This window comes from Molossus molossus, unplaced genomic scaffold (assembly GCF_014108415.1).
Source record: "Molossus molossus isolate mMolMol1 unplaced genomic scaffold, mMolMol1.p scaffold_m16_p_4, whole genome shotgun sequence".
In the NCBI taxonomy this organism is placed as follows: Eukaryota; Metazoa; Chordata; class Mammalia; order Chiroptera; family Molossidae; genus Molossus; species Molossus molossus.
The window spans coordinates 60,250,864-60,395,042 of record NW_023425377.1 but is presented as its reverse complement, the minus strand read 5'-3'; the positions used below and the strand labels follow the sequence as shown (position 1 = coordinate 60,395,042).

Below are 144,179 nucleotides of genomic sequence, written 5' to 3'. Positions count from 1 at the left end.
TATTAATTGAAGAAGGACATTTAGTCTAGCTATTAGACATTGTGCTAGGTCCTTGCCATAAATATTTAATTTTTATATACTCACTTTAGTAATTTTTTCATTTTGTAGATGATAATATCAACATTCAGAAAGTGTTTACCAACGTCACACAGCAAATGAAAGGATGACTGGGGTCCAGTTCAGACGTGACTGTGTCTTTCCAGGGCAGTACACTGATGTTTTAGCACTTGACACTTATATTTATTCATGATATCTTTTAGAAACTAATAAGAAAACCTAACAGCTAAAATCATAACAAGAAAATGCCCACATATTTAAATAGTTGTAGCACCAAATCACCTTCCCAGTGTTTTGTATAAATTAAAAAAAGATAAAGCCACAGCATGTAAAAACATTTCAGTGCAGAGGATGATGAACTAATTATACTTTCTTTCCTGTGAAGAGACAAACAAGGAAATAGATATGAAATAGAGCTAAGATATACCAAGCAGCCTGAAAGGCTTTGAAATCATTTGTGTTTGTTTTTTCGTTTAGAAGTCATGGAAGAAAAGTAGGTTACAGCTCATGTTCCTTCCAACTGTGTCAGTCCCTGATGGACGAAAGCGCTTGAAGTGGGCAGAAACAGTATGACTGGGGTGGCCCTCAGGCTCCTCAGAGCTGCGAGGCATCCTGGCACTTGTGGTTGCATATAAGCCAATTCCTCAGACTCCCTAGAAGCTTTCATGTTGTAACAACTAACCTGGGGAAAATAGATCTGACCTGCTCTTAATGTATTATAATTTTAAAAAATAAGGCTGCTTTCTTGGTCCAGAAAAAAAAAATTGAAGCTTAATAACTAGACGAGATGAAAAGACAAACCTAATCAAGCCTCAGGCATCACTGAACTTGAGTGACTTGCCTTGTGAGGGGTGTGTGCATGCGTGCCCAGACATTTCCTCAGAGAATCATTCCCACACGGATGCACCACACACTGGATTTGGGGAGCAAGATGCCCTAGAAGGCGGGAGTGAGCAAGGTGCGGTGGGAGCAGCATTCAGTCTGCCGGGAGAGGAGCAGACGGCCACGTGGGCCAGGGAAGGGGGAGACATTATTGCAGAGTTTTATGAATCAACATGATTTTCTGTGGATGGTGGTAAATAAAAAGGCTCTGAAGGACAATAGAGGGAGAGGTGAAGAGAATTTGCTGATTCCAAGTGGTACAGTGTGGTCTAGACGGAAACAAAGTTAGCAACAAGAGAAGAGGCCTCTGTGAGGGAAATTGTATATTTTTTGGAAAAGAAAGTGGGGAACAGGATTGTGACCACTTTAAGGAAGAGACTATTTCTTTTTTTTTTTTTTTTTTTTCAATTTAAGGAGTCTATGTTTGGAAAGAAGAGCATTTGTATGGAAAATGTGGTTTAGAAGATAATTTTCCAAGTTTGAGATTAAGGACGACAAAACCAAATGAGAAATATCTATGAATGAGTGTGTTGGAGAGGACTTTACCAGCGGCTGAGACCAGAATAAATCATAGGAAAGTATGAGGCAATGCCATGTTTTAGGGGAACTGTTCTGATGAAGACATTCTGGAATTTTATGCCAGAAGATATCCCGGAATAAATTTTTCTCTGGGAGCTTTCTTTAGAATGACGATGTGAGGGAAGAGTACAGTACAAGGGCATCCACAGGTCCAGCATCTTAATAACTAGCACACACCTCATTACCTAATATATAGCTCATCACCTAGCACGTAGCTTGGCACAAAACAGGCACTGAAAAAAAAGAAAAGGAAGGAAGGGAGGGAGGGAGGGAGGGAGGGGGGTAGGGAAGAGAGAAAAAGGAAGTGAACACAGTCATGAAAGAATGAGAAAAGAAAGTTCTACACAATGTGTGAGGAAAGTTTGTTTCAGGAATAAACAAACTTCTATAAAGGGCACTTATAAGTCCTTCAGACTCTGAAGCAATCTATAGGGGGAGAAAAAGAAAAGAAAGACATGATGATTATCGAGTTCTACTGAGAATAGGGTAGAATCGTCAAAGAAATCATGTAAAAATGAGCGAACACTTTGTGTAAGGCAATTCTTTATGACCTAACTGTATATTTTATTTTAGGGAGAGATCAAATGATGGTAGAGGCCACATTTAAGAGTGAGAACAGCCTGGCCAGAGTGGCTCACTGGATTGAGTGTTGTCTGATGGACTGAGAGGTCCTGGTTTGATTCCTGGTCAGGGTACACGCCCAGGTTTCAGGTTCGATTCCCAGTAGTGGGTTTGCAGGAGGCAGCCATCGATTCTCTCTCACATCGATGTCTCTATCTCTCTCTCTCTAAAACAAATCAATTAAAAAACAAAACAAGTGAGAACAAAGAACAGTAAAAACATGTTCACATTAACAAATATAACATCTGTAGTTTTGGCGATTTGTAAAGAAATGCAATTATCCATGAAAATGAACTAATGTATCCTTCTACTGAAATGTGCATTCTGATCTGTAAGAGGGCTCCTGTTACCCCATGATGCTCTAACCATGCCTCTTCCACCTTACCTACTTTCACTCTGAAAAGTACGTTCTCAGCCCTTTTATTCTTTCTGTGGCTAAGTTAGAAGTTCAACTATCAACTTGACTCAATTGAACCCAACTTAGCATGAGCTTTTAAGCCAGCTGTCAGGATTTTTAGGTCCCTAGTGGACATATCCACCCAGCAGCCTGGCTTTCACCTCAAACACAACATCTGAGATTGGATTTTTCTACTATTTCCCTCAAAGAGCCTTCTTTATAGATATATGTTTCAAGAATCTTGGAACATTGGAATCAGTCCATGCATTGCCTTTCTCTCTTCTTCATGATCATACATGTAGTCAACTAATTCTAAGACAAAAATGGAAGCAGACAAACAGAAGGTCATAAAAAGCTCACCAGAATCGAGGAGGTAATAGAAGGGAGAAAGATTAAAAGAAATCTCTTTCCTCAACAGATGGATCAGAAAAAATTCTGCCCGGGCAGGTGCTACTCTGGGGACTATAAAATCATTCTGTATTTTGATCATTAAATATTAAAATATCAAACTATTAGGGACTTCCAGCGTTAGAGCTTTGTTCATCTCCCAAATCACCACCACTTAGTGACAGATCAAAACTGACAGACCTTTTCATTTCTGAAATCACATGAAGTTGGATTTTGATATCTTCATAGACAAATGACAATAATTAAGAAAAGATTAACTGGTAAGAGAAAGAGATTCCCCCCTGCCCACCTTGGGAAAGAAGTATGCTTTTACACATATAAAGGATTGTGGACTATAGGAAAACAGTGAGAAATTCAGGTAAAGGGTAGGTAATAAGGTTTCTGTGGGTAGATGAAAATAAGCTGAGAGAGAGATCAAGGTTTGAAAGGTCAGTACTGATTAAATAGGCAGTTAGATCAGCTTCATAGAGATTACTTATAAGTAATTGAGTCCCTCACATAGGAAAAAGCCGTAACTCTTCAAATATTCTGAAGATAGCCCCTGACTGTCATCCCGTTCCCCAGACTGGGCTCATTCTCATCCTGCTGACCCACCATGCCAGTTCCCCATATGGTTATTTCTTGTCTATTACAAATAGGTCTGATATGATAAAAAAACAAAAGCTTTTTTCTTAGGGTATTCTTAGCAGAGTTAACTAAAGTGCTTTTCCGAAAAGCTCACTGTACTGTGTACTTAATAATTGCGAGAAATAAACAGGAGTGTAAGCCACAAACATAAACATAGTCATCTTCTTGAAATGTGGCAATGCATTCTTTGCAAAAACTCCAGCCCAAAACACTGGGGTGTCTTTCTGTACCATGCCCTGTTCCCTTCTGTATTTCCTTGTAGTGGATTCCATTTTATTATCTATTAACCTTTCTTCTTCCATTTCTGATACCTGTTCATCCCTAAAAATCCCATCTATGAACCATCTGTAAAGCCCCTCCCCCCAAATTTGCAGGAAAGCCACTTATTTCTCTGCAGGAGATTCTCTCTTAGCACTGCTGTGACAAGGAGCTGAGTTTGCCAGTGACAGGGAACATATGACATTTGCTCATCCCAGCTGCCTTGGTGCCACAGAGCAGGATACAAGGGCTTCCCCAAGACCTGGCTAAGCTGGAGGGCCTCCTGGGGAAAGCAGTCTTGCCTTCCTGTCACTGCCTCTCTGTTTACTGTACTTTGTTCTGGCATCAGAGGGGTCATGACAAGTGAGCTGTTGTTTAGCGGAGTAGAGGAGTCCAGGATGGGGGAACCAGTGGGTTTATTCTGAAGTCTGGAGGCTCAGGCAGATTTGTTTGTTTTAAACAAGATATAGGGCATTTGGCGCCCCGTGTGGACATAATGGGTATAGCATCAGAGCCCTCTCTAAATCCTCTTTTGACCTTATGAACTCTTAGGCTAACAAACCTTCTGAGAACGCCACTAGGGCAGGCGTCAGAGTGTGTTGCTTAAATGGTATGTGAGCATGACAGGGAGAATAAAACCAGTTCCACAGAAAGATTACATAGGACCTGTCCCTGAGTCAAGCCTGTACTACCACCCAACCAGCATTTCCTTTAAATCATCTTAACAGAGTTGATTCTCTTGGGCGGAAAGCTGCATCCTTGGCCACATTTATCCATTCAGCTCAACAGAACAAACTGCTCTCTTGTTAATTTTTGGAATAGTAAGTAGTTTATCTCTGTGACTTCACCCGTATATCCTGGTTCTACTTTTTCTTTGGAACTAGAGCTTGCAAGGACCCTCTTCCTTATTCACTTAAGACTTGATCAGTTTTCCATCTGAAGGGAGTCTTTGAAGGAGGACTGAAGACAGAGGGACACACATGCTCTGGAATGGCCTACTCTGGACACTATTAATATCACACACACACACACAGTCATGCACCCCACTGAGTGGGACCGAATTGCCTGTGATAGTTACTGACAGTATTTGCAGATTCCACAGGGCTGTCACCCACAGGGAGGTATTGGACACAGGTTTACTGTTCATAGTCAGAAACAGAAAGGGAATGGTGGACGCCCAAGGAGATCCCGGTTTCTTGTCCAGGGATATGAAAATTAGGGGGAAATCTGAGAGGAACCAGTGTTCTGGGTGGAAGATTATTGTGGCAGATCACTTGCTTGTGAGTGGCATATATACAACAGAGCCCTCACACATCAAGGTCTGGTTCCAGACTAGCAGACCAGAGGGGACCTAGTGCATTCAGCCAGCAGGAACCTGCTGGGCCTGGTCAGGTGGATGTCCGGCTGCATATTTGTTGAAAACACTTTGCATGTAAGTGGACCTGAGCATTTGAAACCTGTGTTGTTTAAAGCTCAACTGTACATACACGTATTTTCTCCTAGGTTGCAATTTGCCTTTTCATTTTTGTAGTGTTGTTAAGGTTTAAATTTTTAAATTTTAATAAAGTATAATTTATGATTTTTTTCTTCTATGCCTGTTTGCTCTGTGTGGACAAATCTCTGCTCCCCCTTGGTTATGAAGATTTTTTCTTATGTTTTCTTCTAGAACTTTTATTATTTTAGTTTTTACATGTAGATCTATGGTGCACTTTAAATTAATCTTGTGTTAGGTGAGGTCCAGTGTTCACTTTTTCCATATAGATGGCCAGCTGTTCCAGCACCATTTGTTGAATTTCTTTGATGCATTTGCAAAAATAAAAACAGAAATCAGTAAGCAGTTATGTGAGAGTCAATTCCTGGACTTTCTCTTCTGTTATATTGAACTATGAATGTCATCTATGACCTTGTTAGACTAACGTATTGGTTTTAGTAGCTCCCCCCCTATTTTGGTACTGCTTTTTCTTGTTTTACCTTTTCCCAATTATCTTCATTGACTTGTCACTTCAGTAAGACACCCATGGCTATTTCTGAATCAGCTTGTGCAGCAGCTCAGTGACTGCCAACCCTGACTCAAGCTGGGCGTGGATGTGCATCCGGGTTCATGTCCTGACGCTGTGCTCTTTTTCAGTCCTGCTGTGTGATGACCTGTTACACACCTTCCACCAGAACCAGGCTTTATGACCATTCTCTCTCTTCCCTGTCCTCCAACACTTTGTTAGACAACAGTGTTAGCCCAGTAATTAAATTTAGAGAATGGATCTTCTAGCTTTTACCCTGTAGAAGGCTGTTTCCATGGTGGAAAATTTCAAATCCATTGATAATTGATAGTTTAAAGGCTTTATTACTTTTTGCTTTATTTTATTATTGTTTATGATCATATTTATTTCTTTCTGGAATAAATAGAAGTACAGAAGAAACTGTAAATTTAGGGAGATGCACACATGTCTGGAGTATGCCAGGGCATTTTTTCATAGTCCAGCTACCAGAGGACACCTTTTCTGACTCAGTGTTTGTAGACCTCCTGTCTTTAAGAAAAGAAAACTGCATGCAAACAATATTCAATAGTAAAGAGCTCTGTAAGAATGTGAGGAGCACAGGCAGATACAAGCTTCTGCTTGATCAATGGGAGATGCATTTCTCATGGTCTGTTGCCAAGGAAGGGCTTGTCATCTTCCAGAGACTGTTAGCTGGTTCATTTCCCTGCATTTATTGAGCTCCTATTGTGGGCCAACCACCAGAACAGCAGGCACCTGATGCAGACTCTATTACAGAGAGCAGAGGAAATTTCTTATATCCCTCCTAACCATCCCAAAGTCTAAATGAAAGAAGGGAACAATCTTTGGTGTCCATAGCAAATATCTAGTGCCTATTACCCTTTACTATCCCCGGCCCTGCTGGCCTAAAAAATCCCCATTTTTTTCCAAGGTACCAACCAGTAGGGGCATTGGCACTTGGTTGTTCCTCTCCTGAGTTCAAGTCTATGCAAGGGAAGTTAAACAAGGCAGACGTCTGGGAAACTGGGAAGCAGTGGTGAGGGCTGTGGGACTTACCTGGCACCTGCAAAGAGCATGTGGTTAGTCACCACATTTTCTTGATGCTGAATGTAACAACTGTTCACATTTTAACATTTATGAACTGGGAATACTGCTTGTAGTATATATATGGATCACACACACACACACAATTTTTTTTTTTATCCTCACCTGAGGACATTTTTCTATTTTTTGTTCAGCTAGAATACGAGAGAGAGAGAGAGAGAGAGAGAGAGAGAGATCGACATGAAAGGGACACATCGAGTGGCTGCCTCCCACAGGACCCCAACCAGGGCAGGGGACAAACTGCAACTGAGGTACATGCCCTTAACGGGAACTGAACCTGGGTCTCTTTGGACCGCTGGCAGGCGCTCTAACCGCTGAGCCAAACCAGCCAGGGCTGAGCACATACATTTGATGAGCTGGTGTTCTCTTTTATTTTCTCTTCAATAACCATTTATTAAATCAATGCCGTACTTACCTGCATGTTATCTGTCAGTGGAGGAAATGTACTCCATTGTTATGTCAATTCATGAGACTAATTGAATATGTTTTAAAACCACTTTCTTTGGAGGTTAGTAGAGCCTTTCTCCTTTGCCTTCAGAAAACACTGTGCTTCTCTTGAGTGAGGCAATTGTGCCACCTGCTGCCAGAAGTAAAGAATTTACGCTGGTCAGTAGCTGTCTTTTCCTATGAGGAAACAAATGTTACTAGAACCTAAAAACTTCTAGGAGGAAATGAACAGATAACTGTTAATTTTTGTCCTGACCATGGAAATTGCAGAATTAGGCAGGTAGCATTTTGTGTTGAAACGCTGTATGCAGTCCAAGGCCTGTCTGTCCCTCCTCCATTTTTTCCTAAGGATTTGGTCATGAGTGACTTAGTGACCACTGGGAGGAAAAATATTTGAAATATTTGTAGACATCTACCCATTTTTTGGGCATAACAATGGCACGCTTCCCTAGTTACTAGTTTCCTTTGTATGTTTGTTGCTATTTTTTTAAATTACAAATAAATTGAGGCCTAATTTCCATACAATACATTGCACTTACTTTAAGGGTACAATTTAATAAATTTTTACAAATGCCACCACTACCACAGTCAAAATGTAGACCATTTCCAATACTCATTTTTATGCCCTACTCCAGTAAGCCCACCCACACCAGGGCCCACGCAATCACTGATCTGTTATCACCGTGTATTGTTTGTGTTTTCTAATTTTGGATGAAGGAAATCTCACAGCGGGTCCTTGGTGTCCAGAACTCTCACTCAGCGTAACATCTAAGGATCCATCTATTGTTCCCATTACTATGATGAATAACCAGTCACTTCAAAACTTGGTGACATGAAATGTTCCAGTGTGCTAACTGGGGTTCGGATTTCATCAGGGCACAGTGGGACAGCCCTGTGCTCTCTGGGCCTCAGCTGGAAAGGCTGGCAGTGACTTACTGCCTGGCAGCCAGAGACAGTGTCACTCACTGTCACGCGTAATGCTGATTATTGGCAGAAATCTCAAATGCATCTGCAGACTGGGACACTAATATGTGGCTTCTTTCCAGATCGGTAGCCTCAGAGAAGTGGGAATTAGTACAAGGCAGGTCAGGGATCTAAGGTGTCACAGGACCAGACAGAACCTGCTTGTCCCTCTCTGACACAGTCACAAGGGTTATATGACATCACTTCGGCTGTTTCGTATTGCTTGCAAGTGCACCAGGATGGCCAGTCCAGATTCAAGAGAAGATCCAACAAAGAATATGAAAAAGAATCTTTGAACATATTTTAAAACTGCCTCAGCTATGTTATTGTGTGTACTGGCAGTTCTTTTTTTTAAATCACTTAGTAGTGTGCTATTATGTTCTTGCTATCGTGTGCGTAATCCATTTTACCACGCATAGGTATGTAGGAGGTTTCTAGTTTGTGGCTATTGTGAATATAACTGCAGTGAATATTTGTGCACAGGCTTTGTTTGAACATACAGTTTCATTTCTCAGGGTAAATAACAAGAAGACAATTACCAGGTCATATGGCAGTATACATTTAACTTTATAAGAAGCTTATAAAACATCAGCACTAGAATATCAGCATTTCACATCCCCAGCAGTCATATGTGAGAATTTTAGTTGTTCCAATTCTTTACCAACAGTTAGAATTGTCATTTAAAATAAATTTTATAAAGACACCACAAAGAAAAAAAATGACAGGCCAATATCCCTGATGAACATAGATGCCAAAATCTTTAACAAAATATTAGCAAATTGAATCCAGCAATACATCAAAAATTATTCATCATGACCAAGTGGGATTCATCCCAGGGATGCAAGGTTGGTACAATATTTGCAAATCAATAAATGTGATACACCACATAAACAAAATGAAAGATAAAAATCATATGATCTTATCAATAGATGCTGAAAAAGCATTTGAGAAAATTTAGCACCATTTCTGATAAAAATGCTCAACAATGTGGGAATAGAAGAATCATATCTTGACATAATAAAGGCCATATTTGAAAACCCTACAGTCAGCATCACACTCAATGGGAAAATACTAAAAACATTTCCCTTAAGAACAGGAAGAAGACAAATATGCCCACTTTCGCCACTCTTAGTTAACATAATGCTGGAAGTCTTAGCCATAGCAATTAGACATGAAGAAAGAATAAAATAAATCCAAATTGGAAAGGAGGCAGTGAAACTGTTATTATTTGCAGATGATATAATATTGCACAGAGAAAACCCTAAAGACTCCGTCAAAAATCTACTAGATTTAATAAATAAATTTGGCAAAGTAGCAGGATACAAAATCAACATCAAGAAATTGACAGCATTCTTATGCACCAACAATGAACTCACAGAAAAAGAAAATAAAAAAAAACAATCCCATTAACCACTAAAGCAAGAAAATTTAAATACCTAGGAATAAACCTAACCAAAGAAGTAAAGGACCTCTTCACAGAAAACTACACGTTATTGAGAAAAGAAATAGAGGAAGATATAAAAAAGTGAAAAAATATACCTTGTTTGTGGATTGGAAGAATTAAAATGTCCATACCACCCAAAGCAATCTGTAGATTCAATGCAGTCTCCATGAAAATACCAATGACATATACCACCCAAAGCAATCTGTAGATTCAATGCAGTCTCCATGAAAATACCAATGATATATTTCATGGGACTAGATCAAATACTCCAAAAGTTTACATGGAACCAAAAAAGACTCAGAATAGCCACAGCAATCTTGAAAAAGAAGAACAAAGTAGGAGAGAGCACAATACCGAATATCAGAATATACTACAAAGTCATTGTAATCAAAACACCCTGGTACTGGCACAAGAACAAGCATATAGATCAATGGAACAGAACAGAGAAACCAGAAATTGACCCAAGTCATTATGCTCAATTAATATTTGATGAAGGTGATAAGAACATACAGTGGAATAAAGACAACTTCTTCAATAAATGATGTTGGCAGCTGTAAGAAAGAAAGATCTCTAATTCTTTGAGACAACATGGAGGGACCTGGAAAGTTTTGTCCTAAGCAAAACAAGCCAAGAAGAGAAAGACAGATATCACATGATCTCACTTATATTTCTGTAATATAATAAACTAAACAAACCGATGAACAAAATAGACCCAGAGTCATAGAAGTAGGGTACAGACTGACAATCCTCAGAAGTGGGAAGGAGAAAAGGGATAACCACAAAACTTATATGCATGTATGCATAACTGATGGACACAGATAACAAAGCTGGGGACAGGGTGGAGAGGATGGGAAGGAGGGTGTCAATGGGGGGAAAAGAAAAAATATCTGTAACAAAACTAAATGAAATAAATAAGTAAATAAATGGCATTGGGAAAATTAAACAAATACAAACAAACAAACAAAATGAAATTAGACCACCAACTTAGACCATACACAAGAATAAACTCAAAATGGATAAAAGACTTAAATGTGACTCATGAATCCATAAAAATCTTAGAAGAAAATGTAGGCAACAAAATTTCAGACATCACAATTAGCAGAATTTTCACTGATACAATGCCTAATGAAAGAGAAACAAAGGAAAAAATGAACACATGGGACTACATTCAACTAAAAAACTTCTGCACAGCAAAAGAAACAATCATCAAAATAAAAAGGGCACCCACTATATGGGAGAGCATAATCGCCAATGATACATCAGATATGGGGCTAATTTCCAATATATAGAGAGTACTCATACAACTCAACATAAAAAAGACAAAAAACTCAATTTAGAAATGGGCAGAGGACCTAAATAGACACCTCTCTAAACAGGGCATACAAATGGCCAAGAGACATGAGAAAATGCTGAACGTCACTAGTCATCAGAGAGATGCAAATTAAAACAATTATGAGTATCATCTTCCACCTGTCAGAATGGCTGCCATTAACAAATCATCAAACAAGTGTTGGGGAGGGTGTGGAGAAAAGGGGACTCTAGTTCACTTGTGCAGCCACTAAGGAAAACAATATGGTGTTACCTCAAAAAATTAAAAATTGATCTGCTGTTTACCCAGAGATCCCACTTCTAGGAATATACCCTAAAGAGCCTGAAATACCAATCAGAAAAAAAAAAATATGTACCCCTACGTTCATAGCAGCACTATTTACAATAGCTAAGAACTGGAAACAGCCCAATGTTCATCAGTAGACAAATGGATAAAAAAGCTGTAGTATATATACACAATGGAGTACTATGCAGCTGTAAGAAAGAAATAGCTCATCCTTTGAGATGACATGGAGGACCTGGAGAGTATTATCCTAAGCCAGTTAGAGAAAGACAAATATCACATGATCTTACTTATTTGTGGAATATAATGAACAAATCAAACTGATGAAAAAAAAATAGACCAAGAGACATAGAAATATGGTACAGACTGACAAACCTCAGAAGAGGGGGATGAGGGGGAGAGAAGAGATAAACTTATATGCATGTATGCGTAACCATGGACATAGAGAGTAATGCTGGGGATGGGGGTGGAGGGTGAGGCATGATCGGGAGGAGGGTGTCAATGGGGAAAAGGAGAAACATCTGTGAGAAAAATAAATTAATAAAATAAAATAAAATAAAATTTAACCATCCTCTTGTGTATGGAGATAACTTAGAGTTCTCTTCATTTGCCCATTTCCTTTACTTGCACACAGAACTCTTTACTTCTGACACTACTGGTAACCAAATGTGTGGAAGGTTTTCCCACATCAGCAATTCTGTCACATCAGCAGGGTGTCCTACCATTCAATGCAATTCTGACATATCTGCCTGGAGACAGCATCAGATCCCTTCCAGGGGCCAATAGCAAAAAGTAGGTCCCCAGGTTACCCACAACGTCTGTTCAACTTGGCTACAAATCAGAGGTTCTCATGAACTCCTCCCCCTTGGATCTGATTATTTTCTGGAACAGCTCACAGAACCAGGGAAATACATTTACCATTTTTTTAAGGATATGATGAAGGACAGAGAAACAGCCAGGTGGAGAGAGATGTAAGATGAGGTCTGGGAGGGTCTTGAGTGCAGGCGCTTCTGTTCCTGTGCTGTTGGGGCCCATCACCCTCCTGGTACATGAATGTGCTCACCAACCCAGAAGCTTTCTAAAACCCTCACCACTTGAATTTTATGGAGGCTTTCTCATGTAGACATGATTAATAATTCAATCTATTTGCATCCCCTTTCTGTTCTCTGGAGGATGGCAGTGTGGATGAAAATTCCAAGCTCCTAATCATGAATTGGTCTTTCTCATCACCAGCCTCCATACAGGAATCATTCATGAGCTCACCAGTTCCTCATTAGAACCAAATATGCTCCTAATGTTTTCATCATATATATATATCTTACATTATAATGCATAACATGTATATATTCATTCTCCATTTTCTCCTTTCTGCACTCCAATTCATCTTCCCAGGTATCCATATGATTAAAAAAATAAGTCTATCACAATACTTCTGTGTTTACCAGCTTTGTGTAAGAGTATTCAGGACGAATACTCTTCTTTTTACTCTAGCAAATAGACCTCTACACAATCCATCTCCAACTTACCTGGTAGCCTCATCTCGTGGCACAGCCCCACATCCATGTAACCTGTTCCACTGTTAAATACATATTCATTAAATGCTTGTTTCCAAGAATCTGCCAGAGTTTTAGATGTGGGTTGACTTCATCTAAATTATTTTTAAACAATTTTATCTTAATTCATAAAATACTCTACTAGAGAGTTCATACCTGTGGGAAAATTTTGTTATTCCAGTAATATCTTATATATTATTGTTTAAATGAGTACAGTTGACCCTTGAGCAACATTAGTTTTAACAGTGTGGGTCCAATTCCACATAGATTTTTTTCTTTTACTTTTTATCCTCACCCAAGGACATTTTTGGATTTATCTTCAGATAGAGTGGGAGGGAGAGAGGGAGGAAAAGAGAGAGAGAAACATCGACGTGAGAGAGACACATTGAGTGGTTGCCACCCACAGGACCCCAACCAGGGCCGGGGACAAACTGCAACTGAGGTACACGCCTTTACAGGAACCGAAACTGGGACTCTCTGTTCTACAGGCTAATGCTCTAACTGCTGAGCCAAACCAGCCAGGGCCACATAGATTTTTTTCAATAAATACTTGAACTCTTTTTGATCCATGGTTGGGAGTCTGAAGATAAGGAGGGCCAACTGTATACATTAATCTTTGCCATTTTATATAGGAGCCTTGAGCATCCTCAAATTTTTGTATCCTTGGGTGGGTGTGGGGGCTGAAACCAATCCCTCCACAGGTACCTAGTGACAACTGATATAGTTAAGTTTTGTGGGAGTCCAAAGTATAATGAACACATATTGTTAAAAATTAATGAGCAATTGCCTGATAGAAGGATTTCATCATGAGGTAGTAGGGTTAATTTCAAGCCTGGATTAAAATTGTGCATTCTGAGCTGTGGAATATCTGAGGTCCAATGTCCCATTCTTAACTTTCTCTTTGTGAGGAGACCCTTGACTATGGGGATTTGGGGCACCAGTGTGAGAGCCATACCCAGTTTTTTCCCATGATTAACGGAGTACTGTTGGTACAGGCACACAGAGATCCAGCTGTGCCGGGAAGAAGAATTGGGCAGACTGTCGAGATGCTATCACATTCATTTCTATTTTCAGAAGAAAGACATGAGGATATCCAAACTATTAGAAACAATAATGTGATCTTGGCTCCTAGTATTTAATGCTCTTACTTAGTTCCCGGTCACAGGTGACTCTGGAGCTTTTAAGCAGCCTTGTGTTAGCTATACAGAGACACAGAGATGCTTGAATTTTCAGAAAAACTAGAGTGGTAGAGAAACTTTTTTCAGTCACAATAAATTTATAATATTTATCACCTATTCTGTAAATTGAGTACAGCAATAAAGTTATGATAAATTAATCTTCTTAATCTACTATTTATTGAGTCCCAACAGTGTACAAGGCCTGGAATTGTTAGATTCTGCAGGGAACATATACATGTTAGCCATGTTCTCTGTCTTCAAAAGGCTTGTGCCTATTTCAGAAAATAAGATGAAAATTTTACTAATACATCCTGGCATTGCATGTGTTTGAGAGAAGTAACAGGCAGAGGGCATGAACTTCAGACATATCACTTAACTGAGATCTAAAGAAACTTACTAAATACCTTAGACTTCACTATATCTAGTCTACAAAAACAACCAGAGAAAAGAGAAAAGTCACTCAAAGTTTCTCACACACCAATGTACAGGCTTTAGGTCAGAGGTAGGCAGAGTGTTAGGCGTACGGAAAGGAAGGAACATTCATTCTATGGTGGGTAACAGCAGTATCATAAAAAATGTGCCATGAGATGTGGGGGTTCAGGAGAGGTGGACAAGGAAGAGCCCCTCATCCCAGACGGTGATTTATTGTATTTGTCAAATTGGGGAAGGGTGGCATAAAATGAAAAATATGGTTAAGACACAAAAGGCTGACTAGTGTACTCTAAGTTCTGTTCAATCAACCCTGAAAAAGGTGTTCCAGCTGAATCTGGAGGAAGATGAAAGGAGAGCCAGCTCTGTGGGAGATCTCACACAGGGTGCTAATAAAAGGAGCAGGGACACCAAGAACTGAGCAGGCCAACCAAGCAAATAACAAGTCCCTACTTTTTATTGTTGTTAATCTTAAACTATTTTGCAAAAAATGTCTGGACATGATAAATTATTTTTCCTTACATTTGGCCACCCATACTACTAGAATATCCTCTTTGGAAAGGCAGCAGAGGGAAGAGTCTCAGACATTTCTTGATAATACTCAGTTTCTTAAAAAGAAAATATAAAATTTAAGGACAACATTCTTAAGCAAATGGTTAATTTACACTAAAAGCATTTATCAAGAGTCTTCTTTGTGTGAAGTACTCTTCTAGACATTGGAGATATAGCACTGAACAACAAACAACATTTTCTACATTACATTCTAGTGCAGGTAGATAGACAAAAAACAAAGACATAAATAAAAGTCTTTATTGACCAGGTGCTTAGTCTTCATTGGCCAAGTGGGAAGGGGGGTAAGGAGAGCTTAGATGTATTATATGAGGGATGTGCAATCTAAAATAGAGTGGGCAGAGAAGATCTAAATGAGAAAAAAAAATTTGAGGAAAGAACTGAAGTTGAAGACCATGGTGTTGTCGTGGGCACTATACTTCAGAATAGTATACTGAAGACCTGAAGTTAAAGTGACAACATGCTGGCATTTTGTTCTGTGTGCAGCAAGAAGGACCGAGGTGATTAGAGAGCTGAAGGGAAGAGTGAGGGATGAGGTTCAAGAGGAACAGGATGCCAGAAAGTGTGGGACTTGTAAATTATTACAAAACATTTAGCTTCTACTCAGTTACATGGTAAACCACTGGGATATTTTAAAGAGAAGAATGACATAGCATTGCTTCCATTTTAAAAGGATGACATGCTACTTTTGGAAAATAGACTATGAAAGAGAGGCAAAGATAGAAACAGTAAAACCACTAATTAGGAAGTTGTAATCCAGCTGAAAGATGATGGTGAATATTTCTCAGAGTAGACGTGGGGTAGGGGATGAAAAGAGGTTAGATTCTGAGTCGGTTTCGAAGGAAGAGCCAACAATATTTCCTAACAGCTTGTGTGTGGAGTGTGAGAGAGTGTCCACAACAGCGCTGAGGTCTTTGGTTTGAGTAGCTATATTGACTGACAGAATTGTCATTTACTGAGACGAGCAAGACATTTGGAGGAACAGTTTTGAGGATGAAGTACAGGAGTTTTGTTTTGTATATATTAAATGTGTGATGCCCACCAGACATCAAAATGGAAATGCCAAATAGACAATTGAAGAAAAAAGAAATATTTCTGGGACCTATAAATTTGGCAATCAACAGCATAATAGCAATTTTTAAGTCATGATTTGGCGAGATCTCCAAGAGAGGAAGTACAGACAGAAAAGAGAGTAAGTTCAAAGAGACTGGGGCCTCTGATGATTAAAGCTCTGTGACACGAGGAGAAATGAATGAAGAACTTCAAGTAAGGAGCAGCTAATGGGGGAGAAACAGCAGGGCTCGAAGTCGAGTAAGAAAAATGTCTTCAAAAAGAGAGTCAAATAACAAATCAAACATGACCGAGAAACAAAATCAGGACCAAGAATTAACCGTTGAATTTTTATGGAGATCATTGGTGAATGTGATAAGTAATTTCAGTCGAGTGGTGAGGACAAAAGAGTGTCTCTTGTCCCTGACTGAAGTGGAATAAAGAGAGAAGGAAGCGCTGGAAACAGCAACTACAGATAATTCTTTGAGAGCACTTTGTTATAAAGGAATCACAGAAATATTAAGGTTGCTGAAAGGGCATGTGAAGTCAAGAGAGTTACTATAATTTGTTTAAGGATGAAAAAGATTACAGCTTGTTGAGGAGTGAGAAGAAGGTGTGACATAGTTTTGTGGGAAAATGGGACTTATGAATAGAATCACAAATGCTATCACCTTGGACCTCCTTATCCAACATGAGGAAATCTAATTATATTGCATTTCATTTTATATTCTGGCACCATTTGACTAAAAGTCTATCTTGCTTAAACCATTCTGACCTTACTGAATTTAGTGTGTTTTATAAGGCTCTTCCAAAACAGTTAAATTGAAGGTGAAAAATAATGTCAACCCTTCAAAATTTTGAGAGTTATATATGCTATACATTATTCATTAATTATCATAATTAACATACACAGTGAGTCTATGTAGAAAGTACTGTCATCCTTAGTTTTCCATGACGAAATGAAAACTCTAGAAATATTAAATAAATTGTTCAATGTCCTTAACTAAGTAATGGGATTATCAGAATTAAGAGGTGAAATTACTATATTCTCTATTTACTCTGAATCTGCCATTTCCCAGGAATAATTTTGTCCCTTTGGGTGGTAGAGAGAGTCCGTCTTTTATGACTCTTGTATTTATTATATGACATTTACTATGCATATTAATGAATAAATCTATGGTTGGAAATGAAAAATATGATAAAGATTAAAGCCCCAAGTCAATGAAGAAGTTCTTAGAAAAGGGAAGAAATTAATAAAAGCATGGAAACAGCATACTGGTGTTTAAAAATTATCTTAAGAGATCAAACAATTTAACCATCCCAATTTATGAATTGGATATTGGACCCAGAAAACAAGTGATCTGCCAGAGGCAGTGGAATTAGCCACAGAAGAACATTGAGCTCCTGACTCTGAATCTAATGTTCTTTTCAATCCACTTAAAATATAGTTCATGGGCTGAGATTAGCCTCTACAAAGAGAATTATGAGCTCCTGTTGATTAATGTGGTTTTGGAGTAATTTATAATAATATTTCTTTAAAAATCAGACATAAAAATACTAATTTTTTGTTTCTATGTGAGGTGTTTTTTTTCCGTTACTGTTATAATTTGAATAAGATATTTTTGTTCATCTTCATTAGTCACTTCAATTTATCACCCATTTATTTCATGTTTCTCTTTACAAAGGCCATACAAGAATAAGCATTTTGGGTCTGCAGAGTGCTCTACCTCTTATCTCTGTCTTAGAATATAATCTCTATCATCTGTCATTCTTCCTGGGCATTCACCATTGTGGGCTTGCTTGCCAAGGTGCTAGCTAAAGGAGCGAGGGAGAGAACTGAGGAAGAAAGGAAGAGAAGGGAGTGCAGGAGGGTAAGCCTGAGGGTGTCTGGATTGTGAGAGAGGAAAAAAGTGACAGCAGGCAAGCTCTGCTCCAAGTTAGGAGGCCTCCAAAAAAAATTCTGCTGGTCGACTATAAAGAATTGATCCTGGTAGCAATAAGCAATGAACAATGAAAGTCTAAAACCTCAAACCCCTCATGGAAACAAAGATGGGAGTAAATTAGAGAACCTCATAAGAAGTTGCTTCACTGACTTGCAGCAGAGAAATAAGAAGGGAACAAAACATCCCCATACTTGTCTAATTTTTAAGATCTGCAGTGGTGAACACACAGTACAATACATAGATGGCATCTCATAGAATTGTACACCTGAAACCTATATGATTTTATTAACCAATGTCACCTGAATTAATTCAATAAAAATATAAAATTTTAAGTTTAAAAAAAAAAAATCTGCTTTTGTCTGACATTTGGGTTCCCAGAGCCCCTTTGATATTAAAATTTATTTCAGGATTTATTGTTTCCTTTGCATTGACCCAGAAACAGATTTCAATATCAAGGAGGCTTTGTGAGTCTAAATGTTAATTTAAACACAGAAAGCTGTGACCCAAGAGTGAGAATAAATTATAGGCTATTTATATTATAATATTACACTGCTCTTCACTAGTCACTTGGTAGAGTTTGAAATTGAGGTATAATATTCTACAGGTTTGACAGCTTGACTATAGAATGATGATGAGAAAGAACAAGTTTACTTCTCATTAGTGTCTTTTTTTTTTTTTTTTTTTTTTAAAGCACACAGATTCCCTGGGAGGAAGGCAGTGGGTTCGGCTAGGGTCCAGCAACCTGAGCTTACCAGTGCACCTGGCACCATAGGACCAGTGGACACCCTGTGTCAACACAGACCAGTGCACAGAAGTGGAAATGTCAAGATTCCAGTTGCGGAAACTGCAAACGGCCAGGAGCCCAGCACCATCGCCAACAGTAGCAGCCCAATCAGAGTCAAGATATACCCCCAGCAACAGAGGATGAGGAGCAGACATTCATCCCCAGGCAACAGAAGCACTGACCAGCAGCAGATAACCATCCCCAAAAAGTACATTAAAGGCTGAGAAGGAGCTTAGTCCCACTGGGCAGTAACATTCCCCAGCCACCAGCAACTGGACCTGGGGCTCCACAGGAGCCTGTGCAACACAGCACCCCACAGAGCGGTGTAGAGGTGGGGAACCAGAGGGAACTGTGTGACCCAGTGGTCCACAAGAGCAGTGGGAAGCCGGGGATACATTGGGGCTTGTGTGAACACTTCCAAACTCATTTTATGAGGCCAGCATAATCCTAATTCCAAAACCAGATGAAGACACTACAGGCCAATATCACTGATGAACACAGATGCCAAAATTCTTAAAATATTAACAAATCGGATCCAGCAATACATCAAAAAAAATTATTCACCATGACCAAGTGGGATTCATCCCAGGGATGCAAGGCTGGTACGATATTCACAAATCAATAAATATGATACGCCACATAAACAAAATGAAAGATAAAAACCATAAGATCTTATTGATACATGCTGAAAGAGCATTTGACAAAATCCAGCACCCATTTCTGATAAAAATGCTCAGCAATGTGGGAATAGAGGGACCATATCTCAACATAATAAAAGCCATATATGAAAAACCTACAGCCAACATGATATTCAATGAACAAAAGTTAAAAACAATCCTCTTAAGAACGGGAACAAGACAGGGATGCCCATTTTTGCTGCTCTTATTCAACATAGCACTGGAAGTCTTACCAACAGCAATGAGACATGAAGGAAAAATAAAAGGGATCCAAACTGGACAGAAGGAAGTAAAACTGTCATTATTTGCAGATAACATAATATTGTACATAGAAAACCCTAAAGACTCCATCAAAAATCTACTAGACTTAATAAATGAATTTGGCAAAGTAGCAGGATAAAAATTAACATCAAGAAATCGATGGCATTCTTATACACCAATGATGAACTCACAGAAAGAGAACCTAAAAAAACAATGCCATTTACCATCGCAGCAAAAACATTAAGATACTTAGGAATAAACTTAACCAAAGAAGTAAGGACTTCTTCATAGAAAACTACAGGTCATTTAAAAAAGAAATAGAGGAAGATATAAAAAAGTGAAGCACATACCTTGTTCATGGATTGGAAGAATTAACATCATTAAAATGTCCATACTACCCAAAGCAATCTATAGATTCAATGCAATCTCCATCAAAATACCAACGGCATACTTCACAGAACTAGAACAAATACTTCAAAAGTTCATATGGAACCAAAAAAGACCTCGAATAGCAACAGCAAACTTGAAAGAAAAAAAAAAAAAAAAAGAATAAAGTAGGAGGGATTACATTCCAGATATCAGGCTATACTACAAAGTCACTGTCATCAAAATAGCCTGTTATCAGCGCAAGAACAGGCAGATAGATTAATAGAACAGAACAGAGAACCCAGAAATTGACTCAAGACAATATGCTAAATTAATATCTGACAAAGGTGGCAAGAGCATACAGTGGAGTCAAGACGGCCTCTTTAATAAATGGTGCTGGGAAAATTGGACAACTACTTGCAAAAAAATGAAGCTAGACCACCAACTTACACCATACACAAGAATAAACTCAAAATGGAAAAAAGACTTAGATGTAACTCATGAATCCATAAAAATTCTAGAAGAAAATGTAGGCAAGAAAATTTCAGACATCATACACAGCAGAATTTTCACTGATATAACAACTAAGGCAAGAGAAACAAAAGAAAAAATGAACACATGGGACTACATCAAACTAAAAAGTTTCTGCACAGCAAAAGAAACAATCAACAAAATGGAAAGAGAACCCACTATATGGGAGACCATACATGCCAATTTATGCATCAGATAAGGGATTTTCAAAATATGTAGAGTACTCATACAACTCAACACAAGGAAGACTAAGAACCCAATAAAAAAAAATGGGCAGAGGAGCTAAATAGACACCTCTCCAAACAGGACATACAAATGGCCAAGAGACACATGAAAAAATGTTCAACATCACAAATCATCAGAGAGATGCAAATTAAAACAACTCTGAAGTATGACTTCACACCTGTCAGAATGGCTACCATCATCAAACAGCAAGTGTTGGCGAGGATGTGGAGAAAAGGGGACTCTAGTACACTGCTGGTGGGAATGAAGACTTGTGTAGCCACTATGGAAAACAACATGGTGTTACCTCAAAAACTTAAAAATTGAACTGCCATTTGACCCCATGATATCACTTCTAGGAATATACCCTAAGAAGCCTGAAACACCAATCAGAAAGAATATACGTACCTCTATGTGCATAGCAGCACTATTTACAATCGCTAAGATCTGGAAGCAGCTCAAGTGTCCATCAGTAGATGAGTGGATTAAAAAGCTGTGGTACATGTACACAATAGAATACTATGCAGCTGTAAGAAAGGAAGATCTCTTATCATTTGAGATGACATGGAGGGACCTGGAGAGTATTATGCTAAGCAAAACAAGTTAAGCAGAGAAAGACAAATATCACATGATCTCACCTATCTGTGAAATATAACGAACAAACTGATGAACAAAAATGACCCAGAGACATAGAGGTAGGGTAGAGACTGGCAAACCTCAGAAAAGGGGGTGTTGGAAGGGGGGCATAAACCACAAAACTTATATGCATGTATGCATAACCAATGGATATAGACAACAGAGCTGGAATAGGGGCTGGGGGATGGGGAGGAGGGTGTCAGTGGGGGAAAAAAGAGAAACATCTGTAACAAAAACAAATTAATAAAACTATTTAAAAAAATAAAAAGCACATAGAACCAGGCAGAAATTTTCTTTTAATTTCTGTTTTCCACTTACTGATTCTATGGCTTGGGTAAATTGCAGATATTTTTCTTCTTTGAAAACTCTTGGTTGTTTCACTTGTGTTAACCATATACAGTGCTGTATCTTTAATATTTTAGAAATGCTAGAAATTAAATCTAGCCATAACTTGCTCAAAGACATCAGACAAATACCTTAAAGCCTTATCATTTAACATGACACCATAAATAATTGAGATTCAATTGAGAATATGAAGCTTGGAGAAAGAAAGAAAAGTGGAAAGTGGATGAAAATGGCAAATTAAAGTAATAACCAAATTTTCATTCATATGCCTCTTAAAAATATGTACTTATCAGCCCTGATCACTTGGTTAGAGCATTGTCCCAATACACCATGGTTGTTGACTGGATTTCAGGTCAGGGCACAAAGAAGAATCAACCAGTAAAGGCATAAATAAGTGAAACAACAAATTGATATTTCTTTCTCCCTTTATTTCTCTCTCTCTCTTGAAATTCAATAAATAAAATTTCTCAAAAATTAACACTGATCTAGCTTTTAATATGCATCAGGCACTGCCTTTTAATGATGTAGATAAATTGCCTCATTTAATCTTCACTGTAACTGCAATGAGTTAGCTACTATTGTTACGACCATGTTGCCGGATGAGAAAACTGAGGCAGAAAGAGATCAGATATTGTGCCAGGTCCACAATGTAGAAATAGTTATTTAACTAATTGTTTCAGGCATTGAAGATATAGCAGTGAACAAAACTGACAAAAATCCCTGCCTTTATGAAGTTACATTTTTTTTTAATCTTTATTGTTGAATTTATTACAGGTATTCCTCATTTTTCCGCCATTGACCCTCTCCTCCCAACACCCTCCCCCCTCCTGCCTTTTCCCACATTGTTGTCTGTGTCCATTGGTTATGCATATAAGTTCTTTGGCTTATCTCCTCCCTCTCCCTAACCCCCTTCCCCTTGAGGTTTGTCAGTCTAGCAACCAATTTGTACTTCTTAATCCTTTCACCTTTTTTCACTCATTTCTCCAATCCCACTCCCATCTGGCAACCAACAAAATGCTCTCTGTATCTGTGAGAATATTTCTGTTCTGCCTGTTCATTTTATTTGTAGATTCAATTGTCAATAGATATGTATTCATTGCCATTTTGTTTGTTCATATATTTTATCTTTTTCTTCAAAAAGACCCTTCATCATTTCATACAATAACTGTTTGGTGGTGATGAATTCAACTTTAACTTTTTTTGTCTGGGAAACTCTCTATATGGCCATCGATTCTAAATGACAGCTTTGCAGGATAGAGTAATCTTGATTGTAGGTTCTTGCTTTTCATCATTATGAATATTTCTTGCCATTCCCTTCCAGCCTGCAAAGTTTCTTTTGAGAAATCAGCTGACAGTCTTATGGAAACTCCCTTGTAGTTAACTAACTGCTTTTCTCTTGCTGCTTTTAAGATTCTCTCTTTGTCTTGAACCTTTTGCATTTTGATGATGATGTGTCTTGGTGTGGGCCTCTTGGGGTTCATCTTGTTTGGGACTCTCTGTGCTTCCTGGACTTGTATGTCTGTTTCTTTCACCAAGTTAGGGAAGTTTTCTGCCATTATTATTTCAAAAAGGTTTTCGATTTTTTGTTCTCTCTCTTCTCCTTCTGGCATCCCTAAGATGCAAGTGTTGACACGCGTGAAGTTTTCCCAGAGGCTTCTTACACTATCCTCATTTTTTTAGATTCTTTTTTCTTTTTGCTGTTCTGATTGGGTGTTTTTTGCTTCCTTATATTCCAAATGGATGGTTTGCTTCTTGGCTTTACCTACTCTACTATTGAATTTGTGTAAATTATTCTTTATTTCAGTTAGTGCCTCCTTCATTTCTGACTGGTCCTTTTTTATGCTCTCGAGGCCCTCACTGAGTTCCCTGAGGTTCTCACTAAGTTCATTGAGGATCCTTATAAGCAGTATTTTAAATTTGGCATCTGTTAGGTTGCTTATCTCCATTTAGCTTAGTTCTTTTCCTGGGGTTTTGTTCTGTTCTTTCATTTGCAACCTGTTTCTTTGTCTCCTCATTTTTGCTGCCTCCCTGTGTTTGTTTCTATGTATTACTTAATGAGAGGTATGGAGCTAGCTGACACCAGATGCTGCTTGTTTGAAAGAATTTAGGAAGCCCTGAAGCAGGATCCAAGACAAGCCAATCCTATACTTAAGCAACTGGCAACAGCTTGGGCAGGCCTGAAAGTTGGATGGTGTGGGGTCTCAGGGAATCACCGGGGGTGGGCAACCAGCATGAGCCAGGTTGCTGGAGTCCCAGATATGGTGGTTGTCTGCTGCCCCAGGGAAGGACTCGCCAAAGGAACAAAGGCCTCTGACAGCACATTTGTCCTGGAGAAAACCCTCTCTCCAGCCCTCACTCCAATGCCAAACAGCTCAGTTCTTTCCTGTGTGTCTCTGGCGCCCCTTGAGCTGCCTCCTCTCCAAATTTAGAGGGAGAGAGTCCGATAAGTCCATGCGCGGGCCCTTTAAGAGGAGCTTCCTGGTGCTCCAGTCACCTCAGCCTCCCTGAGCCTCAGTTCCTGCTGGTTTTTCCAGCCAGAAGTTATGGGGACTTCTCTTCCTGGCACTGGAACCCTGAGTGGGGTGCCTGGTGTGGGACAGGGACCCTCAGTCCTCAGGGAGGACCTTCCCAGCCGAGGTGTCCTCCTGATTTTTATCCGCCACATGTGGGTGGGAGCCAGCCTGTCTCGCCTCCACCCCTGCTCCCAGTCTCGATGCAGCTTCTTCTTTAATTCCGTAGTTGTAGGACTTCCATTCAGCTTGATTTCAGATGGTTTTGAATGATGGTTGTTCTGTAGTTTAGTTGTAACTTTGATGTGGTTGTGGGAGGACGCGATACTGCATTTATCTACGCCACCATCTTGACCAAAAGTCCTGAAGCTACATTTTTAAGAGGAGAGGCAGGCAGTTAAAATATAAATAAGTAAATGAATAAACATATAAACAAACAACAGTATTATAGTGAGTGAGGAGAGTAGTAAAACATGAAGCCAGAGAACATCAGGCGATTTCATATGGATCCTAGATACTATCATAGATCTGCAGCTGCTACTCTAAGATCGGAAGCCACTGAAAATGTTTGAGAAGAAGAAACACATAATGAGATGTATGTTAATGAGGTCACTTCAGATGATTTGTAGATAATACACTGTGATGGACTAAGAAAAACAGTAAGATCAATTAAAAGGCTATTTTAATAAAGTAGTCTAGAGATGATGATGTCTTAAATCAGCACAGCAGCAGTGAACATGGTAAGAGATGGTCAGATCCGCAATGTTTTGAGGATAGAGACAACTGGATTTGCTGATGGATGGAATACAAATGGGGTTGGGGAAAGAATCAAGGATGACTCCTGAGCAGCTGAAAGTATGTAGTCTCAATACCCTAAGATAGAAAAGGCTATATAAATACCAGGAAAGTCCAGGAGATCAGGAATCCAGCATTGCACTTGTGTTTGCAATATCTACTAGATGTTTAAGTAAAGATGTTGACAAGATAGTTGCTTCTGTGAGTGTGAAATTCAGAGAAGTTTGTATTAAATATGTAAATTTGGCAGCTCTCATGTACAGATGATAGTTAAAGCTACAAGATTAGATAAATACCGCCTCATTAATAACTATATAGAGAGAAGAGAGAAGTTTCAAGAATTGAGCCCTAGGAATTGGACATATTTAGACACTGGGGAAAGAAGGAAGATTCAATAAAACAGACTCAGAGGAAGCAATGGGTAAGTATGGAGGAGATCCTTGACCAACCATAAACTGAACTCTTCAAAAGGTGGAAATGGCAAATTGTGTCACATGCTGCTAAAAGGTTGAGTTAGTCAGCATTAAGAATCGGCCATTGGATGTAGCAAGGTGCAGATCATTTATAACATTAACAAGAAGTGTTTTGTTGAGTCAAAAGTAAAATTCTGATTGAAATAATGTCAAGAGAAATGGAGATAAAAGAACTGGAGACTAATGTACACTCCTCTTTCAAGAAGTTGTGTTATTAAATTCAAGAATAGGATAGCTGGATAGAAAAAGGAGTAATGTAAAAGAAATACATTTTTAAAAGGTAAAAAAAAGTGCATGTTTGCATACCACTTAATTGAGACGATGCAGTGCAGAAAGAGAACAATTGCTATGTGATGCCATTGAGGAGGCAAGGAGGAATGGAGTGCAATGTATTCATTGTGGGTAGACCTTAGAAGCATGGGCAACATATTCATAGAAACAGGAGAGAACTAGTCTATATTGGCACACATCTTGATAGTAAGGTAGATGTGATAATGAAAGAGGTGCAATTTATTTTTCTGATGACTTCTTTATTCTCAGTGAAATTGAAAGCACGGTGATCATCTGAGAGTAAGTAAGAGGAGACTTAGAGATTTGAGGATAGAAGGGAGAATGCAAAATAGTCAGCTAAAAGAATTAGAGAGAGAATGAAAGAAAGACTGTAAGATTGCTCATCAGCACAGATTCACTTAATACTGACACCACACCTATGAGATACATAGTGTTATTATACCTTTGTTATAGATAAGAAAACAGAAGTGCAGAAATATTTCCCCCAGAAATTGGAAGAGATATCGCAAGAAGATAAGAAGACACATGTCAAAGAAGTTAAATATAATATTTCAAAGGAAAGGGTTTGTTCAGTGGTTCCAAATATTATTGAGAAGGCAAGTAAGACGAAGAACCAAAATATCCGTTAGATGTAGCAATTGTGAACTCATTGGTAATAGACAGCTGTATGGGTAGAATAATAAAGGCAGATGTCTGAGAGAAATGTGTTAGGATGAGCTGAAGGTAAGAAAATTACCAAAAGATATATAAAACTTATGAGAAGTTTTTAGCTGAAAGGGAATGAAAAAGAAAGTAATGCTAGGGGCCTGTGGAATATAAGATTGAGGGTAGGGTATTTTGAAAGGGAAACACTTGAGCTTATTTAAATATTAAAAGAAAGCTTTCAGTTGTTATAGATTAGTTAAATTTTTGAGACTACAAGAGGGATAATCAATAATGTGAGATAGGGGTGAGGGTAGAATCCCAATCACAGATAAGGAATTGTATTGGCAAAGGGTTTTCTCTTCTAATACAATAGAAATCACAGACATCTAGACAGGTTTTTACAGGTTCTTTGCACATTTACCTATTAATGTTTTCTTTTTTTGTGTTGATTTGAAGGAGTTCTATATTATAAAGATATTTACCCTCAACTTTTATTATATATGTTGCATGCATTTTTAGAGTTTCTGTTTGTCTTTCAACTTAAATTAATTTGAGACTTACAGCATAAAGAAGTTTTCATGAGTAAGTTTGGATGAAGGTGGTCAAAAGGTACAGCACTAAGATAAGTGAGTGCTAGGGATATACTGCACAGCATGGTGACTATAGTGAACACTCCTGTGTAATATATAGAACAGTTATTAGGGGAGTAGAGCCTAAGAATTCTTAACACAGATGTGTGTTGTTGTCTTTCACAGCATATGTAAGTTAAGTCATTATGCTGTACACCCTAAACAGTGCTGTGTATCAATTACATCTCAATGAAGGTGGAAATAAAAGTTAGAAAGATAGCCCTGGCTGGTATGTCTCTGTTGGCGGAGTGTCCCTCTGTGCACCACAGGGTTGCTGGCTCGATTTCCAGTAGGGGGCGTGCAGAAGGCAGCCGATATGCTTCTCTCTCACATCAATGTTTCTCCCCCACCCCCTTACTTTCTCTCTAAAAATCAATACAAATATATTTTTAAAAATATAATACTATTTTCCCTCCCTTCCCCTTGTTGCCCCAATGACTATCTGGGTTCTTTCATCAGGGTGGCGGTGAAGTAAGGATTACTATCTTGTGTTCCATACAACCATCTAAAGGTCATTATAACCATGGCCCAGACCTTCATTTAGCTGGAAAATAAAAATTCTCAATACTTCTATCTAGTTTATTATATTAAATTTTCCTTTACAGTCTCTAAACATGGCATTTTAATTAGAAAGACTTTTAACCAAATTTTGTATAAACATTTTTCAATCACTTTTTCTAAGGCATACATGTTTTTCATTTTTGAATTTTCAGTACACCAGGAATTATTTATAGTAGGCATGAAGTAGGGCTCTCTGCCCAGCCCACCTGCACCACCACCATCACCACAGTGGTTGCTTTTAATTAGTACATGATGTCTACCCTTCAGGTTTTTGCCTCAAGCACCTCACAAATTGTGTAACATGATCAAGGAACACTTCCTTTAACAGGATCAAAACTGCCTATCTACCTGTTAGAGACTTCATTCTTGGTGTAGAAGCAAGGACGAAGAACTGTGCACATTTTTTCTCAAGCATATGCACCCCTCTGCAACCAGAATCATTCAGAATGCTTGCCCGAGATTTATTTGTCATGATTATACTCACTTCTCAGATTAAAGGTATGTCTTAATCTTTCCAGTAGGGTTTCTTTTATTATACAAGGAGGTAATGTCTTTTAATCACATAGTTTAAATTGTAAATGATAAAAACGTTAATATGCATTGATGATTTTTCTGAGAACACAGCGTAGGATTTGGACTAGATTAGAGAAAATTTTGATATTCTGTGGTTCTACGAAATGCCATGTCATTCCTAAGTACTCCAAATTACAGTGGCAAGGAGGCAGGGGTGAACAGACGCTGTGCTGGCTATGAGCCACTCTGTATATTAGCATGCTTAGAATTTTGTATTGAAGGACCCTCCCCTTAACAGATAAAGAAATCAGAGAGACTAGTTGTGCTACTCATGGTCATATTGCTAATAAGCTGGTAAAACTTTGATTCAAATAAGAGTAGATTCTAAACTCCCACACTCTTTCCTCCATATGGCACTTCAGTGAGATGAGCAGGGCTCAGCCTCCGATGACTACAGGAAATGCGTTGATTAAGTTTAGCACTGATTGAAGAGTGCACACAATCCCTTTAACAAAGGAAGCCTTCTGTTTAGTTACTTGAGTGAAGACTTCAATTGCAAATGTCCCTGGGAGATAAAAACAGCAACTGACATTGAAACAGTCCGTTCTAGGGCAAGCTTTGACAGGTGGCAGAGTCAAGAGACATGCATGAGGAGAATCAGGTTCAGAGCTGACAACTTAGAACAAGGTTAAATGATGGAAGAAGCTGGAAGAACCTGATTTCTTTACCTCCTTTCCAATTTTACTTATATTTTTCTAACTTGGAAATAGCTGTCTCAGTTTCTTTCCCTGTAAAGTAGGTGTGCCGTTTCATAGTGATGTTGTACATGGCTGCTAATTGGGAGCAAGTGAGCTGGAGAAGAGGGATTCTGTTCTCCAGTCTCGGTGGGTGAATGTTAATGCCGCGTGTTCTTTCCCCCATTGCTTCCTTTCAGAAAAGGCAGTCCTTGGAGTAGATGGTCAAGAACTGATTTATCCCAAAAAGCTTCCTGTGATACAGAAACGAGATGTTTGGCACACTCATGATTATGACATCCAGGTATAGATTTTGAAATAATAAATAAAATGTATTGCTTTTACAGGTGTGTGGAAAGCAACCTCTGTTTTCAATTAGAAGCAAACAAAAGGGGAGTCTCCATTTTTCTCAGGACTCCCCAACAGCTTACTGACTGTGCTTGGGTGGGTGAGAGGGAGAGGATAAGAGAAAAGCAGCCCCTTGACAGATTAGGAAACAAAAAGGAGTAAAGTTCAGATTTTAAAAGGTGCTATTGAACATGTTCCAGTTTATGTGAGAGGCTCCACTGGCAGCTTTCCAGACAGATGTAAGGCAGCGTCATTTGTCCTGAACTGGCTCCCTGTGAACTGTGATCTCGGGGCATTTTGCTTTCACAGTGACCTGATATGCAGGCTTGTTTGCTTTACAGATTCTGTGGCAAAGTTGGAAAATTTTTCCAGGAACAAAAATGCCTACTTGGCCTCTTGGTTAGAAGGGTGTAATTTATTCAGGTGCCAAAATTAAAAACAGTTACAATTTTATTTTTTAAAGTAATTCATGTTTACTTATGTAGAAAATATGTAATAAACATCATGGGCACAAGCTTTAAAATGAGGTTATTTTCAATTCCTGCTATTGTAAAAGACATTCAATGATGGCCCTCAGGTATTCACAACCAGACATTTGCATTTTAAGCCTCAGGTTTTTTATTTGGCCCATAGAATATGAACTGTCACTTTGTCCCACCCTTTCTTGCGGGGGCCAGCCTCCCCCAGTGCAGTGACTTCTCCTCCCTCCCGCAGTGCAAGAGCCAGCCTCAGGCTTTCCCTTGCGGGCTTCTCGGTCTTAAGGAAGGCGCATTTCCTCTTCCAGATGGTGCCACTGAGGCCTCTTTCCCATGGCCTGAGATGACGGAAAAGCAACTCTATCTGCTGCCATTTGGAAATAATGACTAAACATTTTTGTGTAATAATCTTCTTACAAATTGATTGGTCTTGAACACCAATTCTTGTCAGCTTCTCAAACCTTTTACTGGTTGAATGTTGGTACTCAGCTAAGAGGCCAAAACCAGGTTTCTACTGCCCTTTAATTAAAAGCTGGTGGACTCTTCTGGCATCTATTTTCTTAAGACTTAATCACGACTGATATTAAAAGTCCCATAATGAATATACAAGATGAGCCTGAAGTGAGACAGGAAATACACAGGTTGTGTTTGGAGCTCCTTGTAGTACCAGAAGGTAAGAAAGTGCTCAACTAAGAACCTGAACCCACAATGAGGGGAGTATGTTAAAAGAACACAGGAACCAACTGAAATAGCTCCCAATGTCCAAAGAAGAAACAATTTGAGTAATAAAATATAAAAATAATAATAACACAGTTTTGGACTATAACGCAAAGTATAAATTAATTTCCATGACTCCATATTGATATAAATCAGTGATTGAATAAGTAAATAAATGGGAGAATAGACAAATACCCCATATAGAAGAATTAAAAAATTGATGTAGATATTTCTTTCTGCAGGAGGTGAACATAACTCCTCACCCTTTAAGCATGGGCAGTGCCTCGTGACTTCCTTTCAAAGAGTGGAAGGGGGAAAAGTGTACTTTATAGTGGAGAAAGTTATCAAATGCCTCCTCAACCAGGTGATCACGGTTAATATCCCAGTGACAAGTCACATCCATAGTATGTACTATTGCTATGATGTGATAAAAATTTCACTTTATTTTGTTTTCTCCCAAATCTCCACAAGCCTATTCTAAGTATGAAAAAAAATATGAATCGAAGGATAACCTACAAAAACTTCACCAGTACTCTTCAAAACGGTCAAGGTCATCAAAAATAAGGAAAGTCTGAGAAACTGCCATGGTCTAGAAGAGCCTAAGGAGACATGATAATTAAATATAATGTGGTGTCCTAGATGAAATCTTAAAGCAGTAAAAGGACATTAGACAAAAACTAAAGAAATCTGGCTAAGTGTAGGCTTTAATTGGAATACAACCTTGGTTCATCAGTAGTAATACATACACCACAGCAATATCAAGATGTTAATAAAAGGGAAACCTGAGTTGTGGAATACATGGGAATACCCTGCATTGTCTTTCCAATCTTTCTCTAAATCTAAAATGATTCTAAAATAAATAATAAATGTAAGAATTAAATACAAATAAATAAAATTCTAGAATAATAAAATCAAATATTCTGTTTATTAAAACAATATTAATGACAAGATTAACAATTATTTGATCACATTTGACCATATAAAAATTAGTCCTCAATATTAGCTAATATAAAATTCATGTTCACTCACATTTTGAAGAGTCCTGATATACCATCATGTTACACAGACACAGACACACATCTACACATCGACACACAAAGGGCATCATGTTGTAAAAGGGAACTCATTATTTAATGGAGCATCTGTTTCTTGCCTGCCCACTGTGAATACTGGGTCTTTATAATAAAATTCTAATTTTGTGTTAAACTTGCAATAATAAGAAGCCCTAACGGATATCCGCACAGCTCACATTCAACAAACACAAAACTCCTTTCTCCCTTCCTCAAAGCTGCCTCCTTTCAGAAGTTCCTCCTCTTAGTAGTGGCACAGTTAAACAAACCAGAGACCTGAGGTAATTCTTGATTCCTCTCTTCCGCCTCCCCCATTGAACAATTACCAAGCCTTGTGGATTCTATCACGTAATTATCTTTCAAAATTGTCCTTATTCTTGCTGCCACTTCCCTGCCCAAACCACTGGCATTCCTTCAACAGCCTTTAAATGCTTCTCCTGCCTACAGTCGTGATTTCTGCTGATCCATTACCCATAATAAGTTAGTCATCTAAAGTATCTTACCTACTTTTTGTTCATTGATTTCACTTATATGTGAATCAATGATTTCATATATCAGTGAAATCAATGAACAAAATAAACTAATGAACAAAATAGGTCCAGAGGCATGGAAGCATGGCAAAGATTGATGGATCTCAGAAGGAAGAGGGAGGGGACAGAGATTAACCAAAGAACTGATATGCATAGCCCTTGGACACAGACAATAGCATGGTGAAGGCTTGGTGAAGAGTATATATATTCTGCCTAAATCTTTTCCTTCTCTTTGCCCTTAAGATAAGTTCTAAATCCTTTTAAGTGACTTATTAGGCTGTACATGATTTGTCTCCTTCTTACCTTTTTATTTTTTATTTCTAGTCAACTTCACTTTTCAACAACACTATACTTTGCTCTGTCCCTCAAACATGTCAAGCTCCTTCCTACCTCAGGATCTTTGCACGTGCTGCTCCTTGTCACGGACTCTTTCTTTCAATGTCCCTGATGCACTCACTGTGTTTCTCCTGTTATGATGCTCATAATAATTACATTTGCTTTATTATTATTATTATTTTTGCTGAGCTGTAGCTTCCATGAGAGCAGTGACCTCTAACTTGTACTCCATTGTATTTTCCATATTATCACTGTGACTAAAATAACATCAATTGAATAAGTGAATGAACAATAAACTGAAGAAATGTGTAAGATATATGGCCAATAACTGTGACTCCTTAAATTATAAAAAATTCTTATTAATTATAAAGCAATAAAATGCCAGAAAAGAAAATGGTGAGAGGACATAAATTAGAAATTTATATCTGAATATACAAATAACTAAACAAAGGAAAATGTCCATTTTAATTGTCATCAAAGAGAAAAATTTATCATAATAAATTATTTTATTATTTGAAAGATTGTATTAATTATAATATTAAAGGCAAGTAAACAAGAACCACTATAAATTTCTAGTGAAAGTCTAAATTTGCCCTGGCCGGTTTGGCTCAGCGGTTGGAGCGTCGGCCTGCGGTCCAGAGAGACCCGGGTTCGGTTCCCGCCGGGGGCGCGTGCTTTGGTTGCGGTTTGTCCCCGGCCCTGGTTGGTCGTGCGGGTGGCAGCCGCTCGATGTGTCCCTTCACGTCAATGTTTCACTCTCTCTTCTCTCTCTTCCTCTCTCTCCCTCCCACTCTATCTGTACAAAAAATGGAAAAATATCCTCGGATGAGGATAAAAAATAAATAAATAAATAAATAAATAAATAAATAAATAAATAAATAGAAAGTCTAAATTTGTGCTTCCATTCTCCAGGATTATCTGGCAGTATTTATCAAAAGCTTTACACTTTCCCATGTAGATAACAATGAAATTCTGTCTAACTACAGTGAATAGCCCAAATCAAATTTCTAATCTAAGTGTAGATAAAATAAGTTCATATTGTGTTTTTCAGCCATAAAATACATACTATAAAAGGATACTTATTAGAATAGAGAAATGTTCATGGCCATGATTTATGTTTATATTAAAAAGTAGGCTATAAGACAGTACACACACATGTTAAAAAATACATAAACAGAAAATTTGTTGCAAGGACATATAATAATGTACGTTTCTGGATAAGTGGACAATATAAATTTTTTCATTTTATTTTGTTTTTTAACCGGAAAAAAAATCAAACATCTAATTAAAAATAAGTTTAAAGCAAAATCCTGCATATATTAGCTCTCTTATAAATTCAGCTTTATCAGTATTTATCATTTTGCCTGAAAAGTCAGCTGGACTGCTGGATGTACTGTCTGCCCCATTACCCAACCCAGCACACACTGAAGGAACACATATTAAGTCACATGATGGATATTGTTTTTCAGGAAACTTATGAAGATGAAGTGTTGTATGAAATAAGTCTAAGTAGAAAAACCTTCATACTTCACCTTTTAAGATCAAGGTAAGTCCTATTATGATTCAATAATGTATGGAAGTATCAGTCTATAGTGTTGCAGTTTTTATAAAATCTGCCAGTGAAGTAAATTCCTCAAGCCATTGCTGTCTGTACATAAATCTGAATTCTTACGCTTCTAATGCAAGCCCACCTCATTTCAACAGCCTCACAGTATAGAGACTGTCCTCCAGTTACTCATTTATTCCCTATTTGGGGTACTAGAGTACCCCACATACTCTAGAGTATGTGGGCTCCACATACTCTAAGAAGACAGTTAATGTATCACTGCTTTGTGAGTCAGTGGAACAAAAGCAATTTGAAAACCATGGTTCTTAAAGTAACTTCAAAGTTATTTAAAATAGATATCAAACCATGTTCTGTTTACACATAGAGCAAAGTTAAAAGAATTTTATAGTGAATGTTCATATACCTATTAATATATACATATACTCATAATGCCATCAAGATATACATATACACATATACCCATTAATATTTTATTATGCTTACTTTGTATCATAATTCTTTGTTTATTTATCCATCCATCCACCCTTATTTTTATGCATTTTAAATTATGTTGCAGACATCAATATATTTCCTCCTAAAAAACAAACATATCATTAGGGTTTAGTGACATAGGAAAAAAAATGGCGGCGGGCAGGACCAGAGGGGGAGTGAGTGTGTGAGAGTGTGAGCAAATATGTGAGAGAGTGTGAGTGGACTTAAAGGTGGATGACCAAACCCCAGCAGTGCAGAGCTGCAGAGCAGAAGGTTCCTGTGCTGTGGACTGGAGCAGCCAGCTACTGCGGTAAGTGGCCCTTCAGGGCACTTCTCTCTGCGCCAAGGGGAGGTCCCACCATTTTGGAAGAACCCGGGTCTTCCCTGGGAGGAGGCAGTGGGAACGGCTGGGGCCCAGCAACCCAAGCCCACCAGCGCACCTGGCACCATCAGACCAGTGGACACTCTGTGTCAACACAGACCGGTGCACAGTTGTGGAGCTCCCAAGGTGCCGGCTGCGGAAGCCTCAGACAACCGGGAGCCCAGCACCATCCCCCATAGTAGCAGCCTGATCAGAGTAGAGATATAACCCCAGCAACATAGGCTGGGGAGCAGACATCCATCCCCAGGCAACAGAAGCACAGATGAGCAGCTGAGACCCATCCCCAAAAACTGTAGCAAAAGCTGAGCAGCAGTTGAGCCCCACAGGGCAGCAGCACTCTCCTGAAGCTCCACAGAGGCCTGTGGAATCCAGTAGCCCATAACAGCAGTGGGAAGCCTGAGCCCAAGAGAGACTGATGCTATCCAGCTGCTTGCTTGCAGGAACTGTAGGGTGTGGGGGCACCAGAGAGGCCTGTGCGACCCAGCAGGAACTGTGTGATCTAGTTACCTACAGGGCCTGTGGGGTGCTGAAGCACCAGAGAGGCCTGCATGACCCAGCAAGGACTGTGCCATCCAGTTACTCGTGGGACCTGCAGGGTGCTGAAGCACCAGAGAGGCCTGTGCGACCCAGCCGCCCATAACATAGGCATAGAGTCAGGTCCCCAAAGCAACTGTGCGATCCAGTTATCTGCAGGACCTGCAGGGTTCAGGGGCACCAGAAAAGCCTGTGTGACCCAGCTGAGCACAAGATAGGCCTAGAGGATGTGAAAATGGAGGCAGAGTGAATAGAAGCTATGTAGATGATCTCCCAGGACCAAATGGGAATTACAACTAAAATAAAGACAAATTCTCAGAAAAAAGCAACAGAAAAGCAGCAAAACAGGACCATATAACCAGGTACACTGGTAGGATCTGCAGAGGAGTGAGAGGGTGGCAGGCTGACGGTCTGGGAGCCCACGGACAGCAACAGTCTTAGATGTGAGCAGCGTCCTTGGGGAATAAAGACCAAGCCTGCTCCACAGCACAGAGAGCCAGGACAGAGCCCTAAAATAGCCACAGCCACTCACCTAGAAGCTACGGCAGAGGGAGGGCAGACTGGGCTGGAACTCTGTGAGGATACTCGGGATTTGGAGGGTACTCAGAGTTTTTGCTGAGTTGAGGCCTCCCCAGAGCTGTGGGGAAAAGTAGCAGACCCTCCTCAGAGAGTCAGCCTTTCCCAGGTGAGGCAAAGAAATAAAAATTGAAGCTCATTAACAACCAGCATCTATCCCACGCTCTGGAAATTCTCTTATGCAGAACACCAGGGCTACATTCCAAGGCACTGAGTAACAGGCTACTAGCCACCAGGAAAAAGCTAGAGGATAACTGAACCTTTCCTAGGCTTGCAAATCTACCCAAGAAAGTAAGACTTCCCAGTGGTGTTTAACGTGGGCCCACCCAGGCTCAGTAAAACCCAGTACAGGGAGCCACAAACAGCAGAACACTAACACCCATAGGGAAAATTTGGCAGTCTCCAAAACCCACTGAGATAGCCAAAATGATAAAACAAAGAAACAAATCCCAAATGAAAGAACAAGAGACCTCTACCGAAGATGAGATCAATGAAATGCAGCTAAGCAAATGATCAGAGGTAAATTTCAGCGCCATGATCTAAAGGAAGCTCAACAGCATGAGTAAGGACATCAGCACCATGTGTAAAGATACAAAAACAATGAAAACCAACCAAGTTGAAATGAAGAATGATATAGCAGAAATTAAAAACACATTGGAAGGACCAACCAGCAGAGTAGAGGAAGCTGAGGACCGGATCAGTGAATTAGAAGACAGGGTAGAAAAAAATCAACAAATCAGAAAACCAAAATGAAAAAAAAAAAAAAAACAAAACAATTTAAAAACAGGAAGACAGCTTAAGAAAACAGTGGGAAACCTGAAAATGTAATAACATTCGCATCATACGAATCCCCGAAGAGGAAGAAAATAGGCAAGAGTTAGAGAATATATTTGAAAAAACAGTGACAAAAAACTTTTCTAACTTGGTGAAGAAAGAAAGCATTCAAGTTCAAGAAGCAAAGAGAGCCCAAACTAAGAAGAACCCAAACAGGCCCACACCAAGACACATAGTAATCAAACTGCAAAAAATTAAAGTCAAAGACAGAATCCTAAAGGCAGCAAGAGATAAGCAACAGGTTACCTACAAAGGAAACCCCATAAGACTCTCAGCTGACTTCTCAACAGAAACACTACAGGCCAGGAGGGAGTGGCATGAAGTAATCAAGCTCATGAAAAACAAGGATCTGAATCCAAGACTACTCTACCCAGCAAGGCTATCATTCAAAATAGAAGGTCAAATAAAGAGCTTCCCAGACCAAAAAAAAAAAAAAAGGCTAAGGGAATATATTAACACCAAACCATCACTGCAAGATATGCTAAAAGAACTGCTATAATTAGTAGAAGAAATAGAAAGAAAAATATAACCACACTAAACAAAAAATGGCAATAAATAAGTACATATCAGTTATCAAATGTGAATGGTTTGAATGCTTCGATAAAAAGACACAGAGTAGCTGATTGGATAAGAAAGCATGTCTCGCATATATGTTGTTTACAAGAGACCCACCTCACAACAAAAGACTCACATAAGTTGAAAGTGAAGGGATAGAAAAAAATCATTCAAGCAAATGGAAAGAAAAAAAAAAAGCTGGGGTAGCAATACTCATATCTGATTAAGTAGATTTCAAAATGAAGACCATAACTAGAGACAGAGAAGGCCACTACATAATATTGAAAGGATTTATCCAACAGGAAGATATAACCTTGGTAAACATATATGCACCCAATATAGGTGCACCAACATATATTAAAAATCTTTTGGAGGACTTCAAAGGAGAAATCAACAGCAATACAATCATAGCAAGGGACTTCAATACCCCACTGACATCACTGGATAGATCTTCTAGGCAAAAAATTAACAAGGAAACACTGACTCTAAATGAAGCTCTAGATCAAATGGATTTAATAAATATCTACAAAGAATTACACCCCAAAACTGCAGAATTCACATTCTTCTCAAGGGCACATGGAAAATTCTCAAAGATAGACGACATGTTAGGGCACAAACTAAGTCTACAAGTTCAAGAAGATTGAAATCATATCAAGCATCTTCTCAGATGACAATAGCATGCAACTAGAAATCAATTCAACAAGAACATGCAAAGACATTTGAAAACATGGAGGCTAAATAGCATGCTATTAAACAATGAATGGGATATCATGGAGATAAAAAAACAACAACAAAAAAAAAACTTAAAAACTTCCTGGAAACCAATGAAAATGAACACACAACAACACAAAATCTATGAGATGCAGCGAAAGCAGTTCTGAGAGGGAAGTTCATAGCACTACAGGCCTACCTCAAGAAGAAGAAAAAAATTTATTAGTCTACCTAACCTCACAACTTAAAGACCTAGAAGCAAACAAAAAGAAATCCCCAGAGCAAGTATAAGGAAGGAAATAATAAAGATCAGAGCAGAAATAAATGACATAGAGACCAAAAACAAACAAACAAAGAAACAATTCAAAGGATCAATGAAACAAAGAGCTGGTTCTCTGAAAAGATAAACAAGATTGATGGACCCTTAGCTAAACTCACCAAGAAACAAAGAGAGAGATCCCAAATATACAAAATCAGAAATGAAAGGGAGAAATAATAACTGACACCACAGAAATACAAAGGATTGTTAACAAATACTATGAACAATTATACAGCAACAAATTCGACAATCTAAGCAAAATGGACAAATTTCTCGAAACATAGTCTCCCAAAACTAAACTGGGAAGAGATAGAAAACTTGAACAGACCAATAACAACAACAAAAATTAAAGATGTAATCAAGACTCTTCCATCAAACAAAAGCCCAGGCCTGGACAGCTTCACGGGGGAATTTTACCGAACATCCAAAGAAGAACTAATACCCATTCTCCTCACACTATTTCAAAAAATTCAAGAAGAAAGAAGACTTCCAACCTCATTTTATGAGGCCATCATAATTCTAATTCCAAAACCAGAAAAAGACACTACAAAGAAAGACAACTACATACCAATATCCCTGATGAACATAGATGCCAAAATCCTGAATAAAAAACTAGCAAATCTAATCCAGCAATACATCAAAAAAATTATTCATTATGACCAAGTGAGATTCATCCCAGGGAGGCAAGGCTGGTACAATATTTGCAAAACAATAAATGTGATACACCACATAAACCAAATAAAAGATAAAAATCATATGATCATATCAATAGATGCTGAAAAAGCATTTGACAAAATCCAGCACCCATTTCTGATAAAAACGCTCACCAATCTGGGAATAGAGAGATCATATTTTTACCTAATAAAGGCCATATATGAAATACCTACAGCCAACATCCTACTAATGGGCAAAAATCAAAAGCATTTCCCTTAAGAACAGGAACAAGACAGGGATACCCACTTTTGTCACTCTTATTTAACATAGTACTGGAAGTCTTAGCCACAGTAATATGACATGAAGAAAAAATAAAAAGAATCCAAATTGGAAAGGAGAAAGTGAAACTGTCATTATTCACAGATGACAGGATACTATACATAGAAAACCCCAAAGACTCCATCAAAAATTTACTAGACTTAATAAATGAATTTGGCAAAGTAGCAAGATACAAAATTAACGTCAAGAAATCCATAGGATTCTTATACACAAATGATGAAGTCACAGAAAGAGAAACTAAAAATACAAACCCATTTACCATAGTGACAAAAAAATTAAGATACCTAGAAATAAACTTAACCAAAGAAATAAAGGACCTATTCGCAGAGAATTATAGGTCATTGAAAATAGAAATAGAGGAAGATATAAAAAAGTGGAAGCACATACCTTGTCCATGGATTGGAAGAATTAACATCATTAAAATGTCCATACTACCCTAAGCAATCTATAAATTCAATGCAATCTACATCAAAATACCAACAACATACTTCACAGAACTAGAACAAATACTTCAAAAGTTTATATGGAACCAAAAATGACTTCAAATAGCCACAGCAATCTTGAAAAAGAAGAACAAAGTTAGAGGGATCACATTACCAGGTTTCAGGTTATACTATAAAGCCCCTATAATCTAAACAGCCTGGTACTGGCACAAGAACCAGCAGATAGATGAATGAAACAGAACAGAGAACCCAGAAATGGACCCAAGGCAATATGTTCAATTAATATTTGACAAAGGTGGCAAGAGCATAGAGTGGAGTAAAGACAACCTCTTCAATAAATGGTGTTGGGAAAATTGGACAGCTACATGTGAAAAAATGAAACTAGACCATCAACTTACACCATACATAAGAATAAACTCAAAATGGATAAAAGACTTAAATGCAATTCATCCATCCATAAAAATCCTAGAAGAAACTGTAGGCAACAAAATTTCAGACATCATACACAGCAGAATTTTCACTGATACATCACCTAAGGCAAGAAATAAAAAGGAGAAAATGAACACATTGGAGTACATCAAACTCAAAAGCTTCTGCACACCAAAAGATACAATCATCAAAATGAAAAGGCAACCCACTGTATGGGAGAGCATAATTGCCAATGAAATATCAGATAAAGGGTTAATTTCCAATACATATAGAGTACTCATACAACTCAACAAAAGGAAGAAAAAGAACCCAATTAAAAAACAGGCAGAGGAACTAAATAGACAACTCTCCAAGCAGGGCATACAAATGGCTAAGAGACATATGAAGAAATTCTCAACATCACTAATCATCAGAGAGATGTAAATTAAAACAACAATGTGGTATCACCTCACACCTGTCAGAATGGCCGCCATCAACAAATCATCAAAGGACAAGTGTTGGCGAGGGTGTGGAGAAAAGGGGACTCTAGTACACTGTTGGTGGGAATGCAGACTGGTGCAGCCACTATGGAAAACAGGATGGTGTTACCTCAAAAAATTAAAAATTAAACTTTCATTTGACCCAGTTATCCCACTTCTAGGAATATATCCTAAGAAGACTGAAACACCAGTCAGAAAGAACATCTGTACCCTCATGTTCATAGCAGCACTATTTACAATAGCTAAGATCTGGAAACAGCCCAAATGTCCATCAGTTGACAAATGGATAAAAAAGCTGTGGTACATATACACAATGGAGTACTATGTAGCTATAAGAAAGAAAGATTTCTTATTCTTTGAGAAGACATAGAGGGACCTGGAGAGTATTATCCTAAGCAAAACAAGCCAAACAGAGAAAGACAAGAATCATATGATCTCACTTATTTGTGGAATATAATGAACGTAACAGTCTGAGGAATGGAGTAGTCCCAGAGACGTGGAAGTGGGGTACAGACTGACAATCTCCAGAAGAGGGGGTGGTGGGGGAGAGATAAACCACAGAACTTATATGCATGTATATTTGAAGAAAGGTCATGAACAGCCAAGCTGGGGACAGAGTGGGGAGGAAGGAGGAGGGGTGAATCAGTTGGGGAAAAAGCAGAAACATCTGTAACAAAAATAAATTATAAAAAAAAACAAAAAAACATATCATTAAGGTTTAGTATTTGTTTACAGGTTTTTCTTTTGATGGAAAAATTTTTATAATGAAATGCACAAAGCTGAAATATACATTCATTCAATTTTGACATATGCACATACCTGTGTTACCTAAACTCCTATAAAAATGAACTATAAAATTTTCTTTAATTTGAAATGATCTTTATTTTTCTTCATTCTTGAAGACCATTTTTTGTAGATATGAAATTATGGGTTGACAGGATTTTTATTTCATTTAGCAAAAAATGCTGACATTGTCTCCTTTCCTATGACATCTATAGTCTTTAATGAGATATTTTTGCATTAATTTTGACTCCTAAGGCAAGAGATTCTTATTTTTAATATTTTTTCTAGGTTCCCTTCAAGGTGCTGCCTTGCTAAACCTGCTAGAATCCTTTTCTGTCTCTTCTACAGTCTTTACCAAACCATGAAATCTAGGTAGAAAAGTTTTTCATGCAAGTGGGCGAATGGGATTGATTTTGCTTATTTTTTTTTTTTTAACATAAGAGGACTCCTGAGATTTGAAAGAAACCTAGAGGCTTTTCACTCACATAATTGGTTTTATATTAAGTGTTAAAGATGAATAAATCTTAATGCCTCTCTGTCCTCTTTTCCAGGGAATTCCTAGCCTCAAATTACAGTGAAACGTACTATTCCACGAGAGGAGAGGAAATCACCAGGCATCCTCAGATAACGGTATCTTATAGTACCTTCATGTCTCTTTTCTGAAACTCTTATTTCCTTGGGTGATTTTACAATCCAATTCTAGCTTTACAAGCAGCTTCAGAAAGTATTACATCAGAGCTCTGGCAGGTTTGGCTCAGCGGTTGGAGTGTCGGCCTGCAGACCAGAGAGTCCTGGGTTCAGCACCCACTAGGGGCACATACCAAAATAAATAAATAAACAAACAAACAAACAAATAAATAAATACATACATAAATAAATAAATAAAAAGTATTACGTTTGAAATGAATCCTGCACTGACCATTGTCACTGAATGATCCTAGAATAGAAAACCTAACACTTTGAACTCTAAAAGGGACTGATCATGCCTAACAAGCAAATTAATGACTACTAATGTATTTTTATTTTCCAAACTGACATCTATGAACCCGAATATTCTGGAGAAAAGATAAAGGATAAAGCAGGACACCAAAGGAATATAAGGCACCCTAATGAGACTGTAATCAAGCTAAATGGATGAAATCTAAATAAATAAAATTATTAGACCCACCCCCCCCCATCTAATTGACCGTTAACTGAGTCACATCCCCTGGCCCCATCCTTCTGATGCACCAACCCTGAGGGTTCACCTTCATTCTCCAAATAAAGCTTTGTTTATTTATCATTAGTATTATTTCAATGGATACAGGTTCTATTTTTCCAACTTCATTCATCATTCCAGAATATGCCCTCTACCCCTTCTAACCGAGGAGAACATTATTCTATCTTACCAAAAGTATACTTTTAAAACCGATTTTCTCTATTTAAAACAGCTGTCATCTATAAAATCTAAGTCATTATTTGATCTTTGTAAAATAGAATGGGAAAAAAACTGGGGAACATTCTTTCATGCAGGGGGTTGTTATTGGCCATGTATATCTGAGGTCCCTGGAGGACCATGGAAAGTGTCACATGTAGGTTGGAGTTGCCCAGATGGAAATGATAGGGTTATTACCTGATGGAATCACCACAGGCAGAACACCAAGTAAGGAGTGAGGAAGATACCAACTTGGCTAAAGTAGAGAGGTAGGAGAGGAAGATATAAGGAACCTGGCTGGAGAATCAGACCTAATTTCAATGATCATCAAAAACTTTGGCTTGATAGCATAGAAAGCTCAACTGGGGAAAAATGATAATAACATAGGAGGGATAGTTTGGTAGAAATTTTAAGATGGAATAAAGTAGCAATATTACAGAAAGTAATCATGTATTTAAAATAAAAAGATTCTAAAGTAGTTCCAAATTTTCCAAATGAATGGATAGAAATGTAACTTGTGAGAATGAAATACTGATATATTGTGAACATGTAACATAGATGTTTTATATATCAATATGTGGACTTGTATCAATAGCCTCTTCATCTGTTTTAGGATCACTGTTTTTACCAAGGATCCATTATACATGAATATGATTCCTCTGCCAGTATCAGCACTTGTAATGGTCTCAGGTAATGCAAAGTATCTTTCTATTTTTGTTTATTAGTTTTTCTATGGATTTTTAAAGAAACTGACTTCACATCTTTCTTTAAACAACCCTGGTAAATAGAAAAACTAATGAAAAAAACTACTGTATATTTTCAGCATGAGTATCCACCTCAGCCCATTGTTTATGTTCACTTTTGGTAAAAAGATGTTTAATGTGAGCCCTAAGCAAGTAAAAATTTTCAGTATCTAATAAAGGGGTTCAGTCTTTGAAGACTACTGGAGACCTCATGTTATAGATCATGATACTGAAATCAGAGACTTGCTCCTGAACATTCTATTTGCTGGTGGTAGAATTAAATCTAAACCAGATCTCCTGACTTCTAGTTCTATGAATTTCCACCACATTACAACACTTCACAGTGTTTTAAGTCCATAGAAAGTAAAATGTTAGAAATAAAACCTAAAGAAGTTCTCTATAGATCTTTAGCTCAATTACAAAGGAGAAAGATGTGGAGAGGCAAAGGGTAGAAGAACAAGAAACTTCTGTCTCCCTTGGTGAGGACTTGACTTGACTAGCTACCAGTATCAAGTATGAGAACCCCTTTAATAACAAAATTATCACATAATAGTATTTGTACTTTAATATATACCCCACAATTAATACATGATAAACATAAAAATTCACAGCATTTCTGTAAGAAATCTAAGATTTGCCAGGGATCTACAGTCCTGGGTGGGAATAGCTACTCTACCTTAATACTTCAAAGCAGAGATTAGGCTGTCAAACTTCTGAAAAATCCAGATGAGCTAACTCTTACAAAAGTTATTAATTCAATCAAAGACTACATGCTATCTCATATCTTTATCACTTAAAGCACCTGGCTGCATGCTCATGAGGCTTTGCCCTTATAGTACCCTTTCTTAAAAGGCAACATCATAAGAAATAAATAAATAGGACTACATCAAACTAAAAAGTTCTTGCACAGCAAAGGAAACCATCAATAAAATAAAGATACAACCTACTGAATGGGAGAGCATATTTGCCAATACATCTGATAAGAGGTGAATACCCAAAATGTATAAAGAACTTATAAAACTCAACACTAAAAAAACCCCCAAACAATCCAATTAAAAAATTGGCAAAAGACCTGAATGGACACTTCTCCAAAGAGGACACACAGATGGCCAATAAACATATGAAACAATTCAATGTCACTAATCATCAGAGAAATGCAAATTAAAACCACAATGAGGTATCACCTTACATCTGTCAGAATAGCTATCATCAATTAATGAACACATAACAGGGCTGGCGAGGATGTGGAGAAAAGGAAATCCTGTGCACTGTTGGTGGGAATGCAGATTGGTGCAGCCACTAGGGAAAGCAGTATGGAGTTACCTCAAAAAGGTAAAAATGGAACTGATTTATGACCCAGCAATTCCACTTCTCAGAATTGATCTGAAGAAACCGGAAACACTAATTTGAAAGAATAAATGCATCCCTATGTTCAGTGAAACATTATTTACAAAAGCCAAGATTTAGAAACAGCCCAAATGTCCATCAGTAGATGAGTGGATAAAACAGCTGTGGTACATTTACACAATTGAATATTACTCAGCCATAGAAAGGAAGAAAATTTCACCCTTTGCAATAGCACGGATCGATCTGGAGAACATTATGCTAAGTGAAATAAGCCAGTCGGAGAAAGACAAGTACAATATAATTTCACTTATATGTGGAATCTAATGAACAAACTGAGTTAATTAGCAAAATAGAAACAGACTCAAAGATAGAGAGCAGGTAGACAGCTCTGGTGAGGAGGGCATGTGGGGGGAGGTGAAAAGATTGAGCAAAAAATAAAAATAAAGAGAAAGAACTCATGGACACTGGTAACAGTGTGGTGACTATGGCAGGGATAGAGTGAGTGAAGGTGGAATAGAGTATATGGGGGATAAATGGTAATTGAAATAAAATAATAATAAAATACAATAAAGGGGTGAAAGTATATATGTTAAAATGGAAAATAAAGCCAAATTAGGAAGGAATTATAAAATATATAATAAAAAATGAAAAACAACATCAATGAAAATAAAATAGAGTAGTTTTGTATTGTAATGCAATAGTAAAAAGTCTTAACTATACATTGTTTTCTTAATTTCCACAGGGGATTCTTCAGGGTATATAATGAAAGGTACCTCATTGAACCAGTGAAATACTCAGATGAGGGAGAACATTTGGTATTCAAATATAATCCAAAAATGCATTATGCTGCCAATTATTCTTGTATGGAGCTCAATTTTACCAGGACAACTGTTCCAAACAATAATACACAGTCCATAAAAGACTCCAAAAAGGAAGTGAGTGCTTTATTTTCAAAGTGCCTTTTCCTCTATTTTTTTATGATTTCAAGAGAGAAAGTATAAGCTCAATGAATGAAGTATACATACTACCTAAATCTAACTTTTCATTGTTTGAAATCTGAAATGTCAAACATTTGTATTTTTTATCTATGTACAAAGAGATCATTTTATACAGTAAACCTCAGTTTGGCCAACTGATTTCAAGGAAGGGGGATATCTACAATGTATGTATGGGTTTACAGCTTTAGAGTTACAAGTGGCTGGAAAGAATAAAATTTACATGGTCTTGAAACCTGTCCTAGATATTGTCTGCCCCTGTCTTCTCTGCCATTTTGGGGGTATAATAAGCCAGATTCTCTCCCTTTCATCAGGTCAAATGTTCTATCTGTTAAGGAGAATTAAGAGTAATAATAAGCTTAATTTCTGGTGGGATGATTGTACAAAGAGAGTGCTCTGCATTTTGGGCTTTTCTCTATAACCAATTCATATTTCCTTAAATCCCCACTGGATGTTGGCCTTTCAGCTCCAAGAATGTTCATTTTCTTTATATATTCATGGTCCAGTTGAATCAGTCAATCAATAAACTTAGTCCATAAAAGAATGACTTAGCCAATTTTTGAACAATATGTCCCTAATTTATACTCAGAGAATATGCATGTACCTCAATGCATGCCCCCAAAAGCTGAAAACTTAGAATTTCTTAAATTAGTGTTTTATAAAAGATCTATAATTGGCAAATTTTGTACATGTTTGCTTGGAATTAAATACTGCAACACAGGAGATTTGGAGAGAGGAGTGGGAGTAAATGAAAAAGTTATTTCTATTAGCCTGACTACAGGCTGATAGCTCTGTATTAGTTCTGAGCTTTACAGATAGGTGCTTTTTTATATGAGAGCTTACTTAGTAAGCATTTACTTTGTAAATTAAAAAAAAAACCTAAATGTTAAAAACTAGGTTTATCATTTTTATTTATAACTAATTTTATTTGAAAGACTAAACAAAGAAAGAAAGGATAATCAAATATAGAGTGCTGTTTCAAGTTTATTACAATCTGATGTATAGAGTCACATGTTTTAATAATATAATGAGTTTTATTTCGATAACTTTCTAGAATTATTGAAGATACTTCTATACCTCACCTTCTTGTAGCAATACAAATTAATATTTGTTACATTAGAAATGTTAGCTTAAAATTTTAAAATAAAAAATATACCTCATTAAATTTTGTATAAATTTCCAGATCACCACTACTGAAAAGTATGTTGAACTATTTGTTGTTGCTGATAATAGTGTGGTAAGTTTTCAGATGAACATCTGCTCTTCATTTATCCTTATAAAACTATGTTTGTGATTCTAACAAACAAACAAAATTTTAATCATATTTTTATTTTGGACTCAACCAGTTTTTAGCTTTCTAAAACAGATTTATATAAGAGATGATTGGGTACTTTGGCAATACTGCAAACTGAGCCAAAATGGAACTACCTTGCCATTATAAGCATGAAAATGCTGAACAGCACATAAAAAATTAAAATTATATTTATACTCTGTAGTTGAGCTCAAAAACCAACAACAAAAAAAGCCCAGGGAATACCCAAGTGCTAAAAATGAGGAAGAAAATCACTATTAGTGTAGTAAATAAGATCCAAAGGCTCTGTGACCTACAGTATATAGAATATAGTGCATGATGTGCAGAGCCATAAAGGGCTGATCCATCCCTAAAAAGGGAACTAAAAAAGTTCTGTGCACTAAAAATGCAAAGAGAAAGAAAGTATTTTGCCTGCCTTCAGCAAAGGGCAGGGAAAATATGATGCATGAGAAAAGCAAAAGTCCTAAGCCTGTGTCATGCATGGTGTGGGGCATGATATTATATTTTTCTTCAAATGCAATAATGACACACAAAGGTCACAACATAAAAACTGATTAGAAACTTGTTCAACTGCTAGAGCCCAAATTAGACATGCTTTTAAAGACATTTTTATAATTTTAGATTAACCACATGAGGAAGAATCAACTAATATAATAAAAAGAAAAATAAGCTAAGAACTGTAAATCATCTGATGATATTTCAGATTATACACTTAACATCTTAGTCTAAAAAGACATATAAAATAACAGAATTACAGGAAAAGTAAGGGATTTTGTCTCCTATCTAGCAAAAATTTTTATTTATTTATTCATTTTTTTTAATCCTCATGTGAAGATATTTTTTCCATTAATTTTTAGAGAGAGTGGAAGGAAGGGAGGAGGGTGAGAGAGAGAAACATCAATGTGAGAGAGACACATCAATTGGTTGCTTCCCACATGTGCCCTAACTGGGGCCAGGGATCAATCCTACACCTACAGGTGTGTGCCCTTGACCAAGAATCAAACCCAAGACCCTTCCTTACGAGAGTTGATTCTTTAACCACAGAGCCACATCTGCTAGAAACAGAAAATTTTAGGTTGGCAGGAAAAAATTCAACAAAAAGTAGAAAATATTTGAAGCACATAAGTATAGATTTAATTTAATCATTTTATAAAATATTTTGTGCCTCCAAAATAGACAACATATATAACATATATTCTTTCTAAATGCAAATAAATCATTTTCAAGTATTAAAGAAAGTAAAAAATAAGAAAGATTATAAAGATTACCTTATATTTAATCAGAACCAAAATGGAGGCTATAACAAAAATAATTAAATAAATGTAATAAAAGATCATTGGTTTGAAAACTAAAAGCAAAATATATTTTCAAATATTAGTTAACTAAAAAAATTACATCTGAAATTATGACATTTATAACAACCACAGGAAAAGATTATTATAGATAAAATGTATTAGATGCCAGCGGTATAGCAGTATTTGGGAAACGCATTTCTATTTAAAACAAAAATAAAGATATTTAATGAACTATAAGCCTAACTGGAAAAGTTAGAAAATAAAACACAGAATAAATTTAAAAAATAGGAAGAAAATAATTTTGACAATAAGTAAAATTAATCCAAGACAGACATAAAGAAACCATTGATAGGTCAACAAAACCAAATAATAATTCCTTCAAAAGATGAATGAAATAGAGAAACTTCTGACAATATTTATTAAGAAAAAATAAAAAGACAAGTAAAATTAGAAATAAAAAGAAAACATAACTATGAACATAGGAGAGATTACACACATCATTTGAAAAAATATAAAACTTTTAGCCAATAAAGTTATGAGCAGAAGCATGTAGTATAATGTTACCTAACTGACTTGAGAAGAAATAGGAAACCCCACAAAGATTATAACAAATTTAAAAAATTAAATAAGCAATCCACAATCTACCAACTAATAAAGACACAGCTCAAATGGGTTTAAACACAAATTTTGCCAAAGTGTGTTATAACAGATAATCATATCCTTTACAAACTTTTTTGAAGAATAGGGAAAGAGGACAAATTTTTCACACATTTTATAATGTTATATAACCTTCACATTAGTTACTTCAAACTTAGCGTGGCTCATTTTTGCAGCTGCAGTAATATGTTGAATTCACTGGCCTGGCTGGCTGAGGAAAATGGCCTCAGTCACTGTTTGTTGTGCAGTGTTGGGTTTCATTTGTCCATGTGTCTCCAGTCAGCTTGCCTGTGCTTCTCACATCGTAGATGTGCATCAAAACATCAAGAGAGAGACCAGGCTTCAATGTGCAAGACCTTTTCAAGCTTCTGCTTGTATTACATTTACTAATGTCTCATTCACCAAAGTCACATGGCCAAGCCTAGGATCAATGCAGTTAGAGGAAACTACCCAAGGATGTGGATATCTAGAAGAGTGATTGCCTAGAGGGTCATGATTGTAACACTCTAGGATGACATTGATAACAAATCCAGACAATTAAGTAAAATTATAAGCCAATTTCACTTACAAACACAACTCCAGATATTTTATTTGTGAACACAATCCAGAAAATATTTGTGAACCCAATCCAGCACATATTAAAAAGTCCGTGGGGGGAGGGAGAATGGAGGAGTGGGTCAATGAGGAAAAAAGAGAACATCTGAAACAAAAATAAATTAATGAATTAAAATTTATTTAAATAAATAAAATAAAATAAAAAGTCTGCATGACAATGAATGTTAGTAGTAATGCAATTTTTTAAATCCATGTAATCATCTCAAATATCATATTTCTTTCAAAATTCATAATAAAATTCTTAGCAAACAAGAAATGGAAGAAAATAAAGAATCTTTAACCAGATCTTATCCTTAATAGGATTAAACTTAATAATGAAATGTTGGAGATTTTCCTACAAAATCGGCAATAAAATACTTCTGTTCACTGTCAATAGATTTTTTCCCAACATATCTATTGAAATTCCCAGCCAATGTTAAAAGAGAAAATTAATAAGATCTATATTAGTTAAAGAGAAAGTTACAGTATTGCTGCATATTAAAAAAATAGAAGAAATTAAAATTATCCTATGACTTTAAAAAATGAAATAGTAAGTTCTAGTTACTAATCAATATATAGGTTTATTAGCATGTTGAAAAGAACAAGTTAACTAACTGTTTATAAGCATGCTAAGACAAGCTTTGTTCCTAATAATAATTTATTAATAAAGACAAAGAGTTAGAGTATTTTGATAAAACAGAATAGGAAAACAAAGGCAGCTTTGGAAAGCAGGTTGAGGGTTTTACCCATCTTGAAAGCAATGTGATGAGTTTCAAGCAGTTAAGTAAACTGAAGATATGAGTGTGTACACCCAGAGTTAGCAAATTGAAAGAGAAAGCAGAGCACGAATGTCTGATCCTGGAGAACACTAAACATTTCATAAAGGTTTGGAAATAAAGGTTCAAAGACTCCATACTCATCCCTCTTCCTTACTCCCATGAGCAGAAATCAATGACTGATAAAGTATCCTATTTCTGTAGTCCCTAAGATAGCCTCAGAGTCTCTCTCAACTGTTTGTTTTAGGCCAGCCCTACCCATTCATCACTGGGAACCTTAGAGTTAAAATATATTTGTTAGCCCTGGCCTGTTTGGCTCAGTGGTTGGAGCATTGGCCTGCAGACCAGGGAGTCCTGGGTTCAGTTCCCGCTAGGGGCACACACCAAAAAATAAATAAATAAATTAATTAATTAATTAATTAATTAAAATATATTTGTTATCTAGAATTAAAGGGGATGCTGGAAAAGAGAAACCTGTGCGCAGTAAAACACTAGGAGTGTATAGAATAATGAAACCCAAGATAATAAGAAATCTCTTGAAAGAGAAAATTGTCAATATTAAATGTGAACAAGATGACCAGGAAGATGAGGAAAAGGTGTTCAGTGGAATTGATAATTGAGAGGACATTTAGCAAGAATAGTTTCAATGAAATACTGACAGTCAAGCCAATGAGGAGTGAGTTGAGGAGTGTGGGTAGGAGATGATAACTGAAGAGATTCTAATGTCATATCTTTGACATATGTAGATACTTAAGATAACAGGACAGCAATAACATGGTAACTAGAGGATACTTGCAGGATTAAGAAAAGGCATATTTCTTTTTATTTTTATTAGGTAAGAAGTTAACCATTTGCATTTTTCCTTACAGGGTATCTTATGTTATTAAATATATTTTATCAGGTCTAAATTGATAATGCTGAGAACAAGGTCCTGATGGCACAAATAGAGAATCCATCTGTAGGAAGAGAACAAAATTCAGAATAGGCCAGTGATGGAGACATACTTGACTTGGGGTGGTGAACACACAATACAGTGTACGGATGATGTGATGTAGAATTGTACACCTGAAACGTGTATAATTTTGTTAACCAGTGTCACCCTGATAAATTCAATGCAAAGGAAAAAATGAAGTAAATTGCTTTAAAGGTAGGGTGGGGGAGAACAGGCCAGAGCAGGAAGGTTGGCGTTTCCTTCCTAGTCTTTTCCTGGAAAGAAGGGCAAGCAACAATTCTGCGCCCCTTTACTCACATCTCTGGCTCCAGGGTGACCCTTGATTATGTTACTTAGTTTGTGACCACTATGGACAGAGAAGGGCTGATAAAGTTACTCTTTTCTTGCGACATAATGCTTGCTGTGGAGCTTGAATGTTTTGTTTCATCAGCCTGATAAGTATAAACTCTAAAAAACACTTATTAGTTGATTTTATAAATCATGTAATATAATAAAATGTGAAAGCAACAAAGTTGTAAAAAACACTTAAAGCTATTGCTAAGTTGAAGTATGTCTTTTGAAAGTGCTGTATCTATTTTATTTTATTTTATTTTTTCTCCCTTTTTTTTTTTTTTTTTTTTTTGGTATGTGCCCCTAGAGGGAACCAAACCTGTGACTCTGGTCCACAGTCCAACGCTCCAACCGCTGAGCCAAACCGGTCAGGGCTCTATTTTATATATAATATATATTTTTTGCATAAGTTGCCCAGATTTTTAACTGACTGGAAGGAATGTCAATGATATTTTTTCTTTGAGATATCTGATAATGAGTAAAGTATTTCATTGAGTTTGTATTCAACTCCTATTATTAACAGATGTTGATTTGATGTTTGTGTTTGCAGTATCACAGGAATAATTATCCTCGCAATAAAATGAGGAACCGAATTTGGGGAATGGTCAACTTTGTCAACATGGTAAGATTTTATACAGTTTAAATCAAGCTAAAAATATAAATGGAAAGAAACTTTTAGGAAACATAGTTCTGAACTTTTTTGTGGTTCTGAGACAACCCAAAAGACAAAAATTAACCCAGTAGACTAATTAGCAAAAATTCATTGAAAAACTCACAGCAACAAATGGACCACAGGTTTTCTAAACAAATGGCATTTAATAATTAAACATTTAAATAAGTTTCAAATATTGGTCACTTATCACAAAAATTTATAAAGCAATGTACAAAGATTTCAATACCCATCATGCTAAATCAACTTCATAAATCAAGGTTGCTCCACAACCTTGCACAGTAAAAAAGTTTTCAAATTATAATTTATTTTCCATGTTTTGACACAAAAATTAGGGAAAATATTTTAATAAAATGCAGAATTAACTATAATATTTTTCAAAAAGCAATACTGTGAGTTGTACATATTTTTCTAATGCTAACTTCTTCTCAGGACCGCAGGCCGACGCTCTAACCGCTGAGCCAAACCAGCCAGGGCAATGCTAACTTCTTTTAAGTCATTGAGCTCCATTCCTAAGATAAAGAGGGCCCAAAGGAAGATGCTATAATAAATAACCCCATCTAGGTCAGTGGTGGTTCATTCACCAGTTGAAGAACATTTGATCAGTTTCTAGATTTTGCAATAATAATTAAGATTTCTTAAAACATTTTATATAGATGTATGTACAAACATAAATTTTACTTCCTTTTTGTAAATGACTAAGAAGTAAGAATGCAAGGCCAAACAGTAAGTATAGGCTTTTTAGCCAGTATAGGCTCTTGAGCCAGTTCTCACAAGTTTTGATGTTTTATTTTTAATTTTTATTTAATTCAAAATAACTCTAATATCCTTTAGGATCTCTTTGATTCAGTGGTTATATATGTGTCACTTAATTTCCAAATACTTGGAAAAATTTTTTAAATCTTTATATTAGAATTCTGTCTACTACATTCATATTTTCTAGTAGAGTTTTTACATATTAATAATTATTATTTTACATTTCCTGTTAAATTATTTCAACATTTGGATTATCTCTAAATCAAGTTTTGTTGACTCATCTCTCAAATGGTTGTTTTTCCTTGGTGTGTGTGTGTGTGGGGGGGTGTTTTCTTTAATATTTTATTGGACACTAGGCATTATGTATAGGACAGTAGGGACAAAGGAACTAGTACTTCTGCCTGGAAATGTACACTCCTTTTGCCAGGCCACTAACAAGTGGGACTGAGTCAATCTTGTAGCAATTACACTGGATTTTGCTATTGCTAGGTTACCTGTAGTGTACCACATGCTTGGGATTCCTGTACTGTTATCTTGTGCTTAGAGTGGGTCCTGGATTGTTGAAGAGGTAATTCCTGCTTCAGCCTCAACCTCAACCTCAGCCCTTTAGCAAGGGCCAGTGATCAAAGAAGGTTTTCTTTCACATACTTATCTCTTCTTAAGTAGTAATTTGTTCTTGTTTTTTACTTAGTAATCACTGGCCTAGTTGTGAGACCCAATGTGTTCTATCCTGATCTATCCTTGATCTTAGGAAAATCCTGCCCATTGGTCGTTGGGTAGATTTTTCTCAATGTTTATGTCCTTCCTCCTTTGATGGGAGACTTTGAATGGTCTAGCCTCAAGATAGTTTTCTCCCTCTCTCTAGGGTTAGGTGTTATTATTTTCCCTTCTTTTAGCCACAGTAGGTTTCACTTGAATTCAGAGGGTGTGAAAGAAAAAGGTTGCTGACTTTTACACAATGACTTAAGGCTTTTGTTCTTCAGTAGAGGAGATGTTCCCAAGGCAGCAGTTGCTCCCATCCTTTGGGCCTATACCTGCAAGGGAGGATATCGTGAGTCTCCACTCTGCTCCATTGTGTTTATGGAGAAGAATCTGTGGATGGGCATAATTTCTTGTGTCTGTGTCTCCCAGAGTGTCCTATACTCTCATTCTATCCCACACTTGCCTTTCAGCAATTCCTTAAAAATTTTTGGTGGATTCTCCTTGTCTGTCTGTTTGTAACAAAGCATCTCTTTTTCTCATTTTCTGCCAATGAGAGATGCTCTACTACCATTTCTCTTAGAAGGAGTCTATATGTCCTTAGATTTCAGGCTAGATGTTTGCCTGGTTATCTCAGCTCTTATGGTTTCAATAAAAAAATAAAATTTTCTAGATTCACAAGTTTTTTATTTTGGTCAGGGTAGAAGTAATCTTCTTTCCAACTGTGTACATCTTAGCCAGAAGCAAAATTCCTCCTAAATTTAAATTCATGTCTATGGCAATTAAAAATTCTCCCTATGACTTTTGCTAAAATATAGGAGCAATGAAGAATGGAATGAGTATATCTCATGGTCATTTCTGTTTTCTTCTATTTTTTTTATATCCTGTAATTGTCTTTATCATTATACCTAACATTGTTCCAAATGAAAGACTCAATCTCTTTCCTTGGTTTTTCATCTCCAAAGTAAACATAAGTACAAAATTGTTGCACAGTGCTGAACTTTTTATTAAAGATTTTTCAGTTTAGATTGGGAGGTCAGACCACAAACATTTAAAGTAGCATGGTCTACAAGTCCTTGACCCTTTCCATCATATCACTTTCGTTGGCCTTTTATACCTCATATTACCCATAGGGGAAAGGTCAGACAGTCTGCAAGGACTCACAGAAAGCAAACTCTGTTCTGGTGCAGATCTAGCTGAATGGATCCAACTAGAGGGCCTGGCAAAGGTCACCTCATTGAACAGTCTGTATTCCAATAAACACACCTTTATTTTATAGGATATTTTCTCACTAGAACAGAACATATTCATATAATGGCAAATACTGTTTCCATTTGCACTTGCAAACATTTCATAAATCTAAAGCCTACCCATAAATGTAGAGAAGCCAAAGAGCCCAGGTTTAAAAAAATTTTTGCTATGTGGAACCTGATTCATAAGATTTATTCTATGATAAAATTGAGACCAAAGTGAATGGGCATCACAAGTTCCAGTACAGATTTGAAATAATGATTTAACTAACAGTCTAACTTAACTTCATTAAAGTTGGAAAAAAATCCAGTTCTCATGGTTATGAAATGACCTTGTTGGGTTATCATGTTGACACATGGAATTCAATATATTCATATTATGTTGGTTAAGAAAAGTGGAAAATTAACAAAGGGTTATTGTTATAACAATGATGTATTAAACTATCTTTGTTTTTATTTTTGTATCTTTTTATTTATTTTTTTATCACCGTTTATCACCTCTATGCCTTCTTTCACTTTCTCCATCTCCTCCCCCCACTCAGTCACTACAGTATTGTCCATGTCCATGAGTTCTCTCTTTTTTTTTCCCTTTATTGCTGAATCCCTCCCCCACCCACAACACTCCTCCCCAACAGAGCTGTCCGCCTGCTCTCTACCCATGAGTTTGTCTCTATTTTACTTGGTAGTTCAGTTTGTTCAGTAATTTACACGTATTATATTAAACTTTTAAATAAACAGTTACATTTTCTATTAATATTATGTGAGTAACCTCCCCATTATTGTTAACTCAGCGCTCCTAGTTTATCATTTATTCTTTCTTTCAAACTGGCTGTTATGGAATATAAAATTCATATAACACATAGTGACTTTTCTCAAAATTCTCATAATACAGGGGTTGGCAAAGGCAGGTTTATACTTGTAAGTATGTGGAACACAGTTTTTTCTTGTATTATTATTTATTAATTATTATATTATTTTCCATACAAACCACTGTAAACCTACTTTTGTTCACCCCAGTATCTGCTTAAACTCTGTCTTCTTTTGTCCTGGCATCAACTATTTACCAAGTAGGTAGTTACAAAAGTAGATGGGAATAGAGGTGAGGAGGCTTATGAGCTGCAGTAGTTTCTTCCTGTTTTGAGCAATCCACAGTAAGATCTCTTAGACAACAAAGTAGTTCCAAAAATCAAACATAGGGAACAAACAGGGCAGCTAACTATTGGTATTTGAAAACCAATGCCAACTTTCTAATCTTCCATAGAACCAACTCTCTGAAAGTAGAGACATGATGAAAACACATGCATTCCATTGTGTGCTGCTATTAGTAAATTCCCATTTCAGGTCAGCTGTAATCTCAGAACTTTACTAAATTACTCATTCTAAAATATTATGAGCCCACTGCCTATAAGATTTATGATAGGTCACGAAGAATCAATGACTTTAGCTTAGTTTCTTTGTTGGCCATGGCAATTTATCTAGTATTCTGAGCGATTCACCCACATTAGATTCTAGTAACTGTTTTGGTTGAAGCCTGCATTTTTTGCTTATGTACCTCATGCATTAAAATTACTTTTTCTTTTAATGTAAAATGATATACTAATGGCGAGGATCCTTCTGCAATTTGACTTTGTGAAAAATTATTTCTGTTTTGAACAGATTTATAAAACCTTGGACATTCATGTTACATTGGTTGGCCTTGAAATGTGGACAGATGGAGATAAAATAAAAGTAGATTCCAATATAGAAACTACTTTATCGCATTTTGCAGCTTGGCAACAAACAATCCTTAAAAAAAAGAAGAATTTCGATCATGTTTTGTTACTCAGGTATGTAACTGCTCTATTTTCCTGCATACTTTAGGATTATTTTAAAAGAAAACAAAATAAGTGAACAACCACCCAAATTTTTTTAAAACTTATCTTTATTGTTGAATGTATTACAGATGTTCATCCGTTTTCCCCTTTTATGTATATTGATAGCATTGTACAACCGTCATCAAAATCTAATTTTGGAGCCCTGGCCAGGGTGACTCAGTGGGTTGGGCCTTGTCCCTCGCACTGAAAGGTTGCTGGTTTGATTCTTGGTCAGGGCACGCGCTCGGGTTGCAGGCTCCATCCCCAGTAGGGGTTTGTGCAGGAGGCAGCCAATCGATGTTTCCATCTTGCATTGATGTTTCTCTTTCTCCCCCTCTCCCTTCCTCTCTCTAAAGAATATATATATAATATTATATATATAATGAAAATCTAATTTTAGAACATTTTTGTCAAATTCCAAATAAGCTTTGTACCCATTAGCGGTTATTCCTCACCACCTTCCCCATTCTGCATGCTTACCTCTCTGCCAGCCTCAGGCAACCACTAATCTACTTTCTATTTTTTATAGATTTGCCTATTACGGACATTTCATATAAATGGGACCATGCAATCTGTGGTCTTCTGTGACTGGCTTTTTTCACTTAGCAGGATGTTTGGTGTTGATCTACGTTCTGGTATTAATTGTATGGGTTTGAGTAACCTCTAACTCGCAGTTCCTGCTTCCTGCTCCGCACGTTGCAAGAGATCTCCGAGGTCTTCAGAGCCCTAGGGGTCCCACGGGAAGCTGGGCACGAAGCAGAGGGGCCTAGAGCAAGGGTGGCTGCAGTGCTTATTTTAGGATTTCAGGTAAAGCTAAAACAGGCTGGGAGAGAGCAGCGCTTGTACTGCTCAGCTCCTCTTCAACAGTTGGTGCCCGTCTGCGTGCAGAAACCAATTACCTGTGAGGAGTAATTGGAATCATTAATAGCCACAAACAAATGTGTCTATTCTGCAAGTAATTTGCAGTAGCAGTAATTGATAGTAATTTTGAGTAATTATACACTAAGTAATTCATTTAGGAAGCCATGCAGCCATTTTATGTGATTCCTCGGTGTTCCCAGAGCAAATCTTAATTACGTAACCCAAGCACCAGGAATATTTCTGTCATTTCTAAAAATATATATAGAGAGAGTGTGCTGTTCTCGGTAAACCCCAGGAAAGAGGAAGCCAAAGAGAGTCGTTTTCCTGGGCAGCAGTAAGTCAAGTCTGGCGCTATCTCTTGGGCCAGGGATGAGCTTGCTGAGTGAAGCCCCGCAGACATGATGTCTGTCTGTGCTGCACAGAAAGTCCAAGTGAAATCTCGGTTACAACTTACTCTGTCTCCTCCTGTTTAAAATGTTTTGCCTCAGCCTTTTCCAGGTTTGTTCAGGCTGTTAGAAACCCATCGGGAGCTGGTTTCAGAGAGCAATGGCCCCGACGCCCTTTGGTCTGTAAGACACCGGCAGGAGTTCTGAGCTTGGTCTCGACTGTCAGCTGCAGCATGGCTCCACCCTGCTTCCTTGAGATTTACCCTCTGTGGAGGGCAGTGCTGGTTACTTTCTCAGCGTTCAGTCCTCTTTCCTCCTTTCTCACAACACTCGTTTTATCCAGGTGTCCACCCCTCTCCACGCAGCCTCTGTGCCTGGGGAGAGCTGGGCCCTGGGGTGTCACTGTTAGCCTAAGCTAGTTGCAGTAATGCCCCTGATTGGGCTTGCTAGACTGGTTCGGAAGGCCAGGTTGCCATTGGTCCAGGAGTAATCATGTGACTCTCATTTTCCCAATCAGAGTAGAGAAACGGGCTTCCATTCCAGGGGATCAGGAGAGAAGGTTTCTCCTTCGTCTTGTTGAATGTGAACAGCTGCTGGCAGCCATCCTGGCACTGGCTGGGAAACCAGCCTGAGAACAAAGTCTACACAGAGATGGGCAGAGCCAAGAGAAACTGTAGAGAAGCCGAACCTGAGTCCTACTGCTCCTGGAGTCCTGTTTCTGGGCTTCTAGTTACCTGAGCTCACACAGTTTCTTTGGTGCAGTTCAGTCTGAGCTTGGTTCTCTGTCAGTTGAAGCCCAAGCATCCTCACCTGTTTGCCACCAGGCTCCCTTTCATGCTCTTTTTTTTTTTTTTTTAAACTTATCTTTATTGTTGAATGTATTACAGATGTTCCTCATTTTTTCCCCCATTGACCCCCTCCTCCCCTCTCCCGCCCCCCTCCTGCCTTTCCCCACACTGTTGTCTGTGTCCATCGGTTATGCATACATGCATACAAGTTCCTTGGTTTATCTCTTCCCACCCCCCAAACCCCTTCCCTCTGAGGTTTGTCAGTCTAGCAACCCATTTGTACTTCTTAATCCCTTCACCTTTTTCACCCATTCCCCCAACCCCCCTCCCATCTGGCAACCAACAAAATGTTCTCTGTATCTATGAGAACGTTTCTGTTCTGTTTGTTCATTTTGTTTGTAGATTCAATTGTTGATAGCTATGTATTCATGGCCATCTTTTTCTTCAAGAAGACCCTTCAAAATTTCATATAATAATGGTTTGGTGGTGATGAACTCCTTTAGCTTTTCCTTGTCTGGGAAACTCTTTATATGGCCATCGATTCTAAATGACAGCTTTGCAGGATAGAGTAATCTTGGTTATAGGTTCTTGCTTTTCATCAATCTGAATATTTCTTGCCACTCCCTTCTGGCCTGCAAAGTTTCTTTTGAGAAATCAGTTGACATTCTTATGGGAGCTCCTTATAGGTAACTAACTGCTTTTCTCTTCCTGCTTTTAAGATTTTTTTTTTTTGTCTTGAACCTTTTGCATTTTGAATATGATGTGTCTTGGTGTGGGTCTCTTGGGGTTCATCTTATTTGGAACTCTCTGTGCTTCCTGGACTTGTACGTCTGTTTCCTTCACCAAGTTAGAGAAGTTTGCTGTCATTGTTTCAAATCAGTTTTCAATTTCTTGTTCTCTCTCTTCTCCTTTTGGCATCCCCATGATGTGAATGTTGGTATACTTGAAGTTGTCCCAAAAGCTCCTTTCATTATCCTCATTTTTTTTTATTGTTTTTTCTTTTTGCTGTTCTGATTGGGTGTTTTTTGCTTTTTTATATTCTAAATCTATGGTTTACTCCTTGTCTTTACCTACTTTACTACTGAATCTCTGTAAATTATTCTTTATTTCAGTTAGTGCCTTTTTCATTTCTGACTGGTATTTTTTATGCTCTTGAGGCCCTCACTAAGTTAATTGCAGTTCTAACTAAATTCACTGAGCATCCTTATAAGCAGTGTTTTAAACTCTGCTTCTGTTAGATTGCTTATCTCCATTTCGTTTAGTTGTTTTCCTGAAGGTTTGTTCTGTTCTTTCTTTTGGGACATGTTTCTTTGTCTCCTCATTTTGGCTGCCTCCCTGTGTTTGTTTCTATGTATTAGGTAGAGTTGCTATGTCTCCTGGGCTTCCTAGGGTGGCCTATGCAGGTGTCCTGTAGGGTCCACTAGGTCTCCTACCTGGGTCCTCGAGATGCACCCCTTGTGTGGACTTTACACCCTTCTGTTATAATTGAGTCTAGATTGCTGTTGGCACATTTGCTCAGGCTTATCCATTGCAAGAACTGGCTGTGCTCACTATCCACTGACCTCTGACTACCTTGGATGATCACCTGTGCAGGGGCAAAACTTACTTCAGCGAGGCTCTAGTGCCCACTGAGTTCATTCTTTGAGTGTGTCACTTGTGGAGGTGGTTGGGTGGTGGTGTTTAACAGTGTTCTGAAGTTGTCCACTGGGTGTGCTGGCTCTGGGGCAAGGTCAGCCACTGCTTGTGTTCTACCCGGAGCCACAAAGCATAAGCTACAAAGTGATCTGCATATGACTTGCTTCTTGTGCTGGGCTTGGAGGTGCTCAGGCAAAGCCAAGTTGTGAACCAAGGCTGGCTGCTTCTAGTACCAGGCCTGGGAACACTTAACAAGAGGTATGGGGCTCAATGAGACCAGATGCTGCTTGTTTGAGAGAATTTAGGAAAATATAAAGCAGGATCCAAGACAGGCCATTCCTATAGTAAAGCAACTAGGAACAGCTTGGGTGGACCTGAAAGTTGGGTGGGGCGGGGCCTCAGGGAATCACCAGGGGGCAGCAAAAAGTGTGAGCCAGGTTGCTGGAGTCCCAGATATGGCTGCTGTCTGCTAGCCTTGTGGGGGAAGGGCTCACCACAGAAACAAAGGCATCCGACAGCACATCTTTCCAGGAGAAAGCTGCCTCTCCAGCCCTCGCTCCAATGCCAAACAATTCAGTTCTTCCCTGTATGTCTTTGGTGCTTTTCAAGCTTCCTCCCCCGCTTTGGAGCTCAGACAGAGTAAGTCCAAGTAAGTCTGTGCACGGGCCCTTTAAGAGGTGCTGCCTGGGGCTCTAGAAGCCTCAACCTCCCTCAGCCTCAGTTACCACTGATTTTTACAGCCCAAAGTGATGGGGATTTCTCTTCCTGACACTGGAACCCTGAGCTGGGTGCCTGGTGTGGGTCGGGTACCCCTCATTCCTCAGGGAGGACCTTCCCAGCCGAGGTGTTCCTCCTGATTTTTATCCGCCACATGTGGGTGTGGGACCAGCCCGTCTGCGCCTCCATCCCTCCTACCAGTTCCAATGTGGCTGCTTCTTTAATTTCATAGTTGTAGGACTTCCATTCAGCTCTATGTCAGGTTGTTTTGAATGATGGTTGTTCTGTAGTTTAGATGTAATTTGATGTGGTTGTGGGAAAAGGCAATACCGCATTTACCTGTGCCACCATCTTGAACAGAAGAGTTCTCAACCAAAATATTTTTTAAGGCAATTGACATTTTTGGATAGTGCACAGGGACAAAATGTTATGTCTAGCTATATAGAAGATTTCCATATAAACTTTTTCATAAACTTTCTTTCTTATAGTGATGAACACTAGAAAGGAAAAACCTAGTACATTCATTTTCCTGGGCAGGGTTGAAAATGTGGTTATGTACATACAGCACTTTGAGAATCCATTTACCTATCCACTTTTAACACTAACTCCCTTCAGCCTTCCACACCATACTATTCTAATACTCCCCTAAAATCAACTTTTCTGGGAAAACACCTTATTCTCTGAACAATTACCCTCAGCAATGTGTGCCCATCTAGTGACTAAGTGGTTCAAGGGCATCTTCTCTACTATTCAGAATGACAGAAAACTAATGTGATAAATTAAAACTCCCACAGCTCTAATATTCCTAAGAAAAAGTCTGAATTTTTCTGGAATACTTAGATCATTCATTCTTAAAAATAGGAGCCATTTTTAAATCATTTTTGTTAGTCAAAATAACTAAATGCATTCATTACTCAGCCTGTAGGGAAATGATACGTAATTGTGGAGTTGAACTGACTTTAACCTTGTGTTTTAGGTAGTCCTGTTATTGTAAGGAATGTTAAATTATGGAAGAACAACTTTGGAGCAATGGAGTCTTTTAGCATCTCTCCCCATGCCCTTAATGCTGCTACAAAAAATGCATACCCAATTTACCTACTTCATCTACCTATAATACCAGTGTTTGTCCTAAGGTCTGCAAACACAACCTGCATATGTGTTTTTTACCATTATCTGAATGTTAACTTTCAGTATGACCTCAGAACTGTGAAGCTTCCAAAGCCTCTAGTCAGAGGTCAGCTCCAGGCCTTTGCCAGAATAATGAGAGTGAGCCAGACCTGCAAAGTAATATCATTTCTGATGTTCATATCCGGGATGGCCCCATATTTCCAGGAGAAACATGTATCTGGCTTGGGCTTGAATATTCGTGAACTAGTGCAACCAAAAATTATGAGGGGTAAATTATCACTATCACCTCCATAATGGGAAAGTTTAGCCCCTTTGCCTATTCCTTGGACATGGGTTTAAAAATACTTAATAATTTATCTAAAAATATTTAAATGGGTACAAGTGGAAAACCTTTTACTTCTATGAATGTATCTTACTCTGAGAAGTAACTTCCCTCACCAATAGTATGTCTACAAATAGAGAAATGCTGGGGTAGGCTACTATATGTCTAAGTGGGGATTATGTTTGAGATTTCTTAGGTGTTGAGTTCCTTAGATGTCTTCCTTTCTATCTTCACATAGATCTAGAAGTCAGGAGGCACTATAGAGGGCATTGTCATGGTGTGACTTTGGTTTTAAGTGTTTATGAGCAAAGTCAGAATCTGGACTGTGCTTTCTCAGGGGCTTCATCTCCACAGGTGGTGTTCCCCTAAAATCTTCAGAGTCTGGGAAGACCAGAATTCCAAGTTCCTCAAAGATGTATAGTCACATATTGAGACTTTAAAATGTAGGCACAGGGACATTTTAATCATAAAAAAATAGAGCACATCTTCTTGATCAAAAAAGTTAAAGATTGAAATGGGTCACCTAGTCTGCCCACCTTTTTTTGTATGTAAATCCTTTCTACTACACTCCAAGCGTGGCCTTCCAGCAGAGGATAGCTCTCTTTAAAGTGTTCCAACTCTAAATGTTCTTCTTGAAAGCATACCAAATTTGGATTTTGTTAATATACACATCTGTTTTTTTTAGGTAATCTAGAGATAATCCTGTTTTCACATGACAACTCTTTTAAACACTTGGCCATAGCTATCAAATTCTCTTTGATTTTATATGGTTGATTAAACATTTTAGAATTTTTTCAACCACAGCTCATTAATTATGGTGTTGATTCCATTCATTATATTGCATTTTCATCTCTAAACATTTTTAGTTAAAATTTCTTGTTGTTCTTTTAAGTGATTGTATCAAAAGTTGAATGTAGGATAAACTAAAGTCAATTAAAATGAGACTCTACCTTTATTTTTTTTAGAAAGTATTTTTTTATTATTTCAACTTAATATTGCATTGACTTTTTCAATGCCTCTAATATGCCACAGTTTTAAAATGAGCTTAGTGTCAACTGAGGTCATCCTTAATTCTAGGAGAAAGAAAAGGCACTTTCATGTGCAAAGACCCTAGCATTGTGGGAGTTCACTCAATTCAATCTATGTGTTAAACTGCTACCTAGCACTGAAGAGTGTATTCTCATCTTGTTTATAGTGGGAAATGGCTCTATACCCATGCACAAGGAACTTCTTATCCAGAGGGTATGTGCCTGCCCTTTTATTCCTCCAGTGTCATTAAGGTGGGCTGTATTTTATTTATGTTATATTACTTAATAAAAAGTTTGAGTTAAATTTCTGTAATTTTCTGTGTCCTAGTAAAAGGGACCATGTATGCATTCTTTCATATATTTCCACAAAAAATATGTCATCATCAAACTGTCATGTTTTTTTAATTAAATGATAAAAGAAATGTTTGATAAAAAAACTATAAGTGAATAATACAGGCAAACCAGTGGTCAGAGTTTAACAGAACATCATATACAGTTTATCATGCAAAGATAGAAAAGCTCTTTTGCATAGTAAATATAGTTATGTACAGGACGTGTAAAATCCATTAAACTTGGCAGATTTAATAAGTGAGAGTAATTGCTCTTGTGCTAAAAAGAAATTGGATGGATCATTTAAAATATCATATCAATGCAGACTTGCAATTTATTTTTCAAAAGCGTAAGACCCTCAAACGGCTAAATCCCCTTGTTTATCTGATTTTTTCCTAAATCACTAAGCTTCTAGTTAATACTGTCCAAGTAACAGTATCTAAGAAATTCTTGAAAACATCAGACTTGGATTTTTTTTTTTTTTTTGTAGTGTCTCTGCCTAGTTATTGGTGTGTTCAGCCCAGTCTGGTTAAGATGATGAAATTAAAATCTAGTACTTATTAAAATGACTTTATGAACTAGTCATTTTATGATTCTTTGTATGATTATTCCTTTGCCTGTGGAATTTTAGTAACATACATTTTGCATAAAGAATCAATCTAACCTAATATAGATGTCCACCACTCAAATTATGATATTATAACCCACCTAGGACACATTTTAAACTTCAAATGAGTAAGATAAATTACCATATTAGGGGTATTTTACTTTTACAGTAACCTGATATTCCTTCCACTTTGTAAATTAATATTTTTTATTACTATAAAAATTAAATTGTTAAATAGAACTAAAAACATGTAACAATCAACTTTGCCTGGGATTTTGCAGCACGGACCTTCTGGTTTTCTTAATTCTTATGATTGCATAACAATTTTGTGCAATGTGAGACCATACATTGAAAATATGAACAGTGCATATTTTTATTTTTGCCTCCTTTGAATATCTGGTATATGGAAGACAACTAATGATGTTTATTTTATTGGGTAAAGTATTAATTAATAATTTTTAACTCTTTGTAAGAATGTGTCTACGTAACTGTAACAATAACCAATATTATACCACAAAAAAGAATTTCAAAATGATGGAGCTAGAGAGACTCAAACCATCATTTCTCCAACTTCATTATATAATTAAAGAAACTGACGGGCAGAAGAGGGGGATATCTAAGTCTATCAAATAAGTATTAGTTAACCAGAAGGTAGAAAACAGGTTTCAATTATTAGTTCAAAGCACTACATAGTGCAGTGTGCTATCTTGTAGACATTTCTAATGCACATCTTTTTTGGCATCAGGATCTTTTACCTGACCTTAATGTAGTTGCAAGCAGAATGGCACATCAGCTGGGGCATAGCCTGGGGATGCTGCATGACAACTACCCATGTACCTGTACGTTGGAAAGATGTGTGATGAATAGTGGTGGAAGGTAAGGCTCAAACAATTTGAGGAGTGGCTCTTGATTCCAACTCCCTATTGTAGGGATATATTGTGATTCTATGGAATTTTTTCTAATATACTCCAGAAGGTCTATTACAGAAGCAGACATGGTAAGGTGTTTTCCTTGGGAAGCTAAATCTTACCCCTGGTAGTGTATCTCTCCTAGGGATATAATGAGAGACATTCTAAAACTCCATCTGAGCACATTGCAAAAGTATGTGACAGCTAGTAATTAAACCACGGTGCTTAGGAGAGGAACACACTCCACATGACTTGATTTATCATATTTACTTCAAGCCTTCAAATCTTTACTTAAACATCATTCTCAGCACAGCCTTTCCAGCCACCTGCTCCAATTTTTCAATCCTGCCCCCTCACACATCAACCCTAACATTATCTACTCCACACCCTCTGCCTTTGCTTTAATCCCCCTTTAGTACTAACCACTATGTAATAATCTAATATAGACTATGTTTTGCATATTTATTTATATTTATTATTTTATTCCTTCATTAGAATACATAAGGTCAAAGGTTGTTCTGTTTTGTTTTGTTTATTGTTGTAGAACCACTGTCTAGAAAAGTCCCGGACACATGCTAGGTACTCCACAGATACAGAATGAGAGAATGCCCAGCTTCCTTCCGGCATTGAATTACCTCCAGTCAAGTCCTAAGCCTTGCACATCTTTGAACTCTTTCATAGTGGGCACACATACCACCTTGTATGTAGTAAGGAAAATGATTCTTAATTGTGGTCAAGGCTTTTCTATATATTGATTAAATGAAGTAAAGCACCCAAGCATAGTGACTGGCATAGAGGAAGATTTAATCACTAATATCTAATTTTATATTATTATCCATATAATTATTAATTTATTTTCAGGGCCCCACTATCCCAATCTAATAATCTAATGTATTCAGGGTTCTAAAAGTCCATCTATATTTAATTATCATGTCAATAATAACGGGAGTCATAACAAAAAGAAGATGGAAAGGAGGTGAATTTTAGGATTTAAAAAACTGTATCGCATTCCTAGAATGTGTAAGATATTATTAAATAGTTTGTTTTGACAAATGTTTATAGAGGACTGCTCTGTTCCAGTCATTGTGCTAATTCGTGCTTTTTAAAAAAAAAATTGAACATGATACAGTCCTTGCATTGAGAAGCTTATAATTTATAATGATGGTGAACAAGTCAACAGATTATTTTAAGAAAAACAAATAAAAAGTGATATGGAAGCAGCAAGCACAATCAGTCTAAACCGTGGGCTTCGGAAGGGGTTTCTGGAGGGCATGCAGTCAGAGCCTCTTCTCTGAAATATCACGTGTTGGCTGTGTTTCAATAAGACATTTTCTATAATAAAGAGCCCAGTTACTCTGCTATAATAGTAAGGCAGGAGTAAGAAAAGTAAATGGGCTTTTAGAGTTTATTATTTACTTTTGTTCTTTCTAAATTATTTGTAACATTTCACAGTTGTTCTACTAGTATGCATTGATATGATGAATCTTTACTTTTAACTTATCTCTAGCATTCCTGCACTAAAATTCAGTAAATGCAACAGAATCCAGTACGAGCAATTCCTGAAAGATAATAAGCCAACATGCATGTTTAATGTTCCATTTTCTTATAAGTTAAGCGATTCTTCATATTGTGGAAACAAGAACTTGGATGAAGGAGAAGAATGCGATTGTGGCCCTATTCAGGTATTGGCAAATGATGTTGTCTTTTAAGGACAAGGCTTATGTTCAGCTAGAACCTAGGCAGAGACGTAGCCATTAATTAACCATGATATTCCTTGAAAGTTTTAAAAACTGTGCTTTTTTTTCTCGTTTGGAGACAGGCTGTTGGTGCAGCCCCATCGAAGGCTTCTTACTGAGTAATAGATGGGGTATAATGCTATTGCTGGAGGTGCATTCCATCACTTTTGTCTGCTTTATATATTAATTGGCTCTTCTTGTGAGAAGGGCCCATCTGTGTCATTGTCTAGTCTCTCATGCACCATCTGAATTTGTTCTGCAAAATTCTTCACAGTCAATTTAGTTTTACTCTGGAAATGATGAGGTTGGCCTATAGCCTAGTGGGACAGTCCATGTTATAAGAAAACTGTCTTAATTGAGCAGGAACTTTCTAACTTTTCACATATTTACTGCGGTCTTGGTTTCTGAAACATTTAGAATAACCCTTTGAGGAAATTGTTAAAGTAATTCTTAATCAGCTTTTCTCCAACATAGAAGTTATTTCTTTCAAGAAAATGTCCTAGACAATTTCTTCTCAAATTATCGAGTACATATAAATCAGTTGGGATATTTTTAAAATGAGAATTCTGCCCTGGCTGCTTTGGCTCAGTGGTAGAGTGTCGGCCTGCAGACCAATGAGTCGCTGGTTTGATTCCACCCAAGGGCATGTACCTCAGTTGTGGTTTATCCCAGGCCCTGGTGGGTGTCGTGCAGGAGGCAACCAGTCGATGTGTCCCGCTCACATTGATGTTTCTCTCTCTCTCCCTTTCTCTCCCCCTCCCTCCCACTCTATCTGAAGATAAATAGAAAAATATCGTCAGGTGAGGATTAAAAATAATAAAATGAAATAAAATGTGATTCTGTTTCAGTTGGTCTGCAGTGGGCTGAGCTCCTTTATTCCTACCAACTTGATTATGCTGATGCTGAGGGTCCAAGGACTGGATTGAGCATCTACACTTGATACATGGCACAATTCAAAAAAGTCTAATATGATGGCAATTAAGAAACTCCACAATCAGAGTGGGAACAGTGATATGTCCAGAGGTTATAGCACATCAAGTCTTCAAATGTCTTTCATTAAATGTAAAGACACTTTAACTTTGGAAATTGATGCCTTTGCCCTTGCACCTTCTTCGGAATAGTCCTACAGTTTCACTCTAACACATGAAGTACCTTACATGACAGGATACAGTTTTATTTGCAGTTTAAATTTTGTTTGAGCAGATAGGACCTAAGTGTCCATCTTGCTGTTATTATTTAATTACGCACTAAAAATACATCGGCCTGAAATACTTGGCATCTTGAAGAAAGTATAAAATTAGATCTTCAGAAGTTGTATTTATCTCACATCAAACCTTTAGTATAGAGAAGCAGCAAGACCCTCCCAGAGAACAGAGTCATTAGGAGAATGAGAGGTCACAAACTCTGGACTTTTTATGCTGCTCTGGGATACTCTGGCTATTCAGTATCAACTGAGAAGGAAACAAAGTAAAAGTCCCCAACACCACTGGCAAGCTGTAGTCTTTATACAGGGTTTAGCAAAAGTAGGTTTACAGTTACGAGTATGAGAAACAGTTTATTCTTTTAATATTTATTAATTATTGTATTATTTTCCATACTAACAACTGTAAACTTATTTCTTCCCCACTCTGTATAGATGTCATAAAGAAGGACCATGCATTTGTATTTAACTCTGAAAGACAAGTGATGCTAAATTACACAGAAGCACAACTAATTAACTCTTCTAACAGGAGCCAAACTGCAATCCAATGTCTGATCTTTAATTTTTGGTTATTGTCAGGAGTGCACTAATCCTTGCTGTGATGCAGAAAAATGCGTGTTGAAGCCAGGATTTACTTGTGCAGAAGGAGAGTGCTGTGAATCTTGTCAGGTAAGTCCCCTTGCTAGCACCAAACCCTATACCGCTAACCCCAGACTGGGGCTAGGCTTGCTGGCACACAATAGAGCCTCTTCTGAGACTGGTCTGGGAAGCGGAGAAATGGGTAAGCAATGCTTGGTTTTAGGAATGGAGTTACATGGCGAACATTACTCTTGCTCCTTTATAAGTCATTATCAACCTATTCAAACTCAGCTTGGGGTGGGGGTGTGGATTGGAGGGCATCCCAACAAGGGAGAACTAATAGGGGAGGGGATTGTTTTGAACTGGAGATGTATTTACAGGAAAGACAACCAGCAATCCAAATGGCTCTGTGTAAGCATTTATTGACACTTCTTTACACCACTATGTTGTGACGTCATAAAGGAAAGGAAACATATTCTGTTCAGCTTGAAATCTTTCCAGAACTTGGCACAATTAAGTGCATATTGAGTGGCTGAATGAGAGAATACTTCCATGTAGTGCCCTCCAATAGCAGGCAGGGGATTTTTCGACTTCAAAGGGAGAAATCTTACTTCTTGGAAAGAAAGTTTCCTCCTTATAAGCAGGGGCTCCCAGTCGTGTGCATGTGTGGGAGGTGGGGGGACTGAAGAAGACCAGATGAACAGAACATTTATTTATTTCTTGTTTATGTCCATCCCAACTCTGCCCAATGCAGTTCTAATACCAAGTTACAAATTTGGCATTGCTTAAATTAACAAAATCCAAGACATTCACAAATGATGATAATTCTCAGTGGAATGGAAAAGGCAGTTATGATTCAGCCTTAAAACATTTTTGAGATTAATTAAATGGGTCAACTTTCCTCCTACTTACTGAACCTTACCTACCTAAATTAGTCCAAGATTTAATATCTTTATTTTCTTCAACAGATGAAAAAAGCAGGGTCTGTATGCAGACCAGCAAAAGATGAATGCGATTTTCCTGAAGTGTGTACTGGCCACTCTTCTGCGTGTCCTCAGGACCAATTCCAAGCAAATGGATTTCCTTGCAAGAATGCAAAAGGCTACTGCTTCATGGGGCAGTGTCCCCTCCCGGATGGCCAGTGCTCTGAATTGTTTGATCACGGTAAGGGACAGTTACAGGGGATGCCCTATAATGCTAAGAGCTATCATTTCTCTGTTATTGGCCTATACTAGGCGCAAAATTAGTAATAATGTCATGTGTGGAATTTTTTCAAGATATTACCTAACATCTCTTCACATATTACTTTTCATATAAATTGACATTATATCTGGGTTAAGGTATGGTTATGACTTTTTTTATATCCATACTAAAATATCTTTCTGCAAGAATAGAACAGTTTTTAAATTATTTATCCCATTCTACTTCACCATTACATAATACTGAAATTCAATTACGTCAGAAAAATAAAGTATTTTATAATGAACAATATACATGCTTTTATTGTTTTTACTTTTATTATACCATTTTGCATCCCAGAGGCAAAAGACAGTTCTGATATCTGCTACATGATGAATAAAAAGGGAAATCGATTCGGATACTGCAAAAACAAGGAGAACAGATTTATTCCCTGTGAAGAGAAGTAAGTGCCCTCCAAGAGTGTTTTGCAAACTCAGAGCAGCTCTTGTTCTGACAGCTGCTACCTGCTCTTTACTGAGGTGAGTAGGGCGAGGCAGGCAGGAGGGGGGAGTGCAGGCCTCCCTGACTGTCAGCTGGCGTCTGTGTACGTATTTACTAGCTGAGGGGCATGGATTGTAAGCAGGAAAGATGGGAAACCTTTTAAATTCTTAATAGAGAAAGGGAGGGATAAAGCTACAATAAAGAGAAAGGAGCAAACAGGAGGAGGGGGAAAATAAGTAGAAAAGGAAAAAGAAAAAGAGAGTGAGGCCATAAAAAGAAAAGTAGAAACTGAAACTGAAAGTTAGACCTGATTTTTCAAAGCGCGGGTTGAGCCATACTTTTCTATTTCTTGCTGATAGTTGGCAGAGTTTTTTATGCCAGAAAACAGGATTTGGCCTGAAAACAGCAGCAAAAAACTATTGTCGGGTTCAGCTTTGCTCCTAAATGGGCCATCATTTAACTTCCCTCAGTTCCAGTTACTTCCTAATCTTCAAGATGGAGATTATAGCCCGGACGGCCAGTGTGGCTCAGTGGTTGAGCATTGACCCATACACCAAGAGGTCACTGGTTTGATTCCAGGTCAGGGTATATGCCCAGGTTGTGGGCCTGATCCCCAGTGGGTGCATGCAAGAGGCAGCCAATCGATGTTCTCTCTCATCGATGTTTCTCTCTCTCTCTCCCTCTCTCTTCCTCTCTCTCTATGGGGAAAAAAAGGAAATATCTGTAACAAAAATAAATTAATAAAAACTAAAAAAATAAATAAATAAAATAAAATCAATAAAGAAAAAATATTTTTTAAAAATAAATAAAAACACAATGGAGATTATAATAATAGCAACCATGTTATTGTGAGAAATCAAGGGATGTGCTCTATGCAAGAGAGAATAAGAAAGAAATCTTAGTGTCCTGATTAAAGCTATGCTAATTCAAGTTACTAATAAAAACATTCTTCGGTAAACTTAAGCTAATATTGATTTGTGAGAACCATAGAGATATAAAAAAATATATATGATCATTTTACATCTGTACTTATTCATCTGAGTTCCCTGGGTGGGGCTTGACTGCTCAGCAGTTTACCTGCCTGTCTTGGCCCCTTGCAGCCTGCTGGCACACCTGGGTCTAGGAAAGAGTGGCCAGGCAAGCCTAGTCTCCAGAGTTCTGTTTCTGGTCCCCAGTCTGAGAATACTGTCCCTTTTCTTCAGAGATGTCAGATGTGGAAAGTTATTCTGCACCGGAGGGCAGCACTCATCTTTTCTGGGAGAAGAAAAGATCTATCACCTTGAGGCTCCAAAGCAGAATGTCACCATTGATTGCAAAACCATTTTATTATACCTCAATTCTAAAGATTTGGGCCTGGTTGCTCCTGGAACAAAATGTGGAGATAGAATGGTAAGATGAAGACTCTTCGTTTTATCAAAACTTCTTGGTTCAGATACTTTAAAACATCTTTGGACCCTATAATTGGTTCCAGAGGACCTATATATGAGAAAGCAGAATATAATTGGTATTTTTTTTATTGAGCAGAGTAGCAATAACATTTTCACAAATATTCATTTTGTTCCATTTTAATTATACAAAATGATATGTAAATATTATAAATGTGCTTAAATAGTATCTTACAGTAGACATCTAATAAAATTATAGACAGAATTTTAAAATTAATTTGACTATCAAGTAGCCATACCTTTTTCATTTATTTTATTCATTCGGCCATATTAACTGGGCACACTCTGGTGCCAGTGACTGTGCTGGACGCAGAGGATGCAAAGATGAGCATATTTGAGAATGCCATGGATTAAATAAAACACATCATTACAATCCAACACAAATGCTTTCATAGTGTTGTGACCGATGTACATTTGAATCCAGAGGACTGACTTCACTTGTAGAGCACAGAATGGCATCCTATAATGAGTGACATTTCAGCTTTGACTTGAAAAACATTTAACACACAGAAAATGAGAAAAGATATTTTAGAAAGAAATACCTACATAATATGCAAAGTTACAAAGTGTATGGCATATTCAGATAACTGAAAGTTTCAGTGTGACTGGAGCTTTGGGTGGACTGGAATGAAATAATTTGAACAGGTAGAATGAGGCCACATTGGAAAGGGTTTATTATTCCAAGTTAAATTTTAGAATACATACTGAAAACAATAGCCACTCATCAAGGTTTATAAACACACCTATATATGGAAAACATATAAGGCTTTATAAAAAAAATCAGCTTCTTTGAAACTGAATCATTTATTCTGTAATGTGTCTTCCCTTCCATATGCCGAAATCCATGAACATCAAAATGTCCTTCCTATAATATAATAGAGAAATGAACTGGAAAACAAATGTTCAGAAAGTAAAAGAAGAATGCAAGTTTAAGAACTTAATGGAGACTAACATTTCAAGTCCAAATCTTTAACTCTATAGTTTCCCATTAAAATGACTAAATAAACATCAAAATAGTAAGGCATCTCTATTTATGAAAATTGAGTTATGTGTACCAACCACAAGGTAGAAAGTTCGGGAAATTTCAACAAGATAGATGTGAGGCATCAAGTTAAAAGAAATACCAAACAATTTTTTATCCACTCTAAGTAAGGAAATCAGCCAGAATTACAAAGCAGAAGTATGACAACCCCTTCATGGAACCCCATTAAGAGCAACAGGAATTGAGCAAAAGGGTGATAGGGGAGCAGTTGTTAAGGAACATGTCTTGATCTTATAGGTACATTGTGACCATGTACCACTACATAGAGTGCCTGTTCTTTCAAGAAAAGGCTTAGTCCTGAAGTTCACCAATCACAATGGTGTCAATTCTTTTTTTTCTTCTTTTTTTTTGTATGTGCACCTTGAGGGAACCAAACCCGGAACTCTCTGGTCCGCAGGCCAATGCTCCAACCGCTGAGCCAAACCGGCCAGGACACAATGGTGTCAATTCTTGAACCAATTCCTAATGAGGGAATAGGTGTATGGCAGTATCACAAAGACACCAGGTACAGAATTTTTCATTTTATTTTTACAGTAAGATACTATTTTTAGACATAAGGAACTTGAAATGCATAAAAAACATTCTAATTTCCCTTAGTAGTTATGTTTTCAGGGTAAATTTTAATTTGGCATAAAACAAGAGGGCGAACATATCCACTGCCCCTGGATGCCCTTTTTCCTTAGTTATGCTACAGAACGTAGGATATAGGTAATTTTAAAAAGGAAAAGAAAAGAAAGACAAGAGAAGAGAAGGACAGAGTGGAGAGGGAAGAGAAGTAGAAGAGAGGAGGCAGGAAAGGGAGGAAACTAGTCTTTTCTCTGCACAGAATTTCTGTAAAACTCTCTGTAGTTATCTCTTTATTAAACATACAAAAATGGGAAAATTAAAATAAGAAATATCTCACTATTTCTCTATAGTTGAGATCTAAATGGGATTGAGAACAATGCTGCCCAGTGTTCAATCATGTATAGTCACATGCTGCCCAACGATGTTTGGGTCAACCACAGACTGCATCTACAATGGCGGTACCTTTAGATTATAATGGAGCTGAATTTCCTGTGAGAAATAGGAGATATTGCTCAGAAGAATTTTTTCCCTGATGGGAGCAATATCTATGGGACTTGGCAATAGGTTCCCCCTTACTGACAGTACCTCAATTTTGAGTGCACAGATTACGTCCCAGCTTGTCACCACTGACTTGCTTTGGGCAGAGATGAGCCTTTGCCACAGCACTACACAGTCAGAGGACACTACAGCCCTAGAGCTAGCTTGACTGTCTTCAGAACAGATTGCTGTAAATTCTTTATTGAGGACCTAAGAGCCTGTACAAGGACACAAGTTCACAGGAGGTACCTTAACAAGTTTTTTTTTTCTTTAAATATGATTTTTCTAGTTTGTTTATTTATTTATTTATTTATTTATTATTTTATTTTGTATTAGTTTCAAGTGTACCGCATAGTAGTTAGACAATCATATATACTTTACGAAGTGTTCCCCTGATTTCCAGTATTCACCTGGCACCATACATAGTCATTACAATATTTTTGATTATATCCCCTATGCAATTTACATCCCCATGACTACTCTGTAACTACCAATCTGTATTTCCCAATCCCTTCACCTTTTAACAACTATTAAGTGCCATTGGCAGTTTAGCAGAAAGCTTTCTGTGTAGCCTGTCCCTGTATGTTGGAAATATTTTCAGGTTGTAATTATGTAAAGGATAGGTAAATTTTATTTCATCCATTAATGTTATAATAGAGCCCTTTGTGACAGGTAGGGTCAATGGAACCTAAAACAAAATTCCAAAGTCAAAACAATGGGTCCTTTGTTCTCCACTCTCTCCATATTAAGCACCTTCTTTTCTTATGAATACCACAAAATTCAGTAATCTGGCCACTGCAACAACATCCACCAGACGAAACCACATTGCCATGACTATCCCCTATGTCCCTTTGTCTCTCCATCTCAATTTTTTTGCTCCTATTGATCCTCAGGTCACCTTTCACTCCCTCCTGCCAGTCACTATTGTTATGATCTCTGCCTTTTCCAGTCAGCTTCTTCTCAGTATTTCCAATTAATTCAGCCCACATCCTTGTTCATGGAGCACCCCTGACAGCTTCAATGTTCTGTTTCCACCACTGTTGGGAGGAAGCAGAAGAGCTGTGGGACAGTGTTGATGAGGTCGACAGTAGTGCATAGGAATGTCCTAGGCCTCCACATTCACGCACCATTCACTCACTGGCCGGAACAACTTCTGGTCTCACAAGCTTCATTCATGGTATGTGCCCTATACAAGTGTATCATATTTTATCTTTCATATAATATTTTAGTGTACCTTTTCTATGTTCACATACACAAATACTTACCATTGTGTTATAAGTGTCTATAGTATTATGTACAGGCTTGTAGCCTAACAGCAATAGGCCGTGTCATTGCAGTCTAGCTGTGTAGCAGGCTGCACCATCTAGGTTTGTGCACTCTATCATGTTTGCACAATGACAAAATCACTGAAGGACACATTTGTCAGAGCATATTCTCATCATTCAGTGACACATGACTGTGTAAAGAAAATATGCTCTATAAAGCAAATAGTACAAACAACAACAGATATAAAATAATTGAACAGTGGAGAAGAATTTGAAGAATCAGAGATGATAGTTCACTATGAAACAGATATGCATTAAAAAAGAGAAAAATATTATTGGGGGAAAAAGTTAAAATTAATACTATTTTTAAAATATTACATCTATAAAAAATGTTATGATCTGCAATTAAGAAGCAATACCTTCAAAGTAAAAAATAAATCATGATTGTTGGTTTATTTTTAATTTGGGCAGTAAGCCTTCAAATAGATACTACATAAATAATAGTAACTTAGAAACTAAACTTTTTAACACAGAAAAATAATATAAAGACATTAAAAAAATAAATAAAAACAGGAAAAATAGTCTTAAGAAATCTAATACATATTTACTAGAAATTCTAGATAAATAAACATAATAAATGTAAATATAAAGAAATAATAATAAATGCCCTTGATATGAGGAATGTATAAAATTAAAACTCAGTACCAGGAAGAATTCATAGAAAGAGATGAACATGCATACTTACCCTCACACATGAAGTCAACAATAATGAAAACAAACTATCTGAAAAAGAAATTAAGAAAACTATCCCACTTACAATATCATCAAAAAAAATAAAATACTTAAAAATAATTTTAACCAAGGAGATGAAATCTTACACTGAAAAATGTGACTTTGATGAAAGAAATCAAACACACAAAGAAATGGAAAGATATTCTGTGTTCATGAATTGGAAGATATAATACTGTCATATTGCCCATACTACCAAAAATAATTTGCAGGTTCAATGTAATTCCTATCAAACCTCCAAAAAAATTCTAAAATTTGTATGAACCACAAAGACATCAAATAACCAAAGCAATTTTGAGTAAAGAACAAAGTTAGAAGCATCTTATTCCAACTATATTACAAAATTATAGTAATTTTCACGGCATGGTGTTGGCATAAAAATGGACATATAGACCAATGGAACAGAATAGAGCTGAGAAATAAATCCATGCAAAGGTTTGTGGATATCCACAAGCAAAAGAATGAAATTGGATACTTATTTTATACCATGAACAAAATTAAATTTAAAATAAACTAGAGACTTAAATGTAAGGAATGAAACAGTAAAACACATAGAAGAAATCATAGGGAAAAAACTCATTGACAGTTGTCTTGGCAGTGATTTTTCTGGATATGACACCAAAAACACTTGCAGATTGATGTTTGAAGAATTAATAAGACATAGACATTTTAATAATTAAAGAGTTTGTGTATAACAATATTTGAATGTACAGTACATTATTTTCAAATGACCATCAAACATTTATTGATTTCTTATTCCACAGAAGATCCTACGTGTGATTATTCACAACAGAATAAATTATGTATATTCTAAGAGCAAGTCTTTTCAACTTCTCATTGTTATTTCATTTCTAGGTGTGCAGCAGTGGTGAATGTATGAATATGGAAAAGGTCTACAATTCAATTAATTGCTCTTATCAGTGCAATAAAAATGCTGTAAGATTTTACTTCTTTTTAAATTAATGTCTTACCAGACATTTATTTACATAGGATTTTTTATTCCTGGGCCTATGTGTGTGTAGGTGTGTGTGTTTGCACACATATATGTATGCATAGTGATTTTTAAATCAAATGCACATTTGGGAACCATTTATTCACATATAGATAAAATTGATCCAAAAACCAAACCAGGTGTTACATATAGATATTGCCAGTATTGCAAGTACATTTTATTATTAGACCAGTAATCTAGAAACCCAGTAATTTATGTACATATGAAGGTTAAACTTTAGGTTTAGCTTACTATAATATCACTTATAGTAAAATTACATCAATGTCAACATTTGTCTGAAGCGTTTATGAAAACATTATAAATTTTTTACTTAATGCTATTTTATAATAGCAGTACCCAGCAGTCATGTTTGTGGGTAACATCTTTCCTAAGCCCAATTAATCAGTAACACTGATATAGAGTTTTATATGTATCAGGTACTCTTTCAAGTACTTTACATATATATTAAATTTTAAAAGCTTCATAACAACTGAAAAGGTGAGTCCTATTTCTATGCCTACTTGTACAGATGGAGAACAAGTCACATTTAGTTTATGTGAAAAGAATGTTGATATGTAAACACAGAGAGTGTATGTTCTTAACTATTAAACTATACTCTTTGATGAACTGAACATTGTTCCATCCCTTTTGTCCCACATTAATATTTCCTTATTATTATTAAGCCTAGTTAGAGTCTGTTCTTCGGCTGTGATATATTCAACTCTAGCAAGGTTGTTCCTTTAATAAACGTGATGCCTTCTGGAAAGATAACTCAAGCCATCTTGTTTATCTGGTTTTGAATTAGTCAGAATCATTCTCTTGTTCAAACTCCATCTTCAAAGTTGGTTGATTCTTCTATTTTGTTTGCTTATTTCTTTCAAAAATTGATTTTAGTATGCAGTTTAGCAATTAAGTAATAAAAAGTTTGTGTGCGTGTGTTTGATGTAGAACTAGCTAGCATTCAGCTAAGTGAAGTGCAAAACACAGCTTATGCCGGTCACTTGATAAAATTATGATTGGCTGCTCTTCCAGGTGGATGGCAGTGAACTCGAGTGCCATTGTGAGGAAGAAGAGATAATTGTGAGCTGGGAAGAAACCTTAAATGTTACCAGTGAGTATCCTAAAATATACTGTCTTGCATATGTCAAAAATCTAGCTAGTGAAAATGCTTTCTTTCTTATTTTCTGAGTCTACTACGTATATGTTGTTTCTATATGTATTTGTATGGTCTTTCTTTTTTTTGCATATTTAAATATCCACATTTGAATTTACTCTCATTGACTTTTAGAATTAATGTATCTTCTCCTAGTGAAATTTAGATTAGGTCTTCTAAGAGTACATAACTCAATGAGGTTTTTTTCTATAGTCTGTTAATAACTGAGAATCAAAACTTTTCTGTTGATTGTGGTTTCCTTAAACACAATGGAATCTTGGGTGGAGTGTTAATTACTAGTATATATATGATAATTTGTGTAATATTTTGGCCTTTTACTTTACTTATATATTTTAAATTATGGGGAGGGCGAATGAAAGTCTTTTAAGGAAGAGAGAACCAGGTTTGTAACAGCTCAGTTAAATGTTGATAGTCTATTGTCCTAAAGTTGAAATTCTGGTTGAAGCTTGTGTCTTTTTACCATTCCAGATGTCTCCATCCTGGTTGTTGTACTTGTCCTGGGTATTATCGGTAGTGGGTGTATCGTATTTTTAATTCGCTACCAAAAATGTATTAAATTGAAGCAAGTCCAGAGGTATGTCTGTCTTTCTTATGTGTTGAAGAAGACCATTACTGAGACTCTATTGGCTTTGTGGCTATAGAGTATACTTGATGGAAGTAAAGTATAACCTCTTATTGAAGACCAAGTAAGAGTAGCAGTAAATCAATTTCTAATTCTAATGTTTATCCCAATGTTTCCCAAACTTGGTAGCACATTGAAATTCCAGGATTTCTTTAAAAATATTAATTTTGGTTCTTACCTCATATTTAGTTGTTATAAGGGTGTAACCTGAGTGTCTGTCTTTTAAAAATCTCCTAGCTGGTTTAATATTAACCACAGGTTTATCCCATATCTTGTGTCAATATTCTACTTCCTTCTTGACAGCTCACCCGGAGATACACTGGGAGTGGAGAATAAAGGATACTTTGGTGATGAGCCACAGACAAGGACTGAGCCAATCTTTCCTGATATTCATCCTTTACATGTAAGAAAATTTCATTTGCAATAGTCGATTGACTTAAAAGTTAATGTGTGTTTGAAGGGAAACTAGCCCTAAAGCTAAATGAGGTAGAAGATGCAGAGTAGTTTAACAGGAGTTTATACCATCAAGCCTTCAATCTACACATGGGGAAGGAAAGGATGGCAGGACCCAAGAAGCCAAGCACTATTTCAGAGCAAACTATGTTAGTTAAATAAAATATTAGTTTATGCACAATTAGAAAAAAATACAAACATAAACTATATTCTGGAGAAAAAAGTCTTAATACATTCAAAAGAACTGAAGTCGGTACAGCCAGTGTGGTTCAGTGGTTGAGCCTCAACCCAATGCACCAAGAGGTCACTGGTTCGATTCCTGGTCAGGGCACATGCCTAGGTTGTGGGCCTAATCCCCAGTGTGGCCAACTGATGTTCTCTCTCATTGATGTTGATGTTTCTATCTCTCTCTCCCTCTCACTTTCTCTCTCTCTAAAATCAATAAAAGAAAAAAAAATGAAATAGAAGAATAGAAGTCATGCAAAATATGTTCTCAGCCCTGGGCGGTTTGGCTCAGTGGTTAGAGCGTTGGTCTGTGGTCCAGAGAGACCCAGGTTCGGTTCCCACTAAGGGCATGTACCTCGGTTGCTGTTTGTCCCCAGCCCTGGTTGGGTAGTGCAGATAGCACTACCTTTTACGTCGATGTTTTTTTCTCTTTTCCTCTCTCTCCCTCTCACTCTATCTGAACAAAAAATGGAAAAAATGCCCTCCGGTGAAGATTAAAAAAAAACAAAAACAAAATATGTTCTCAAAATAAAATTATATTTAAAATTAGTAACAGAAAGATACTAGAAAAATCCCCAATTAAAAATTAGATAACAAGTTCCAAGGAACCCATGAATCAAAAAAAAAAAAAAAAAACTGAAAGAAAAATTAGAAAGTATTTTAAGTTACAAGAAAGTGAAACAAACATATCAAAACTTGTGAGAAATAATGAAATTAGTAATGAAAGGAAAACTTGTAGCACTGACTGCTTATGTTAGAAAATAAAAAAGGTATTAGATCAATAACCTTAACTTTAACTTTAAAAAAAATAAAACAAATGAAACTCAATGTAAGCAGAAACAGAAAAAATAAAATAGTAGATTGGCCACCAATGGAATAGATAACAGGGAAAATCTATTAATGCAAAGCTGTATTGTAGATAAGATTAATATTATAAAACTTCAGCCAGACTGATGAGAAAAAAATGAGTTAGCACAGACTTTCAAGAATCAGAAAGGTGACATCACAGGAGATTATACACTTATTAAATTGATAATTAGAGAATATTATGAAAAAACACAATTTTAGTATGACCATGTAATGAGATAGTAAACTTTTTGAAAGTTATAAAATCACCAAGCCTACTCATGAAGAAATAACCTAATAGCCCTGTATCCATGTAATACAGAAATTGAGCTTGTAGTAAAAAAAACAAACAAAAAAAACTTTCCATAAAGAACACACTGCCCATATAGCTTTACCTATGAATTCTACCAAACATTTAATGATAGAATAATACCAGTTCTATATAAACTCTACCAAAATATGAGAGAAAATAGATACTTTCCAACTCATTTCATAAGGGCAGTATTTCTGTTACACACCTAGACAAAGTCATTACAACAGAAAAAAAACACTTGCCAATACTTCTAATAATCATAGGTGCATAAATTTTTAAATCTCACAATATATAAAAAAAAGGATGATGCATTGTAACCAGTTAGAGTTAATCCCAAGAATACAGGCACATTTAACATTTTAAAAAATCACTCAAGCTAATTCACTCACTGTATTATCAGACTAAAAGAATAAAATCATATGATCATCTCAATTGAAGCAGGAAAAACATTTGAAAAAGACTTATTATCTATTTCTGATAAAATTTAGTAAACTCGAAATATAAGGGAACTTACTAAACCTGATAAAAAAGTATCTACCAAAAAAAAAACCAAAAAAAAACAGACCCTACAGCTAGCATTATATTTATGGGTAAAAGACTCTTTTCCTCTAATATCAGGAACAAAGCAATGATATTCAATCCCACCATTTCTATTAAACATTGACTTGAGATTATAGCCATTACAATAAAGGAAAAAATATAAAGAAAAAAATAAATTCTTGATATACAGAAGACGCAATCATCTATAGAAAATTTTTATAGTGAATTTAGTAAGATTTCAGGATACAAATCAGCATACAAAAATTGATTATGTTTCCATATACAAGGAATAAACAATGCAACAAACAAAATAGCATGTACATAGCATAAAAATGTGAAATACTTAGGGATGAATCTGAAAAAAAAAAAAGTAAGCCTAAACATAGAAAACTAAGAAACATCGGTGAGAAAAATCAGAGAAGAGCAATACATGTTTGTGAATCAGTAGATTCACTATTGTTAGGTTATCATGTCACAAACTGATCTATTGATTCAAAACTATCCTAATAAAAAAATCAGCAGAATTTTCTGTAAAGTAAATACATAGATTTAGCCAAGTTACAGGGTAAAGAACAAAAATAAAAATTAATTATTTTTTCATATGCTAGCAACAATGTGAAAATAAAATTTAAAATATAATATGAAATAACACTAAAAATATAAAATACTTAGAGGAAAAGTCTGACAAAATATGAACTTTACATGGAAAATGATAATGCAATGATATGAAAAGTTTTAAAAGACCTAAATAAGGAGGTATATAGAACCACGTGTATATGGCCAATTGAGTTTTTACAAAAGTGATGGGCAATTTAGTAGAGAAAGAACAGCCTTTTCACAGATGATATAACAATTAGATACCTATATATACAAAGAAGAACTTTGATTTATTCCTCAAACAATAGACAAAATTAACTCAAACAGCAATATACACATAAATATATGTATCTTTTTCTTACAAAAATTAAAGTTAAAAAATGACTAAGGGTTGAGGGATAAATATTTGGGGGTAGGAATATAATGACATGCAAGGAAGAGGTAATTTTTTTAAGTCAGGAAAGTGGCTCACTCGGGGGAGAGTAAGTGGATGGGTATAATGATAGGAAACTTGAAATGGCAATTTTATTTTTTAACCAATGCAGTGATTACAAACTATTCACCTTCAATGGTTCATTAAGCCATGAATCTGTTTTTTATTTGTATTCTATTTTCCCATGAACTGATAAAAAATAAATAAAGGACAAAAATGCCAATTATTATTGGGAATGTAGACAACAGAAACTTTTGTACATAGCTAATAAAAATTTAAATGGTATAACAATGGGGAGAAAATGGTACTATATACTAAATCTGATCATATACATGGCCTGTGACCCAGCAATTCCTGTCATAGGCATAAACCCAACAGAAATGTGTACATGTGGAATTGGAAACCATTTACAATAATGTTCTCACAGAAAAAGGGATGAACAAATTGCTATTCATACAATGAACACCAAAGACAAAGAATAATAGATGAAATACTGATATCTACAACATGGATAAATCTCACATACAAGGCACCAAATCCACAAGCAAACTGTACGATTCCATTTATATCAATTTACACTAAAGGGAAAAGTTTATTAAAATAACTTTAGAAATACATATATTTAGTAATGTATAACTTTAGCTATATACATGCAATATATATTCTTAGCAAAATATGAAGACCTATAAAATAAACTGACAATCCCGCAGAAGTCCCCACAAGTAGTGACTTGTTTAGTGCCTTTAACAACAGCCATGATTTCCAATGCATTAAGCTCACTAAAAACAAACAAACCAAAAAACTGTGAATGCAGACTAAAAAACTATCAACTAAGTCATGTCCTTAAAAAAATAATGAAGAAAACATTCTTGATAAGATTATGCCGATGAAGTTACCCAATGCAACTTTTTTGAAGGAGGGAATATAGGCCTTACATTTTGAGGCAAACTATCAACTGACCACTGTTAGATGCAAATGCCAATGAAAACAGTATTTTAAAATTGGGTTTTGGGGGGTTTACGGTGGTCTGGTTACCCAGCTCCCGAGGTTTTGCATGCTTTGCCCAACCTCTGCATGTTCCATGAGCCCTGTCTTTTTCCTGCACAATAATGTAGAACCCACTGCCACCCTATCCCCAGGAACACATACATGACCTAGAGCAGAAATGCTTCTACTGAACTTCACTTGAGTATTTAGGGACAGATAGATCATCTTTCTCTCATTATATGGTGGTTTATTATTTTTATCCATTTGTGCTTTTTATTATACCAGTAGTGACCCCAAGATGATAAAAACAAGTCTTAATTGTGCACTCAAATGGATGGAAAATATTGTGTGATAATGTTTTAAGCTTATATTAAGATTTTGCAAGATGAAATCACATGATGCTAATGTCAGTGTTATATACTTGCCTTAAGGTTTAAATAAGAAAGTGTACGTAAGTGTACTTAGCACAGTGTTTGGTGTATATTTAGCACTTGATATGTGTTAAGTATCAGCTATGCCTCATGTACTGTTGCAGTTACTTTTCTAATTATGCTTTCCTTAAATTAACATGCAAAACAGGTGCACTTCTGCAGAAGCGAGTCCAGGGAGGGCGCCCGAGCATGTGATCAGTGATGAACAGTGACAGCAGCCAGTGAGAGGTGTACGGAGAATTGGGGCATATTTGTCACTTCCTAGAATGCAAGCTTCTTATGGGCCTTTGGCTTTTGAGTTAAATAAGAAACTTAGAAGAGGAACTTAATAAATATTTGTTTAATATATGAATAAACTTAACTCACTACTGATGATGTACATATCATAATATGTTATAAATGTAGATTGTATAGGAGAGTTTGGGCACTCACATCTCATGTTCGGACGTGTGTTATTTGTCATAAAATTATAGGCATAATAATGATTTAGCTGGTGCTTGTTTGACACATTATTTACCCATCAAAGGCCAGTTCTTAGCTAAGCTGGTTTTGGAAAAGTCTGTCCTTGTTGTCCTTTCACTATGACATTAACGGTGCTTGGTTAAATTTTCCTCTGGCACTAGTGCTCTCCTAGGTCCTGTTTCCACTGGAGCATGTTTTCTCCTTGTATTAACATCTGCTAGGGGTTAACAGAAAGCACTTTAAAGGGGCAACCTTGGTCAGGCATACCTGTATTACTTCAGTAAGTTCTGAAGGTCCTCAAAGACCTCTGAGGTCCAAAGGGATATAATGATTGTGGAATTGCAGGCACCCAGACAATTAAAGATATTAAGGTTTGGAAGCTAACAGACTTGCCTTGTGCTACTCATAACATAATACGTAAAGCTCTTACCAAATGTAAGTTGGCTTTAAAGATAAAATCTTAGACTCATCCACCACAAGGGAACAACCCAGGGAAGAAAATTGTTTCCATGTATTTTAATATTTGTACATCCCTGGACTATAGTCCAGGGATGGCTGAAAATTTTATTTCATGGGCTTGGGAAAGAGCCATACTTGCCTGAATACTAATTGCAGGTTCATAGTATTTCTTTTCACCAGTGAAGATCTGCAGGTCCTTGGAGAGACCCCCCACCTATTTTCCTAGTCCTCACTACATCACACTGGTATAGTCCTTTGCAGCCCTTCTGTTGGTTGTGCCTGTTTGTTCATTTTAGTAATAATTTTGATGCCACTTAACCATTCATTGGTTTCTTTAAAAGATCCAACAACAGCCCTGGCTGGTTTTGCTCAGTGGTTAGAGCGTCGACCTGCAGTCCACAGAGACTCGGGTTTGGTTCCTGCTAAGGGCATGCACCTTGGCTGCAGTTTGTCCCCAGCCCTGGCTGGGTCATGGGGGTGGCGGCCACTCAATGTGTCCCTTTCACATCGATGTTTCTCTCTCTCCCTCCTGCTCTATCTGAATTTAAAAAAATGGAAAAATGTCCTCAGGTGAGGATGAAAAAAAAGATCCAACAACATAACTCTCTATTTGAAGCAGAAATAGGATACTCTCTAGCTCTCCACAGGTCTGGGATTCAGGAGAGAAGAGCATAATGGCTCATGCAAGTACACAGTCAGAGGCTGTCTTTCTTTAAAACATTGTGTTCATCATGAATTCTGAAAAATTAGTTTTATATCTTTATCACAGTTACTGAGTGTGCATGTGCCCCTTTTAAATGTGGCTCCTGAGACAAATGCCGTGCTCACCTCCCCCTAGTCCTGGTCCTGGTTCTCAGGGGTCAAAACCCAATGATGGTTTCCTGTGACGCCTTGATCAGCCTGAGGACTTTCCACCAGCTGAGAAGGTGTATTCCCTGATCAATATTGATGAGGGAGAAACAAATTAGCCAAATTTGCACACCAGCATTAGAGACTGAGTCCAAAAAGAGATATTACCGGCTCTCTAGGATCACCCAAAAGGCTGGAGTCTCTGTTTCTACACCTGTATCCCCGAGGTCGCAGAGTAGGAGGCTCCTCACTCAGAGTGGGTGCTGAAAGCACCAAGCCTCTCAATTGCATGTTTTTAAAATGAGCACTTATCACTATGTCGTCTTTATTCCTGGCTAGAAGTGTGATTAAGATAATTTCAGCTGCACTTCCACCGAATCCGCCTGTCACACAAGAGGCTCTCAGCACAGCCCATTTTCATAAGCTGGTTTTACTGGAATTTTAATAGATACACTTTGTGAATAAAGGCTCTAGCACTTGAAACATGTTTGGAAATCTCTTACCAATATATATTCTTGAAGAGGTTCACAAAGTTTACAAGGAAAAATGGTTTCTGATAAAACTTTGCTTAACCACAACCATCTCCCCCACCCTATCCCACAGGAACTTCAAAGCGCCTTAGATTTTTGAGTCAAGCAGTGGCAGTCTGTGTGTGTATGTGCTCCTGTGCATGTGTCTCTATGTGTGATATCTGATATCCTGACATGACATTTATTAATTATAGAAATCTGTGAGTAGAGAGACAAGAGGACTCGCAGTTTCCAATCAACATACTAAAATGGTAGGCTGCCACCCCACCTTTTTACAATTTTCAAAGGCTAGCATCCTGTTTTGTTCTTTATGTACTCATTGATTGACTAGGAACATTCTCTGTTCTCATCAAAAGAATACGATGGTTGAAATTGTTTCCTCTGATATGCTAACCCATTTCTAACCCATAGTCCAGCAGAGCATGTTTTCGTTAATCCTCACCTGAGGACATTTTTCCATTGATGTTTTTACAGATAATAGAAGGGAGGGATGGGGGGAGAGAGAGAGAAACATCAATGTGAAAGAGGGGTCCAGGTACATGCTCAGGCTGACACTCTAACCACTGAGCCGCACCGGCCAGGGCAAGCAGAGCATATTTTTATTTATTTATTTAGGTATGTGCCCCTAGCGGGAACTGAACCCGGGGCTCTCTGGTCCTCAGGCCAACGCTCCAACCACTGAGCCAAACCGGCCAGGGCAGCAGAGCATGTTTTAATCCAAGATTCTCAGTCTCACCAAAGGAGTGAGCTAGAATCCAGTTCTGTCAGAGTATCAATACATAATGACAAAAACAAAACTTTTTTCTTGGCCACTGTATACAAACCCATGGGCTTTCGTGAGGTATTTTAAAGGACATTATAGTACTGGTAATTACAGAAAAGGTGTCATTTCCAGTGATAAAGCTTTTTTTTTTTCATGACCACTTTATCAAAGTTTTCGCTTACAAATCAATAACTGACTGTATCTGAGGATTGATTTCACTTTTGAATTATTATGTTAATGTTAGAAAATTTATCAAAAGTGTGAAAGGAGACAAAATTATCAAAGGGCGACAAAATTAGGACTCGCTACATTTCAGAATTTATGTTTTCTTTCCTTCCTTCATCCGTTCATTGATTTTTGTTTAGTGCCTACAACATACTGAGTTAATATGAAACTTTCCCCCACAAAGCATTTTTATAAGAAATTCTGCCCAATACACTTTTGTTGTTGGAATGGAGCAGAAGATATGTTTCTACAGTGATGACCCTGTCTCATACTGGAGAGTGAAGAGAGCACTCCCGGTGCAAACAAACTGGCTTTCTTTAATGAAAAATGCAATGATTTTCTTTTGTTTGTGATAGGCTCATTTATTTTACAATAGCTGCTTAATTAGCCATGGGTAAGGGACCATCTGGCAGGTCCAGCAACCAGGACTCTAGAGGGGGAGTGAGGATGAGGAGGGACAAGAGACAGGAGAAATGGAGACAAGACAGGGTTCTGATCAAGTCCCGTTTATTCAGGGGGAATTCACACAATATATAGGGGAAGAAGCAGAAAAACAAGATCATTTGTTGCCAAGCAATAAGTTATTGAGTAACCACCCCGAAGCAATTTCACAGGTGGAACAAAAGATCAACAAAGACTGGCTTGTTGAGTAAATGGTTCAAAATGCAGAGATAAAGCAGAGATATCCTGCCTTGGGGCAGGAGATGGCAGAGCAGATTTTAACAAAAGGGATGCCATGCAAAAAGTCTCCCACAGGTAAGGAGGGCTGGGAAAATGTGAATAAATGTACTACAGCAAAACCCAGAAAGGTCATTGTAATTAGTAGATGTAAATAAGTAACTGAAATAGAACATGCTAATAGATTTTATGGAAAACAACTTACTTTTAACCATATGTTTCTGTTTAGAGCTTGAAACTGGACATCCAGAATGGCTGGGCGAGGCTTGGTTGAGGCTTCCAGACACCGGAGCTTCACACCCTTTCCTCAGGGTTTACTACACAGTTGTGGCAGTTTTCCCACGTTCTTCATTCAGACAGAAAACCTTGAAGAGAAGCAACTTCTTTCTGTAATGTTTGCTGGTAGAATTTATCACCTGTAGTGTCTTAGACATATGCTACAAAAAAATTATTATAGTTTTTCAAACCCTCTTTGGCTTGATACAAATATAAACAGTCTCCTTGCTTTAGTATTTCCCTATAAAATGTTAGTCTACTTACTTAAAAAAAGAGTCTAAACCTTGAGGATAATCTAAGAAGCAAAAAACACTGTTTATATAAGGTTATTTCCTTGGTAGTATAAAAGTACTTACCTTAATTTGAACATGACATGATTACCATTAATTCTGGATTAAGTGAAATTGTCTCCCGCAGAAATGCCAAGAAATTCAGTGCAGAAAGACACTGATTTCACTACCTAATTAAAAGGTAGACAATTATTTTACTTATTTTCTTTCAGTGAAGGAGGCAGAAAAATAGTCACCCTAATTGCAAAATACTCCATGTGTTGACAGCAGTAGAAAATGTAAACTGTTCCTGGTTAATTCTACATTCCTAGAATTTAATTTAAAATTCTCAGATCTTTAGAATTCCTCAGAACCTGACAGAGAAGTCAGAGGGTTAGAAGAATTTCAGAACATTAACTTCAGCAGAGAAGTGCAATTCCCTTTAAGGGCTGTGAGACCCTTATAATTTATGGATTATGGATTTGATCACTTCATGTGTGACTTATGTGCTGTCTCCACTTCTCCCCGTCAGTTGATTACAGTGTGCGGGATTGTCCTGGGAATGATTTCAGCTACTTCTGATATGGAAGCTTCTCAGCCTGTTCTCTTATGCTCGCTGCTTTCTTTTGGTTAACTGTTAAAGCTGCATGCAATTATTTTTCATTCATGGAAATAAAGTTTTCAAATGCTAAATGAAAATTTTATGATTTAATTAAATAAAAGTTGCAAATCAAGAAGAAGGCTGGTTGTCGCTGGTGAGATTTTTGCTGCTAAACTGAAGAGTCAATAGAGAAAAGAGATCACACAGCAATGACTCAGCACTTTATACCTAGGCAGCTGATTGTTTGATGTTCTAATTAAAACAATCCCTTTAAGGAAGAATTATGATAAATGTGTACTTAAAGCAGAAGATGCTAATTTAAATATTTTATGTAAATTTATGAAAAAAGAGAAATTCCATATAATATATAAAACCTCATAAATAGTAGCAAACAATAACCCTCTGGTGTTCAAAATGAAGGGACAGCGCAGCTGGTGTGGCTCAGTGGTTGAGCATTGATCCATGCACCAGGAGGTCGCCAGTTCGATTCCCAGTCATGGCACATGCCCAGGTTTTGGGCCCAATCCCCAGTGGGGGGCAAGTAGGAGGCAGCAAATTGATGTTCTCTCTCATCAATGTTTCTATCTCTCTCTCCCTCTAAAATCAATAAAGAAAAATATTTTAAAAATTAAAATGAGAAAGATATTTATGATCAGAAGGTACCGGGGTTATCTGAAGACAGGGAAGCAGGTTAGAAGTCTAGAGTGATTAGGTAGGAAGCAATGAGGCAGAAAGATCTGTGGGGTACCAGGCATATTCATAACTGGAAAAAGGAAGAAATTTGAAAAAAAGTAAATGGAAATGAATACTTAGGGGAATATGGAGCCCAAGGCAGAGGAGGTGGGTGGTGATGGTGAATTCTCTGGAAGAAATAATGGTAAGAAGAACAAATCAAGAAGGCGATCCTTTTATACGGGAATATGATATCACCAAAATGTACACCATATGTTCATCATTGTCCAGGTGAATATGAGTATGTGTCTGTCCCTTCATTTTGTTTCTTTGTTTTGTTTTTTATTTTTTTTTTCTTTATTGATTTTAGAGAGAGAGGAAGGGGGAGAGAGAGGAAAAAAAAATCAATGAGAGAGAACATTGATTGGCCACCTCCTGCATGCCCCCCAATGGGGATTGGGCCCACAACCTGGGCATGTGCCCTGACCAGGAATCAAACCAGCAATGCCTTGGTTCATGGGTTGATGCTCAACCACTGAGCCACACCAGCCGGGCAAGAACCTTTTTCATTTAGATAGTGTTCTTCATGCTTGCCCATACTGTGTCTCCTAGCCCTTAGCGATGTTACCTGCACTCCTTTCAAATGCTGCTACTACCTGCTCTATTTCTAAGGGAGCTTCTCCTTCAAATACTGTCTTTATATTAGGAAGCATTTCCAACCTTCTCCCTACTAGTGGTCCTGTTGGAGGCCCAGTTCTGTCCCTGGTTATGGAGCAAGCTATGATTTTACATTTGCAGTCTACGTACCTCTGTCTTCCACCTCAGTCCCATGAACTTCTTGCTGCCCACCCCACACACAACTTGCAAACCCTTCCTGATGCTGGTACTTGCCTAAACTAAGACTGAACTTCTTACAACCCTAAGGATGCTGTTTCTTGGGGGAACTGGGCAATCCTCTGCAGCTGGGTCATGTACTCTCTGTTTTAGACAGAGGTGGATTTATCTGGAACCCAATGAAGCTTGAGCTTTAGGATCCATAACATATACTGCCCCTTCTAAGACTTTTATTTTATACTAACTTTGCATTTACATTTTTAATGACATACAGTGAGCTGGATTTGGGGTGGGAAGGAGAAACTCAAATGATTAATCAGCAGAAGTGCCCATAGGAAACAAGATGCATCTTTGTTTGGCTGATGTTGCAATCTCAACGAGAGTGAGGAGTGGACCGGCTGGAAACAGTGTCAGGAGAACTGGGAATGAGAGGAGGGTGGCAGGTTTGACAGCTATCCACACCCGCCCTGCTGACTGGGGAAAGACCTTCGTAGCAGTGAGCGCCCCAGGAGCCTCAAAGAGAGTAAAATCCCAGAGAACAGTGAAAGCTGAGTGAGCTTGGACTGTGTTCTTCAACACACATGCAGATCAATGGCAAGGGCAGAAGCTTTACCAGCTTGGGGAGTTTGAACAAAACCTTTGCTCAAATCACTGGCCACTAAGCCATGCGGATCTAGGGCAATCCATAGAAAAACAGTATGGAATATAAAAATATGAATTACAACCTGAGCAGAGACATCAACTGTATATTTCAGGGGACAGAGGATGGGCAAGGTTCTGCAGTTGAAGTTCAGGTCATTTAAAAAAAAAAACACTCAGAAGAAAGGGGGGAAAAGGCTTTCCCTGTGCTCCTGATCAACTCCTGTTTGGTACTGCCCGATTCAAATCAATTTTTGCTCAATAAACTCTTAATAAATACTCAGAAAAGTAAACCAGAATCCATATTTATTACTACATATTATCTAAATGGTACTGTGCCAAAAAGTTTCAAGTACATTTTACATCAATTTTGTCAGGAATATAGTGATGGTGGTCTAAAACAAAACAAAACAAAACAAAATAAAACTAGCATTCCCAACAGAGCATCAATTATTCTCAAATATCGACTAACTACACATCGCCACTGTGCCTTTTTGTCAAGGCAGCTGTCATGACAGATGGTTGTGGAATTTTAAAAACTGCATGGGATTTACTAAAATTGGGCAGTCATATTCTGAAGAAAGGTAATCATTCCTTTAATAGCATGCAAATGTGTGGCTAGACTGTACCTGACAATCCATTGATGAAGTTCTTACAATGACCACGAAGAGGCACTCTAGCAAACAAAATATGTGAGCTAGAAAATTCCTTGATCTCATCCTTTTGTCAGACAACCCTAGGCCTTCAGAATTGTGACTTTAAATAAACTCAATAAGAAATTTGTTAAACTCCTGTTCCTTGTTATTAAAGATGTAACTCGGGGGGAATTTTGCCACCCACCACTTCCTTCTCTGCCAGGGTTGTGACTTGAAGTACAAAAATGGGGATCATGCTCCTTACTGAGCAGAACGAAAGCTGGGCTGGCAGCCTGAAAGCTTTGAACAGAAATTTTAAATTGGAAAGATAAATGTCATTTACTCTCATTTCTGACGTCCGGTCTTCTTAAAGTTGATTTGCAATAATTCCAAAATTATCCCTTCTCCTGAGAACTACTGTGGAGGTTTAGTTTATGGTGTTATTGCTTTAATATTATCTGTGTATCCACTTTTTCTGAAGACCAGAAAATTAGCCACTGGTGCCATAGAAACCTGGAGAGCGCCCCCCTTTCCTGGGGACACATGGTGGATAGTAAATGTCAGGCAAAGCTGCAGCCTATGTGACTTATACGACTTTGTGTGGACTGTTGATGACAACTGATGTCTCCTTACTAATTATCATCAAGGAGTGAGAGATATTGACTATACTCCTAAGCTTGTTGGAAGCTTCCTGATCACTTTCTAAGGGAAGGTTAGGCTTTCAGGAAACTCCAGAGCTGTTAGGTTAGGTGGGGAAATGCTGCCTGTGGCCTGAACAGAGTCCATTAACATCTTTCTCCAGGAAAAGCTGCAATCATGAGCTCTCTGTAATGGTTATTGATTGCTAAGAAAAGAAGACACACATAACTTAAAACCTCAGGGGCCTCTAGGGATAAAAGACATAGGCGGGGGGGCTTTCAGGATCACAGGAGTGCTGATTAGGAAGCAATTGGTCAGAAGTGCCTCCCAGAATCTTAGATAAGTGATTTGAAAGTCAGTGCTTCTGGCTCAAGGATACCAGTAATTTGCTGCAAGGATAGCAAATAGAACATTTATTGAGCACACACTATTTGTCAGGCATTGTTCTAAGCACTTCACATGTATTATTTTATTTAGCTTAAAACATCTCTGTGAATTAACTACTATTATTATCCTCATTTTACAGTGTGAGAAAATCAAAGTCCAATAATTTGCCAAAAGAGATAGCCAGTCAAGTAGTATAGTCATAATATCAACGCAGGAAGTCTAACTCCAATACTTTCAATCCCTACCATGCTGCTGGTATGCATATAATACTGTTCAGGATACGGCACAGACCTGCAGACCTGCAGTATATCTCACTTCTACTCTCATTTTTCATCCACCAAAACTCCCAACCATCTCAGTCACAGTGATGCCCAGGGTTATACAGCAAGGGAGGGAAAGGGAAGCCAGGCAGCAGTCACCTCCCAATTTAGCCAGACCCTATCTGAGATGCTGCTGTCCACATGGAGCTGTGTTCAGGGATACATCTGAGACTGTTTGTTGTTCTCTGGGCCACCCTCTAGGGGGTACTAGTGATCCTAAAATCTTTTCTGGGTTTTACAAGTACTTTAGGTTCTGAAAGATGCTTTCTCAACAGAACAGGGCTCTGCCTGAGTGATGTTTTAGTTACGTTTAGTTTAGCGTGCCCAGGAAAGCTCTCTGTTGCTGCCTCCACCATCTGCGTGCAAGGAAGGAAAACCATCAGAACTACTGACTCTTGGCAGGTGGATGAGAGGATACAGGGGTCAATAAAGGGGCAGAGTCTTAGATAAAACCTTCTCCCTTGCTTTAATGAAATAAAGAATGCACCACACGAGTGGTAACTTTTAACACATAGGGAAAGAGAGAGTACCTGCACCACATCCTTCAGCCTGCAGGCACCTGTTAGACCTTCCCATACTTCTCATGTGCTTCACACCGCAAAGCTCTGCGACAAGAATCTCGGTCATAGAAACTAAAGATGAGAAAGCAAAACAGAAATAGGAACACAGGCCCAGACCAAAGTCACTGTTACTCACTCCACTCCAGAGGCTGCCCTGTAAGGCACCAATGTGACCGTTAAATGCCCTGAGTTATTTCTGGAAAAGTGACTTTGATCTAGAAAGGGGCTTGCTAGCAGAGTGCAATGGGTGAGCTACGCTTTTGTCATAAAGCTGTAAGGTATTCCTTTTACTTCACATCTTCTCCTTTTCAAAGGGATGATTAAAGGGAAGAAAACATTCAAATGTCAACATGGAATCAAATGAATAATCATTAGGTTATGAAAATACAAATTATTTTAAATAAATGCTCCAGCATTTAAAATCATTCTCACCCTGGCTGGTTTGGCTCAACAGTTGGAGCATCAGCCCACAGGTTCGATTCCTAGTCAAGGGCATGTGCATACCTAGGTTGCAGGTTCGATCCCCAGCCCCATTTGGCCCTGGTCAGCGTCTTGCAGGAGGCAGCCAATCGATGTGACTATCTTACATTGATATTTCTCTCTCTCTCCCTCCCTCACTTCCACTCAATCTAAAAAAATCAATGGAAAAATATCCTTGAGTGAGGATTAACAACAGCAACAAAATCATTATCATCCTATATTTAAACTATTCTGTTTTCTCATATTATCAGCATCAGCCTCTTGATATAAAGGTTTATGTCAATACCCAGGGATGGTGGCATGAAAAAATAAATTAATAACCTAAAGTCTTGACTCAAGGACATGTCTCGTCAGGTCCAGCAGGGAAAGTAGCTAGAGATTAATTTGATCTCTGAAACATATCTGATGCTCTCTCCGAAGAAGGACATAGTTTCAAATAGCATTAGCTACTGCGGGCTTTAGATGGGCTGAGGGAAGAAAGAAATAATCTAAGTAGCACACTGAACAAATCTGATGCCTGAGCATTGAGGCACTGCAAAGCAATTCAGAAGAAAAATACATCAATGCATCCCATCTCGTTAATGCTGCCTTGGTAGTTTAACAGGTTTCTATGATAAAAATATCACCGGCTGGACACTGTGTAGCTCAATAATCCAACTTCCGAAAAGAATGATCAGGCACAAGCCCATCTCGTGCCGTGCTGCTCTCTGGGTTCACAGGCATCTTCAAGTGAGTAAGCACTGCAACTGAGAAAAAAGGTAAAATGACAGAACACCCAACATCATTTCTGGGATCACAGGACAGCCAAAGCCATGATCTCCTTCACTAGGACCCCCACCCCCACCCCGAGGCGACTCTCCTAAAAGCAAGCAAACAAAAACTAGAGACAGAGAGCAATAACACTTGTAGATTTCAGAGAGAAATTGGCATGACAATATTACAAAACAAATAAATAGGCATTGATACCATTTAGGTTCTACTTGTTTAATTATTCATTTACTTCTTTATTCAACATGCACTTGAGGTATCATTATAGGTACAGGAAGATATACAGATGTATAAAGCTCTGCCCTAAAAAACTCAAGCCTCATGGTAAAGAAAAACAGGCTCCTAAATGAGTGACCATTAAGGAATGTGATGAATGGCAAAAAGGAAGAATTGTAACAAATCTGAAAAGATATGTCCAACAGAGAATTAATATTCCAGAGAGAATCAGGGAGTATGCCAACCAGAGTTTAATGGGCTCTTTCCTAGCGAGTAGACAGTGTAGCTGAATTATGAGCTGTACAGCAAAGTGTGGTGTGAGAGCAGCTTGAAGGTAGGCTGGATAAGGTAGCCTAAGCTGTTTACCTTAAAGGCAATGAAACCTTATTAAATGGATTTGAATGACAGAAACATGATCAAGCTTGTATTTTAGAAAAAAATGACAGTCATAACTGTAGGGTAGATTGGAAACTACTGGACTGTCTAGATTAGAAGTTATTAAACTTGATAGGAGACCAGGGATGATAGAAACAGAGAGAAGCAGACAGCTTCACCAAGCTTTTTGTCGCATAGTGAGTGAACAGGGGTGAGGTAGAGAGAAAGTTGATATTGGCTTTTAGGTTTTTGTGTGTGTAGGTGAGGCTTCCTCCATTCATTTATCAGCAAAGAGAATGTGGTCATTTATTAACAACAATCATCATCTGTCTTTTGAGATTTATGACCAATCCTATTCACCACTCTGAGACCTGCCAGCCCCTCCCTACCTTGGGGTTGGGGGCTCTGTAATAAAAAAACATTTTTCTGTTGGGTTAACTTTTAATTTAAGCATGAATCCAATTCTACCAATCAGTGCCCTGTACTTGGGGCAAGAAGCTCCCCTGCCAGGGCGTTGGCTTTCTTGAGTGTTGTGACCAGTGCCTTATGAGGAGGATCCCCCTTTCCAGGTCCTCAGCAGTAGCTGGGCAGGTGGGTGGCAGGGGGTGGGGCAAAGAGAATGTAAGCAGGGAAGCACATTAAGCTGGAGGTGATAATGAATTGCAAGAGGCAATTTTAGCTGACTCATGTGAATAACTATAGTGAATTACTATGATAATAGGAGAAAATTGGGAAACGTTCTTTAGGAATGTTTTTCTTAAAAATTACTTTAAAATATCTATTCAAACTATTCAGTTATTGTGCTAGAGGCTGACTACCTATCAGAATCCTGGAACCGTAGCACAGGGTAGAATACAAGATAGGCTCATCAAATATTAGTTTAGATTTTAAAAACTGTATTTGCTTTTTTTATGTAATGAAAATAAAGCCCAATGAAGTTAAGCAGCTAATGGAAAATACAGAGGTTGATAATGCTGTAAACAGGACCCAATTTCCCTACCTGCTCAAATCTATTCAATAAAACTGATTATTGTGTAAAAAAAAAAAATTAAATTAGGCTATTTTAACTCCAAGAAAAATGTACATTGAAAAAAATTAATCACATATAATATGCTGTTCAAATATGACAGATATTTAAAACAATTGACAATCCCCAGAAGAGGGGGTGGTGAGGGAGAGATAAACCACAGAACTTATATGCATGTGTGCATGAACAATGGACATGGACAACAAAGCTGGGGACAGGGCAGGGAAGGAAGGGGAGGGTGGAATCAGTGGGGGAAAAAGGAGAAACATCTGTAACAAAAATAAATTAATTAATTTAAAAAAATAAAATAAAATATACAAATGATAGTTGGAAAAAAACTCTTTACCAACATATCTTATTGAAGAAATCAACATATAGCTGGTTAACAGACTATAAAATAAGGTGTTTCTCTATCTGGTATGCAAATATTTTTGCATTTTATTAGAGTGACTCAGAAGTGACCGTAGACAACATCTTACTCACTGATTTCCCTCGAGCCTCTTTTTCAACATTTGTGACTTTTGCCTCTACAAAGTGAATTGACATTTAAATATAAAGAGTTTGATTAAAAAATAAATGAATGAATAAATAAATAAAACAATTGTGCTGTAACTATTTTGGAAAGTTTAGCAAACAGAAGTGGTGAGAAAAAGGAGGTAAAAGAGTGATAAATCTTATCTTTTTTTTTTTTTTTTTTTATCCTCACCCAAGGACATTTTTGCATATTTTGTTCAGACAGAGCGGGAGGGAGAGAGAGGAAGAGAGAGAGAGAGAAACATCGATGTTAAGGGACACATCGAGTGGTTGCCACCCGCACGACCAACCAGGGCCGGGGACAAACTGCAACCGAGGTACATGCCCTTAGCGGGAACCGAACCCGGGTCTCTCTGTACCGCACGCAGGCCGATGCTCTAACCGCTGAGCCAAACCGGCCAGGGCAATCTTATCTTTTTTAGTTGAAAGACAATAGACAATTCCTAAGAGTGACAAATGTACAAATGGAAGCATAAATAACTTACTTAGAAATATCAAGGTAGCTGATTGTGGAAATAACTTAAAGTATTGAATATTAATATATAATAAGTGAGAACTAGAAATGAGAAAGTATGGAGCAGAGGCTCCTGCCTTTCATTATAAATATTTGAATATTATTTGATATTCTAAACTACATGTATTTTTTACCAAAAAAAAAAAAAAATCTTTTTCAAGAAGCTAAGGCAGCTGTCCATTATGAAATTCAGTAATCTAAGTAAGAAAATAGATTTCTGGCTCATATAAATGGATAAGTAGCTTAGCCAATTTTTATGAGAATGTAGTAGTTTATTTTATGATTGAAACACCCAGAGACGCAATTTTCCAACCCTCACTATAATTTTCACCATTATTTCTTTTTTTAAACTTAAGTTTAGTGTTGAATGTATTACAGATGCCCCTTATTTTCCCCCCATTAACCCTCCTCTTCTCCACTTCCTGTCTCTTCCTGCTTTCCCCACACTATTGTCTGTGTCCATTAGTTATGCAAATATGCATATTACTTCTTTGGTTTACCTCTTCTCCTCTCCTTCCCTTTCCTTTGAGGATCATCGGTCTAACAAGCAATTTTACTTCTAATCCCTTCACCATTTTTTTTTTTTTTTTTTTTTTTTTTTTTTTTTTTTTTTATCCTCACCCGAGGACACTTTTTCATTCTTTGTTCAGATAGAGCAGGAGGGAGAGAGAGAGAGAGAGAGAAACATCGATGTGAAAGGGACACATCGAGTGGCTGCCACCCGCACGACCAACCAGGGCCGGGGACAAACTGCAACCGAGGTACATGCCCTTAGCGGGAACCGAACCCGGGTCTCTCTGTACCGCAGGCCGACGCTCTAACCGCTGAGCCAAACCGGCCAGGGCTCCCTTCACCATTTTTAACCATCCCCCAACGCCCTTCCCATCTGGCAACCAACAAAACGTTATTTGTATCTATGAGTCTGTTGCTGTTCTGCTTTTTCATTTGGTTTATAGATTCAGTTGTTTATAGATATATATATAAAATAACCAGTAATAAATACAGAATGCGCTAACTAAAATAAAGAATAATTTACAGGGAATCAATAGTAGAGTAGGTGAAGCCAAGAAGAAAACTATCAATTTGGAATATAAGGAAGCAAAAAACACCCAACCAGAACAGCAAAAAGAAAAAAACAATTAAAAAAGATGAGGATAGTGTAAGGAGCCTCTGGGACCACTTTAAGAGTACCAACATTCACATCATGGGGGTGCCAGAAGGAGAAGAGAGAGAGCAATAAATTGAAACCAATTTGAAAAAATAATGACAGAAAACTTTCCTAACTTGGTGAAGGTTATACAAGTGCAGGAAACACAAAAAGGCCCAAACAAGATGAACCCAAAGAGGCCCACACCAAGACACATCATAATCAAATGCAAAAGGTTCAAGACAGAGAGAATCTTAAAAGCAGCAAGAAAACAGCAGTTAGTTACCTACAAGAGAGCTCCCATAAGACTGTCAGCTGATTTCTCAAAAGAAACTTTGCAGGCCACAAGGGAGTGGCAAGAAACATTCAAAGTATGAAATTTAAGGACTTGCAACCAAGATTACTCTACCCTGCAAAGCTATCATTTAGAATTGATGGACATATAAAGAGCTCCCCAGACAAGAAAACACTAAAGGAATTCATTATCACCAAACCAGTATTATATGAAATGATGATGGGTCTTCTTGGAGAAGAAGATAAAAAATATGAACAATAAAATGGCAGCAATTTTCCTCCATAATGTCAAATTGGTTTCCTCTAACAGAGAATTCAGCAGAACAGTCTGAGGGGAGTGTGTTCAGGGGTGGATTTAGTGAGCACTAAGACTGTGCCATCATCATTCCCACATGGTGCCAGAAGGACAATGTAAAATTGTAACTGGTAGACAAAACAAGCTGATCCAAACAGGCATGTGCAAAGTGAGCCCTTAAAACTGCAACAGAGGAAGCATCCAGAGCCCACATATTGAAATCAACTGGAATTGGAAAATGAGGCAATTTGGGAAGAATTAGTTGGAATAGGAGGTAGTTTGGAATGATCTCAGAGATGGGAGCTCATGCCTGCCCCTAGGCTTCTGTGAATTCTCCATACATGTCACCATGTGAGAGTACTTGCATTAAAGAGGATTGGACAGAAAAAAAAAATGTCAGACTGTCATATAAGACTCAATATTTGAACAAATATACCTGCATATACACTGACAAACACACAAAGAATAAATTGTTCTCTTATTTAGAAATTCAATGCCCAATCTCTGTGAGCCATCCAAATAATGAAATAGAAGAGATGACCAGTTTTCAAGTGATCAGGACAAACCCCTTCTTGGCTGCAGTGCTGAAACAGCATCATAGTGACAGCTTCACTAAAAAGTCTAGCAAAGAGAGCTTGCTTCCCCTGGGTAATGGGTTTACTTACCTCTTTGCTTTAAGGAGTATTTTTAATATAGGACTATTATAATCAAGGCTTCAATAATAACATGAAGATTTTTAAAAAGTGTTTTACTATTTTGATTAGATGTAGTGGTTAGAATATCTTACATTATATTACAGTACTTGGATAACAGTGCAATTTTTCTTTTATCATAAAAATAATTTTTATTAGTGGATTCAAAGGATGTACACACGTAGGAGAAGTTGTCAGGGTTTTTAGAAGAACAACTATGTCTCAAGAAAAATTTAAAAATCCACTAAGCTAATGATGTTAATACATGCGTCCATGTTGTTAGAATCGTTTTCTTTTTCACACCCCGAGTTTTCAACTATGCATATATTAAATATATAATTCTTGCCTAGTTACAAGATGTGCAAAGTTATTTCTTAGGGTGGTTGCATTTTGGTTTGTATTATCCATGCCTCTTCTCTAGATCATTCAAAGCTTTTAATAAAATCAGTCTGCCTCTGCTGAGTACTCTGTATGTGGCCCTAATATTCACTTTATACCCCGATCATCTTTTTTTTTTTCTGCCCAAGGAAGCTGACTATCATGGACTTCAGCAGTGAAATTTTCTAATGCTGGTTTCCGTTTTGGTTTGTCCAATGGGAGACAACAGGCAAGAATTTAAAGAGAGATCAAGTGACTGGGACTAACAATCAGCTTTCAGACACATTCAGATCTCTGAGATATTTGAATCTTTGCCTGGCCTGGGACTCTACCTGGGAGAATAAGACCAGACATTGGTGTTCAGCTTGGTCCCTTCCATAAACATGCAAACCCAGCAGAGGGAGTCACAATCTGTGGAACATTGATATCCACAGGGAGATTTTGGCAGGCTCCAAACCTTGCTGAGACACCCAAAATGGTGAACAAAGAAACAAGTCCCAAATGAAAGAACAAGAGAATTCTCCATTTGAAAGTGAAGGTAGGGGAAAAAATTTCCAATCAAGTGAAAATGAAAAAAATAGCTAGGGTAGCAATACTCATATCCAATAAAATAGACTTCAAAATTAAGGTTACAACAAGGTACAAAGAAGGCCACTACATAATATTAAAAGAATCAATCCAAAAAGAAGATATAACCTTGGTAAACACATATGCACCCAATATAAGAGCACCAAAATATATTTTAAAATTTCTGGAGGACTTCAAGGGAGAAATTGACAGCAATACAATCATAATAGGGGACTTCAACAACCCCATGAAATCACTGGCTAGATCCTCTAGACAAAAAAAATTAACAAGGAAACAGAGACCCTAAACAGTGCACTAGGTGATGGATTTAATTGATATTTACAGAGAATTACACCCCAAAACTGAAGAATATATACTCTTCTCAAGTGCACAGGGACATTCTCAAAGCTAGACCACATGTTAAGACACAAACTACGTCTCTACAAGTTTAAGAAGATTGAAATCATATCAAGCATCTTTTCAGATCACAATGGCATAAAACTAGAAATCAATTATATATAGATATAAAAAAAAAAAAACCTCAAAAACATTCAAACACATGGAAGCTAAATAGCATGTTATTAAACAATGAAAGGGTTACCAAGGAAGAAATAAAAAACTTCCTGGAAATCAATGAAAGTGAACACACAACAATACAAAACCTATAGGACACAGAAAAGGCAGTCTTGAGAGGGAAGTTCATAACATTACAGACTTACCTCAAGAAACAAGAAAAAAAATTAATAGACTATCTAACCCTACAACTTAAAGAGCTAGAAAGTAAACAAAAAGAAAAACCCAGAGTAAGCAGAAGGAAAGAAATAATAAAGGTCAGAGCAGAAATAAATGACATAGAGACTTAAAAAACAAAACAAAACAACAACAAAAAAAAACAGCCCTGGCCGGTTTGGCTCAGCGGTTAGAGCATCGACCTGCGGTCCGGAGAGACCCGGGTTCGGTTCCTGCTAAGGGCATGTACCTCGGTTGCAGTTTGTCCCCGGCCCTGGTTGGTCGTGCAGGTGGCAGCCACTCTATGTGTCCCTTTCACGTCGATGTTTCTCTCTCTCTCTTCCTCTCTCTCCCTCCCACTCTATCTGTGCAAAAAATGGAAAAAAAGTGTCCTTGGGTGAGGATAAAAAAAACAACAAACAATTCAAAAGATCAGTGAAACCAAGAATAAATTCTTTGAAAAGATAAGTAAGATTAATCAACATTTAACCAGACTCACCAAGAAACAAAGAGAGAGGACGCAAATTAATAAAATGAGAAATGAAAGAGGTGGAGTAACAAGGGACACCACAAAAATACAAAAGATTGTAAGAAAATACTATGAACAATTTTAAGCCAAAAAATTTTGACAAGCCAGACGAAATTCCTAGAATCATACAGTTTTCCAAAACTCACCCAGGAAGAGTAAAAAAATCTCATGAAATTCAGTTCCCTACAATCTTAGAAAAGGGGCAAAAACACTTTTTAAAAAATTAAATCATTTCAAATCACTCTCTCCCTCCTTCTAATTATGCCTTGCAGCTGTTCACAACACCCCTTCCAAGCACAAAATATGGATACATGGAAACATGCTTCATGGGGGTGGGGGTCATGAGGAGAGAAGGCTTGGCATATAGGAAAGTAATGTATCCAAGCAAAACATTCTCCGTTCCAGTTATAGAATTTGGTGTGTGTGTGTGTGTGGTGGTGGTGGTGTGTGGGGGGGGGGAGCACAGGGGGCAAGAAACTGATTATCTCAGATTTTGAACTAATCATACAACCTTTTATAGATGGAATGATTCCAACTTGACCTTGATTACGAAAAAGGACTTGGGATCCATTAGGAATTTAGAGAGCATTTCAGGAAAAGGTTACATTTTGATGAAGATAAAGAGGTAGAATATTAACAGATTGTGGTGCTTGGAAGTAAGGAAGGATGGAATTAAATGGATGAATGAAATTTCTTGAGGGAAGAGCTTGAAAGCTTAGTAAAAATATTTAAATTAGATATATTTAGCAACAGGAAAATATTGAAGATGTATGCTAAACATGACCAGACCACTAGAAAGAATTCTGTTCTAGAAATTTTGGTTACTTTAACAAGATTTCAGAGCTGTGATAGCACTATCCTCAGAAAGACCATATTAGACTTTCAGGAAGATTTGGAAGTCAATAGAAGCCAAGTCAGTAGTTCTATAATGGCATTGTGGAAATCTTGAAATCTTTAGTTAAGAGGGTGCTACAGAGAATTATGGTACTTTGATAAATCTCTGCTCAATAATGGAGAGATGACAGATAAATAGACTTTGGACACAATTCTGCATGTGCAGACTGCAAAGCTGTCCAAGTGTCTAGAAACTCACCCAGAAGGGTTGTTCACAGGAAAGTTTCCCTAATTTCAATTTCGGAAAATTGAGTCAATAAAAACTCTTTAAGCCCACGCTACATCTATTAGGATACATTGTTTGATGTGTACTCTGGAAGAACCAATAATGCAGAAAAGGGCAAAGAGATGAAAATGATCGAATGGGATGCAAACAAAGTCCCTTTGGCATGGAATCTAATAAGATTGATGGTCAAGAAGTGATCTATCCTTTTTAATCAACTACATGGTCTGCATATGACTTTTTCTTTTTTCTTTTTTTTTTTTTATGAATTTTTATTTATTTTTTTGTTACAGATATTTTACCTTTTTACCCCATTGGCACCCCCCACCCCACCCCCCCTCCACCCTGTCCCCGGCTTAGTTGTCCATATCCATTGGTCATGCACACATGCATATAAGTTCTGTGGTTTATCTCTTCCCACCCCCCTCACTCCCCATCCCCTCTTCTGAGGGATGTCAGTCTGTGCCCTACTTCCATGTGTCTGGGTCTATTGTATTCCTCAGACTGTTATGTTCATTATATTCCGTATATAAGTGAGATCATGTGGTATTTGTCTTTTTCTGCTTGGCTTCTTTCACTTAGGATAATACTTTCCAGGTCCCTCCATGTCGTCTCAAAGAATAAGACATCTTTCTTTCTTACCGCTGCATAGTACTCCATGGTGTATATGTACCACAGCTTTTTGATCCATTTGTCTACTGGTGGAAACTTGGGCTGTTTCCAGATCTTAGCTATTGTAAATAGTGCTGCTATGAACATGGGGGTACATATATTCTTCCTGATTGGTGTTTCAGGCTTCTTAGGGTATATTCCCAGCAGTGGGATCACTGGGTCAAATGGAAGTTCAATTTTTAATTTTTTGAGGTAGCACCATATTGTTTTCCATAGCGGCTGCACCAGTCTGCATTCCCACCAGCAGTGTATTAGAGTCCCCTTTTCTCCACACCCTCGCCAACACTTGTTGTTTGATGATTTGTTGATGGCGGCCATTCTGACAGGTGTGAGGTGATACCTCATTGTTGTTTGAATTTGCATCTCTCTGATGATTAGTGATGTTGAGCATTTCTTCATATGTCTCTTGGCCATTTGTATGTCCTGTTTGGAGAGGTGTCTATTCAGCTCCTCTGCCCATTTTTTAATTGGGTTCTTTGTCTTCCTTTTGTGGAGTTGTATGAGCACTCTATATATATTGGAAATTAACCCCTTATCTGATACATCATTGGCAATGATGTTCTCCCATACAGTGGGTTGCCTTTCCATTTTAATGATTGTTTCTTTTGCTGTGCAGAAGCTTTTTAGTTTGATGTAGTCCCATGTGTTCATTTTCTCCTTTATTTCTGTTGCCTTAGGTGATGTATCAGTGAAAATTCTGCTCCGTAGGATGTCCGAAATTTTGTTGCCTACATTTTCTTCTAGAATTTTTATGGATTCACGGGTCACATTTAAGTCTTTTATCCATTTTGAGTTTATTTTTGTGTATGGTGTAAGTTGATGGTCTAGTTTCATTTTTTTGCATGTAGCTGTCCAATTTTCCCAACACCATTTATTAAAGACGCTGTCTTTACTCCACTGTATGCCCTTGCCACCTTTGTCAAATTGAGCGTATTGCCTTGGGTCCATCTCTGGGTTTTCAGTTCTGTTCCACTGGTCTATATGCCTGTTCTTGTGCCAGTACCAGGCTGTTTTGGTTACAGTCGCTTTGTAGTATAACCTGATATCTGGTATTGTGATCCCACCTACTTTGTTCTTCTTTTTCAAGATTGCTTTGGCTATTCGGGGTCTTTTTGGTTCCATGTGAACTTTTGAAGTATTTGTTCTAGTTATATGAAATATGTCGTTGGTATTTTGATGGGGATTGCATTGATCTATAGATTGCTTTTGGTAGTATGGACATTTTAATGATGTTAATTCTTCCAATCCATGAACAGGGTATGTGCTTCCACTTTTTTATATCTTCCTCTATTTCTTTTTTCAATGACCTGTAGTTTTCTGCAAATAGGTCCTTTACTTCTTTGGTTAAGTTTATTCCTAGGTATCGTAATTTTTTTGGCGCGATGGTAAATGGGATTGTTTTTTCAGTTTCTCTTTCTGTGAGTTCATCATTGATGTACAAGAATGCCGTCGATTTCTTGACGTTAATTTTGTATCCTGCTACTTTGCCAAATTCATTTATTAAGTCTAATAGATTTTTGATGGAGTCTTTAGGGTTTTCTATGTACAATATCATGTCATCTGCAAATACTGACAGTTTCACTTCCTCCTTTCCAATTTGGATCCCTTTTATTTTTTCTTCATGTCTGATTGCTGTGGCTAAGACTTCCAGTACAATGTTAAATAAGAGTGGCGAAAGTGGACATCCCTGTCTTGTTCCTGTTCTTAATGGAAATGTTTTTAGTTTCTGTCCATTGAGTATGATGTTGGCTGTAGGTCTTTCATATATGGCCTTTATTATGTCGAGATATGATCCCTCTATTCCTACATTGCTGAGCGTTTTTATCAGAAATGGATGCTGGATTTTGTCGAATGCTTTTTCAGCATCTATTGATATGATCATGTGGTTTTTATTCTTCATTTTGTTTATGTGGTGTATCACGTTTATTGATTTGCTGAATATTGTACCAGCCTTGCATCCCTGGAATGAATCCACTTGGTCATGGTGAATAATTTTTTTGATGTATTTCTGGATCCAATTTGCTAATATTTTTTTCAGGATTTTGGCGTCTATGTTCAGTCAGGGATATTGGCCTGTAGTTTTCTTTCTTCGTAGTGTCTTTTTCTGGTTTTGGAATTAGAATTATGCTGGCCTCATAGAACGTGTTTGGAAGTCTTCCTTCTTCTTGAATTTTTTGAAATAGTTTGAGGAGAATGAGTGTTAGTTCTTTTTTGAATGTTCGGTAAAACTCCCCCGTGAAGCCATCTGGGCCTGGGCTTTTGTTTGCTGGGAGAGTCTTGATTACCTCTTCAATTTCCTTAGTGGTTATTGGTCTGTTCAAGTTTTCTATCTCTTCTGGGAATAGTTTTGGGAGACTGTGTGTTTCTAGAAATTTGTCCATTTCGCTTAGATTGTCGAATTTGTTGCCATATAGTTGTTCATAGTAGTTGTTAACGATCTTTTGTATTTCCGTGGTGTTGGTTGTTACTTCTCTTTCATTTCTGATTTTGTGTATTTGGGTTCTCTTTGTTTCTTGGTGAGTCTAGCTAAGGGTCCATCAATCTTGTTTATCTTTTCAAAAAACCAGCTCTTTGTTTCATTGATGCTTTGAATTGTTTTTTTGGTCTCTATGTCATTTATTTCTGCTCTGATCTTTACTATTTCCTTCCTTCTATTTACTCTGGGGTTTTCTTTTTGTTTGCTTTCTAATTCTTTAAGTTGTGAGATTTGACAGTCAATTAGAAATTTTTCTTGTTTTTTGAGGTAGGCCTGTAGTGGTATGAACTTCCCTCTCAGAACTGCTTTCGCTGCATCCCATAGATTTTGTGTTGTTGTGTGTTCATTTTCAGTGGTTTCCAGGAAGTTTTTAATTTCTTCCTTGATATCCTCGGTGACCCATTCATTGTTTAATAACATGCTATTTAGCCTCCATGTGTTGAAATGTCTTTGCATGTTCTTGTTGCAATTGATTTCTAGTTTCATGCCATTGTGATCTGAGAAGGTGCTTGATATGATTTCAATCTTCTTGAACTTGTAGAGATTTAGTTTGTGTCCTATCATGTGGTCTATCTTTGAGAATGTCCCATGTGCACTTGAGAAGAATGTGTATTCTGTAGTTTTGGGGTGTAATTCTCTGTAGATATCTATAAAATCCATTTGGTCTAGTGCTTCATTTAGAGTCTCTGTTTCCTTGCTAATTTTTTGCCTAGAGGATCTATCCAGTGCTCTCAACGGGGTGTTGAAGTCCCCTGCTATGATTGTATTGTTGTCGATTTCTCCTTGGAAGTCCTCCAGAAGATTTTTAATATATTTTGGTGCTCCTATATTGGGTGCATATATGTTTATCAAGGTTATATCTTCCTGTTGGATAGATCCTTTCAATATTATGTAGTGGCCGTCTTTGTCTCTAGTTATGGTCTTCATTTTGAAATCTATTTTATCAGATATGAGAATTGCTACCCCAGCTTTTTTTTGCTTTCCATTTGCTTGGAAATTTTTTTTCCATCCCTTCACTTTCAACCTATGTGAGTCTTTTGTTGAGAGGTGGGTCTCTTGTAAACAACATATAGATGAGTCATGCTTTCTTATCCAATCAGCTACTCTGTGTCTCTTTATGGGAGCATTCAATCCATTTACGTTTAAGGTGATTATTGATATGTATTTATTTATTGCCATTTTTGTTTAGTGTGGTTCTATTTTTCCTCCCATTTCTACTGCTAATTACAGCAGTCCTTTTAACATTTCTTGCAGTGCTGGTTTGGTGCTAATGTATTCCCTTAGCCTTTTTTTGTCTGGGAAGCTCTTTATTTGATCTTCTATTTTGAATGATAGCCTTGCTGGGTAGAGTAGTCTTGGATTCAGATTCTTGTTTTTCATGATTTTGACTACTTCATGCCATTTTCTCCTGGCCTGAAGTGTTTCTTGTGAGAAGTCAGCTGAGAGCCTTATGGGGTTCCCTTTGTAGGTAACCTGTTGCTTATCTCTTGCTGCTTTTAGGATTCTCTCTTTGTCTTTAATTTGTGGCATTTTAATTACTATGTGTCTTGGTGTGGGCCTGTTTGGGTTCTTCTTGCTTGGGACTCTCTGTGCTTCTTGAACTTGAATGCCTTCTTCCTTCACCAAATTAGGGTAGTTTTCTCTCACTATTTTTTTGAATATATTCTCTATCCCTTGCTCATTTTCTTCTTCTTCGGGGACTCCTATGATGCGAATATTATTACGTTTTCAGTTGTCCCATAGTTCTCTTAAGCTGTCTTCCTGTTTTTTAATAGTTTTTTCCTTTTGTTTTTCTGATTGGTTGATTTTTTCTACCCTGTCTTCTAATTCACTGATCCGGTCCTCAGCTTCCCCTACTCTGCTTTTTAAACCTTCCAATGTGTTTTTCAATTCTGATATGTCATTTTTTATCTCTTCTTGTTGGTTTTTAATTTCCAATTGGCTTATTTTCAGTGTCTCTATGTCCTTACTCATGCTGTCAGCTTCCTCAAGATCATGGCTCTGAATTCTAGCTCTGTTAACATGCCTAATTGATCCATATTGATCTCATCTTTGGTGGAGGTGTCTTGCTCTTTCATTTGGCTTCTGTTTCTGTGTTTCACCATTTTGGCTATCACTGTGAGCTTTGGAGCCTGTCAAGTTCTCCCTGTGGGTGTTGGTGTTCTGCTGGTTGTGGCTCCCTCTCCTGTGTTTAGATGAGCGAGGAAGGACCCACGTTGAACACCACTGTCAAGTCTTTCTTTCCTGGTTAAAGTTGCCAGCCCAGGAAGCATACTGTTATCCTCTAGCTTTTTGCCTGGAGGCTAGCAGTCTAGGTTAATTGATGAGTTTTGGGTTGTCAGTTGATTGAAAAACTCCCTCTGGTGCTCAGCCAAGGGGCTTTCAGGAGGGTGGGGCAGATGCTGGTCGTTAGTGAGCCTCAATTAGCACTTCAATGGCCCACAGGGTGGGGTTGGATCTCTGAGGGAGGGGCTGCTGCCTCTCCACAGAGCCCTGGGAAGGAGCAATGTGGCCACTTTCCTGAGTGGCTGCACTCAGCCAAAGCTCTGAGCGCCCTCCAAATCCCGAGTGTCCCCACACTGTTCCAGTCAGTCCGCCCTCCCTCCGCCGGAGCCCAAGGTGAGTGGCTGTGGCTGTTTCAGCCTCTGTTCCGGCTGCGCTGTGGGGCCGCCTGGGAGTGTGACCCGAGGGCACTGCTCCCAGCTGAGGCTGCTGCCGAGCTGCCGACCGTGGGCTCCCAGCCTCGTCTCGTGCCTTCGCAAGCCTACAGGGATGGAGTCAGTGTCCCTCGTTGTATGGTCCTCGCAAGCTGCTTTTTTGTTGGTTTTTCCCATCGATTTGTCTGTGTTATAGTTGTAATTCCAGTTTGGTTCTGGGAGAGGGTCTGTGTAGCTCCGTTCACTCCGCTGCCATTTTTCGATTTCATCTGACTTTTTCTTTTTAATCTCATAGAACAGGATAAGAAATACAAAATTAGTGTAGGGAGAAAATTAACATGTTTTAAAACATTTAAGAAAGGCTAAGATGTATGATATGTTCTTTGAATTTCCTCATTTAATATAAGTTTTATTAAGCCCAGGGATGTTAAAAGAGTTTGTTCAGGATTACACAGCAAAGGGTTTTAAGTTAGGACACCCCATCTTCACAATTAATGCTTTTCATGTGCTACTTCCCTGATGTGACTGAGAAGAGTGGTTTGTTCGAACATTATACATGCTCAGCTCAGTAGATGTGCATTTCCTCTCAAGAACGTTCATCAGGTGCGCGGCAGAGCTGGACTCTTGCCCGCACGCAGTCAGGCCTGCATTTCTCCGATCAACACCAAGCCTTTCGCTATAGGACATCCACCCTCTATCCCTGACACTTGCACTGGGTTGTCTTTTTTTCTTTCTTTTTTTCCCTCTTCCTTGTGTGTGTTTGAAAGAAAATAAGATTTGATGTCATTTATTTACTTATGTTTTCATATAATTTAGTACCTCCTACATGCAAGGCATTAATAAGAACTAAAACTAAAAATAAATTATAATTCCTTACTCAAGATTTTTTAAGGTTAGAGAATAAACACTTATGATAAGAAATACTATTGATCCTCTAAAATTGTGTGTGTGTGTGAGTGTGTGTGTGTGTGTGTGTGTGTGTATATATATATATATATATATATATATATATATATAAATAACCCTGGAAAACATATTATGGAGAAGTGACTATTTGTATGCTATAAAAATTTGAATGCCAGGTTTTAGGAACTTGAAATTTAGCTAGGCACTGCAATATGATTTCTTATTTTTTAGCAGAAAAGTCATTCTAATATCCTTAAACCTGTGTAGTTTCCAAATACAATTTTGAGATTACCAATAGTTTCAGTATATTTGTAGAATAGAAACATAGAATTTAGAAATGGGAGACATTTTAAAAAGCACCTTGTTCTAGCCTCTCATTTGTCAAGGTAGATGTTTAAACTCAGAGAGGTGAAAATGTCTTAATTGGGTCTAATAAGGTCTGAATAGTGCTTCTTCTAAATGTAAAAGTCTTAGCAGATTGTCATTGAACTGAATGTCCGCTTATCTAACTTACAAATAAGTATTTCCTAGGATCTTTGTGACCACTGACTCATCATATTGATAGAATATACTGAATATTCAAGCTGTGTATTCTGGACATAATGAGAAAAATAGCCTCAGCCCTTATCCTAGAAGAACTTCATTCATATGAGGGAGGCTGAAATGCCAATTAAGACAGCTGTCAACACATTTGGATTCCCAGGGTGTTAGGGATAACACAATGTATTGCCGCATCTTAATGCCAAATGAACTTATTAAAATGCATTGCTATTATGTAAAAAACCATTCCAAATGGAATGATTATTAAATACATATGATTTTATTATAAAATCCTCGAAGTCTAGAATAACTCTGTTAATGATACCTTCAGGAAAATATCACTGCTTCTACATGCAGCATTCCCATGTGTGTTTTCTCCCTCAGTGACTGAGCCCACTGCTTTGCCAACAGCCAGTGCTCCAGAGTTTGGTTAAGCTAAATTCCTATTCAGAAAATGACAAGCTAGGCAGCTTCCCTGATCTAAAACCTTACAGCTCTCCTTTAGCAGCTGGCCTATTGGCCAAGCTGCAAAAAATCTCTTTCATGAGAAAATTTTATTTCATAGATTCAGAGTGTTTCAAGTCTACAAAGGTCATTAAGCCGTTTCCCCCATTTTTTAAGTGAAGAAACTGATACCCACAGAGCCCTGGTGACTTGCTGGCTAACAACCAGAGGCAACTAGATCCTTAAACACCTGTCACTGGCCTAGTATGGCTTCCACAACACCATTTCTTTCTTTTTTCAAAAAGTAGCATTCTACCATTATTTTATTATTATTTTAAAATATGTTTTTATTGCTTTTCGAGAGAGAGAGAAGAAATGAGAGAGAGATAGAAACATTTATGTGAGAGAGAAACATCGGTCAGCTGTCTCCTGCACGCCCCCGACTGGGGATCGAGCCCACAAACCGGGCATATGCCCTGACTGGGAATGGAACGGGACCGCTCAGTCCATGGGATGTCATTCAATCCACTGAGCCACACCAGCCAGGCAAAAACAATCAGTGAATCACCCATTATGGAGTCGTTTCAAGAAGAGTTGCATCTACTCATTCAACACTAATCTGGGTCCTAAGAGATTTTATTCCAAGCAAAGTGGCTGGGATAAGAAGGAATGACACCAACAGAATTTTCTCTTTCTATGTGGCAACTTTGCTGGAATACACCACTTGTTAGCCTGTATCTTTTTGTTTTTTCCTTTATTGATTTTTTAGAGAGAAAGGAAAGGAGAGGGAGAGAGAGATAGAAATATTGATGAGAGCAAACACCGATTGGATACTTCCTGCATGCCCCCCACTAGGGATTCGGCCCACAACCTGGAATGTGCCCTGACCAGGAATCAACATGGGTGGACGCTCAACCACCGAACCACACTGGCCAGGCTGTTAGCCCGTATTTTATATTGAGCATCACCCATTCCAGTGATTTAGCATTTCAAACTTAAGAAAAACCACAGAATAAACATTCTGCTGGACACTTTCCCTATGCTGTCTCATTCAGCCCTCGCAAATCTCTGAGGGTCGAGAGTATATGCAATTAACTTTATTATGTAGATTAGAAAATTGAGGCTCTGAGAGGCAATCTGTCCAGGTCACATACCTAGTAAGTGACAAAGCTGAAAATAAATTCTGGTTTCCCTGAACTCAAATTCATGCTCTTCACTCTGCACCAGTTGACTCATCAAATGCCTTAACTCTGCCCTTAATTAAGCAAAAGTGGTATTTGCTTTCATGCAAGGTAATCCTTGTGTATAGTTCTGGGTTTAGAATGAACAGAGCCGTACTTAAATGCATATAGCATTTTGCATTTCCCAAATGTTTTGCATCTTTTTTTATTGCTTGTTCAATGAGAAGACTCTGTATAAGCAATTTTTGCAAGTCATAGTGATATTAAAAAATAAAAATAAAAAACAATACCAGCAGGAATAGGGGCCTTGAGCAGTGATGGCTCTGACATTCTACAGCATCAGAGGCAGAGAAAGACAACTTTTAAAGTTCCCTGGGTTTGGGGGGCTAGGTGAAAAGGTGAAGGGATTAATAAAAAATAAATGAATAAATAAATAGATAAAAACCTCATAGACACAGATAGCAGTATGGTGATTACCAGAGGAAAAGGGGGAGGTGGGGAGAGGTAGAAGAGGGTAAAGGGGGGATACATGGTGATGGAAGGAGACTAGACTTGGAGTGGTGAACACACTATACAATACATAGATGATGATATATAGAATTATACACCTAAAACCAATATAATTTTATTAACTAATGTCACCCAAATAAATTCAATAAAAATTTAAAAAGTAAAGTTCCCTGTGTTTCATCAATGTCTTAGATTGATAAGCCCATCACTCTCAAGCCCAGTTGTAATTGGCATTACAACTATTCTCTAAAATACCAGGTGTCTCTGTTAAATAGCAAAGAGAATAATATTGTAAAGTTATACCCGAGAATCACAGAAACTCATGTTTGTGATCTGTGGAAGTCTTATTATCACCACTGAAATGTCCGTGATGTCATGTGACCTAGTGAGCCATCAGCCAAATGCCACCTAACATTACATAATGTAATAAGAGTTCACTGGGTGGGGAGCAGGAGATGTGTCACCATGTTGCAGCATTTCTGTACAGTGGCCAATGCAGTGACTGCTTCCGCATCCATTTCCTTTGGCTTCCTTGATTATGCTGCATGAATTTACATAAACACCGCATCGATGCCAGTCTAGTTTATACTGCAGTAACTCTAGCAGCAACACCAATTCTGCAGAAAACCCAGCTTCATAGTTTCCAAAACCAAAGACTTGGGAATGACACATTTAAGCCAAATTGAGGTGCTGTAATGTTGAACTAAGATGTGGTAGTTAGTCCTCTCATCTACCTACAGCTACAGAAATAAACTATGGAAGTCTATTTAGATCATAAGCAGAAAAAAAAAAAAACAAAAAAAAAACAAGAAATGTAATAGTGATAAAGAAATGATCCAGTATATGAAAAAGTTGCAGGAACAAATAGTTCTGTAAAGCACTGAGGCTACAATCTACTGGGCTACAGCTAAAATCTAAGTCAGGAGCTAGAAAAATCTGAACTTGTTCCCAGGTTCACAAAGTTTTTTTTTAAATATAAGCTTAGACACAAAATCTGAACTTGGGTAGCTATTTCCACATCTGTGGTTTGAAGTACATATCTGTACCCTTCCAAAAATATTTACTACTCTGGATAACAACAGTATCTAATTTATAGATAATCCTAAAGTTGGGTTTATTGAATAAATTAGGATTTTTGTCTTCTTATTGCCTGTAGTGCTCACAAATCATCAAGAGGCAGCATAGTTTGGTGGTTAAAAGTATAGATTGAGCTCAGCAAGCCAGTAACTGAATCTTAACTATGATACCTACACATGTAAACCTGGTCAAGTTCTATAAGTTCTCTGTGCATTACTTTCCTCAAATGTAAAATATAATAATATATCCACCCCATACGGTTGTTCCAATGATTAAGTGAGTTAATGTACATAAAGCCATTAGGACAGAACCTGCACATAGAAAACATTAGTACATGTTGCAAATATTACTGTGTTAAAAATAGTTTTGTTAACTCTATGAGTCCCTACTTTATTCTCCTCAATGATATTCTATTAACAATATTTCTGAATACAAAATGTCCAGTGAAGAGCAAGGGAAAGAGAAGGCAACAACGAATAAGAATCTTGCACATCCCAGACCCCCCAGTGTGCCTTCATGTCCCAGAGAACAAACAAATCAAAGCGTGTTAATGATGCTTGCATAAAACAATGCAATACTCATTAGCTCAGGACTTTAGAAATGAAAGGCATCTACTCACAGCTGCAAAAGGAAACTAGTGGTCAGGTTTGCTATCTAATTTCCTTGTTTGAATTCTTATTACAGTTTGCTTTTTTTTTTTTACTAGAATGCTCTGGGCATAGATGTTTATTACAAACTTTGTCTTTGAGGCCATTAATTTGCTAGCATTTCCTCCCCGTTAATACCCATTACAGTTGATTTACTGGAACTTCTTCCCCATTTACACTCATTACAGTCCCACCGGGGAAGCACTTCTGATTCTCTGTCACTTAGAGGTTTACTTGTCTTACTTTCACGTTGCACTGAGAAATAGAAGTAGTTTCCAAAGGGATAAGGCAATAAAATTCATAATTTTATCTTTAAAGCATGTAGGTAATCTACTTAGAATTTGACACCTTTGCAAACATAGCGTTGGAAGATTTATACCATCAGGATATGAGCCTCTTCCCGGTTTGGCTGCAGCCCTTGGCCTACAATGTGAAAACTCAGCTTTGCGCCCATTTAGATGGCACCAAAGAAGTCTATAAGGAAACTGGCTGCCACCCTTAGCTAGAGTCAACAATTGTTCTTCACCAAGCCCAGGGTCTGTTCTGTTTGTAGTTGTTCACATTCTGCTATCAGTTGAGTGGCAGTTGTTTTTTTTATTTTATTTTTTATCCTCACCAGAGGATATTTTTCCATTTTTTGTACAGATAGAATGGGAGGGAGAGAGAGGAAGGGAGAGAGAGAGAAACATCGACGTGAAGGGACACATCGAGTGGCTGCCACCCGCACGACCAACCAGGGCCGGGGACAAACTGCAACCGAAGTACGTGCCCTTAGCGAGAACCGAACCCGGGTCTCTCCAGACCGCAGGCCGACGCTCTAACCGCTGAGCCAAACCGGCCAGGGCTGAGTGGCAGTTTTGCACTAACGTCAGTCATCAGTCTGTAGGCCACAGGCCTGGGCTTCTGTCTCTGTTTCTGATGGGCACCCCAGTTCCTGGTGGCACTGGAAATTAGTGTCAAAGCCCAAGAGAACTAGATAGGACTTAGGCCTCATTGGCATTTACTATGGGGACTGGATCTGTCTCTTGACTTTATGTGTAGGACTCTAGCTTGTTCTAAACCAAATGCACTACCTGCAATCATAATGTTCATTTCACTTGACTAGGTATATCTAGAAGTACTCTTTATTTTGCAACATCCATAAGATCATACTCCCTTGTGTATAAATGATATACCAAATCAAGAAATAATGTTGCTTTTAAACTCATCTAGGGTTACTTATGCTCTCAGAGATCAGTACTACATCTGGGTCTGATAGTTCTGGCCCATCTTACGTCTACTTACTCTGCTTCTCACTGAGCAGCTACAGGCGTTTAATCATGTTCCACAGCACATCCTCCTGTAGCCATGCTTCATTAAAAATTAGAATCACACACACGTAAATGTATATATGTATGTACTCGTATATATAGTCTGGGTACCTAGAAGATAGTTTCTCATGTACTGATGCATCAAATCTATTTGAAAGTCATTTACTCATTCAATAAATATTATTTGCGTGACTACAGTATGCCAGGAACTGGAAAATGGGAGAAGAATCAAAGATCAAGAACACATGATTCAATACAGAAGAAATAAAAAATCTGAATAATCTTATATATCTTAAAATATTAAAAATGTAGTTTAAAAAAACATAAAACTTTCCCCAAGTCCAGATGTTACACCAATAGATTTAACAAATGTTTAAGTAATAAATTATTTCAATTCTACACAAATTCTTACAGTGAATAGCAATATAAAAACTTTCTCTAGTTTATTTTATGAAATGAGAATAACGCTGATGCCAAATCCTGAAAAGGACATTACAAGAAGGAAAATTACAAGTCAATAAAAAATATGGTTGTAAAAGTCAAAAGCAAAATAAATGCAAATAAAATTAATTTATATATAGAAAGGATAATACATCACAACAAAGTTGGGTTTATTCCAAAAAGAAAAGGTTTATTTAATATTAAAATTTAATTAATATATATCATTATATTAACAGACTAAAATATTATATGACCTTCTTGATATATATAGAACATCATTTTATAAAATTTAACATTTATAACAAAAGTTCAAAGTAAAGTAGTGATAGAAGGATGTTCACTTAACCTGATTTAAAGCATCTGCAAAATCCTACAGCAAAATTTATATTCAATGGTGAAAAATATGGAGCTTTACCTTTGAAATCAGAAATAGAAAATAATGTAATTCTGTCAATACTTCTATTCAACATTGTCTTGGCCGGTATATTAATTCAAGTGAAAGAAAAAAATCACATAACAATGGAGAGGAAGCAATCTTATTTATCCATAATGTGGATTTTTATTGTTGAATAAACAAAATCTATGGATTATTTCAATTAGTATGTAAATTTAACAAGTTCTCAAGATATATGCAAATATAAATTGTATCTTATTATACTATCAAAAAACAATAAGAAAATGAAATTTTAAGAAACTATACCATGTACAACATCATCAAAATTATATACTTAAGATCCAACAGAAAACGATTGGATAAAGAAGAAGCTGTATATATATCCAATGGAATATTTCTCAGCCATAAAAAAGAGTGAAATCTTGTCATTTTTGACAACATGGATAAACCTAGAGGGTATTATACTAAGTGAAGTAAGTCAGACACAGAAAAATACCATAATAGTTCACTTATATGTGGAATCTAAGAAACAATATAAACAAATGAAAAAGAAACAGACTCACAGATACAGAGAACAAACTGATATTTACAAGATGGGAGGGGGTTTGTGGGGCTAGGTGAAAAAGGTGAAGGGACTAAGAAGCACCTCAATTAGCACTTATAAGATAGTCATGGGGATGTAAAATCCAGCATAGGGAACATAGTACTAACAATGTATGGTGCCAGGTGGGTGCTGGACTTATCAGGGGGATCATTTCATAAGTTTATATAAATGTCTAACCACTATGCAGTACAACTGAAACTAATATATTGAATGTCAACTGTAATTTTTAAAATTTTAATTGTATACTTAGGAATAAATCTAACAAAATATGTTCAAAAACATCTACACAGAAAACAATATGACATTTTTTGGGAGAAATTACAGAAGATCTAATAAGTAGAGAGAGAAATGTATCATGTTCATAGTTTTGAAGACTCAATATTTTAAAGTCATAAATTCTTCCTAAACTGATCTAGAGATTTGATCCAGTCTAAAATCTTCCAATTTGTATGTGTGTGTGTAGGGGGGTAGGTATATATGGAAAATATCAAGCTGATTTTAAATATTACATTGCACCTGGAAATGGAAAGAACTAGAAATGGTTCAGATAAACTTGGAGATAAATAAAATTATACTTCCAGATATTTAGAGTTGTATAAAGTCACAGTATGAAGATAGTGTTAGTAGACACCCAGATTTTTTATGAAGCTACCATAATAAGACAGTCTGTAAATATAGAGGGATAGAAAAAAAGAGTGATACAAGGAAATGGAGGGTTGAGAGCCAGACTTACATGTATTGACACATGTCAGAGCAGTGGGGTTTTTTTAATTAAATGCTGCTGAGCCCTTTGATATCCTTCTAATTAAGAAAGATTAATATTGACTCCTATCTTACTGCATATACAAAAATCAATTGCAGGTAGTGGATTGTTAGTTCTAATTTTGAAATAATAGAAAATATAATGTATTTGAGTCTCTTTATAATATTGAGGTAGAGAAAGATGTCTTAGGCAAGAAACACACACACACAAACACATACACAAAACCATTAATGATAAAGGAAAAGATGGATGAATGGAATAAAATTAACATTTTCTGGTCATTTTGACCTTTAGATAGGTCAAAACACACACCACAGAATGGGAGAAAATGCTTGCAAAGCCTAAAATTTAAAAGTGTTTGTATCATAAATATATAAAGGATTCCTACTTATCGATAAGTATACAACAGATAACTCAGTAGAATCAGGCAAGAATGCTAAGCAGTCACTCACAAATGAGGACAATCAAGTGACCAAACTATGACACATGCAAAGGTGCTAAGTTTTATTAGTCATCTAATACGAACTGAAACCATAATGAAATGCCATTAACACCCTCTAGAATTACTAATATAAAGGCTGATAAAATAAAAGTTTATGAAGAGGCAGAGCATCCAGAAGTCTTATACACTCTGCTCATGAGGGTGTAAGTTGGTTTAATCACTTTACGAAACTCTTTGGTAGTAAGCTAAAGTTGTGTGTGTGTGTAGGGGGGTAGTGTGTGGGTATGTGTGTGTACATTTTAAGACCCATAATAATACACCGATGTGTATATCCAATAGAAATATATGCATGCAGCCATCCAAAGACATGTACAAGGACACCACAGCAGTATAATGTTATTGAACAAGAGATTATATAAATAAAGTGTAGTGTAGCCAAACAGTAAAATACTACAAAGGAATGAAAAAGTATGATTTCCTGCTACATTAAACATTATAGATAAATTTGCAGGAACAATTTTGAGTAAAAAAAGATAAACACAAAAGAGTACATACTAGATGACTGTGTTTTCATAAAAGGTGAACCCAAGCAAACCTAAGTGGGAATAGTGGTTACCTCTGGGGAGAAAGGAGAGACTGACATCGGACATGAGGCTTTCTTCAGAAATGTAATGTTCTACTGCAATTGCTCTGCGAAAGACATTTTCACATTTAATATCTGTGTATTTTTCTGAAAGGATATCATACTGTAATGAAATGTCATTAAAGCATAAAATATGATCCCTGCTACTTTATTTGATGAACACAAATTTACAGATAATACATGATCATTCCTTTGCAAATTTATTCACCTTAAACCTAATGATATTTTCCTGTGGGTAGATGATGCCAAAGTCTATAGTAGCAGCCCTGACGTCACTGCCCTCCTGTCACCAGACTTGAGACAATGTGGTCACTTAGGCACTTCCTCACCTAACCTCATAATGCCATTCTTTCTGCTTCTAAAATCATTTGAGTCCACTCTTTTCTCCCCACCTGATCATTCGTTCTGCTTGATGCCTTCATGCCTCTTCCTGGACAACTGCAGCAGCCACCTAATTGATCTTTACAAAGGTATTTTATTCCTTGTATAAATATAACTCCTTCAAGACCATAAATATGATGATGCCATTCTTTTTCTCAAAAATATTAATTTCTCCCATTGTCTACTGAATAAAATCAAGGCCCCTGAACCATATGTTCTTACTATCCATATTTTGTTTCTTTTGTTCATAATATTCCCTCTGCCAAGAATTTATTTCCTACCATCTTTAGAGACCTAAGTTGGTGTGTCCTACAATGTCTAATTTAAATGCCACCTCTTACATGAATTTTTTCCTAATTTCTTCCTGATGCAACTTCTCCATCCCTTCAAAGATTATCCTTTGTTTTTATATCTCCTGTGTACATCTATTGATTTCCACTTTATACCAAGGGCCTATTTTCCATAAAGATACTAAATATGCAATCAGGAAGCATGAATTTGAATTGTCCTTTTGCTGTGTGATATAATGTGAGCCTCAATTTTCTCTTTGATTAAGATATGGCAGATGCATAAAACTTTCTAGGACTCACCACAATATAAACCTTGTCAGAAAATAAAAGCTTCGCAGATCTCTAGGGAGCCAGTGAAAAGACTCCTTGCTAGGTGAGCTCTAAGTCCACTTCGAGTTTCATGAACCTCTCTGTGTTTTAAGATAGTTGTGTACATTTTCCTGCCCTCTGAAGGCTATGAGTTCCTGGAAGATGAAATTTGTGATTTACTTATGTTTACTCCCCTAGCACAAGTACAGGGCCTCACTTACAATGCGCTCAAAAAATATTTGTTCTTTAAGTGAATCATGCAAAAGATCCACATATTAACTCCTTACGGTATCTTACATAGACAAGTGAGTAAGGAATTTGATTTGAGAATAGCCAAAGATACTGTAATCAATGATAAAAACAGGATCTAAGCCCAAGTGTCATGTCTCAGAGGCTGACTATAACTTGACGGTTAATCCAATCATAGATAAAATAGTGAAAGGAGCCTGGATGACCATCTAGTTCAAGCACGTCGTTTTATCATTGAGTTCCCCCCACTGCTGAAATGCTTTCTCCACATAATACAGGGAGAAAGCTATGGGGAGAAGCAAAATTTCCCTCTTCTCTAGAGATCTCTTCAGCATGTCGCATTGTTTTTCTCTGGAAGCTCCGTTGCTAGGCAACAATGAGTTCTTTCAACCACTTAAGTTTTTAGTGCAATTTATAATTTTCTCTGCTTGACATATTTGAATGATGACGGCATTTACTAGCAAGAAAGAATAAGCTTGGGAATGGCCAGTTTGCGGTCTTAGGGCTGTTAACCCATCTGTTTTTCCAACTGGAAGGTGGTTACTGTCCTGCCTGATGGGAACAATGAGCCACTCAAGCACATGTGCCTCTCCTTTCAACACCAGTGAATATTAATCTCAGCATGTTCTTTACAATACAGATTTTACACAGAATTATACTTTTGGATTGTTTGCTTTATCAGGATTTTCACTTGGGCACTTTCACATTTAATCTGACTTTCATAACAATTTAAAGCATTATACTTTTCTCTCTCCCCTGACTGATTACTTTTCTGTAGAAAATTGCCCTGAAGGTCCCTTCTGGCCTGCTGCTGAGTTCTGGTTGTCTTGGTTTCTTTGGCTGCTAGTTCAAGGGAGCCAGTGGGAATTGAAGTTAACTTCTCTAACTGGATTCAGCGATGCTACTCAAACTTTACTGCAATGCACCACACAAGTCCCTTCTGAGCAGAGATAGCTCTAACCTGATAATGTTTTCACTCTGTATTTCTTAATGTGTAATATATTTCAATTTTGGAACATGAACGACATAAACAAGAGGGTGCCATTCTTCAAAAACTCAGGTGTGATGAGCAGACTGCATTCAATTACTCTCCTGGTGACTTTTTGTTTCATAAGCAAACTCTGGACACAATTCACTTTACCAAAAACTGCTCATTTGGTTTTGATTTTAGATCTTAATCCAACCCTGCCAATGATAATTCATCTGTTAAGTTAAAGTATTTTTATCCTTAAAAATACTTGAAAGTGCCCTGGCTGGTTTGGCTTAGTGGTTAGAGCACTGGCCTGCGGTCCCAAGAGACTCGGGTTCGGTTGCCTCTAAAGGCAGTACCTCAGTTGCAGTTTGTCCCTGGTCCTGGTTGGTCGTGCGGGTGGCAGCCACACGATGTGTCCCTTTCATGTCGAGGTTTCTCTCTCTCTCTCTCTCTCTCTCTGTTCTTCTCTCTCTCTCCCACTCTACCTGAACAAAGAATGGAAAAATGTCCTCGGGTGAGGATTAAAAAAAAATAATAATACTTGAAAGTTGCCAAGTGCCATACACATTTTATTTAAGATTAAATTATTAAATAATGTGTAAAACATTAGAATTAAACTTGCGATCATTTACTTTTATGTAGCTCTCTTTTGAATATAAAATACTTTATTCTGATGGTTATAATGACCTTGTGGAGTGGACATCACTCTGTGAAGGTAAGCATTGGCTTCAATTTGTACAGATAAGAAATGGAGCCCTGCTGGTGTGGCTCAGTGGTTGAGCATCATCTCATGCTCCAGGAGGTTGCCATTTAGATTCCCAGTCCGGGCACATGCTGGGGTTGCAGGCTCAATCCCCAGCTGAGGGTGTGCAGGAGGCAGCCAATCAATGCATAGATGTTTCTCTCTCATCAATATTTCTCTCTCTCCCTCTCCCTTCCTCTCTCTAAAATCAATAAAAACATTTTTAAAATAGTCAATTAAAGAAAAAACAAAGAAAGAAAGAAACTGAGACTCAGAGTGGTAATATGATAAAGCCAAAAGCATTCTTTGGGAAAGTTTAGACCTTAAGCAAAGGCTTATAATTTCAAATCCACTACTCTACTAATAATGATTCTTTTTGTCAAGTGTCATTAAATCATACATACTGAGCTACTTATCCCAGTCCCTGCTAAGCAGGAAAAAATGAGAATTCTAATGATCTAATACCAATACTAAAAATATCTAATTCTTTTGGAAGCAATGTTGTATCAAGTAGGCACTATAATTATCTCCTTTTTACTGATGAGAAAACTCAGGCAAAGACAAGTTAAGTAACTTGCCAAATGCCACACACTTAGGGGAAGTGAAAATGCAAACCTAAGTAGTTGATAACTCCTAAACACCCCTGTGTCTGATGTAACAAGTACAAGGCAGCTAGCAGATAAAAGGTACAACGGTGATTATGTATGCTTACGGGTTCATTGGGAAACCACCTGCAACCTCAAGGTTATTACTACTGTATTAACTCACTGAAAGCTTTAAGCAAATAACTTCTGGGTATGAAGGAAGAAGCATTGTAAGCTGTGAGCATTATGCAGCTAAGGTCTGTTAGACTTTATTACTGAAGGTCTAAGAAAGCTGAAGATGGTAGGAGAGCAGACATATGGCCCTTCCATCAAGTTATTGATGTGAACACTTGCCTTCAATCTTGCTCAGAATTATTCCAACATCTTTTTTTCCCTCAGTGATATAGTTAGAATAAAACATGGTAGGTAGGATGATCATTTGTCCTCGGTAACCCAGGCCATTTTTGTTTTATGGCTGTTCTTCCAGAGTAACTGTTAACAGTAACCCATTTTACTCTAAAAAGCTTTCAAATTTCAGTTCCAGATTATGTGCCAAGAAACTTGTAATTTGTGAAATACCAAAGTCTTTAATTTATTGGAAAAAACTATAATTTATTATAAAACTGCTTTTAGTTACTATCTATTTTAGTTTGATATATTATGGATGTTATTTCAGTCTCATAGCTTTCATTTGCAAAATAAGAATACCAATATAAGTCTTACAAGTTATTATGAGGATTTAATGATGTAAAAGCATTGGTTCTTGGTAAAAGTTTATTCCAATTCTTCACTTCTAGTACCTTATTCTTATTTACTGCATGCTGACAGTTGTACCTTTCCATATATACTGCTTCTCTTCCAAATTAGAGAATCCTTCAGTAGTCATGATCAGATGTGAAATCTTTGTATGCCCCAAACCCTCAATGCTCTTTCTTGTACCAGCTCTTTGTATAATAAATGGCTGTGGATAGTGGATTTATTTATTAATTGATCTTACTGAAATATTTAAACATCAATAAGATACAACAGTATCATGGAATCTATATTAATGCTGGAGAGTCATCCAGCCCAAATCTTTCATTTAATAAAAGAAAACTGACACCCAAAGAAGAACAATTTTTACTCTCTTGGGCAAGCCAGTTTTGGTGGTTATAATGCTTCTCTCATCTTACTAGGGCAGTCCTTATCAAGCAACTGTAAAAATATTTCACATGGGTGTGGTGCATTGCAGTTAAAAGTACTTTTCCATGCATTATCTGTTTTGGGAGCTCAAATCACACTCATTACCTTCACTTTGCACAGAAGAAAAGGTTGCATACTTCATTAATGAAATAACTAGTATAGCAGTGGCCTTAAAACAACTCAGGCTCTCTGTCAGAGATTGCAGTTTCCTTAAAAAAAAACACAAAATACTGCGTTGTATCTTAAGAAGGTGCTGACAAGTTTCAGCTGCAGTGAAAGTCAATGCCAAGTCAAAGTCTGCGTGAAGATATATTTGCAGAAATCTTTGCAGCACAGAAGCTAGAGACTTTTGCACATAAAGCTGAGAGTAAGAGTAAGAGTAAGACAGATTGCCTAGGACAAGAAGCCAGGGCTTTGCTAGAATAGCAAATACAAAGGCCAGCTGAAGAGATCCCAGGCAGCTTCAAGGATAGTGAGATAGTACAACAAGCTTCAGTTATGAGGTTTAAAGTGATCAGTGTTGAGAAATAGAACCAGGTAGAGAGGACATAGTGTGGGGAAAACAAAGGAAGAGGGGCAGAACTCTTGACAATCAGGTAAACTGTAATTATGATTCTAGGAAATTTTCTCATTGAGCAGAATTCAAGATAGAGCCCCTAGAGTAGATAGGAATTATACTTATCCTACTAATACTCATTACATTTATTTATTTATTTTTAGTCCTCACCCAAGGATACTTTTTCATTGATTTCTAGATAGATTGGGAGAAAGGGAGGGGGGGGTGGAGACATTGATGTGAGAGAGGCACATCAGTTGGTTGCCTTCTGCATGACCCAGACCAGGATTGAGCCCAAAGCTGAGGTACGTGCCCTTGACCAGGAATCGAACCCGAGGCTCTTGGGTCCATGGGCTGATGCTCTACACTGAGCAAAACCAGCCAGGACTCATTGCATTTTTTAGTAATGTCTTGTAAAATATCTATCACCTCCAAAGACTGTAAACTTGGTGAGGGTAAGGGAGTCGCAGCTGTTCTTATTCTAATTCAGTGCCTGCCCGGCACATTATAACTGTTCAATAAATATTTGTTGTGAAAATAAATAATTAACAAGCTACAACAGAATCTTAATCCTGGAGACCAAATAGAATATAAGAAGAATAAGAAAAAAAAAAACACTTTAGAAGGGAGCTAACGATTCAGACAGAGAGAACTCTAACATGGAAGTCAAATTGAGATTCCATGGGCCAGGCTTAAATTCTGCCTTTGATGTGTTCTCACCTCCACATATAAGATCCAAGGTCAACCTGGCAGAGAAAAAATCTCTATGGGACCACTGAAATTCAGGTCAGAGAATATGACTTAATCCCAAGTCTAACCAGAGAGAAGCAACTGCCACGACAGCCCGTTCTTGCTAGGGCTGGCTCCGGGAACACAAGTCTGGCAGTAGCTAGTGGGTGGAGCACTGGAGTACCACAAAGGCATTAAGGTGTCTGTCCTTGCATTGAGTCATTTTCAATAAATACTCTGGCAGATTCTATAGTCTACATATTAGCTTCATTCTTTATTGTAATTTGATGGAAACTGGGTATTGATTTTTTTCAATAAACAAGAAATACTTGGAAAGATTTTGATAATTTCCATTAACTCATTAGGACTATAACAAATCAGTCATCTATTAAGACTAGAGCATTTGTTGAGGGAAGACAGAGTCCTATATTAAATTTGTTTTGTCCGATGTTCTGTCTCTCACTAGACAAGTGCAGTATGTTATTTAACTGTATTTTTTAAGGTTTTTCTTGTTTTTCACCTATTATTTTGTTTACCTGTTTATTTTTAATGTAAATAATTCTACTTAGGAGAAACTACTTGCTTATTTGATTTGAGGTGAATTTAAAATTTCAGGACATATCCAAATTATTTGGTATGCATTTGGATCTGTTAACATTTTCTTCATTTCCAAGTTGAATATCTTTTCCTAAAAAAATAAATAAATAAATAAGGTAGCATTTAAGCATCATTCTGCTGAGCTATGAGTCATATTGGGATCAGAGCAGTACGAGGTGAAGTTAATATGTGGGCAGATCAAGACCATCAGAACTAACTCCCTAGCATAGTCAACTCTGCACCCTACAGCTTAGACAAGGGTTTAAGCAGAGTTACATGCCCAGTAAACAAATGGAAAAATAAAAGACCAAATGAATTAACTGATCCTAAAGTATGTGTTTGCTAACTAGGGCCTCAGGAATCCAAAGTAATTCTCAAAAAGATCAAAACAAACAGGTCACTATGAGCAGTGATATCAGAGAATCAGGTCAAGCCTGTGGCTCATGAAATGAGTCCCCTTAGCTGGAGAGGATAGCACAGCTCCTTATTGAGGAATAGCAGGTGCCAGCAACAAAGTCTAGTCCTGGTAAAGGGACCTACAGTTGAGGTTAAGACTCTTATCTCATCATGGAACTGAGAAGTTGAGCAGGTACACAATACTCAGCCATTCAGAACAAAGAGATACACTTCAGAGGTAAAGCTGAAGACTGTAGCCCTGTGACAGTCAAATGCTTAATGTTCATCAGAGGTGAAGATCAGTGGCAACAAATTTTTAAAAATATTTTTGTAATCCTTGTCTGAGGATTTTTTCTTCCCACTGATTTTTAGAGAAAGTGGAAGGGAGGGAGGGCGAGGGAGGAGAGAAAGAGAAACATTGACGTGAGAGACATTTTGATTGGTTGCCTCCCATAAGCACTCCAACCGTGGCCAAGGATCAAACTTGCAACCCAGGTCCATGTCCTTGGTCAGGATTTGAGCCCAAGACTCTGCAGTGCTCAGGCTGACACTCTAACCACTGAGCAACATGGGCCAGGGCAGTGACAACACATTTAATTCAAATCTGTTAATTCAGAAGTTGGATGCTGTCAATGTTCTTCTTTCTGTTTTGGTGGGGACTATCTAGAGACGTAGAAAGAAGTTAAGCCACAAAACATTTTAGCATTTCATACCTGAGCAAGAATGAGTAAGGTAGGAGGCGATACCAGAAAATACTGCTAATTACAAAATTTACTCTCTTACCATCCAGTATGAATAAATCTTACCCAGAGGAAAGGGACAATGGTAAACAAACAAACAAAAAAACAATGGTGGCAAGGTGGGTGCGTCTCTGTGCCTTCCTATAATCTCTACAACTATTTTGTGAACTAGGCTCCGCTCATCCATTTTAAAGACAGGGAAACTGAAGCTCATGGAATTTAAATAGCTTATCCAAAATTACAACACAGAAAGGGACAGAGCTAGGTGTCAAATCCAGATCTTTTCGAAGCTCATTACACCTTTGGGAACCTTAAAACGCTGAGAAACTAAGTCTATGAACTGAGAAAGAGACAAAAGAAACAAAAAAAGCCTGGTCTTTTCTGGAGTGGACTTTCCTCATCCTGTTAGTTATTAAGAAGTAGGGTTATTGCCCTGGCCAGTGTGGCTCAGTTGGTTGAAGCACTGTCCTGTGAATTGAAGGGTCTTGGTTTGATTCCTAGTCAGCTGCACATACTCAGGTTGCAGGTTCAATCCCCAGGCAGGGCATATGCAGGAAGCAGATAATCAATGGTTGATGTTTCTCTCTCTCTCTCTCTCTCTCTCCCCCTCCCTTACTCTCTTTCTCTAAAATCAATTTAAAAAAAAAAAAAAAAGTATGGTCATTTTTGGATTCTTATTACCAAATTCTGATTTAATCATCACCATACTAACCAGTCTTCAGATTTTTATTGTGCTGGGTTCTAAGAAAGATGCACAACATTGTAACTCCTAAATCTTAACCTCACAGAATTCACAACCTCATTGACAACACAAGATAGAAATGGTTGGATAGCAATATACTAGGTCACAATACTACGGTACTGTAATGAAACAGGACAAATAGGGGTCAAAACGTGAGGTAAGACTAGTTAAAACTGTTTCAAATAGAAGCAATGGAACTTTACTTTCACCTAAAAGGTTAGTGGGATCAGGAAGATGGGGAAAGTGCTCACATAAAAAGATGAACTATTTGCTCTTGATAAACTATATGAGTCTTATATCTCTGGATTCCTTTAAATATGTTCCTATCCCTTAGCTATATTTATCATCATTTTTTCCATAAACACAAATTTCAACTCTTCTCTTCGACACCTAAACCTAACACTAACTCCCAGCCTGCCCCTGACAAATGGGTGAGGACGTATGTCCATGGAAAATACTAGATATTTCAGAAACCACGGGGTGTGATACACATAGCAGACATTAGTTTATGATTCTCTCTGCTATTACCCCCCCCCCCCAAGGATTAATATGTTTCTAGTAAGCAAATAGTGATATGACTCAACAGAAATAAAATTAAAATTTTGAAAAATCAAATTGACCACTGGTATTGTTTTATGTTTTGAATGGAAATAAGAGGCATTTGCTTCTTTAATCTAACCATACGTTATATCACACAGAATGTCCTAAGTATCAAGAGTTAGCTCTAATACTGCAAAACATAGGATTGATAAACACAAGGGTTAAAGTCTTAGAAACTATCTCAAAGCTACTTGAAAAGTGAACAGCCAATGACACACACTTTTGATGAGGTAATGCTATTCCCTTCAGCTTCATTGGTTGAGTCTAAAATTCCTGTTTCCAGGAGTTAGAGGACAAGTTTCTCTGCAACCAGAAAAAACTGGATCATCTCCAATAGCTTATATAAGATATTTTATGATCACTCAATACAAGCAAGTCCCTTTGCAACCTGCCAATGGCCTCCTCTGAATTATTTCCCAACAATATGCATACATAAATTTTACTGCAGAAGTTTCTGCGGGTTCCAAACAAAAACCTGCATAAGAAATTTTAAAATGCAGTTAAATGCCAAGTGATTATGCATGTGTGTGCTATGCTGTAAAAAATACTGCACTACAAGTTCATTCCAGCTCTGATGCCATCACCTTTGCACCGTGTGCTGCTACTTACCGCTAGAATGTTTTTGTTTGTTTTTTTAATCCTCACTTGAGGACATGTGCATTGAATTTAGAGAGAGAGGAAGAGAGAGAAGCATCAATGTGAGAGAGGAGCATTAATTGGTTGCCTCCCAAATGCGCCCAGGCCAGGATCAAACCCAAAACCTAGGTATGTGCCCTGACTGAGAATCGAACCCATGACCTTCCCATGTATCAGATGATGCTCCAACCAACTGAGCCACACCAGCCAGGGCACTGCTTCTAGAATTTAGTTTCCTTTTTTTTTTTTTTTTTTTAGATTTTGGATTGCAACAGCATTTAATTAAATACTGTATGTACAAGAGTTCTGAAAGATGAACATACCACCTGCAACTTCCACAGTAGCCTATCATTTAAAAAAAAGAAAACAGTGATGAATTCTTATTTTTGAGGCAAAATTTGGCCCCTTTATAAGCAAGCACAGAAAGTGAGATCTTGGCTAGAACTGGTACTTTCTATGATAAAGAATCCCAGGAAATGAGAAAGCAGTCTGTGCATTCATGCAGGCTTTCTTTGAGGACAGTTCTGTCCAAGCCAAACTACCTTTAGGCTTAATTATCTAGTTAGAATATTGCTCTTATCTTTGTGAAATATGGACAAGCTGTCTGTGACATTGGAGACCTAGCCTCCATATTCAAACCCACTAGGCTTTGAGGCAAGTACCCATTTCACATTGCTAATCTAACCATCTGGCTGTATAACCCACTGGATAGCACATCTGCAGTTTTAATTCTCTTACTGTCTTGGCAACAAGACAGTGCTGGTAGGAGATCATTAACATATTTAAAAGCAAAACTCTTAATGACCTTACTATCCAATTCCCACCTTCCAAAGTTATCACTCCTCTCACTTTAGTAAATGGCAATCTCATTCTTCATGCTATTCACACAACACACTATGGAATTATCTTTATTTCCGCTTTTTTTCCCCACCCAATAATGAATCTATAAGCAAATCCTACAGAGCTACCTTCAAGATATATCCACAATCCAGGACTTTTTCACAACTTCTTTTGCTGCAACTCTAGTTGAAATTGCTGTCATCTTTCCTCTGGATTATCATAAGAAACTCCTAAATACTCTCCCTGCTTCTGTCCTTGTCCTAAAACAGTCTATTGTTCATATAATGGCCTGAGGGATTTTTTAAAAGAATAAGTCAGCTCTGCAACTCATCTGCTCTAAACCCTTCAACAGCCCCACCTCATTCAAAATAAACGTCAGCCTGGCTGGTTTGACTCAGCGATTAGAGTGTCAGCCTGCAGACCAATGAGTCGTGGGTTCGATTCCCATCAAGGGCACTTTACCTCAGTTGCCATTTGTCCCAGGCCCTGGCTGGGTCATGCAGGAGGCAACTAGTCGATGTGTCTTTCTCACATTGATGTTTCTCTCCCTGTCTCTCTCTCTCTCTCTCCCTCCCACTCTATCTGATGACAAATAGAAAAATATCCTGGGTTGAGGATTAAAAAACAATGATAATAATAAAAAACCAACTCCAGGTGTTTTACAACGATCCTACCCTACCACCACCTGTCTACCCTTCCTTGTCACCTTTGCACTAGATTTCCTCTGTATGGGGTGACTTTCCTCACTCTCTCTTTCTGAATATCTAATATGACTATATTTCCCCCTCACATTTATTATCACGATCTGGTAGACTTTATATTTTCTTATTTACTGTCATTCTCTTGCACTACAAAATAGACTTCACAAGGGCAAGAAACTTCATCTGGATTTTTCATTTACATTCTCAGCATCTAACAGTAAGTGTTGAAAAAAATATTTAACAAAGTACAAAAAAAAATAAAAGGGTGCTATTTTAATATCTGATTTGAGGTAGGTGTGAAATATTTTAACATTTAAAGAAAACCAAAGTGTAATTAGGAAGTATTACGACTGATCCTAAAGCCCTGGCTGGTATGGCTCAGTGGTTAGAGCGTCGGCCTGCAGTCCAGAGAGACCCGGGTTCGGTTCCCGCTAAGGGCATGTACCTCGGTTGCAGTTTGTCCCCCACCCTGGTTGGGTCATGCGGGTGGCAGCCACTCGATGTGTACCTTTCACGTCGATGTTTCTCTCTCTTTCTCTCTCTCCCTCCCACTCTATCTGAACAAAAAAATGGAAAAATGTCCTCGGGTAAGGATAAAAAAAAAAAAAAAAGATTGATCCTAAAAATTTTGTAATGTATAGGTTTCCAGAAGAGACTTCTGGTGTTCAATCAGTGTCAATATCACTAAAATGATTATACAGCTGCTTAAGAATATTATCTTGATTGGAAAAATGGGGAGTGTCGCAGACAAGGAATGCTCTAATAAAGGAATAAAGTGCTGTGGAAAAAGAGACGTGGAGAGGAAATTAATGTTAAGCAGCAGAGACAAGAACAGGGATCAAGGAAGACTTCTCAGAGAAAGATTTTTTTGGTTTGGGTCTTGAAGAAATGGTAGGCATTGACCAGTTAGAAAAAAGATTGGGAAAGGTCTTTCAGGCAAAAGGAACAATGCTTACACAGGTACAGAGACATCAACTGTTAAATGTGGCAGATCACTGAAGAATTGGGAAGAGGCTAGACCCCAGTGTTGGGAGTCTGAAGGGAATAGAAGTAGATAAGGCTGCTATTCACCAGGGCCCAGGTTGTGAAAGACATTGTACTTTAATGTAGTACATTATCCCCCATCCACAGGGAATACGTTTCAAGACCCCAAATGAATGCCTGAAATTTTGAATAGCACTGAATCCTATATATACTGTGTTTATTCCCAGGACATACATACTTTTTCACTTAAAGAAAGCATTTCATAGCTTCGCTTTGGCATAATCAAATTACCAGCATTACTATTCTTGCACTTTGGGGCTGCTATTAAGTAAAATAAGAATTATTGAACACAACCACTGCAATACCATGACAGGTGATCTGATAGCCAAGATGACTCTTGAGTGACCAGCAGCATCTACAGTGTGCACACCAAGAGATGATTCATGTCCCAGGTGAGACAGAGCAGGACAGCTTGAGATTTCATTGCACTACTCAGAATGATGCACAATTTGAAATTTATGGATTGTTTATTTCTATTTTTTTTTTTAAATCCTCACTCGAGGATATTTTCCCATTTATCTTCAGATAGAGTGGGAGGGAAAGAGAGAGAAACATTAATGTGAGAGAGACACATTGATTGGTTGCCTCCCACACGACCCTGACCAGGGCCAGGGAAGGAATTGCAACCAAGGTATGTTCCCTTGACCAGAATCGAACCCTCGACTCTGTAGTCCACGGACCAACGCTCTGACTGCTGAGCCTAACCAGCCAGGGCTTAATTTTTCACTTAATATTTTCAGACCACAGTTGACCATGGGTAACTGAAACTGTGGGAATCGAAACTGCCAGTTATGGGGACTACCATACTTCATGTACTTGGCTCTAACCTTTGAGGCGGGGGATGGGAGTAAAAGTCAGATATGTAGTTTAGGAGGATATCTCTGGCAGTTGGAAGAAGATAGACTGAAATAGGAACAGACCAAGTACAAGTCACTAATTTTGTAGTTTCCAGAGCATAGGAAGAAAAAAATAATGAAGATGTCAAGGAGGGCTAATGAGCCTGGAAAAGAAACCGTAGATTTTAGACAAGACAGATTTCCATTAGCAATCCAATGTGATTTATAAGGAAAAGGTAGAGCTTAATAATGGCTCCCAGGTTTCTGGGTTGGGTGTTTGTGAAGATAATGGTGCTATTGAAAAACACAAGGAGCACAAAAAGAAATGGGCTGTTTGTGTGATACAGTGAGATTTGCTAGGAATATGCAGAATTTAAGGCTCTAGAGAGGGACTTCAAATCTGTAGGTCCAGTATGCAGATCTGTGTGGGGCTTTGCAATGCGGGAGGAGGTGGAAGTTTAGACAGAAATTTGCATGGCACTGTAACAGAACTGGGAGTTTGAAGCAGTGGAGAAGGGAAGGGGCTATAGGAAGAGCACCTTGTGAGAAGGCAATTGAAAATGAAACCCGATGCACTAGTGCCTAAAAATAAGCATTTTCTATCCAATTAAAAAAAACAACAACAACTCTTTTTATGTTATATAATCCCAATAGTTCTTTAAAAGGCTGTATTATGTAAATGAGAAAAATCTTGTTTTGAGAACACATTGACAGGTTTGGATAAGCAAATTTGGGATATGTAAATTTGCTGAATTACTCTGCAAATTAACAGAGGAACTAAAGTTGTTCTTTGGTGAAAAATAGGAGGAAAAAGAACAATTGAGAAAGGCTAAATGTTTAGCGAGATCAGAGCGAGAGCCCCTGGTAGGAACTTTAGGAGAAAGCATACCTAAAAGGGATTTGAAGTTCTTTGTTCAGCTTAAAGTTCTTGTCCCCAAATGAAAACTCCAGTAAGTCCACAATTCACTGGTGTCTTTGTGCTGTGGATTCACGGGCATGGGAAAGGAGGGAGGGGTGGTGGGAGGTTCTCACCGATCTATTAATTTCAACTTAGTGCAATTAAAAGGTAACGTATACGGTAGAGGAGGCCACAAAAACAGACAAAAAACAATTGTGTGGAGGGCTTCGTACTTCCCGCAGGATCAGGAAGTTTCCCAGTGACCGTTGCTGTTACACAGTGCCTATAGACATGAATGATGTCTATGAATAAAACATATATAATGGGTTCAGATTCCTAGTTATGTGATTTTAAGCAAGTTGCCAATATTTACCCATGTGTCAACTCACTTATATATGCTTCTATATTCATATATCAAATTCAAATTCAAAATTATAGCCTCATTGAGATGCTTAGCATGAACCATCATATTTGTCTGTATATTTAACCACACTTCTTCGTTCATTACCATGTATATATGCAAAATATCTTTTCATTGTACATCCCCAAATAATATGGAATAGTATATATAATCTTTTTAAAGCTACATATCAATCTCTAATTTTAAAAAATAAAACTTTTAATTTTATGAGGATTTTGTGATTAGGCCAATCATGCAAAACAGATTAAAGAGGCTTAAAAACATTTCCATAATGAAAAAAAGTAAATCAGAACGGCTTTGATATAAAAGTCAATACAGGAAAGCACACCTTCTGTGCATTCTGCAGGCAGCCCAGTGTCAAGTTTTCATTTGCCCTGTGAGTTCCAGAGAATGCCCTGTGCGTGCTGCAGACACTGCAGAGATGTGGGTGCGGTTTCTAATACAGAAGTTGACTGTCTATGAATATTCATAGACACACTCTAGCTAAAGCCCTCTAATGGTTTTTCTTAGACAGTTAAAATAGCAACAGTAAATTTTAAGCTAATCAGGGACAATTAAGGAAGGATGCTGAGTTGTTTGAAAATAAAAGTACACAACACCCAATTCCAAAGCCTTCTTTATCACTGGGCAAGTCTCCCCTAAATCAGCCTCCTCTGAGTTATGGGGGCATATGAATTAATATAAATTGGTAAAAAAAAAAAAAAATGAAGCCCAATTTAGACAGCTGCAAAGCAACAGAACCACAATCCTTTTTAAGATAGTGTCTATAATTAGATAGTTCTGGATCCCCAGGAAGAGTTACAAAACTCAGATAGCCTCAAACTTACCTTACATAGTACTTATGTTGGCAAAAGTATGCACCTAAAGATGTCATTATTTCCCTGATCATACGCTGATCTTTTCACAACTGGGAACCATACAAAGCTGTATGAAGAAAGTCAAAGTATTTTTAATTCCCAATCAAAATTATAACCACCGTTAACACAATAGACTATTATTTATTTATCATAGATAAATTTTTTTATTCAAATTTATATACTTAGCCATTTATTTGCTTATCTATCTATACTCACATGTACATATACACATTGTTTTTTAAAAGCCCTATTTTTTTTCCCTCACCTGAGGACTTTTTTTTTTTTTTCATTTATCTTCAGATAGAGCGAGAGGGAGTGACAGAGAGAAACATCGATGTGAGAGAGACACATTGAGTGGCTGCCACCCACATGACCCCAACCGGAGCCGGGAACAAACTGCAACCAAGGTACGCGCCCTTAGCAGGAACCGAACCAGGGTCTCTCTGGACCGCAGGCCGATGCTCTAACCGCTGAGCCGAACTGGCCAGGGCTAAAACCCCTATATTTAATGTTGTTTAGGTTCCTAGCAAAATTGAGGGGAAGGTTCTGGGAGTTTCCATATATACCTGAATAGCTTTTCCTATTATGTACATCCCATAACAGAGTGGTACATTTGTTCAAATTGATGAACCTACACTGACACATCATAATCACCCAAAGTTTGTAGTTTATATCGGCTTTCACTCTTGGTGTTGCACATTCTATGGGTTTGAACTGTATAATGACAGGTATCCATCATTATAGTATCATATAGAGTATTTTACTGGCTACAAATCCTCTGTGCTCAGCCTATTCACTCTCTCTCCCCTCTACCCCTTGTAACCACAGATTATTTTATTATTTACATAGTTATACCTTGTTCAGAATACCACAGAGTTGGAATCATATAATATGTGGGCTTTTCAGATAGGCCTCTTTCACTTATTAATATGCATTTAACTTTCTTCATGTCTTTTCATGGTGTGTTAGCTTATTTCTTTTTAGTACTGAATAATATTTCATTGTTTGGATGTATCATAGTTTATTTATCCATTCACCTACTAAAGAACATCTTGCTTGCTTTCAAGTTTTGGCAATTAAAAATATAGCATCTACACAATGCAATGTGCAGATGACATATTGTAGAACTGTGCAATAGAAACCTATATAATTTTATTGACTAATGTAACCTCAGTCAATTCAATTAAAAAAAATAAAGCATCTGTGTGTAATTTTTTGTGTGAACATAAGTCTTAACTTCTTTCGGTGAATACCAAGGAGTATTATTGCTAGATCCTATGGTAAGAGTATGTTTAGTTTTGTAAAAAACTTTCAAATTGTTTTCCAAAGTGGCTGTGTCACTTTTCATTCCCACCAGCAATGAAAGAGTTTCTCTTGCTCTACATCCTTGCCAGCATTTTGTGTTGTCAGTTTTCCAGGTGTTTGCCATTTTAATAGATGCATAATGGTGTATCATTGCTGTTTTAATTTGCATAACCCTAATGAGACATGTGGAGCATCTTTCCATATGCTTGTTTTTCACCTGTACATCTTCTTTTAAGAGGTGTCTGTTAAGACTTTTGTCCCATTTTTTAATAGGGTTCTTTGTTTACTTATCGTTGAGTTTTAAGGGTTATTTGTATATTTTGGATAACAGCCTTTTATAATATATGTCTTTTGCAAACAGACATCCTTATTCTCTTGACTTTGTCTTTACCATAGCAGAAGTTTTTATTTATTTGTTTATTTTTTAATTCTCACCTAAGGACATTTTTCTATTTATCTTCAGATAGAGTGGGAAGGAGTGAGGGAGAGAAAGAGAAACATCAATGTGAGAGACACAGCAACTGGATGCTTCCCGCATCAGGTCAGGGACAAACCGCAACTGTGGTACATGCCCTTGACCAGAATCAAACCCAAGATTCTTTGGTCCATGGGCCAACACTCTAAACACTGAGCCACACTGGTCAGGGCAGAAGTTTTTAATTTTAATTAAGTCTAGCTTATTATTTTCTTTCATAGACTGTGCCTTTATTGCACAATATTATTACAGTGATACCTCGGTTCTCGAACATAATTCGTTCCAGGAGGACGGTCGAGAACCGAATTGTTCGAGAACCGAAGCAATGAAACCCAATAGGAAAGCGTGACTCCACAAAGCGTGACTCTCTCTCTGCACTCACACTGATGACGCAAGCAAGGCGCGCTGGGCCGAATGAACGCCATTCGGCTCAACTCGGCTCATCTCGGAAGTTCGAGTTCCAAATATTTGTTCGGATTCTGAGACAAAAGTTTCTCGAATCTTCATTTGGTCGAAAACCGAGGCGTTCGAGAACCGAGGTATCACTGTATTATACCCAAGATCATGTAGGTTTTCTTCTATATTCTTAGAGTTCTATAGTTTTACATTTTACTGTCAGATATGTCATCCATTTTAAGTTTTTGTTTTTGTACTCATAACCATTTGTATTACATGTGTTTGTAAGCATTTTCTTAAAAGCATTACAGAATAGTTATCACATTACTTCACTAAAATAACACTTATTTTGAGTTAAACTTTGTGAAGACTGTAAGTTCTGTGTCTAGATTCATTCTTTTGCATCTGGATGTCCCTTTGTTCTAGTATCATTTGTTGAACACACTACCTTTGTTCCAGTGTATTGACTTTGCTCCTTTGCCTAACATTAGTTGAGTATATTTATGTGGATCTATCTTTGGGCTTTCTATACTGTTCCACTGATCTATTTCTGTTATTTTGCTAGTACCACACTGTCTTTTTTTTTGAAATGTAATTATTTTATTTTTATTTATTTATTATTTATTTATTTATTTATTTATTTATTTATTATTTTATTTTTGTTACAGATGTTTCTCCTTTTTTACCCCATTGTCACCCTCCTCCCCCTCCCCCCACCCCTTCCCTCGCCCCTTCCCCAGTTTTGTTGATTACTGCTGTTTTATAGTAGGTCTTGAAGTCAGGTAGTGTCAGTCCTCCAACTTTCTTCTTTTATTGCTCCAGATAAAAGACTAATGGTAAGGGTCTTTTGTGGTCTCCTCGATGTATTCCCCGTAAGAGAATATGCTGAAGAGTGACTCTTGCAAGCTAGCCTTGTCTTCCTTTCAGCTCAATCCCCTTTGTACTCTGTGTTTCGGATTCCTTAACTTTTCTGTACTATGAATGACACCTATCCTTGATTAAAGCATTGATGATCATTTTTCCTCGCCATATGTTTCTGATCATTTCATGAAGGAATTGTGAATGGGGGGGTGGAAAAATGGAGAAAGGGCCATAGAGAAATAGTAAAACATAATGCTCATTGTGTCATCTGATGCAGAAGTCTTATAAATTCTACTGCTTTTGTTTATTTTCAACACACAAATAACCTTATTGATTTTATGGTTATAAAATATGTTTTTATTATAATAATTTTAAACAATATGTAAATGTATCATTATAAGGGACTAAAGATTTATTTAATCTGACCACAAAGAAATATTATATCTTCTAATAAAATTTTATATAGAGGTATACAGAATTACTTTCTTAACACACATAATATAAAAATTTTGTCTAAAAAATATTATATATGTTGTTTAATAAACTTTTTATAGCTAGTAAATTATTGTTAGTTTTATACCAACAAATATAGCTTTACAGTATCATTTAAAATAACTGCATAATATTTCATTGCATGGGTATATAATGAGTTAACTGATAACATATTATAGAAATTTGGTTTTTATTTTCAATTTATAATTCCTGTGATGCACACTTTGTATAATTTCTGTAATCTGATGTGATAAATATTAGCAAACTTTTCCCTAAAAATGTACCAATTTAAAATCCTGAAAACATTTGTAAATTTGTTACATTTACTGCCATTATTTTAATCACTTATCATCTGAGAGAAAAACAGTTATTTGTATTCATTTATGTTTTTTGAATTATATGACTGAACATATCTTCATATAGTAAGTTTCTATTTGAATTTCTTAACTTACTCAAAACTTCTGTACACTATTTGTTCATTTAAAAGTAAAATGCACCTCCTAGTATGTGCTAGATACTGTTCTAAGAGCTTAAAACATAGTAATGTATTTACTCTACTACTGAAATACACATTTTGTTTATCCCTAGATATTTCATATAATAAAGATGTTGAGCCTTTCCCTATCATATAATTTGAAAAGGATTTTTCTAGTTATGGCATGTCAGTTTTATGTTTTACTTTATCATAATTACAATTTACTAAAATGGTGATTATTTTTTTCCTGTGGTAAAATTTATCATTTTTCTGTAGAGTTTTCCCTTAGTGCAACCCTAAGAAATTATAATATTCACTTAATATTTGCTACTATTTTATTCTTAGCATTTTAATTGCATTTTTAATCAATCCTGGAGTTATACTGTTATAAGTTGAGAATGAGGGAACCAATTTTGAGCTGTTGAAATTCCTACCCATTTACTGAAACATCATTTATTGATTAATCAATCCTTTGCGTACTGATTTGGAAGGGAATCCCAAAATGTACTTGTAGAAGAGATGTCTACAGTCATAATATCTTACACAATTAATTTTATAGTGTGTTTATATATCTCTTAGAGATGAGAAAAGCATAGTTAAGACTACAGATAAACAATTATATTTTCTCCAATAATTTACCTAATTTAATGTTATCTATCTAATAGTCTCAGCTCTATAGAATGCAGCTGAGAACCTGCTGGTGAAAAACAGGTCTCTAATCATCCACCTTTTATGTGACAAAGGCATGCATTAAATCTCAGCCTCTTAGAATCCACATATTCTCAGTTTAGAGTAAAGTGACCTTGATTATAGAATTTCTCAGTCACAAAGATTAGAAAATATGAAGGCCATTAAATTTCGAAGGATTCTCGAGAGCAGTAGGAAATGATGCTAAACTCTAACAATAATAGGTAAACGAGATTCAGAGCAAAACAAAACCACAAGAAACAAAAATCACAGTAGTCAAAGGCCATATAATATAGTGGCAAATAATTGTACTCAATCCAAAGTGTTGTAAAAATTGGTTCTCATGTCATTAATGATACGCCAGAAATAAATGTTAAAAATTTACATAATTTTCAGTTTAATGTGGCAGAAAATAAAATAGCTCACATCTTAATTTTTTTGATAAACTAATTTGAGTAGAATGCATTATGCCTTATCATACCAATGTTTGTTTGTTTTTTTAAATTAATATATTTATTTTTGTTACAAATGTTTCTCCTTTTCCCCCCACTGATTCCCCCACTCCCTCCCTCCCCACCCTCTGCCGGGCTTTGTTGTCCATGTTCCTTGTTCATGCATACATGCATATAAGTTCTGTGGTTTATCTCTTCTCCCATGAACTCTTCTAGGGATAGTCAGTCTGTACCCCAATTCCACATCTCTGGGACTACCCCATTCCTCAGACCGTTATGTTAATTATATTCCACAAATAAGTGAAATCATATGATACTTGTCTTTCTCTGTTTGTCTTGATTCGCTTAGGATGACACTTTCCAGGTCCCTCCATGTCATCTCAAAGGATAAGAGATCTTTCTTTCTTGCAGCTGCATAGTACTCCATTGTGTATATGTACCACAGCTCTTTTTCCATTCATCTACTGATGGACATTGTGGCTGTTTCCAGATCATAGCTATTATAAATAGTGCTGCTATGAACATGGGGGTACATATATTCTTTCTGATTGATGTTTAAGGCTTCTTAGGGTATATTCCTAGAAGTGGGATCACTGGGTCAAATGGCAGTTTAATTTTAATTTTTTGACGTAACACCATATTGTTTTCCATAGCGGCTGCACTAGTCTGCATTCCCACCAGCAGTGTACTAGAGTCCCCTTTTCTCCACACCCTCGCCAACACTTGTTGTTTGATGATTTGTTGATGGCGGCCATTCTGACAGGTGTGAGGTGATACCTCATTGTTGTTTTAATTGGCATCTCTCTGATGATTAATGATGTTGAGCCTTTCTTCATATGTCTCTTAGCCATTTGTATGTCTTGTTTAGAGAGGTGTCTATTTAGTTCCTCTGCCCATTTTCTAATTGGGTGCTTTGTCTTCCTTTTGTGGAGTTGTATGTGCACTCTATATATATTAAAAATTGACCTCTTATCTGATATATCATTGGCAATTATGCTCTCCCATACAGTGGGTAGCCTATCCATTTTCATGATTGTATCTTTTGCTGTGCAGAAGCTTTTGAGTTTGATGTAGCCCCATGTGTTCATTTTTTTCTTTGTTTCTGTTGCCTTAGGTGATGTGTCAGTGAAAATTCTGATGCATATGATGTCTGAAATTTTGTTGCCTACAGTTTCTTCTAGGATTTTTATGGATTCATGAGTCACATTAAACTCTGTCATCCATTTTGAGTTTATTCTTGTGTAGGGTGTAAGTTGATGGTCTAGTTTCATTTTTTTGCATGTAGCTGTTCAATTTTTCCAAGACCGTTTGTTAAAGAGGCTGTCTTTACTCTACTGTATGCTCTTGCCTTCTTTGTCAAATATTAATTGAGCACATTGCCTTGGGTCCATTACTGGGTTCTCTGTTCTTTTCCACTGGTCTATATGCCTGTTCTTGTGCCAGTACCAGGCTGTTTTGATTACAGTGGCTTTGTAGTATAACCTGAAATCTGATAATGTGATCCCTCCTACTTTGTTCTTCATTTTCAAGACTGCTGTGGCTATTCGAGGTCGTTTTTGGTTCCATATGAAATTTTGAAGTATTTGTTCTAGTTCTGTGAAGTATCTCGTTGGTTTTTTGATAGGGATTTCATTGAATCTATAAAGTTCTTTGGGTAGTATGGACATTTTAATGATGTTAATTCTTCCAATCCATGAACAAGGTACGTGCTTCCACTTTTCTATATCTTCCTCTATTTCTTTTTTCAATGACCTGTAGTTTTCTGTGAATAGGTCTTTTATTTCTTTGGTTAAGTTTATTCCTAGCTATCATAATTTTTTTGCTGCAATGGTAAATGGGATTGTTTTCTTTGTTTTACTTTCTGTGAGTTCATTTTGGTGTATAATAATCCCATGGATTTCTTGACTTTAATTTTGTATCCTGCTATTTTGCCAAATTCACTTATTAAGTCTAGTAAATTTTTGATGGAGTCTTTGGGGTTTTCTATGCATAGTATCATGTCATCTGTGAATAATGACAGTTTCACTTCCTCCTTTTCAATTTGGATCCTTTTTATTTTTTCTTCCTGTCTGATTGCTGTGGCTAAGTCTTCCAGTACTATGGTAAATAAGAGTGGCGAAAGTAGGCATCCTTGTCTTGTTCCAGTTCTTAAGGAAAATGTTTTTAGTTTTTGCCCATTGTGTATAATGTTGGCGATAGGTCTTTCATATATGGCCTTTATTATATCTAGATATAATCCCTCTATTCCCACACTGCTGAGCACTTTTATCAGAAATGGATGCCAGATATTGTTGAAGGCTTTTTTCGGCATCTATTGATATGATCATGTGGTTTTTATTCTTCATTTTGTTTATGTGGTGTATCACGTTTATTGATTTGCGAATATTGTACCAGCCTTGCATCCCTGGAATGAATCCCACTTGGTCATGGTGAATAATTTTTTGATGTATTGCTGGATCCGATTTGCTAGTATTTTGTTCAGGATTTTGGCGTCTATGTTCATCAGGGATATTGGCCTGTAGTTTTCTTTCTTTGTATTGTCTTTTCCTGGTTTTGGAATTAGAATTAGCTGGCCTCATAAAACGAGTTTGGAAGTCTTCCTTCTTCTTGAATTTTTTGAAATAGTTTGAGGAGAATGGGTATTAGTTCTTTTTTGAATGTTTGGTAAAACTCTCCCGTGAAGCCATCTGAGCCTGGGCTTTTGTTTGCTGTGAGAGCTTTGTTTCACTCTTCAATTTCTTCTGTTGTTTTTGGTCTGTTCAAGTTTTCTATCTCTTTCCGGTCCAGTTTTGGGAGACTATGTTTTTCTAGAAATTTGTCCATTTCGCTTAGATTGTCGAATTTGTTGCCATATAATTTTTTCATAGTAGTTGTTAACAATCTTCTGTATTTCTGTGGTATCAGTTTTTACTTCTCCTATTTCATTTGTGATTTTGTGTATTTGGGTTCTCTCTCTTTGTTTCTTGGTGAGTCTAGCTAAGGGTCCATCAATCTTGTTTATATTTTCAAAAAACCAGCTCTTTGTTTCATTGATCCTTTTAATTTTTTTTTTTTTTTTTTGTTCTCTACGTCATTTATTTCTGCCCTGATCTTTACTATTTCCTTCCTTCTACTTGCTCAAGGGTTTTCTTTTTGTTTGCTTTCTAGTTCTTTAAGTTGTGAGGTTAGGTATTCTATTAGAGATTTTTCTTGCTTCTTGAGGTAGGCCTGTAGTGCTATGAACTTCCCTCTCAGAACTGCTTTCGCTGTATCCCACAGGTTTTGTGTTGTGTGTTCATTTTCATTGGATTCCAAGGAATTTTTAATTTTTTCTTTGATCTCCTCATTGACCCATTTGTTGTTTAATAACATGCTATTTATCTTCCATGTGTTCAAATGTCTTTGTATGTTGTTGTTGCTATTGATTTCTAGTTTCATGGCATTGTGATCTGAGAAGATGCTTGATATGATTTTAATCTTCTTGAACTTGTAGAGACTTAGTGTGTGTCCTAACATGTGGTCTATCTTTGAGAATGTCCCATGTGCACTTGAGAAGAATGTGAATTCTGTAATTTTGGGGTGCAATTCTCTGTAGATATCTATTAAATCCATTTGGTCTAGTGCTTCATTTAGAGTCTCTGGTTCCTTGCTAATTTTTTTTCTAGAGGATCTATCCAGTGATGTCAGCGTGGTATTGAAGTCCCCTGCTATGATTGTATTGCTCTCGATTTCTCCTTTAAAGTCTTTCAGAAGATTTTTAATATATTTTGATGCTCTTATACTGGGTGCATATATGTGTATCAAGGTTATATCTTCCTGATGGATAGATCCTTTCAATATTATGTAGTGGCCTTCTTTGCCTCTAGTTATGGTCTTCATCCTGAAATCTATTGTATCAGATGAGTATTGCTACCCCAGATTTTTTTTCCTTTCTGTTTGCTTGGAAGATTTTTTTTCCATCCCTTCACTTTCAACCTATGTGAGTCCTTTTTTATAAGGTGGGTCTCTTGTAAACAACATATAGATGAGACATGCTTTCTTATCCAGTCAGCTACTCTGTGACTTTTTATCAGAGCATTTAATCCATTTACATTTAAGGTGATTATTGATATGTATTTATTTATTGCCATTTTTGTTTA

The 144,179-nt window shown here is 37.3% G+C and overlaps 1 protein-coding gene across 1 annotated transcript; it reads left to right on the top strand.

Annotated features, from left to right (window-relative positions):
- Window positions 1-28,288: 28,288 nt before the first annotated feature.
- On the top strand, window positions 28,289-89,593 carry ADAM7 (ADAM metallopeptidase domain 7). Its single transcript, XM_036282178.1, has 22 exons — window positions 28,289-28,340; window positions 29,290-29,393; window positions 34,036-34,112; window positions 42,194-42,272; window positions 43,670-43,746; window positions 45,889-46,081; window positions 47,325-47,378; window positions 52,608-52,679; window positions 57,089-57,258; window positions 64,318-64,402; window positions 65,833-65,963; window positions 67,503-67,677; window positions 69,512-69,601; window positions 70,480-70,675; window positions 71,051-71,153; window positions 72,394-72,580; window positions 77,692-77,772; window positions 78,860-78,938; window positions 79,470-79,575; window positions 79,927-80,026; window positions 86,943-86,999; window positions 89,492-89,593. The coding sequence occupies exons 1-22, from the start codon at window positions 28,289-28,291 to the stop codon at window positions 89,591-89,593; spliced, it is 2,370 nt and encodes a 789-aa protein (XP_036138071.1).
- Window positions 89,594-144,179: the final 54,586 nt, after the last annotated feature.

Excerpts from the sequence above, each read along its gene's own strand:
- ADAM7 (XM_036282178.1), top strand. The coding sequence starts at position 28,289 with ATGCTTGCCCGAGATTTATTTGTCATGATTATACTCACTTCTCAGATT. Across the intron at positions 43,747-45,888 it reads AGCACTTGTAATGGTCTCAG|GGGATTCTTCAGGGTATATA; the intron begins GTAATGCAAAGT and ends TAATTTCCACAG. Across the intron at positions 69,602-70,479 it reads AGTGCTGTGAATCTTGTCAG|ATGAAAAAAGCAGGGTCTGT; the intron begins GTAAGTCCCCTT and ends TTTCTTCAACAG.